The sequence below is a fragment of the Plecotus auritus genome (assembly GCF_963455305.1).
Source record: "Plecotus auritus genome assembly, chromosome: 6".
Taxonomy (NCBI): Eukaryota; Metazoa; Chordata; class Mammalia; order Chiroptera; family Vespertilionidae; genus Plecotus; species Plecotus auritus.
Window position 1 is genome coordinate 63,354,222 of NC_137773.1, and position 139,064 is coordinate 63,493,285.

Here is a 139,064-nt window from a genome sequence, read left to right on the forward strand (position 1 = left end):
GGAATAAAAGACCAAGGCCTTCAGCTATGAAAACAAAACAAAAACGGCCCCGCCAGGCCTGTCCACTCTTCATGTCTCCTCCTCTCCAACCTACACTTAAAACTTCCCCGACACGACATCTGACTTCTCGTTGCTCCTGTTGCTTAATCTCTCTCTGCCCACGGAAACAGCAGCCCTTTACCTGTGATGGCCTCCTATCCAACTCCTACCTATCCTTCAGTAACCTGCTCTTACACGCCCTTCCCAACCCCATTACCCCCATCGCACATACATACTAGATCTAATCTCCCCTGCAATGCTTCTGTTTTGTAAAACTTTCATCGTGTGCTGTAACTGTCGTCTACATCCAGTCTCCGGGTGACCGTAAACTCTTAAAGGGCAAGAAACAAGCCTCAGCCCAGATGCATCACCATTTTTCCTCCGGTCCCTCGCCGCCCTCACCTTGGGTAAGGGTGCCCCCACCCGGCCCTGAGCGCGCATCCACGCCCGACCTCGCTCCCCTCAATCCCGCAGAGTTCAGGGCCTGATCCCCGACATCCCCCTCCTTACCTACAAGCCTCTCTTCCGGCCTCCTCACCAGGATGCTCGCACGGAGACTGCCGCTCACCGTATTCAACCTGGTGCTGGGGCCCAGGCAGGAACCCGCCTCCCCGGGTGAGGGAGTGTGAAGCGGCTCTTTCTGTTGTTATTGGCTTGCGAGGGCTCCCGTCCCGCCTCCTCGGTGCTGTGATTGGTCTGTATGGTTGCCGGCATCGTGCGACTCGCGCAAGCGAATCACTGGCGGTCCCAGCCATTGGCTCCCCGGATGGAGTGAGGATAGTAAGACCCACACGCCCAGCCAGTGATTGGCGCCGCAGCGCGCCTGGAGGCGGGGCAGAGCAAGAGGGGACGGGCACTGATACCGCTACATACAGGCCGGAGGAGTCGTCGCCATAGCAACTTGGGATTCCTCCAGCACTTTAGCGGGTGCGGGCAACGTCCCCAGGGAGGCAGGATTATTAGCATATCACTCTGTAAGATTATGCTATCCTTTTACCTAATAAAATAAGCCTCATAACTCATCATCATTTTAGATGATAAATACTTGGGTGCTCATGCTATCTATTAGTTTTGTAAGGAGAAAATAAACCTGTTTTAAAAGAAAAAAAATATATATATATATAACCTCAAATAATTACATTAAATGACCTATTGAATGTTTTTTAATCCTCACCACGGCATTTTTTCCATTGATTTTCAGATAGAGTGGAGGGGGAGGTGGGAGACACACACCCATGGGTTGGTTGCCTGCCGAAGCACCCCACCCAGGGCTGGGGATGGAACTCACAACCAAGGTATGTGCCCTTGAATCCAATCACAACCCTTTGGTCCGCAGGACAACACTCTAATCACGGGGCAAACTGGCCAGGCCAGTATTTTCCAAGTGCTGCTGAAATTTGTATGTGAAAAATGAAGATTTGAGTCTTGGCATACTTGATATTTAAGAGTGTTAATTTCTGAAGCAATTGATCAACAGGTTACTTCTTGTGGTCTTGGGTCATTAGCAGAGGGGAGGGTTTTTGCATTCTCATCTTTTGTACCAGGATCTAGATCAGACTGTTTAGGTGTGGTTAAAGATGAGGGGAGCTTTGGAAACAGTTGTATTACATCTCTTTGGGGGTTAGAATATGTTCTGTGAAGTGCTCATCCCTTCCTACTCCAAACATCTCTACAATGGCCAGACAGCATGTTTATGTTGCCCCCAAATTCAACATAGGAATTTGATGGAGACATAATCCCCAAAGTAATGGTATGAGACACTGGAGCCTGATTAGGTCAGGAGGGACTAAGAGTTCTTATGAATGGGATTAGTGCTCTTATGAAATTGAAACAGAGAGATCCCTTAGCGTGAGAAGACACAGCAAAAAGACAGTCTATGATCCAGGAAGTGGGTTCTCACTAGACATTGAATCTGCTGATGCCTTGATCTTGAAATTCTCAACTTTCAGAATTGTGAGATATGCAATTTTTGTTGTTATATAAAATGAATTAAAAAATAAATATGGTTCTATGTTTAAATGTGAATACTCTATATTAAATAGATATTATATCACAGTTATAAATCTTTCCTCCCAACTGTTCTGGCAACAAGTTCATGCTAACCTTTTAAATTCCTCTCCTGAGGAATAGCCACCATATCCCATCACCTCCTGTCCTTCTCCCTTTCTTCTCTACCCCTCTTGTGTCCAGCACCTCACCTGTCCACCCCGCTCCCCAACTCCCGTTTCCTTAATTCCTTTTATTTTATATCAAAATTAGTTTCTTTAGAGTATATATTTTTTCTTTGATTTTTTTGGTTCAATGCTATTTGTGTTATCTTTACCTTGTGTCCTGCCCATTTGAGGGACAGAGGAATATAAAAACTTAAAATATCACCAGTCCTTGGGAGACTTCTCCTTGATAGTTGAGGTAACTTTTTCTTGGAGAACAATTTTCAGTGACTTCAGTTATTGATTTAACAGACTTGCCTAAGAGGTTACTTTGGCAACAAATAAAAAGTATTGATTTGTGAAGTTAGAAAATGCAAATTTTACAAAAGAACAGAGAAACTGAGCAGGCAACTTTCTTAAAATCAAACTAAATGGATAAAAATCAAGGACAATGTAAAACAAATAATATACAAACTTTTATTCAAAGGTAATTCCAGAAAGACATGTTTTGGTCATTTTTAAAGTGAGATTAATTGAAGACCTCAGAAAAATTTTATCTGATCAGCACACATGGCTACTCACAGAAAGTTCTCTCTTCTGTTAATAGCAGCTAAATTTATACACACGGAAAAAATTCTTAAGACCATGCAAATTCAATTGAATTCCATACATTCATTATATTCATCAAAAACCTGCAGTAATGATCATGCCAAAGTGTTACTTTAAGAAAAAAATTAAAAAATACACACCGAAAACATGACCAAGATTAAATCAAAGGAAGGAAATAATAAATAAGCATAATTTACATTTTATTTTTAAAAAGTTTGGCATCACACATATTCAAGTGTGTTACACCATGTTCATTCCTCAGAAGTGGCATTTTATAGTGTTAAGCATTGTTAAATTATCAAAAAATACAACTCTGTTTTACAATGTAGTACTGGCATAATTCAAAGTACTGTGCCAATTATAAATAGTATAATCAAGTTTCAAATATCTTTTCAAACATATTTAAAGGAAAGCATATACACACACAGTTATATGCACACCATTTATTATACTCATGTAATCAAAGGTATTTTATAAAAGCACACAGTTTTATCCCTCAACTAGTTTGTATACTTACATAGAATTTAATACCTGTCCAAAGATTTTCAGTTCCTGTGTACAGATTTTCAGGAGAAGGAATAAAGAAAAAATTAATTTTACAACACATATTCTTTTGTCCTCCTTCACAAAATAATCCATAGTCATTCAAGGTTGATAATTAGTCTTTATGAAAGCAACTGTTGTCTAAAGACTGAAGAGTAAGTACTGCAGTCCAGGTTTTTTATTAAAATTCAGTCAGCTGCTGCTCATTGCAGAAAAAGCCTACACGGTGCTTCTACCAAAAATAATCTTCAGAATCTGAGGCCTCTAAAGGCAGCCGATCTTATTTTCTGCGGAGACTTAAAGTGCAGCGACAAGTGGAGAAGTGCTGGATTCTCAAGTCACTTCAGAAATACTTGTTGAAGTCTGTTTCTCATGTATAAATATGCCAAAAATGTCCTTCGGGCTCATAACGGTTTATCAATAACTGTGACCCCTAAGCAAAGAAATGAAGAAATGAAACAGAAGTTACAGGCAGCATTCTGTGTATCTGAGAAAATACTGAATTCTTTATTTAATACTCAAGCAACAGGGTCTGAGCAAATCATGCTGTATCAAAAGTACTATCATTTTAATTTAAATTGCAGTGAAATCTGTTTAGTTTTAGACCAAAACGTCAGACTATTTAATCCAGATTACTCTTTTGCTCTTTGCAGTTACAAAGAAGGAACAATAAATTTCCTCAGGAAATACTAAAATCCACCTAACACCCAAAGGACCCAAAGAAACTTTCAGGGGTGATTAATACTTATTTTCATTATTTTGACTATGGTATTGGTTTCATGGGTATATATATATGTCAAAACTAATAAAATTGTATGCTTAAATATATGCTATTTTTCCTATGTCAATTACATATCAATGAAACTTAAAAAAATTTTCCTAATTTTCAGCCATGTTATTCTGGAATCCTACTGTGTATAGTTCTATTAAATGTTGTTTTGGATGATACATAAATAATAGTGATGGTTAATTAGTATAAACTTCTTTTTTCTCCACAACTGGATCAATATTAGCATGTTATTGAAACATTCTAATATTTAAAGTGATATAAATTCCTATCATCAGAGGAATTAATATGTAACATACAGTTTTGAAGGCTCATCATTATATTTAATAAAGAGAATTACCATTTCTCTTACTAAGAGCATGGACCAAAATTATATTTTATAATTCAACCAGTGCTATTCAAAAGTAAGAAAAATTATTTCACAGCCTCACTATAATACTATCACACAAGCCCTGACAGAGGGATGTTGTAGGGGTCAAATTTCTTGTGTATCTGAGTAATGAAAGCCTCGTTACACAGTGAATTCCACTCCACTGCATACAGATATTAGCCATGTTAAGTTTTAGTATATGATCCTGCAATGGAAAGATTTATAATTTCAAATACAAAGGATTGTAGAATGATAAAAGAATACCACTGCTTTATTTCAGAAAATACACATCCAATATTGTTTTAAGAACAAGAAATAAAATATACTTTGAGAAAAGACTTTCTTCTTATAACATTAAAAATTTTTAATGTAAAAATCATAATGGTGTAATTTTCTATATTGTAATAGAAGACTGTTAGAAAAGTAGACAATTTTTACCTGCATAACTTCTCCCTGTGCTCATACAAGATGACACAACTGTCCATTTATCAGTTGTTGGGTTATAATATTCTACTGATGCCAAGTTACAGGAGCCATCATCCCCTCCAACTACATATAACAGACCATTGACAGCACAAACGCCTTTAAAAAAATTAGAGAAAAAAAGCAATTATTTAAAAAATTTAGATGAATATTAATATTCCTGCACATTTGGTGAGGTGATCCAGAGACACTTTCTTAAAGGAGGCAAGAAAAGAAGATGGTGGAGAGAAGGAATTGTTTTTATATGGGAGAGTCTAATACCACTTCTAAGCTCCTACTGTGTCATTTATGCAGTAGCTGCTTTATTTTTTTAAATTTCAGATTTGCTGTTTCTTTTGTCTCTTTTTTGTTTTTGTTTTTAATTTTTATTGATTTCAGATAGGAAGGGAAAGAGAGAGATAGAAACATCAATGATGAGAATCATTGGTTGGCTGCCTCCTGCACGCCTCCTACTGGGTGGGGATCAAGCCCGCAACCCAGGCATGTGCCCTTGACCAGGATCAAACCTGGGACCCTTCAGTCTGCAGGCCAATGCTCTATCCACTGAGCCAAACCGGCTAGGGCTAGCTGCTCTATTTTTGCTTTACTTTATTTAATCTTCACAATAATCTTACTTACAGGTTAGAAACAATGTTAATCCACATTTTATTATTAAAAAGAAAAAACATTAGGATCAAATAAGTTTAGTAACTCAAAGTCAACTTGTTAGGGAAACCTAAGGAAAAACTATAAAGGGTATCTCAAAAAACATGTATACACACTTTAATAGCTGATGCCTCAATTGATATTTTTTTCTTTTCATCTAGACTAAGCTTTGAACAAAGGAAATTCATCCTAAAATGCTACAGGAAGTTTGAAAATGCAGTTGCAGTACTAACACTGCCTTTATAACTATTCAAAGTGTGTAGACATTTTTTTGGGGACAGAGGGTATATACACACTTTAACAGCTGATAACTCAATTTTCACTCCTTTTCATGTTTAACTGATTTGAAATAATGGGAGAAGCCAGACTAAGCTTTGAACAAATAAAATTTATCCACGAGACTTTTTTATGGGGATACATAAAAGATAAAAGTTTAAGGTACAAAACCAGCAACAGTTGATAATTTGAGGGCATACAAATACTGAACGAAACGATTCTTGATGTTTGCTATTCCATTGCTTCATATTATCAGCAGTGCCTGGACCAGAATGGTCATCAGTTTGAAAATGGGAGTTGACAAAAATATTATTCACTTCTGTGGATTCTTTCAAATTTTGAAAATGAACTGTATGTTAATAAACACTGACTTTATAATCATTCAAAGTGTTTATACATTTTTTTGGATATCCTATGTTTTAGTAGAAGATAAAAATGATTCTAAATTTTAATTACTATACTCACTGGTTAACTATTTTATCTCCTTCAAAAAGGGAGAGCAATATTATTTATTTCATTATTATAGATAACTCATGGGTTATTTTTTTTGCAAGAATTTAAAACATTTAAAAAAGTATAAAGAAAAAAGGATCAACTCTAATCCTATACTCCTTAGAATAATGACCATGAAATTGTGATCTCTACTCTTACCAACTGTTTTCTATGCAAAAATACTCAGACACTTGTATTAAACCCCACAGTAGCTCATAATACACATGCTACTTTATTATTCACCCATTTCCTCCAAATAATATACCTTGGACATCTGCCCAAGTTAATAAATATAGATCTCCATAATTTTAAGTGACTGCTTAGTACTCCATGTATGATAATACCATAATTTTATTGTCTTTGATGGACATCAAAAATATTTACTAATGGATATTAAGATATTCTTAGTTTTTTTTCCCTTTTATCAATGATGTTGCAATGAATAAGGATCTCTCTTGCATACTTTTTTTCATCCTTGTGCAACTATTAATGTAATTTTTTACAAAAAAAATTGCTGAGTTAAAAGATAAACACCTTTATTTCCATCCTATCTAATAAAAGAGTAATATGCAAATTGACCATACCTCTGCTACACCCACAAGCCACGCTCACCAGCCAATCAGGAGCGAGTATGCAAATTAACCCAGCCAAGATGGCTATGGCCACGGAGCGAGCAGGAGGCTTGGGTTTCCCCGGCAATGGAGGAAGCCAAGCTTTCCACCCGCCCTGGCCTGCCCTAGCCTCTGCTCCAGGCTACAAAGTTTCAATTATAGAAGATAAATAAATCCCAGATACCAGGGCCTCCACTTGGGTCGCCAGGTGCGTGGCTGGCCTGCAAACCACGACAGGCCCCTCGCCCAGGCTGCCCCACGCCCCAAGGGAACCCCCACCCTGATCTGGGACACCCTTCAGAGCAAACCAGCCAGCCCCGACCCGTGCACCAGGCCTCTATACTATCTAATAAAAGAGCAATATGCAAATTGACCATCACTCCAACACACAAGATGGCTGCCCCCATGTGGTCAAAGATCCTGCCCCCATGTGGACACAAGATGGCCGCCACAAGATGGCCAGCAGGGGAGGAACCAGGCCTGCAAGGGAGGGCAGTTGTGGGCGATCAGGCCAGCATGGGAGGGCAGTTGGGAGGGACCAGGCCTGCAAGGGAGGGCAGTTGTGGGCGATCAAGCCTGCAGGGGAGGGCAGTTAGGGGTGACCAGGCTGGCAGAGGAGGGAAGTTGGGGGTGACTGGGCCTGCAGGGAAAGGCAGTTGGGGGGGGGGGGACCCAGGCCTGCAGGGGAGAGCAGTTGGAAGGGACCAGGCCTGAAGGGGAGGGCAGTTGGAAGGGACCAGGCCTGCAGGGGAGGGCAGTTGGGGGGGACAAAGCCTGCAGAAGAGGGCAGTTAGGGGTGACCAGGCCTGCAGAGGCGGGCAGTTAGGGGCAATTGGGCTGGCAGTGGAGCAGTTAGGCATCAATCAGGCTGGCAGGGGAGTGGTAAGGGGGTGATCAGGCTGGCAGGCAGAAGTGGTTAGGGGCAATCAGGAAGGCAGGCAGGCGAGCAGTTGGGAGCCAGCAGTCCTGGATTGTGAGAGAGATGTCCGACTGGCCGTTTAGGCCTGATCCTATTGATCGGGCCTAAACAGGCAGTCGGACATCCCTTGAGGGGTCCCAGATTGGAGAGGGTGCAGGCTGGGCTGAGGAACTCACCCTCACACCCCCTGTGCACGAATTTCATGCACTGGGCCTCTAGTATTTTTATAAAGTGTATTTAATAATTCTAAACAAGATTCAGAGCCATTATGAACTAGTACTAAAGGGCATCAAAAAATCCAGAAGAATGCTCACACACTGGTCTTTGTAGTTCCATAGATAGTTTTACTGATATAATTAATAGATGTTCACAGATTTTTATATTAACAAAATAATGAGCCAACTCTACTTGTATATACAGCATTTAAAAGTGCAAATGGAGTGAATCTTCTGTACTAACACTAAATTGTGTTACTATACTAGTCTCTTGACAGGAAGTAAATTTATTTCATTTTAAAGTAGTTCAAATATTTGAAAAGTAAGAGCGGGGCAATGATTGCTCTACATAGTATGCCCTTATTCTTCTGGCTAGCAGAAATGAGCTTATTTTGATTTGAAAATACAACATGAGTAAAGGAAAATAATAATATTATTCCAACCTTCAGGAAAATAATAATGAAAGTTCAAATTGCAATATATGTCCTAATCTAGGGAAGGCATGTGCACGTATTACTTTGATTTTTCTAACTTAATACCTATATACTGGGGTCAAGCACTCATTCTACCTATGGCCCAGATCTGTGGATCTTACCATGATTCTGGACTATCTATAGCTGAGAGGTTTCTAGGACATTACCAAATACAAATGATTGAATGAGGTGCAAGTTCACTGTTGCAGACAGTCCTTGCAGTCCCATTTACTAATATTTAGTTCCCCATAGTAATCACACTTAAATTGAGAAATTAAGAAGAGCATTTTGGAGGGTGTGGAGCATGCATCTTGCAACATCATCCAATGGTATACAGTGAGTTTGAGATTCATCAGGAACATATTTTGGATTATGGGAAACAGCATGAAGATAATGGCATTTTAAAGAAGAAAAGCATTTCCCAAAAGACTGGCTTTCCTGAATGTATTTCCATTTCCCTTCCATGGATTTTCTTTTCAAAGAGTTAGTTTCCTAATCTGGAAGACCTCAGTTTTCTTAAAATTATTTGTTGTTGTTTTAGCTTTTCCACTTCATAGACATCCTAAACTGTATTAGATTAGGGTTAGCTTCTTTGGGCTTCCTTCCAGATTCAGATAAACACTAGCTTTTTAATCCAGTATGAATATTTACTCAACTGGACCAAATTTCCTAAGAACTGGGTTTTGTAGTACGTGATACATGGTAAAGACTCAAAAATTTTTGTGGTGAGAGTGAGTGAACCAATGTCAAATAAAGAGGGCTCTTCTTCTAATTTAGTCTCTACATTCATCACCAAAAATAGCCACTAGGAGAAACTGTAAGTTAACTGACGTGTCACGACAACTTGCTACGTTCCAGACCCTATACTAAGCATTCAGTATATAGGATTATTACATAAAATTCTGCCTTTAAAGACCTAGTCCATTAGAAAACCCAGATCAATAAAAGAACAATGGAAACACACAGGGATACTATACAACTGTAAATACAATTCATATATATTTTACAATTGTGAACTAGACAGATACCTGCATTTCTTCTGCACATGTTCATATCTGCAACCTGTCTCCATGTATTGGTAGTGGGATCATACACTTCAACACTTTTTCGCACTAAAGGGCCATCATGACCCCCTACAGCATACAATAAGTTGTTTAACACACCAACACCTATAAAACACAAAGAACCAAACTATAGAATAAAAGGAGCAATAAATTTATAGCATATTAGGGTTTATTCAAATGACTTATAACTAAAGTTTTTGAAATTATTATTCATAGTAAAAGTAAGTGGATATTTTTTAAAGTGGATATTAAAAGTATACAACCTAAAAAATGGAAATAAATAAAAATGGACAAATGAGTATCACAATAAGAACTATTATTCTAAAAAGAGAGGCCATTAATCATTTTGAAAACAACTTTCATGATAAAAACAAATCAGTACTGTTGAGGAGAGACTGTTCCCTGAGGTGACTGATGTTGGACCCTCTAGTCAGAAGATTACTTCTCGGGGAGGGGGGGGCAATGGTAAGATATGTACACATATAATACCTTAATAAAAATATATATAAAAGAATAAATAAATAAATAAATAAATAAATAAATTAATTAATTAAAAAGAAGATTATTTCTCATAAATTCCTTCAGGGACTGCTGACCCCTCCCCTACACCCCAAATGTGCTGCCTCTTGGAACATGTCTGTACCCCAGCCCAGGCAAACATGTAAAGCATTTTCTCCTTATCAGGGGTAGGTCATGCCCCAGTAACCCTATCCATCCTGCCCTGTCCTATATAACCCCTTAGTGCCTGCCATGTGGCAGGGAGGGTATCCATGTCCTCTTGCTGCAGCCCAAGACACACCTTGTATGTAATCCCCCTTAATAAACACGTAATGCTGGATTATCAACCTCTTTCTTTGGTCTCTCAACCCTGGGAAATTTTACATAACAAGTATTAAAGCACAAAATTTGTAAGAAATGGATATGAAGAGACTTGATAATGAAGCAAGTTCTTCATGAGCACTAAAAATAAAAAAACTAAGAGAAATGCCAAACAATGGAAATAATTAACTGAAACAGAGAGGAAGCCTTTAATGTAGCACTTGGAAATTTTACAAAGTGAAATTTAAGTGCAGCTACCTACCACTACCTGTGTAATTCAAAGGACACTTTAACAATGTTATTAGAATCAGTATATATTTTCTGAAAACATAAAAATATGTCAGTGAATCATTTCACTTGTTTAATTCTTTTCCATCATTTTCTACTTCAATTGCTAAATGAGGTTCCTATTCACCTGCTCCACTCCGCCTGGTACTCATTTCTGCTATATAGGCCCACTCGTTGCTCGTAGCATTATAGCATTCGACGGTGCTGAGACACTGACGGGAAGCTCCATCATAACCCCCTACGGCATACAGCAAACCTAAACATGGGATCACAAAGAAAGCCATATTCATACAGAGCTTTTTTTCAAGTCAGAAGGTAATATATTTTCCTCCATGATAGCAGAGTTTCCCTTTAAAGTGTTACTGATTTGCCTAATGGTGATATGTAGAGTTACCAAATCATATTATGAAGATCTGCAGAGTATATATTATTATATTAATGTAACATTTTCATCAATAATCTGACAGACAGAACAGAAAGTATACTCATGTCTTTGGGTAACACTATTTGATAAGTGAACAACACCCTGGCAAAAAAATTAAATATCAAAGTTATCTTAGTAAATTAAAAAAAAAAAAGTTAATCCAAGAGTTAGTAACAGTGTAAAATAAAATATTATTTGGCAACAAAAAGAAATGAGGTACCAGTAAATGCTACAGCAAAAATGAACCCTGAAAATTGTGCTAAGTCAGAGAAGCCAGTCACAAAGGACCAAATCCTGTGAAATGTCCAGAAATGGAAAATTTATATAGAGACAGAAAGTAGAGTAGTGGCTGCTGACAGCTAGAGAGGATGGAGGTGACAGTTAAGGGGAGTAGGGATGCTTTTGGGGGTAATAAAAATGTTCTAAAATGAATTGTGATGGATACACGCTGAATTGCACACTTTAAATGGATAAATTGTATAATGTAATTTATCCTTCAATAAAGCTGCTAAAGAAAAATAAGGTAGTGCAAAGAATTATATCCATAGTGGGGAGGGCATGGCAACCCACAAATTTACCCAAGTGGGGGGGGGGGGCGCGCGCGGAAATCACACCAAAAAATCCTTACAGCCTTTCTTAAACTCTGCTGGGAGACAAAGTACAATATAAATAAATAATTGTGGCAATCCATCCCTTAAACGTTAAACAGCCTTCTCTAGATATAGAATTTTGCATATGTGCCATCTGATTTGTTCTCCCAAATAATTGCATTAATATCAGTTAACATTTTTATATAGGTTACATATGCAAAGAGACAGAGAAGGGAGGAAAGAAGAGGGAGACTCTGACAGAGGGTGTGAGGGTGTAAGAACAGCTAGAGTGGGCACGGGAGGGCCTTATATAGGTTATATAGACAAGCTAACATTTTTTTAAAGGATAATTAAAATTTTACAATACTACGTTCCCTTTTAAATGACCACTTGCCTGCCCATTTAGAGGCTCGTGTTTAGATTATTGGAAGAACCGAACCGCTCCTAACAATCAAGAAGCCACAGGTACCTGAAAACGCTCCCCGGCAGGAAGCGTCTGCACCTACCTCCAACAACGCCGACGCCAACACTGCTCCTCCTTGTGTTCATGGGAGCCACGTGAAACCACTCGTTGGACTTTATGTTATACGCTTCCACCGATGATAAACCTGTAATGAAACACAGTGCTCTTCTTTTCCTCCTCTAGAAAAAATGCAAGGTGATTGTTCTTTTATACATATGTTGTTAGGAAACAATAGTTCAGGTATGTGAAACTGGGTTAAAATTGAAAGAGAAAAATGATGGAATGTCAACATATCGATTAAGTGATAAATAGGAATGACTTCTCTTCCAGAGGGCTCCTACCCAAACTACTAACATTTATTAGCTTTTTAAACTTAGTGAGATGACTGATACTAATGCAACAGAAGGAAATTTTACATACCACTCTTATATCACTTAAAGAAATTCTTGATGGAATTTTTAAACTTAGCTTTATAATATCTGTTAAAATGCTCAGATATCTCATAATTGTGCCATGATACGCTCTGTAAAGTGATCGCTATATTAATTCTAACAGCAATGTGAAAAAAATGCAAAGGAAATCACCTGTACTCCCATCAAAGCCTCCCACGGCATATAACAATCCATTTAATACAGCAGCCCCCAAAGTGCTTCTCCGGTCTCGCATGTTAGCAACACTGGTCCACTGATCTTTCACGGGGTCATAGGAATCCACAGTGCGGACTCGTAAGGAGCCATTAAAGCCTCCGACAGCAAAAACCAGCCCAGCCATGTAGACCATGCCTGCAAAAGAAATACAGCCGTTAACGATGACTGTGTGGCCACACTACCACCACTACCTAAAGACTGCTTTCAATAGACTACAGCTGTTATTAGAATAAGTTATTCTTAAGAGAATCCTGACTGAATAAATAGGTCCTAAGAAATGCTATTCATTAGCAAGACTACATAATGACTAATGGTCCTCCTTTCTAAGATTATTAAAATGCAATGTGCCTGGCAGATTGAGCATCAACCTATGAATTAGGAGGTCAGGGTTCAACTCCCGTTCGGAGCACATGCCAGGGTTACAAGCTCGATCCCCAGTAGGGGCTGTGCAGGAGGCAATCGATCAATGATTCTCATAATTGATGTTTCTCTCCCTCTCCCTTCCTCTCTGAAATCAATAAAAATGTATCTTTTTTAATGCAGTGGCATGAGCTGAGGTCTAGGCTTTTTCAAAGACTTATTTACAGACTTAAAAATTGAGCCAACTCCTCCAACCTGTGTACTTATCCCATCGCTTTCAATTTTGAATCTTCTACTCCATGTGTCTGTACTTAATTTGCAGAACGTGCTCCCAGTTTGTCCTGTAGTGGGCTAAATCAGGAGTCAGTAAATTACATCCTGTAGGCTATTTTTGTAGAACCCAGGAGCTAAGAATGATTTTACATATTTAATAGTTGAAAAACAATTTAAAAAAAAAGAATGTTCTATAACACATAAAAAATTATATGAAATTGAAGTTTCAGCATCCATAAATAAAGCTTTATTGGAACACAGCCCTACCCATTCATTTATATAGTGTCTATGGCTGTTTTCATACTACAGAGATATTTTAGTAATTGTAGCAGAGACCATATAACCCACAAACTCTCTGATTCTGTAAGAAAACGTGTCCTGATTCCTGGGGCTAATGAGATGTTAGGTGATCTCTGGACAGAAAAACCACATCGCTAAAGTTTTCAACTACCTTTCCACTTCCTGAGCTTTTTCTTGCTGTTGTCCTTATCTGAGAAGTACCTCTCACTTAGTGATCTTCAAGTTCAAGCCCCAGTGAAAGTTCCACAATCTCTATGAGGCCTTCCCCAACCACTTGTGCCTGAGGGATTACCTATAGCTCCCGAACGCCTACAGCAAATACACCTATTTTGAGTTTAATAAATCTTATACAGCCTACAATATCATTGCTTTAAATTGTTCAAATTTTTGTTGTTCTTAAATTCTGTAATTTTTATGTTGCTAGCCCAGCTTGAGGGCAGGCACTGTGCCTCCCAGTTCTCTCAATCCAGTGGAGAAAACAGGAATCACCAGCGCTAAGTGTTTGACTAGCTCAGTGTTTCATATGGTGTGGTCAGGTAGGGTGTACACCACTACCCGCTACTGTCTTACCCTCTGGTGCTTTTTCTCCCCAGCCCCCTAAATTACATGGTTGTGCAATCCTTTATATGCCATCAAGACTCATGAACACAGATGCCAAAATCCTCAACAAAATTCTAGCAAATCAGATCCAGCATTACATCAGAAAGATTATACACCATGACCAAGTAGGATTTATCCCGGGGATACAAGGATGGTACAATATCCGCAAATCAATAAACATGATACATCACATAAACAAATTGAGAGATAAAAATCACAGTCATATCAATTGATACAGAAAAAGCATTTGACAAAATTCAACACCCTTTCTTGATAAAAACCCTCAGCAAAATGGGAATAGAGGGATCATACCTCAACATAATAAAAGCCATATATGACAAACCTACAGCCAACATCATATTCAATGGGCAAAAACTAAAATCATTTCCCCTAAGAACAGGAATGAGACAGGGATGCCCACTTTTACCTCTCCTGTTTGACATAGTACTGGAAGTGCTAGCCTAGCAATTGGACAAGAAAAAGAAATAAAAGGTATCCAAATTAGAAAAGAAGACATAAAATTATTATTATTCGCAGATGATGATACTGTACATAGAAAACCCTAGACTCCATCAAAAATTATTAGACTTAATAAATAAATTTGGCAATGTAGCAGGATACAAAATTAATGCCAAGAAATCTATGACATTTGTATACACCAATAGTGAACTTACAGAAAGAGAGATTATAAAAATAATCCCACTTACCATCACACCAAAAAAATTAAGATACCTAGGAATAAACTTAACTAAGGAGGTAAAAGACCTACACGCGGAAAATTACAGGACACTGAAAAAAGAGATAGAGGAAGACGTAAACAGATGAAAGAATATACCGTGTTCATGGATTGGTAGAATTAACATCATTAAAATGTCCATATTATCCAAAGCAATCTATAGATTTAATGCACTCCCCATTAAAATACCAACGGCATATTTCACAGACCTAGAACGAACTCTCCAAAAATTCATCTGGAATGAAAAAAGACCCCGAATAGCCATAGCAATCCTGAGAAAGAAGAACAAAGTAGGTGGGATCTCAATACCAGATATGAAGCTGTATTACAAAGCCACTGTTCTCAAAACAGCCTGGTACTGGCACAAGAACAGACATATAGACCAATGTAATAGAATAGAGAATCCAGATATCGACCCAAACCACTATGCCCAATTAATATTTGACAAGGGATGCAAGAATATACAATGGAGTCAAGACAGTCTCTTCAATAAATGGTGTTAGGAAAATTGGACAGATACAAGCAAAAAAAATAAAACTAGACCACCAACTTACACCATACACAAAAATAAACTCAAAATGGATAAAGGACTTAACCATAAGACAGGAAACCATAAAAATATTAGAGGAATCTATAGGCAGCAAAATCTCAGACTTATGCCGAAGCAGTATCTTCACCAATACAGCTCCTAGGGCAATGGAAACTAAAGAGAAAATAAACAAATGAGACTACATCAAAATAAGAAGCTTCTGTACAGCAAGAGAAACCATCAACAAAACAACAAGAAAGACCACTACGTGGGAGAACATATTTGCCAATGTTATCACTGATAAGGGTTTAATCTCCAACATTTACAGGGAACTCATACAACTTAACAAAAGGAAGATTAACAACCCAATCAAAAAATGGGCAATGGACCTAAATAGACACTTTTTGAAAGAGGACATAAGGAAGGCCCAGAGACATAAGAAACATGCTCAAAGTCAATAATCATCGGAGAGATGCAAATCAAAACGACGAGATACCATCTCACACCTGTCAGGATGGCTATCATCAAAAAATCAACAAAGACAAGTGCTGGCGAGGATGTGGAGAAAAAGGAACCCTCCTGCACTGCTGGTTGGAATGCAGACTGGTGCAGCCACTGTAGAAGACAGTATGGAGTTTCCTCAAAAGTTAAAAATGGAACTCCCATTTGACCCATTAATCCCACTCCTAGGAATATATCCCAAGGAACCAGAAACACCAATGAGAAAGGATATATGCACCCCTATGTTCATAGCAGCACAATTTACAACAGCTAAGATTTGGAAACAGGCTAAGTGCCCATCAGCAGATGAGTGGATTAAAAAACTATGGTACATGTACATAATGGAATACTATGCCACTATAAAAAAGAAGGAACTTTTACCTTTTTTACAGCATGGATGGAACTGGAGAGCATTATGCTAAGCGAAATAAGCCAGTCAGAGAAAGATAAATATCATATGATCTCACTCATATGTGGGATATAATGATCAACATAATTTGATGAACAATAATAGATCCAGAAACAAATGGCAAGGGATGGAGGGGGTTATAAAGCAACCAAAAGACTTGTACGCATGCATATTAGCATAACCAATGGACACAGACACTGGGGCAGTGGGGGCTTGCCCGGGATGGGAATGGCTGGTGCCGGGGGGAGGCCGGGGGTCAACTGGGGAAAAAGGAGACTTACGTAAAACTTTAGATAATAAAAAAAATTTATAAAAACAAAACTGTGGTACATCTATACAATGGAATACTACGCTGCGGTAAAAAAGAAGGAATTCTTACCATTTACAACAGCATGGATGGAACCAGAGAGCATTATGCTACACTCATTTGTGGAATATAATGAACAACATAAACTGAACAAAAACAGATCCAGAGACAGAGAAGCATGGATCAGACTGTCAAACCTTAGAGGGAAGGTAGGGGAGTGTAGGAGTAAGGGGGAAGAGATCAACCAAAGGATTTGTATGCATGCATATAAGCCTAACCAATGGATACAGACACCAGGGGGGTGAGGGCATGGGTGGGGGATGGTGGACAATGTGGGGATAAGGACACATGTAATACTTTAATCAATAAAGAAAAAAAAAAAAAAGACTCTTCACAATTCAAATAAATCTGTGCATTGACAGCTCCCTGTCAGGGAAATGACTTTTCAGTCCCTGGTTCAATCAGGAAATGAATACTCAGGCCATTTTCAGGTAAATTGAGAGTGAGGGGAGCTGTGGGCAATGCACTATTTAGGTAGGCAGAGAACTAGCAAATGATTAAGGATAGCCACTAGATTTCCTGAGCACCCCCGATAGCAGGAAATGTGGTAGATCTCCTGAGAGAGCCTGGGCACTAGTCAGCAGTGACAAAGCAAGCAGCATATTTCAGCACGAAAATGTTCTATATCCAAATTTTAAGTAACACTGGGGAATGTTCACTGTGAATCTGGGCCACTGAAATATTCATTTTATTTTCTCTACAAACAAAACAAAATAAAAATCTATCATATCTTAGTGACAGTATGGTATGCTTAGCAAGTGACAAGGAAAAATGAATAAATGAATCAATGTATGATATGAGATTCCCACTCCCCCTCCAAACATTCTGGGTGGAGAGGGGTTCGAACTAGAAGAACTAGTTCCCACAAAGTTACAGGGAACCAAAGCTCCCAGACGTGGGAGTAATTTGGCCAAGATTACAGTTAAAGGGCATCAGGTCTAATGTGAAGGAGGTGGGGGCCTGATGACATAATAAGCGTGAAATTTACTCATGAGCAGTACACTTTGGAATGGGTCCAGTTCAATGACTTATGGTGCAATGAAAAACAAACTAATTCCTGAAACCAGGAATAAGATATGAATTAAGAAACCAATTATAAATATCATGGAAGATGCCATATCCAACAGTAACAATAAAGATAAAATATATAGCCCTAGCCCATTTGGCTCAGTGGATAGAGCATCGGCCTGCGGACTCAAGGGTCCCAGGTCCGATTCCGGCCAAGGGCATATGCCTGGGTTGCGGGCTTGATTCCCCCCAGTAGGGGGTGTGCAGGAGGCAGCCAATCAATGATTCTCTTTCATCATTGATGTTTCTATCTCTCTCTTTCCCTTCCTCTCTGAAATCAATAAAAAATAAAATAAAAAAAGATAAGATATATATAAGAATAAATCTGTCAAGGAACAAACAGAAACCATATGAAGAAAATGTTAAAAATCTACTGAAGACATAAAAGACACGAGTCCTATCACTATTCCTTCTATGACTGGCTTATTTTTCTTAGCATAATACTCTCCAGGTCCCTCGATGCAAGAGACATTCTTCAAAATACCTTCAAAAGAATCAAGGGAATGAAAAACAAGGAAAGACTAAGGAAATGTGACAGACAAGAAGAGACTAAAAAAAATATGATAACATGCAATGTGAAACCCTGAAACAATATGAACATTAATGGAAGAACTGTTAAATATGAATAAAGTCTATAGTTTAGTTAACAGTAATGTACCAATACTGATTTCTTGGTTTTGCAATTGTTTCACAGTTACAAAAGATAGGGAAAGAGTATACCACATCTCATTGTACTATATTTACAACTCTTCTGTAAGTGTAAAATTATTTCAACACAAAAAGTATATTTAAAAACATGTATGTATAAACACACACACAAATACACATACACATATAACTTTGAAGTAAGGCTTTTTTACACAAGAAACAAATTCTTAAGTCCTATGACAAAACTCTGATGTACAGGACTCCATAAAATGATAAAAAATTTTATGTGGTAAAAATAACAAGTCAAAAGAAAAGAGGTTAATGCAAATAAATATCCACAGCATATATGAAAAACAAAAAGGCTATGTTCCTTAACATAGAAATATATCTGTCAAATCACTAAAACAATATAATAAAAAAATGACAAAAATCATGAGCTGACAATTCAGAAAGATGTTTAACTTTTTTCCTCATAATAAAAGAAGTACAAAGAAAAGTGAGGTCACATTTTTCACCTACCAGATTGGTGAAGCTCAAAATATTCATGACAAGGTAATGTTGGGAATGTAAGGAGACTGGTATCTTCATATTTTACTGTTAGTGTAATAATTGGTGTATCATCTTAGGATACTTTTTAATTCCAGTTCTAGAGTGTTTTATCTTGCTTTAATATATTAGCATTTGTACACAATGATGTATGTATAAGAAACTCATTTTATCATTGTTTATAACATAATATTAAAAACAATCTTAATGTTCAATTAAAATCCAGTAAAATTTGTACTACATCCAGGTCCCCCTCCCCCGCAAAAAATATAAGACGGTTCTTAAAGAATGTGGTAACTCTATGCTGATATGTAGCAACCTCCAAGACGTATTGTTAAAAGTACTACCATGAGAGAAATGTTCCATTACACTTAGAATTCATTTTGCTATGGGAACTATGAATAAATTTGAGCCTCAGGAAGACTCCTTAGAGTTTGCAACTGCCTTTTCTGATTATAGTTTTGCTAAATAAGCTATTTTAACAAATGTTTATAAAATGGATGTTGGGAAGAAGGCAACTGTGGCGTATAGCTAAGTTGGAAATCTCCTAGAACAGTGGTCGGCAAACTGCGGCTCACGAGCCACATGCGGCTCTTTGGCCCCTTGAGTGTGGCTCTTCCACAAAATACCACGGCCTGGGCGAGTCTATTTTGAAGAAGTGGCGTTAGAATAAGTTTAAGTTTAAAAAATTTGGCTCTCAAAAGAAATTTCAATCATACTGTTGATATTTGGCTCTGTTGATTAATGAGTTTGCCGACCACTAGAACTAAAAGTCCCAACCTAAAGATTCTTTTTCAACATGTCAGCAAAAGTCATTAAGAAAATTCCCAGCCATTTAAAAATTTCTTCAGGACCTAAAGTAGATTATATGTGATCATGTGATTCTGAAACAGTAAGGACCATTACAACTTGTAAATTCTTAAGCTTCAAAAAGTAGATAAACCTGTAAATTTTCAAAAAAAAAAAAAAAAAAAACCCAGCAAATTGCTACCTACTACACCTTACACTAGAGAATCAGAAAGATTTGTAAAGATACAGGCAGAGCAGCTATTCACATCAGTGAGTTGTATGAGTCTCCTGAATCACTGTTTAACCATATAGCCACTTTATCAAAGCTTTTCTAATAAAGATTCTTCTAATTAATAAAACAAGACCTGAGCAAGAAGCTCCCAATGACCCGGCAGTAGGAAACTGCTTACCTGCCCTGCATCTCCTGGAAGGCAATTCTGCTACTTGGTGCCACCGTTCTTCTTTAAAGTCATAGCATTCCACACTTCTGATAGCCTTTGGTGCCTGGCCCCCAACCACCACCATCAACTGGAAGGGCAGAAAGGTAAAAACTTGAACAAACAACCATTGCACATTCTGGGATTTAAAAAGTCTTACAAAGACACTGATGTGGAGAGTGTTAGGATGAAGATGGAAGGGTGAGCTGGGGGATAACAACCACCTAATCAACATTTAATAAACATCAACAAAGGGGGCACAAGTTAGAACTACAATTCTATTCTGTAGCACATTTAGTCAAAAATAAGGATTTCAGAAACTAAAATAAGTTTCTGATCCTTCAAGCAAAAGCAGTATTTAAGCCAAAAAACAGCAGGCAGTCAGCACTGGCAAGGCTGCAATATGTCATAGGGCTTGCTATAAACCAGATCCTGGCCTTGTAACAATCAGGGATTAGACCTCCACAGTCCAAGAGAGCACACAGAAGTGAAATGTATGTTAGTGGGTAGGTGAGGTGCCAAAGACATCAGGTATTAAAAGAAAGATGGAAAGGGGTGGGGGGAACTATTGAAAAAGAGAAGTTGAACTGGAGTTCACAAGAGAGCACAGACTCCTGGGGTGTCAAGTCAAGAGACCTCCCTTGATGCCCCACAAATAAACCAATAGGACAGATAATGGAGACACTAGAAATAATGAATGAATGAATGCACAATAATCTAGTGCTAAGAATAAATGAGGTCTATACATTTCTTCAATCAACTCAGTCCAACAACTATTTACTAAGTGTCTATCATCTGTAGTTGTCCAAACTGTGCTAGGTATTATACACAAGAAATATAAGACATGGACGCTACCTACCAAGAGCTTATAGGAGACAAGACACATAAAGTAATTCAAGGACAATATACAACTATATATGACGAAAAAGATATAAAATTACTAGGCATTAGTTGCTATTGCTGATCAGAAAATCGAACACCGCCATAATTTAGTGAAAGCTTCTGGGAGGACTGGAACCTTGTGAGATAGATGGAATTTAGTAGTCACTGTGTTTGTCCTTTACTGAGTACAAGCAGGCACTTCGGCAACACTGAAAACACAGCCTTCTAATCAGAAGAACATAAAAGTTAAGGATGTCGTGTACAAAATACCGTAAAGAATGGCAAAGGACCTTGGGGGAAAGATGAGGTGATGATAGAAAAAACAGATGTTCAAAAGAAACCAAAAAAATCAAACAAACAAAAGATGGAATGAGTCACACATACAAAAAGGGGAGGTCTGCAACCTTGACTGAGCCATGACCTACCTGAACTTAGAACTATAGAAAGATGCACACACAGAAAATATCATTCCTGAATCAGAGTAAATCCCGTTTCCAAAAAGAAGCCTATTTAGTAATTTATTAACTGGAGAGTAGAAGGAATTTTCAAGGTTTTAAAAAGAAGACAACATAGACCAATTATATGATTCTTTTTTCCCAGATCTGCCACTCTTATAGTGTTGAATGAAAATAAATAAGAGAAAGAATTGACAAAGAAAATCTGCACTACCCTCCTATCCAATCACCAAAGGGAAAAAATCACAGAGGTAAAATACAACAGTAAGATGAACCCTGTATGTAGGGATTTATATAAGATCTATCTGTGTTTAGACTTCTAAACTCTCCTTGGAGGTTAGACAATAGTTGGCAGAGACCTGGTTAACATCTCTGATAAAAATCAACCAAAAAAAATTCTGAAGGGAATATTTTTCAGAATCATCATTGAGAAACAATACTGATTCTATTTCTTTGATTCTTAAGCTTTGAAGCTCATAATTTCGATGTAATAGTTCACTTTTGCAACATCAAAATGGGGATGGAAGGGAAAATGTGCTGCTGAGTACAGAGAATGGTAGTAATATCTGTCCTTCACTCACCCAAGAGAAGAAAACTGAGGTGAGGTTTTGGGACTTCAGAAATCAGAAATAACAGAGACAAGGAAGGAAGAATGTTTAATGGGAAGACAAGAGAGCAGGGATAGTTGCATGAGATCAAGAAACTGCTAAAAACCACTGTGCTACTACCATCAAAATAGGTTCTCGTGACTTTGACACCCCAGTTATTTGTAAAATATACCTGATCTCATTTGTAAAACATCAAACTGCTTATGCTAATTTAAAGGAATAGAGATTTGGGAAGACCTGTTTGTATGGAGAAACTAAATGTGACATACCTGAGGAAGACAAGGGGTAGGGAGTTAAACATATTCAAGTGACTATCCTGAATGTAGGCCAATTGAACTTTATTCTTTTATTTTCTGCACCTAGCAAATATTAGTTTAAAAACCTGTCCCCTAAAAAAAAAAAAATCGAGTTCCATAATTTCCCAATTGCAAATCTCAATAAATATTCTGAGTAAAACATAAAAGATATATGCAGAAATAATATTATAGCATTTGTAAAAATACAGATTCCAAAGAGAAAAAGAAGCTAACAATGAAATCCAGTAGCAAAACATATGGTTTTTCATTATAATGCCCAAATCCAAGAGTGCCTTATACAATCCCAATAGTGTTTACTGAAGATGCAAACCTAATGTTTCATATATTAAAAAAAAAATCATCCATGAAAATTAGCATGAGTACACGGAATCAGAGCCTAATATAAAAGTACTAAGTCACTGTTGTAGTAGAGATACCAAAATGTTGCAATACTTTCCTCAGCACTAATGCCACAGTTGGTCTGATTTGACTGATGATCACTATGAAATATGTAAGCATAAGAAATCAATCTTTGTTTCATTCTTACCTACGTCCTTAGAATTCATCTTGGATATAACCACTCTAAAATGACAAATAGTGCTGTTGAAAGAGCATCTAACACAAGCACCTTTTCAAAAATACGTGTAGGTAAATATATTTTGAGACGGATCATGCAAGTACAAAGTCACAGCCATAGTGTAGCTCACTGAGTGCTTTCTGCAACTTCTGCTGCTCCTCCTCCCTAGCCACCCTGAGAAGCAGAATAAAAGAGAACCTCCATTTATCAGCATAACCACCACAAAATAAAAGCTAAGAACTGAGAAATCCAAATGTATAATATTGGAAGGGCCACTCCAAAGCTACAGCTAGAGAAGCCCAGAAACAATGTCAACTTAACAGATGATCACCACTCTAAAAGGAGAAAATAGAATACATGATGGGGTTTGGCCAAAAACTTTAGAAGGTTTCAAAAGTGACATGTTTATTTCACAATTTAAAAAAGAATTAGTTTTTACCCCCAAAATCTCTGCAGCATAGCTAATGATAGGTAAGCTAAAGATTCCATTAGAGGGAATATTTAAGTTAAGAAGAGATCTTTTACAAAGATGAACTGTTTAAAAAGTATTAAAGATAAAGCAAACTATTTAGAAGGAAGCTGAAAAGGCTAGCATTTAAAAAAAAAAACTATGAACACTTTTTATAAATCTATAGATCTATTTTTTAAGAGCAAAAACTGACATTAAATAATATGGACAAATATGAAGTAATGAAGACTTATATAAATGGCTAATTATAAAAGCAGGTAAAAGGGTATTTGGAAAATGTAAACATTTATTAAATCAGCAGACCCAGATGGCATGCATACTAAGGTGTTAAGGGAACTAGCTAATGTACTTACTGAGCCACTTACAATTATTTTTGAAAAATCTTGGAGAACTGAGGAGAGATCAGAAAATTTAAAAAAGGCAAATACCAATTTTCAAAACGGTAGGAAGTGAATGCCTTGTAAATACCTTTAAATTGTTAATAATTGTCAGTTAAATTTAGAATATTTTCAGAAAAGCATTCAAACTTCTAGGTTCCAACAAAATGATGAACAACACACAGAGGGATGTTTAAAAAATCATGCCAAATTAGAATCTATTTCACCCTGAATCTCATCAGACATTATATGCCAAATCACTTCTTTTTGGCTTTGATAATAAACATAATCATATGGACTGAAGTGTTCTATAAATGGACTATGTCAGTGAGTGGCTATTTTTAATGAGGTGTCACAGGCAGAGTGTTAAGGTCTATTCTAAATTAAAATATTTACTAATGATATAGAAAAAGTAAATAGCACACTGGCAAAATATGCTGTTACTTCTAAATTGAGAAGTGTTGTTAACACTGGGCAAAACAGAAAAAACAATACCATACTGATATAAATTTGAAGCAATTAAAAATGTAGATTCCAAAAATAAAAACTTGAAAAAACACTAAACAAAACATTAAAGTTAAATAATTTAAAGGACATAATTTAATGGAAAGGCTAGAGTAATAACTAAAGATGAAGTAAGAAAACAATGGGTAACAGATTAATTCTTATTTCTTCATCCATCATTGCCCCAAACACACACAAGAGCTAAAAATAAATGCATAAATAAAAGCATGATATCATGGATCATTCTGATTAGACCATACACAAAATGGTGCTTAAAGTGTTGGTCTTCTAGTACCAAAGAGAGGAGGAATTACAATCAGAGAGACAGAAATGATGGAGATTTAAAACAGTAAAACACGAATGGCTTCAATTAAAATATGAAAGTAGAGTATGAAACTTTCACACAGGAAAACAGGAACACTGGAAATCTGGAAAATCATATGGGAAATCTACACTGAAATGGCAACATATGATATATGGATGAACCATCAAATAATATACAACAGGGAACAGGATGGAAATGAACTAAAAAAGCTATTTTAACATCCTTAGTTCTAATATGTAATTCTGTGAAATTACTTAGTTTTCAGTTATTATCCACCCCATGTAGCTTACAGAGAATTTCTACCTAGCCTGATTTTCCTTTCTACTATAACTAGAGATAATAAAACTCTACAGGGACAAAACCCAGCTGCTGTCTATTCCAGAAGAGTGACATCAGGCAGCTTATAAAAATTAAATGAACCAAGCAATCCCCAACCTCCAGAGACAAAATTAATAGAGAAGTTGAATTATATACACAGAGATGAATTTCTAGGTACATTGTCTGTTGCCTGGAAACTAAAACAATAAAGCATGGAAATCCAGATGAGTAAAAATATTAACACCTCACTAAGCCTTTTAGGTGAAATAATAACAAGTATAAACAACAGATCCTACTTTGGGAAGGTTCATGGGTGTCCTCAGCCGGGTCCGGACACTCTTCATTAATATACGCTGCTCTGTTGGCAGCAAATGATACTTCATGGCTTCAATGAGGTAATCTTTGCAAGCACTGCTATTCTTGACCAGTGCTTCCTCTTCCACCCTCTGTGAGAAGAAATCACACAACCCCATGAGGGGACAGCTATTTCATAATAAAAACTGCCAAAGAAACAATAGTAAAGAGGAGGGGAAAAGCAAGTAACTATCCTCTCTAATTCAGTCTAAAAGTTACAGTTAGAATATCACTGAGAGAAATAAATGTAGCCAAAAAAATGCTCAAGTATCTGGTCTGCAGAGAAAAACATCCTATATAATAAAAGCCTAATATGCAAATCGAACAGCAGAACGACCAGTCTCTATGACACGCACTGACAACCAGGGGGCAGACACTCAACGCAGGAACTGCCCGCAGGCCCCAGGCCAGCCAAGGCAGGTGCCAGTGGGGGGCCCCCAATCGCCCTGCTGGTCGCCCGCAGAGGGAGGCGACTGGCAGCAGGGGGCAGGGCCGGCGAGCCGATGGCACCAGGCCGGCCAAGGCGGGTGCCAGGGGTGCCCCCTGATCGCCCTGCCGGTCGCCCCACAGATCAGCCGCCCAGGCCTAGGGACCCTACCCATGCACGAATTTTGTGCATCGGTCTCTAGTATAAGTAATAAAGAACTGTAATGAAAATTATATGTCAATATCAGCTATAGACTAATCTTTAGATAATGTTATATCCACCTATTTCTTATCTTTAAACATCAAGCCAAATAGTACCAAAAACAAGAAAAAATAATTAGATGAGTCCTTCAGGAAGGGTAGGCAATATTAATAAATTAAAGACAACCTTTTTCAAACTCAAGATGGCAGCTATTCAGAAAAGGGATTCAAAATACTTTATAACAATGGGCCTATACCACAAAATAAGTCTTGTCCTTGCTATTCTTGACCTCAAATGCAGAACAAGTTTTTTTTGTTCATTTTCTTAACAGCAGAGTACCAATGATTTCACAGATCACAAAAAATAATGAGGCTCTGAGAAACCCTAAAATGCTCAAATCTAATCTCTTAATAAAAAATGCTTCTTTAGATGGATTCAATTATAAAAACGTGGAAATGTACCTAGTAGGATGCCAACAACAAAAAAGTAAACTTAAAATTTGTTTAGAGACTACTAAAGACCCATTTATACCTATTTATTTCAAATAACCTGGTTTTTCTCAGCTTAGAAATAAAGATAGAAATCAAAGGCATGCCACTGTGAAATTACGAAGTAGAATTTAACAGAATCGGTACAGAGTGTCAAAATTCCATTTCTGCACAGCAATTAGAAGAAGCTATCAAGGGAAAAAAAACAAGATGCAGAGCAGCTGGGCAGAGCCATAGGTGTTTATTTACATATGTAAGTAAATGCCCACAAAGGCCACCTGGATAAGCTCTAGTACTTGTTTACCCAATTAGAGAGAGGGCAAACAAACTTACAAGAATGGGGTTGGCCTAAGAGAGAGCAGACCAAGGACTGCATATGCCTTGACTGCTCTCTGTCCTTCGCCCCACTCTCACCATTTTGCAACAGGGATCCACATGCATTCAGCCCAGTGACACGGTGCCACGTGTATTCATGTGTTTTGCAAACGCTTTTACCTGAACTAAATATTCCCGAGGGAGCAAAGGTAACCGTACATGTTCCATCAGTCGAGCCATAAATTCTTGCCTTACATCCTTGTCATGGTTTACCCAAGCTATTACTGCTTCAAATACCTTGTGAAAAATATGGGGGAAAGGAAAATAAGTAATGAGTTATGTACCAAGGCAACTGAATAAAATATAATTAAGACTACATTTCATAACACAACTTTTGCATATAATCCAAGTTTAACCCAAGGCTCAATTTTTTCCAAAATCCTGATTTGTGATACTTAAAAAGCCATTCACTCAAATTCTTTCCTTTTTTTATTTGTTGTTTAGCAAATACTTTATTTTTTCTGGATTTACTGAGATATAATTGATAGGTAACATTATGTAAGTTTAAAGTATACAATCTTAAGGTATTGAATTGATATATTTATATATTGGAAAATTATTTATATATTGTCATAGCTTTTGCTAATACCGCCATCATATCACACAATTACCATTTCTTTTTTGTGGTGAGGACATTTAAGATCTGCTCTTAGCAACTTTCAAGCATATAATACAATATTGCTAACTATAATCACCATGCTGTATATTATATCCCCAGAATTTATTCATCTTTTTATAACTAGAAGTTTGTACACTTTAACCAACAATCTTCCCATTTACCCTTCCACCCAACCCCTTGTAACCTTCACTCTACTGTTTCAGAGTTCAACTTATTTAGATTCCACATACAGCACAAGTGATATTATACAGTATTTGTCTTTCTGTGTGACTTATTTCACTTAGTATTATAACACTCTCAAGGTCCATCCATGTTGTCACAAAAGGTAGCAGTTCCTTTTTTCTCAGGGTTAAACAATATTCCATTGTATATATACACCACATCTTCTTTATCCATTCATCTGTTGATGGACACTACGTTGTTTCCATTATCTTGGCTATTGTGCATAATGCGGCAATGAACATGGGAGTGCAAATACCTCTTGGAGACCCTGCTTTCATTTTCTTTAGCTATATACCCAGAAATGGGACTGCTGGATCAAGTGGTAGTTCTACTTTTAATTTAATAAGTACTTTAATAGTACTTTTATATATTTAGTAAGTACTTTTCATTTGATATTTACTAAGCCAGACAAATGAGTGAAGGAGCATCTTGGATATTCCAGACACAGGATGCAATGTGCAGAAAGGCTACAGCCCCAGATATATGGCTCCAGTAGAACCATGCCAGACATCTGAGGCCCCCGACACTGTAGAGCAGGGACAAGCTGTCCCTATATGCCCTGCATGAATTCTGCCCACAGAATTGTAAGCACAATAAGACAGTTATTGTTTTATGTCACTATATTTTAGAGTGGCTTGCTATGCAGCAACAGAAAACCGCAAGAGCCTTCATTTCTCTAATTCAAGTATGATGATGATACTCTCCTAGTGCTTAAACTTTTTAAAGGTTCTGTATCCCTAGGATGAAGTCAATTTTCTTTAATATGCCTGAGAAGACATTTTATTATGTCATGTTCTCATCTTATCTCCTACCATTCGGCCAAACATATTCTAAACTCTAATCCTACTGAACCAACTACATGAAATTATTCATTCATACCTCTTTACACCTACATGTTCTGTTCTCTCTACCTGGAATGTCCTTCCCCTTCCCACCCATCCTCATTTCCATGGCAAACTCATACTCATTTTTAAAAACTTGAATCATATATCTGGACCAAGCTGAACTCTCACTACCACCCCCATCACAGGAATAATTAAATGCTCCGATAGTACCCTCTACAGCAAGCATGTCAAACTCACGGACAAGCCAATATAAGGGTATGTAAGAAACGTTTTAATAAAAATTTCATAACTTAATTTTTACAATATCCTGTTATACATAATTATTAATAACGAACTACAACATTCACTAATGACTGATTACTACAATTGTGTTGCATTCATTTCCCTTATGCACCTTACACACAGGTGCACCATTTCTCTTCACTAATACTGACAGCGAATATTTTAGCAGCCGATTGCCACGTCATTGGTCTTGTACTGACTTGCTTGGTGTGCACAATAGGAAATACTTCGCTTTTAGAGAACAGAGAAAATATGTTTATTTGCATTACACATATTAATTTGTGCAGTTATTCAGTGTCTGGTAAGCTAATGCACAAAAAAATATTTTTATTAAAATATTCTATTATTTTATGTTAACGATTACTCATATATTTCAGCCCTTTGTATTCAGCATATCTCTATTGAAATAAAGCTATGTTTCTATGAAAATTGAAGCTTTTGTTTTTTTGTGGCCCACATAAACTTAAACGTTTATTTGGTTCGTGTTAGCCTTTGAGTTTGACGTGCTTGCTGTACAGCATTCTGTACTCATTTACCCCACTGGTTGTCCCTCTAATCTAGGAGCCAAAAATTCTACTTTGTTCATCTTCTTGTACCTAAGACTCTATGACAGTTTCTGATATGAGGAATAGAACTAAAGTTTACACAACTTTAGATGCAAAGTACACAAAGAAAAAGTTCTAGTTTTACTTCCTCCAAACATAGTATGTTCACAAACTTTTGTGCCCTGATTCCCCTGGGCTACAAAACCTACCCAAAAGGGAAAAACCCACTAAGAGAAGCTGCTCCCACCACCCATAAGAATGGTGCAGGTGGCTGACAAAAACAACCCAAAACGTGGAGAGACAGAGGCTACAAGCAGATGAAGCGCTGCACGGTGCTCTGGAAGGGTGGGCAGAGTCCTGGTAGGGCTGGGATGTAAGTGACAGGGGACCACTCTAAAGGAAGAGGACAATCAAGGATGTTTAGTCTGGAAGCAGCTAAACCTTGCCACCCAGGGTAACTTCTTCCAACGTACATGACGGTACAATTACTTTGGTTTGAGAAATATTGCCTTTAGATCACAATTCTTACAGGCATCTAGCTGTGGGAAGAAACCCAGTTCCCAAAAGGCACTTGTTTCAGACAGTTTGATGTGTGCAAGTCCTTCCCATAGAGGTCAAGTACAAAACTCTAATGCCTAACAGTTTTCAAAATCTCCTAAGAGTGAAGAAACAAGAGTAATTTACACAGACAACCAACAAATTTCTTAATTTTCAGATCAAAGATCACTGGCTGGCACTACACATACAGGATCACAAAGTTACCAAAGTGAAATAAAGAAAAGAAAAATACTACATCACTATACACTGGGGGGAAATATATATACTTACCTTCTCTTCTGAGGATATGGTAAGTTTGTCGCTTGAGATTAAGCTGCACACTTGTTCAATGCCGAGATTGAGAAATTCTTCACTAAGTACAACATCTGCAAAATGTTGCTCTGTTTGGAGGTTAAAAAGAAAATCTATTAACACCAATATTCCATTATCATACTTTCAAACTGTTTAAAAAAGAAGGGGTTTTTCTTAATCTAATCCAATAATGAAAAAAAGAACTGTTCTTCCTCAAGGCAAATGATCTCAACGTGGGTGCCAAGACCCCTCAATGGGAAATGAATACTCTCTTCAACAAATAATGCCAGGAAAACTCGATATCCACATGCAAAATAATGGAGGAGGGCTCTTAGGATGAATTTGATTGGTGACTTATGAGCTCCATGAATTTGAATATCCAAACCTCTTCCCAGATTTGGGAAGCTGTCAACCATTTTTCTTACAATAAGCTTTCTTTCAATAGCCTTCTACTTCTAGAACTGAAATGATTCACAAATTGGTCCTTTTGGTATCCCATAGGTATCAAAGGCTTTCTTACTAATTGTCAATGTTTTTTCTTTTTTCTCCTCTGACTGGAGTTTCAAAGTTCCTGTCTTCAATCTAACTGATTCTGCTTGATCCAATCTGCCACTGATGATCCCTAGTGCAGTTTTTATTTCATTCACTGAATTCTTCAACTCCAGATTTCTGCTTGGTAAACTTGTCCTTTTGTCATTACTGTTTTCCTAATTTTGCTGAATTGTCTTTCTGTGTTTTCTTGGAGCTCCTTAATTGTACGTAAAATAGCTATTTTGAATTCTTTATTAGGTAAATCATAGATCTCCATGTCTTTGGGTTCAGTTACTGGAAGACTATAGTGATTCTTTTGTGGTGTTACAGGTCCTTCATTTTATGTTCCTTGGAGATTTGCAATGCTGTCTTTGCATTTAAAGTAGTAGTTACTTCCTCCAGTCTTCACTAACTGCCTCTGGGAGAGAGATGCCTTTCAACTGCCCTGTTAAAGATTCTGAGGCTTCCCCTGGGATTCAGTTCATCCATCTCTCTCAAAACATGTAACCTGAAAATGAACTCGATTTCATAGATATGGTCTAATCTGGGCAGAACAAAATGTGACAATCATTTTACACCTTTTGGGACACAATTACATTATCTATTCTGTTGAATGCACTATCAACTAAAACCTTAACATCTTTGGATTGGTTTGGCCAATAGAGGTCTAATATTTGTCACAAAGCTGAGGTAAGAAATTCTTTCTTTTTACTAAATGAGTTTTTATTCAGCTTACCATACCTCAGTAAGGTACAGTCAAAATTAGCAGCTATTGTATACTGGCAATACATACACATAAACTAAAATATAGCTAACAAAGCATTTACTTAAAATGTAATGCTAAAGAGCAAGTCATCTCAGCATTTAGTCTTTTTCCTCTACTTATATCCAGGGTTAGTTCCCATATCCACAATCTTGCTTCAGCCACCTCCTATCTTCATTACACCAGTTCTGTTACCAACCTCATTTATTGTTTCCACTCCTTTCACTCACAAGTTGACAGACATATTCTGTTTCTAGCACAGAGCTTTCACGGTGACACTAGTAATTTGCCTTTAATGGTTTACCACTGTCACTAAGTAAAGCTAACCTAGTGATTAATACCATTCAATAATCAATTTCATCCTCTGAACAAATCCTATCATTGCAAAAGGACATAATTCCCATAAATATGCAAAATGCATTAAATATATATGTACCGTAGTGCATACATTATACATATGTGTGTGTGTGTGTGTGTGTATATATATATATATATATATTTGAATTTCTGTCAAGGGCACTGGTGGGAGGCAACCAGTCAATGTGTCTTTCTCATGTTGATGCTTCTCTCTCTCTTCCTATCTCTCTCCCTCTCTTCCTTCCACTCTCTATAGATCAATGGGAAAAAATATCCTCGGAGAGAAACCAAGATGGCAGCATAGGTAAGCACCTAAACTGCTGCCCTGCACAACAATTTCAAAAATACAACTAAAAGACAGAATGGACACCATCCAGAACCACAGGAAAGCTGGCTGAGTGGAAATTCTAAAACTAGAAGGAAATGCCAAAACCGGTTTGGCTCAGTGGATAGAGCGTCAGCCTGCGGACTGAAGGGTCCCAGGTTCGATTCCGGTCAGGGGCATGTGGCTTGGTTGCGGGCACATCCCCAGTGGGAGGTGTGCAAGAGGCAGCTGATCGATGTTTCTCTCTCATCGATGTTTCTGACTATCTATCCCTCTTCCTTCCTCTCTGTAAAAAATCAATAAAATATATTAAAAATAAATAAATAAATAAAACTAGAAGGAAAGAGGAAAGCTCACGGAGAAGGAGCGGCAAAGAGCTGAGGTATGGAGACACATGCGCGCAGAGAGGAAGGGTGGCGGAGTGCCTGGCTGGCTTTCTCTGGAGAGAGGGGGAAGGAAGCCCCTGACTGCACTGAACCTCAGTTCCGGGCGAAACCCTGTGGACCCAGGCTCATACAGGGGGAGTTTGGACTGTCAGGTAGAGAGAAAGGCATATGGAGACTCGGAGACTCGAGGGAGCCGCAGCGGCAGGGGTCTGGAGGCGCGAGTGCGCACAAAGACTGACTGCGGAGGTTACCACAGGCTATCCCTAGTGGAAGGGAGTCGGAAGCTCCTGACTGCACTGAACCCCAGTTCCGACTGCACTGAACTGCAGTTCCGGGCGAGCCCCTGGGGACCCCACGCTCTTACCAGGGAAATCTGGACTGTAAGGCGGAAACTCGGGAACCGCAAAAGGCAGAGGCCTGGAGACTCGCGCAAGGGCAGGGCTGACGGGAATCCAAGACTGTCTGCCCCACCCTGAGACTCCACCCCTTCCAAGCTGAGCACAGAGGCTTTTGCAATCTGGCAAGGCTAATCCTATAAGGCTGTCTCCAGCACCAAAAATCTCCCAGTGTAGACACAGCTGATCCTCACAGCCAAATGGCCTGCAGGTCAATTCCTCCCAGTGAGACCAACAACAATCAAGACTTACCTACAACAAGGCTGTACACACAGTCCACAAAAGGGTGCACCAAGAGTATCCACCTCAGGTTAACTGGGGAGGCCGACCCACTGGGCCATATAGGAAACCTAGCACACAAAGCTACTCTACCAACTCAGCAAAGCAGTGAAAAATGGGGAGATGAAGAAACAGATCACAAACGAAGGAAATGGAGGAAAACAAACGACTGGATATAGAATTCAAAACCATGGTTATAAGGCTCATCAAGAATATCCTAGAAAAGGCCGATAAATATAACGAGACCCTCGAAGATATGAAAAAGGACCAACTAGAAATTAAACATACACTGACTGAAATAAAAAATATTATACAGAGACCCAACAGCAGACTAGAGGAACGCAAGAATCAAGTCAAAGATTTGAAATGCAAAGAAGCAAAAAACACTCAACCGGAAAAGCAAAAAAAAAAAAGAAAAAAGAATGCAAAAAGTTGAAGACAGTGTAAGAAGCCTCTGGGACAACTTCAAGCGTACCAACATCAGAATTATGGGGGTGCCAGAAGAAGAGAGAGAACAAGATACTGAAAACCTATTAGAAGAAATAATGACAGAAAACTTCCCCCACCTGGTGAAAGAAATAGACTTACAAGTCCAGGAATCACACAGAACCCCAAACAAAAGGAATCCAAAGAGGACCACACCAGGACACACCATAATTAAAATGCCAAAGGCAAAAGACAAAGAGAGAATCTTAAAAGCAGCAAGAGAAAAACAGTTAATTACCTACAAGGGAGCACCCATACGATTGTCAGCTGATTTCTCAACAGAAACTATGCAGGCCAGACGGGAGTGGCAAGAAATATTCAAAGTGATGAACAGCAAGAACCTACAACCAAGATTACTCTACCCAGCAAAGCTATCATTCAGAATTGAAGGGCAGATAAAGAGCTTCACAGATAAGAAAAAGCTAAAGGAGTTCATCACCACGAAACCAGTATTATATGAAATGCTGAAAGGTATTCTTTAAGAAGAGGAAGAAGAAAAAAGTAAAGATAAAAATTATGAACAACAAATACATATCTATCAACAAGTGAACCTAAAAATCAAGTGAATTAAAAATCTGATGAACAGAATAAACTGGTGAATATAATAGAATCAGGGGCATAGAAAGGGAGTGGACTGACAATTCTCGGGGGGAAAGGGGTATGGGGGGTGAAGGAAGAGATGACAAAAATTGTACAGCTATGGATGAGGACAGTGTGGGGGGAGGTAAGGGCAAAGGGTGGGGTGGGAACCGGGTGGAGGGGAGCTATGGGGGGAAAAAGGAGAAACAATTGTAATAATCTGAACAATAAAGATTTATTAAATTTTAAAAAAAAAGAAAAAATATCCTCAAGTGAGGATTAAAAAAAAAAAGAAAGAAATGAAAGACAATCCCTAGGATTTATCATACCACGTCAGGTCCCTTATCCCAAATTAAGTCAATGAATTCAACAATAGAAGTCCAGAGTTTTGCTTGTTCTGTTTTGTATATACCTGGTGATAAGGTACCAATACTCTGATTTCTAAGCACCTTTTTTATCAAAATTAAATGCCATGTGGGATTGCTTAATTTCTCTATACTCCACCTAGATTCTCATCTGAGAAGTGAGGGTAAGTGCATGGATAACAACAGTATTTTAGACCCACAAAACAGCTCACCTCTGTTTGGGGGAAAATAAAGATATCTCTAGTCTTCATTTTCCTAATTAATAAAATGTAAGTGTTAGACTAGATAAATGCTAAGATTCCCTACAAGTGCTAACACACTATAATTCTTTGATTCTGAATACTATTAGTTTCTAGGAAAAAAAAATGCATTTATGTATTTCCAGCAGTTCCATTAACACAGTTTTGGTGAAACCTGAAAACAGCTCCCTCATCTCAGCTAGAAAAACTGTCAACAAAGAAGAGCAGAAAGAATGCATGTGGTTTGCTAGGGCATAAATGAGTGCCATAATGAGTGAGAGAATATAAAAATGATTAATCCTTTTAAGAAGTGCCATTCAAGTCTATAGGAATTCAATCTAGAAGTGCTATATATCAAATGCTTTCACAATTCTCCAAAGAATCTTCTGTATCAGTCAATTAACATTACAATAGACCCTTGAATAATCAGCACCTATTCTTTGGTATGCATATCACACCATCAAGATTAGTAATGCTGTTATTAAAACCACTCTTTCAACATAGAGGGCAGCTTTCAAATGCATGAGCTTGTTTTGACAGGTGTTTACCTCATGCAGTGGTTCCTAGACTAAATTATGGAAAGGTGGCACATGATTGAAGTAAACTGATTGCAGAAGAAAATGTTATGAGAACTGCTTTTACAGAAAATAGGGCACAATCTGAATATACTAAATTTAGGTATGAGTTGACTATTACTGGCCTATAAACTCCTTGTAAGAAGAGGTTAAATTTTATTGAGCCTGTTATCACCCACAGCCGTTTGGGTAATGCCAGGTACATAAAGAGGGTAGCTAAGAAATGACTGACCATTGGGCCCCAGCTGAGCAGGTAAGAGATGGCTGAGCACAGGTTTATGAAGAAACACAAGCAGGGGAGAAGGGAGGAATATGGTCAGCACAAAAGATGAGACCTTGGAATTCCAAATCCCATCCAGGTCCTTTGTGCCCTGGAACTGTGGTCTAAGGTGGCAAGTATGTTTGTGGAGGAAAGACGGTGGTCACAAGGAACTAGGAGAGGGGCAAGGGAGCCAACAGTACAGATGTGGAAGTTGCTGATGGCAGGGGAAATCAAGTACAGTGGGAAAAGGCAATCTAAGTGTCAAGGGCAAGTATGCCTGGAGGCCTAGAGAGAGAAAACAGGCTGCAGAGAGAATGCTGCAGACTGAAAACCAGCCAGCCAGTGCAGAGCCCAGGATGGTGACATTGACAGAACAATAGTCTGGAGGTAATACCCTTTGACCCACCTCCCCAGTACGTAAAGATTATCCATGAGTTGACAACTCTTAAAATTGGATAATGAGTATTACTCTATTTTTTATGTGTTGTAGCTTTTTGTAATAAAAGATATTATAAAATATTGCTTGTAAACTTAAGAAATTCAAGCAAATTTAAGATTCTGGAGCAGCTTCCTACCTGGTGAACATGTGGAGATGTGGGTGCACCCCGAGAGGGCACGGAAACTCTGTGCCCTTTCCCCATCCCTTGCCCTGTGCATTTCTTCCATCTGGCCTGTTCCCGAGTCATATCCTTTCGTAATAAACTGAATTCTAGGACCTAACTTCAAAAGATACAGACTCTGACCTTCAGGCACTCCAGCTCTGGGAGACCTGCTGACCTTCAACCAGGATGACATGATGCACACCAGACCACTGCTTGACCAGTTTCGGGTCTTTCCTTATCCGAACAGACTGCTGGTCTGCATGCAGAGAACTTTTCAGCCCTCTCCCCTTAATCTCTCTGTCCTGTTTTCTCTCTCCCTCCTTATAAACCTCTACCTGCATTGAGATGTTAAGATGGTCATTGGGACAAGAGTCCCCATCTTCTCAGGCTGCCAGCACTTAAATAATCATTACTCCTTACACCAAAAAAAAAAAGACTCAGGAGCATGGTTTAATAGCAGCACATCCTTAAGTCTAGACTTTGATTGAGAATAGTGCATTCAAAAAGAAAATCCAATTTTTCTTTATAATTTAGCTGAAAGTGACAATAATTTTTCCACAAAAAAATCCTTGGCATAATTACAAAGAAGGACTCTAGAAACTAAGATATGGAGGTGTTTTATATTGATGGAAAACTGTTCATCTTTTATAGCATGCTGTAACAAATTTAAGATTTTAAATAAAAGAATTAACAAAATCTGTTTCCTGAAAGCACAGTAAATGAGTTTTTTCTGCTAGAGTAAAACTGAGATCTAGTAAGTACATCATGTAAACCATGTATGGACATCTTTTGCATTAATCCTGCTTTATTCATTCTCTCCCTAGCCCCTCTCTTAATAGTCAGTAATGTTTATCAAGCACTTTGGAGACAACTAGCAGCCCAAGGAAGATACAATGTTAAATAGTGATTACTTTATGCAGAAAAATTACCAAAAAATATATATGCAAAAAAAAAAATATATATATATATGCTTCCTTGGTTTACCTGATATAAATCACTTAAAACAGGCACATTATGTCTAGTAGTTGATGGATCTTATGGATTTGGAAGAAATATTTTCTGTTTAGCTGAAGAAGAGAATTGGTTGTATGGAAACACATCAATGGATTCTAATTTGTCTTTGGTTTTTCTTAAAATGCCTCATCCCACAGATTTCATGAATATCATTATACATTACAGGCATTCCCCAACTTACAAAAGGATTGTGTTCTAAAACTTTATCTGTAAACAAGCTTTCTGGAACTCAGATCACATTTTCCTACTGAAACAATTTTTTAAAGGGCAGTCAGGTCAATCTACAGAAATCTATAAAGCTCAAATTTATTGGACCTATTATGTTTTACTGAAGCACTGTGGCATTTTGTTTTCAACTAACCACCTTATACCATTATTTCTTGGATAAATGCAAAAGGAGTTCTGTGAATAATTCTCCTTTCCAATGCTCTGCATGTGCATGTGCACATACACATACCCCCAGACTCCCCCCCACACATGTGCCAAAATGTCCCTTATTCATCAAAGTAAACACGATGGAGCAGAGTTTAGATGAAGGGCTCTCGCCTTTGAAGGCTAGAAGTAGGGGTTACAGAGCTAATTAAGGGACAATGGTTACGGAAGGTCCTATAGTAACTGTCCCTATTGGTCTCACAGATACATAACTCTGATGGTGGATTGTAACTTCCACAAGGTTTATCTTCCAGAAAGATGGTTAAAAAAAAATACAAACTTCCTAATAATCACTTTTAATATATATATTTAAATGTTTATAAACTCAAAGCAAAATAAGTTATTGGTTACTTTTGTGTTCTTTAGCTACATCCAAAGCTATAACAAAAATCTCTCCTCCCCAGAAAGGGGGATCTGAGGGTCCTGCATAGCAACCAAGCTATGGCTTTCTTGACAACAGCAACAAGCTCTGCCAAGGGAGAGGATGCCAGCACAAGATCCTAGAAACCACTGTCTAAGTAGAGGGCTGCCTATGTTGAATCTACTTTTCTTTTCTTTTTTTTTCTTGTTAATTCTCACCTGAGGACATTTTTTCCATTGCTTTTCAGAGAAAGCAGAAGGAGGGGAGGGGAGAGAGAGAGAGGGAGAGAGAAACATCAATGTGAGAGACACATTGACTGGTTGCTTCCCTCATGTGCCCCGACCGGGTGGCAGGAAGTGAACCCACAACCCAGATAGGTGCCCTTGACCAGGAATCAAACCCGATGTTTTTGGTAGACGGGCCGACACTCTTAACCACTGAGCACATGGACCAGGGCTGGATCTACTTTTCTTTTCTCTTCTTTTCTTCCCAGTTTTTTGTTTTTATTGGACCTACTTTTCTACTCCACCCAAAGGCATCTAGATCCTCATTGCTTTAAAGATTTTTAAGCAATAAGGTTGTTTTCGTGTATTTAAGAGGAGGGTGTAAAAAGCCACAGAGATAAAATGACTTCATTTCCTATGTAAACAATGACTATTAATTTGAAAATTTGAAAGACAAATACATAGGGATTCAAAACTTGTATAAAATCAGCTATTCTATTACTTGGGCCCAATACCAATTTATAGTGTTTTTCTTTTCAAGTTCAGAATTTTATGAGCATGATTCAATTATACTGTGCTACCATTATAACATTTTAAATGTCTTCTTATAAAGTCCAGATCCAGAAACAGGACATGACTTTCCAGAAATCACTATAGATTCACTTCAAAATTCAAGTTTTCCAGATTCCTCCTGACTCGGCGGAGGTCTATTTGACTTGCCTGCATAGGTGTTGGCCTTGTTCAGGAGGTCTGTGCAGGCATGCATATCAGCAAAAGCCCGGATTCCTAAGCAGTTGACAGGGTGAAGCTGAGATTCCAAAAATTCACAGCAAGTCTTCTTCACATCCTGTAACTGTAACAAACCAGCAGCTGGAAGAAGCACCTGTAACACACAAGTAAGCATGGTAAGGCAACTGGCTGGAGGAACACTGTCACTATTTTATTGCTTCTACAGAGGGCACAAGAGGTCCAGCCATAGCTTATGATTTGCATCCAGACCCATACACAAAAAAGTAATCTAAAGATTATTTGCAAAAAAAGAGTGATGCCTCTTTATATTTCTCCTAATTTTTATAGAATCTTTCAAAGGTCCTTTCTTAGTCATAAGAATACAAGAACAATTAGATCATATTAGATTTAATGGTTCCTTTTATAAGAATACAAAATATTCTTTTGAATTTTAAAAACATAAGTTGTTAGGATGCTAGGGGGTGCTATGGTTCAGTGAAAATGATTTTGTTCCCTTAGTTGGAGCAGTCATGGGATGAGCTTCAGTGATTTGTGGAGCAGGCGTGAGCCCAGAGGAGTATGTACCATAACAAAGCCTCATTTTGCTCATCCACTGTCTGAACGACAAAACAAATTGCTTCCCTTGGGGGTAGCACAATTTTAAATTCAACAGTTGCTAGCTATAAGCAGACAGTGTCTCTAGAATGTAATACATTTGCTAAAAAGGAAAACATAAAAGGTAAGTGCCTAGTAACTTTTTAATTAGTTTTTATTTGAATAACTCCAAGGAATTTTCTTTAATTATAGGTTATTCTGTAGGATTTAGCTAGTCTCTTCACTATAAGTACTATATCCAACACTACAACTGCTTTTCAAATAGGTCAACGATAAAAACGTTTTTCCCTGTAAGTGAATTAGTACAGTGCTATGTTAAGGACCACATCTGAAAGTCAAATTTAGGAGGAAAACTTCATAAAAAGAAGTTCTTGAACATCTGCTGTTCTTTTATAAAAGCCAAAAGGAAAAAAAAAAAAGCCTCAACTATTTAGAACCATGGTCAGTTTTAGAAAAGATCACGTTAGCATAAAAAAGAAGTAAGACCTCCCTAGCTGGGTTGGCTCAGTGAGCGTCGGCCTGCGAAATGAAAGGTCCTGGGTTCGATTCCAGTCCAGGGCACATGCCTGGCTCGATCCCCAGTGTGGGAAGTGCAAGAGGCAGTCATTCATTGATTCTTTCTCATCACTGATGTTTCTATCTCTCTCTCCCTCTCCCTTCCTCTCTGAAATCAATAAAAATAAATTTTTTTAAAAAAGAAATAAGACCTAAGTTTCTCTAGTAATTGACTTTCAGATATGCCACCAAGGAAAAAGAAATAATAATTTTGAATATCTTTTACAATTTTCCTAAATGTATGTTAGTCGTCCTAAATATGGGAGAGTGCATCTTTCTGTAACACAAACCACTCTATTTTCTTAAAGAAACCATGTAAGTTTTAACTCTCAGATCTTACCCAGCAACTTAACTTACAGGTACACTAACATATGCAGACTGTGTGTGTGCCCACATGAACATAATCAAATGGTCATGAATTAAGGACTAAGAGGATAACTTATGTTTCAGTCTAAATCCATCAACTAATATTTGTTTTTTTAAAAAAACATAAAACAGTATGTATAGGTAATGCCTTTTCCTTCCAATTTAAGAAAAATAAAGTGCAAATAATGCTGTTTACAGCCAAACCTTTTGTGTAATATGTATAATATGTTTCATTATGTTATGAGAATGAATCTCCATGGAAGACTTTAGTCGAGATAATTTGCAAACCGGAGGATTTCCTACACTGGTATAATTGTGCTCTGAAGCAATGTAAAGTGCATTCCAAGATGCTTAACAAATACAGCCATTTAATTCAACAAATACGAATAGTTAAGAAAGTGGTCTTCAGCGTAAGATTCAAGCTCTGTGAAATTTGCACAAATAGCAATGATCACCCATCTAATCAGCATTTTCCCAGAAACAACACAGTGTAGTACAGTGGTAGTTAAACTGTTTGGCAATACAGAAAGACAGAGATACTTGGGGGGGAAAGTGGCTTAGTAGAAACAGGCTCACTCATACATTGCTGGTGGGAATGTATACAGGGGTTGGCAGAAATAGGCTTACATGATACAAAGTTTATTCTTGTATTATTTTTTCTTAATTATTGTATTATTTTCCATAAAAACAACTGTAAACCTACTCTTGTCCACGCTATATTGGTTCAGCCCTCATGAAGAGCAATTTGTCCATTTCAATTAAAATTACAAATGCCTGTATCCTCTGACCCAGCAACTTAACTTACAGGTACACTAACATATGCAGAAAATCTCCCATGCACAAGACATTCATTAGAGCATTATTGTGGGTAATAGCAAAAGTTAGAAAAAAAGCCTAAATGTCCATCTTAAAGAGATTGGTTACTTATAATAATCTATTCAATGGACTATTCTGCAGTCATTCAAAATAATAAGAATGGGATATATGAATGAGATAACTTCTAAGATATGTTCAATGAAAACAAAATCAGTGTTCAGTTCATAGTATACTAACATACACATACAGACCCACATTTACATATGTATCCATCTTAAAAAAAAAAAAAAAGCAGCTACAACGGGCTTTAAAATGTTTTATTCTGAGTAATTTCAACATCACTATCAAACCCAGGTCTATCTTATGAAGAGACTGAAATTTATAAAATTGTAGAATCTCAGATCTGAAGGGGATAAAACAGGTCAGGTAGGCCAGGAATATAAAAGTTATTTATCTGTAGGCCATCAGCCAGAAATTCACAAATAATTTTTTGTTGATGTCGATAATGAGTCAAGTGCCTCCATGCTTGGCAAACATATATCAAATATAATTGAAGTGTTAGTCAAAGGTATAAAACAAGTTTATTCATCTTTTCCTTTTGTCACTAAATCCTTTAAAAATGCCTCGGTTTTATGATGTGATTTTACTAGGACTAAACTTCAACAGCTCATAATTATGAAATTCATGACATTCAGCTTCAAATACAATTAATAACTGGTCCAGGCTTACTAACATACCCCTGGTGACCATCAGTCACTCATGATGAAACAGGAAAGCAGCTAGGGCCACACCAAATTTCTAATTACTTTGCATATTAGTTGGATAGCCAGCTAAAGATAAACAAAATAAAAAATGCTCCATGGAGGGGGAGGCGGACATATGTAATACTTTCCACAATAAAGATTCTTTTTGAAATGCTCCAAATTTGAAATGACACATATCCCATAATCAAAACCACTCAAAATAGCTGGCAGCCTATGAGCTTGATGCCCTGGAATCAAATCAAATCAAGCCAAACCTCCTACTTGGTCTGATAAAGAAACCAAACACTAGAGAGGCAAACGAGTTGACCAAGTCATGTAGCTGGTGAGTGGGAAGCTAGGGCTACAATCAGACTCACCAACTCTTCTGTCTATTGTTTGTTCCATTATCTTGAGCCCCTTCTCAAGGTGCAGAATAGAAGTGCTGACCTAAATTCTACTGTTCTTTCAGCAAGAGTAATAAAGATAATAAACACCGCCACAACACGTTCTTACAGCTGTTTCCATTTACTGAGTAATTAACTGAGTTAGGCACTGTGCTAAGCACTTGGCAGATAACAATATCTCATTATTCCCATTATATACAAGTGCATACAGAGGCTTGGAGAAGTTGGGTAACTTGTCCAAGGCCACAAACCTAGTCTAGGACAGGCCTGAGTCTGCTATGAGTACAGTATTAACCAAAGCAGGTATAATGTTTTTAGAGGACACACAAACATTTCATATTAATAGTGAGGAATATGTTTTGCAGTTACCTTCTATTTATTTTAATAATATAAATTATTTCTTCAGTAGATTAAAGCAAAAAGTGAGTCAATGTAAAGAAAAACATTAACTATGTAAAAGTATCAGCAGTATAGAATACAGCAAAATCATGGAGGTGACACACAAATTACGAACTTTAGAGAGACCTGATTTGGTAGATGACGAAAGGAATTTTGGGGATAAAATAGGCAGGTTTAGGGAATCTATAATAATAAAAGTGTACTATGCTAATTAGACCGTATGAAGGATGAGGCCAGGGCTGTGAGGGAAGCCTGGGTCCTGGGTGCCTGCTGGCAGCCGGAGGAAAGCTTGGGTCCCAGGTGCCTGCCAGCGGCCGGAGGGAAGCCCAGATCCCAGATGTCAAAGGGAAGCCAGTGCCGGCAGCTGGGGGAAGGAAAGCCTACTCTTGCACGAATTTCATGCATCGGGCCTCTAGTTTTAGGAATAAAGAGGGTCCATGGTGTAGGAATGCATAGGTGAGGGCTTAGAGCCGCCAGAAGGCATACATTCACAGAGAATAAAAACGGTGCCCACAGGATAAGGGGAGAGGAAGACATACATTCACAGAAGATAAGGAAAAGCCATAGAGTATGGGGGAAGAAGGAAACAAACTTTCACAGAGGATAGAGAAATGCTGACAAATGGCAGAAAGAGGAAAACAGGAGCTAGAGAAATGTTACAAGATAAGAGGGAGAGAAAGAAGGGAGCACTACATGGGTTTGGGGCTTTGAAGCTGATATTCTACAAAAAGAGTGACCAATTAGAAGAATATCTATAATAATAAAAGCGTAACATGCAAATCGACCGAATGGCCGAACAGTGGAACAACTGTTCAGACGTCCTTCCGGATGACCTTTCGGACAAAGCCAAGGCTGCAGCTGCAGGATTGAGACAGCCACCGGGGCTGCGAGGGAGGGATCGAGGCAGCCGCCGCAGCTGTGAAGGCCTACTCTTACATGAATTTCGTGCATCGGACCTCTAATCTATATATATAAGGCTAATATGCTAAGTGTCTGACCATTCGACCGGTATCTATGATGCACACTGACCACCAGGGGGCAGACGCTCAACGCACAGGCATGGAAACATGGAACAGACTGATAAATCCAGAGGGAAGGGGGGAGGGAGGAGGATGGGAATAGATTAACCAGAGATCTTATATGCATACTAGAGACCCGGTGCACGGATTCGGCCAGCGGGGATCAGGTCAAAACCATGCACCAGGCCTCTGACATCCCCTGAGGGGTCCCGGAGTGTGAGAGGATGCAGGCTAGGCCAAGGGACCCCACCGATGCACGAATCCGTACACCAGGCCTCTAGTAGGATCATAAAGTGAGGAAGGGATCCCATTAGAAGAGAGCATGAAGTGACAAAGAACTACAGCCTTTATAAACCTTAGCAAAAGAGAGCTTAAGGGTTTACCCCCTTGGGACCCCCTCCCTATGTGAGAGTCTGTATTTGCTTCCAATAAATTTCCACCCTTTTCATCTACCACCTTTTGTCCTGCCTTCATTTTTCGAATACATCTGGACAAGGACCCAGGAAAGAAATCACCCTTGCATCCTGCTCAGGAAAACAACCTGAATCAATTGATTCCCTTGAATCAATGAGATTTAGTATTCTAATCTTTCAATATCAGACATCATTCTGATTCCAGAGGTTTCTACATAACATTGGAAAGGAAGAATGTACTTTAATCTTGGGCTATCATAATCCCATCATTTATTTTCTATAAACTATATTATTAGTAACAAATGTGGGAAACACCTAGCAATGTAAAGAGGTGATTTCTTAATTTTCTATTTAGGTCACAAAAATATCTTGGACACTATAACCAAGAGGTCTGAAGAATTACAAAAAAAAAAGAGGTCTGAAGAACAATTTATGTCTTTAAAACTGATTTTTCTGAGCTCTGCAGAGCGAAGAACAGTTGAATTAGTGCTGCTTCTTATAGGAGGTGCAATTATATTGATACAGTAAACCTCAGCCACAGAGCATTATGATCTAACTAGAGGCCTGATGCACGAATTCGTGCACATTGAAAGGAAATTAATTAGAAGGTGGCCGGTGGGGCCAGACTGGGTGAGACGGGCCGGACACACCCTGGAGCCACCTCCCACGGTCCTTCCCTGGCTGGCTGCACCTGGGGCGGCGCCGGGGCTCAAAGGGCGTCTGCGGACTGAGCAGGGTCCCTCCAGCAGGTGGGGGTCCTTTGGCCTGGCCTGCGGGAATCGGGCCAAAACTGTGCACTGGGCCTCTGACATCCCCTCAGGGGTCTCATAAAGTGAGGAAGGGCACTCTGCAAAGTTGCTGCCGCTGGGCAGCTCCTGCATTGAGCGTCTGCCCCCTAGTGGTCAGTGCACATCATATTGGCCAGTCCCTTAGCCTTTTAGATATACAGATGGAAAGTTTCCATTGGCTTCATTTTCCATATGCTTCACTGGTATTAACCCTGAGCCTGATGAAAACAACCTTAAGGCACTCTAAGATCCTGAAGTGTATTCCAAAACATCAAAGAAAAAGCAATTATATTTGCTATGTATTCTGAATGTTAATGATATAGTCTAAGAATCTAAATATACTGTATATACTGTATATACTGAGGAAGGGAGGGCCACATTCCAAAAGCTAAGACATATCTCTCCGGTCTGTGGAGCCCTAAGAAAAAATGTAAAGCAGGCAGTTTGACCTGAGGCCCAGCCATCATCTCTCCTTCCTGCAGCCCCCTCCCCACAGTAGACCCTGCTGTTCTCACCATGGTCTCAGACACCTTCTGGTCACTACTAATAGCATTGCTCCATTTCATTTGCTTCATAGCACCACTCTCAAAACTGACCTTATGCATTTGCTCCTATGTTTATTGTCTCTCTCCCTGCAAAAGAATATCCACTCAATGATAGTGGGGCCACATCTATTTTACACCTAGGAGAATACCTAGGTGCCTAATAAATGAACCAACCTGAATGTAAATTAATTTGTTACTCTTGTGAGTGTTTATATTTTAAGAGATACAATTTTAGATGTCCTTTGACCCAGAAACACAAAGTGGATTCCTAGAATGTATCCATATGAGACTCTTGTGTCCTACTGCAAAGCCTCACTTCCTACTCAAGTTGACACTACAGCTACCAGGTCCAAGTAGGCTTTGATCACCTGTGTGAAGAAGTCACCTACTAGTGACTCACCAAACCCCTACCAAACCTCTCTCTGGCTTCCCACCCAGAATGCACGGAGGATTTACACCCTGCCCAATCTGGAAGCTCAGAGGAAATAATGCTTGTCGGACCACTCTTGACCAATCAAGAATAGTCCAAAGAAGATGATAGATAAATACTCCCCTTTTTTATACCCTAAGCCCGTGGTCGGCAAACTGCGGCTCGCGAGCCACATGCGGCTCTTTGGCCCCTTGGGTGTGGCTCTTCCACAAAATACCACGGCCTGGGCGAGTCTATTTTGAAGAAGTGGCATTAGAAGAAGTTTAAGTTTAAAAAATTTGGCTCTCAAAAGAAATTTCAATCTTTGTACTGTTGATATTTGGCTCTGTTGACTAATGAGTTTGCCGACCACTGCCCTAAGCAGATAATTTTGAGACAAACTTCATAAGGCTCCTCAAAAGGTCCTGGTCAGAATAAACTTGTTACATTAGCTGTGGCCAGATTTATACCACATTTTGAATTGGTTTTCCCTCCTTTCCAATTCAAATCCTCCATTCATTCACTATTGCTCTTTTGGATCACTTTCCAAATAAACTAGCTGCACAAAGCCTTTGGTTCTAGGGGAACCATGAGACAAAGTTGAATATGATTAGTTATAAAAGTAAGAATATTATAGTGCTGTGTAATCTATCGAAAACTGGAAGAACGTAATGTCCAATAACAAGAGGCAGATGAGGTAAATTCTATAAATATCAATAAAATGGAATATTTTGTATTTAAAGAGATATTGTAGATAAATATTTAAGACTTGAAAAATGCTGATTTCTAAACAGAATACACAGCATGATCCCTTTTTGTAAACACATATGCACATAAATAGAGACAGGATTAGAGAAATATCACAGTTGTTAATAGGAATTATCTCTGGATAGTGGTAGCATGAAGGCTTTTTACTTCTTTTTATTTATTTATTATTTTTTTAATCCTTACCCAAGGATATTTTTCCATTGATTTTTAGAGAGAGTGGAAGAGAGAGGGAAAGACAGAGAGAAATATTAATGAGAAAGAAACACATCAATTGGTTGCCTCCTGCACGTGCCCCTACCAGGGCCAGGCCAGGGAGAAGCCTACAACCAAGGTACGTGCCCCTGACCAGAATCAAACCCGGGACCCTTCAGTCTGCAGGCCGATGCTCTATCCACTGAGCCAAATCAGTTAGGGCTACTTCTTTTTATTTATTTTTATTTTCTAAATTTTCTATAATGAATATACCCCATTTAAATGATCACATATTATGTAAAAGAAAGTCAAGAAAAAGAAAATAAAGGAATGCCTTTCTGGATCTCTAGGATTCTAGCCAATATAGAAATGGACAAGGGGAGCTATTTACTTAGTGACCATCACCCACCTCTCACCAGAGCCTGCCTCAGTTTGGCCTTTCTTCTGAGTACTATGAGTCTCAACTGTCTTTGATCATCAAGCTAGTGTTTTATCTATATACTAGAGGCCCAGTGCACGAAATTCATGGTCCCCAGGCCTGACCAGCGATCAGGGCCAATTGGGGCCTTCTGGCTTCCAGCTGGGGCCTTCCTTCATTCTGCACTGCCCCCTGGTGGTCAGCACACATCATAGCGAGTGATTGAACTCCCGGTCTCCCAAACTCCTGAGGAGACATTTTGCATATTAGCCTTTTATATAAAAGCCTAAGCGACCCATTACGACCAGTCGCTATGACACGCACTGACCACCAGGGGACAGACACTCAACACAGATGCTGCCCCCTGGTGGTCAGTGTGTTCCCACAGCAGGAGCGCAGCTACAGCGGCGTGAGCCTCTCCAGCCTCCATTGTAGCGCCACCACACAGCAGCAGTGGCAGGCGCAGTGGGGCTGGGATGAGCGGGAGCGGCGGCCCCCAGCCCCAGCTCAGGCTCCTCCCTGGCTGCCTGCCGCTTCACGCACTGCTACATCCCTTGGGGGATGTCGGACTGCCAGTTTTGGCCCGATTCACACAGGGATCAGGCCGAAACCAGCAGTCCAACATCCCCTGAGGGGTCCCAGGTTGCAAGAGGGCACAGGCCAGGCTGAGGGACCCCACCGGTTCATGAATCTGTGCACCGGGCCTCTAGTAGAACAATAAATAAACTCTACACATTGCTCTTCTTGTTCATGTCAATAGCAATATCTTAAGCGCTGGAGAAACATGAAGCAAAAGAACATGGCCAGCTAATTAAATAAACAACTTCAAATGCTATCATTTTGTTAAATAGAAAAAAAATATTTTCTTCCAGATATGTTGTTTTCCAACGTAAGGAGACACATAAAAGCCTGAAAATTTCGTTGTATGGAGTTGTTTTCTGCAATGAACAAAGAAGTAGGGGGAAAGCTACCACTGATTAGTGAAGACAAGCTGAACATTAGACATGGAAGGTAGCTGAGCCAAATGATTAGCACCCGGTGACACTCTTACACCAGCTGCATGTTTTAAAGTAAGATGCTTTCAGCCTACTTCATGTTGTTTGACAAGCCAAATTACACATAAGATGTTTCACTTAGACAAGTACACTCCTTCTGCTTGGCTATTAGAATCTGTAGTTTATTTTCAGCTAGAGTATTTATTTACTCCATTGAAGGAAATAGTTTATATAGTATGTCTTTTAAATCCTGAGCCATTAGCAGTATATTTAGAGAAGATATGACCAATGGGTCTGAGTGCTCCATATGTAAGATTTCCAGATGTCTATGAAAATATGCAAACATGAAACTAACAACTCAGTCACTGTTAACTTTACAGTAAGTGCAGATTTTTATTAATTCCCAAGCTATTTTATATTCATATCAGAAGCACTTGTTTATTTCAAGTGGAAGGACCTTGCATGCCAGCAAGCACCTGAAAAGAAACAAGGAAATAGCTGTCCAAAGGGCATGCATGAACAGAGGGAAGAAATTATCCTCACACTTAAAGAAGCTATTTGTCACTGAAGTAAAAAAGTCTCATTGTGAAATATAGCCTATAACTTTCATTAGCATACATCTTCTAAAATCGGCATTAGGTCCCCAATTTACAAATAAGTTATGTTTCACAAGTTTTATTTTCTCAATTGGCTGCTTGATGCTCATTGCACACTTACTCATAGAAACCGTATTAAAAACAGTCATAAACTGCAATATCAATAAACATAACACTGCCACCTGACTGCTGTGACCTCAGGGGGTGAAGCGGAGAAGGAAGAAGAAAGTTTCCTTCCTCTTTCTGGGATGTAGGCCTCGCCGAGTACAGTTTTGAAATAGGAAGTGTCTGTCCTTGGCATCCGGCCACCTCATTCGCACTTGCACATCTCACAGTCCTAAACCTTGGCCACCAGGAGCCAGCCCTCTGCTCTGTGCACCCAGCAATGATTCACTACTCAGATCTGCCTTTCCTGATTGCAAGGGTTTCATCCTCTAAATACACCTACCTCACCTTCCCTCCCCAACACCTGTACCCAATGTCCATCCCTCAGGATAGCTGCTGCCAGCAAGGTCAAAAAGAAAGCCATCCTATTATTCACTCACAACAATGATTAACAGCGCATCACCTTCCAGGACAAATCCCTTCCAGAGGTATTTAAAGTTTTAAGAGAGACTAACTCTTACGCAGAATACGTCTGTAATTAATGTCATTCCCAATAGTATAAAAATGAAGGGGAAATGCCAAGGAAAAAGTGGGGGCCCTGCCTGAAAGCCACCTCTCCAATATTATCTTTTTACAGCTGCTTTTCCTTTATTTTTAACCCAAGGTTTCTCTAAATCTACAACTTATTCAACAGTGGCTCAAATGTATATTGAAAATAGCACCTCCCTTATAGAATGTTGAAAAAATTAAACAACATGGTCAACCATTCAATACAGTGCCTGGCACATGACCAGAGTAGTGCATTAGTTCTAGTTCAAGGATTTGTTTCTTGGATTGAACTGAACATTCAACCCTATGACAATGAATGCCAGGATTTCCTCTCTCCCTCACAAGGTGATATTCTATGCTGGTTCATTCACAACAAACATGATTGTTTTCTTTTTTGATCAAATATTACCAAAGTCAAAGATATAATCAGGGCCAATTTGGAAAAGAACAAACACAGAATACGAACATGGGAAAAATATTTGATACCTCACTAATTATCAGATAGATATAAAATGAAAATAATGAAAGAGCACATTTGATCACTATAGATACAATTTTTTTAACAACATCCATTCAGGTCAAGGTACAGTAAGCCTTGGCCCCTAGCACATTTTTTGCTACCATTGTAAACTAGCCAACTCTCCTAGAAAGCAAACAGGCAACTTTCATTATGGGCTACCAAAAACATATATACACCAGAGGCCCGATGCACGAAATTTGTGCAAGGGGCTCGGCCCTGGCAGCTGCAGTGGCTTGCCTTTGCCCTTGCAGCCCTGGCTTCGTCCAGAAGGTCGTTTGGCTGTCCGGTCTAATTAGCATATTACGCTTTTATTATTATAGATATACCTAAAATGCAAAGTGTCCCCTCGGGAGTTCAAGAAAGGAGGCCCCGGGTGGCAGCCAGCAGCGGGGGAAAAGGAGGCCCCAGCTGGCAGCCAGCAGCCATTAGGGACCCTATCCATGCACAAATTTCATGCACTGGGCCTCTAGTAAAAGTTGAAAGCCTTTGACCCTGGGAGTATGTTTCTGGAAATCTACCCTGAGAAAATAGTTCACAAATTGGAATAGGCTACGATCCACGAATTTTATTTTAGCATTACTTATAAGGGGGTGCGGGGGGGGGGGGGGCAGGATCAACTGAAGATTTAAACAATGCAGAAATATATGCAGCAAAAGTACTCTTTACCAACCTTTGCTCACCTACCCACCTGATTAACCAGCTCTCCCCATGTCCTCTATAAAGTATACTCTCTAATATGCGTGCACACTTCTGCCCCTCCATCTCAGTTGTACTTTATCAATTCATACATGTTGAATTTGCCCACAAATCTGTTTATGACACTTGCACTTGTTATTGAAATTATATAACTTAAATAGATATGTATAATCCAATAAAATGTGAGTATAAAAAGAGAGTTGTTCCTATGGAGACTAAGTTGATTGCTTTATAATCACTTGACCAATATGTTAATGCAAAAAGAAATTTTTTAATCAAATTAGACGTGAGAGTAAGGAAACAGAAATTGTGTAATTTGAAGATGACTTCACACTGAGATTTCTTTTTAAGTCTCAGTTCTTGCTGTACTTAAAAAAATAGAAAATGAGAATTGATGCATTATTATGATGTGGTATGTGTGTAAGAAAGAATAGCTGACTATACTTAGTTTTACAACAAAAGACTGGCATGCAATTGTACGATTACATGTTTTAGGTTAAAATAAAATATTTAGCCCGGCTGGTGTGGTTCAGTGGTTGAGCATCAACCTATGAACCAGGAGGTCACAGTTCAATTCTGGTCAGGGTACATGCCTGGGTTGTGGGCCCGTTCCCCAGTGTCGGACATCCCCAGTGTGGGATGTGCAGAAGGCAACTAATCAATGATTCTCTCTCGTCACTGGTGTTTCTATTCTCTCTCTCCCTCTCCCTTCCTCTTTGAAATCAATAAAAGTGTATTTTTTTAAAAAAGGAAATAAAAATATTTAGAGTATACAGTACATGTATTATTTTTTAAATCGTTTCTCCACTTTACAGCCTTTTTTGATTAAGTGGTCAACCGTATCAACAGGCCTCCTACAAAGGGAGTCCCTCCCTGGGTGCCCTGCTTTTAGGAATGACTCATGGCTTAAAACACTATACACCAACATACTACTGGCACTTCCTGTCTACAACAAACAAAACCAACCTGTTCTACACCACCAATAAAATGGACACACTATGTTGAATTTTCTACTGTACTGAGATTGTATTCCTTACCAAAAATTATTTTTAAAGGTCTCTTGGAAAACTCTTATTTAAGTTCTGTTCCCTTTCTAAAAGGATGAGATTTCCTACCTCAAATCATTTCAATTTATGCAACATATAAGTTTCATGAACTGTTTAAAACTCATCCATTCAAAATTACAAGATGCTTATTAAAATCCTTTGAGATGATAAAAGTTCTAATGTAGATAGAACCTGTGGCTGAACACTCAAAACACTTGGGCATAAGAGCCTTTACTTACATTTGTCATTGTCTATTAACATCCTTACCTTTGTTTTTCACACTGACATCAAGTGAAAAGCTCGTACCTACTTTTAGCAAGCCAAAACAAATACCCAAAGCTGAGAAGTAAAAACGTATGTTACAAAACCACAAATTTAGCAATGAAGTAAATGTTTTTAAAAATTCCAAGTTCCTTTAGAATTTTCCAAAAATGTTCATCAGCACACCAAATGAATAAGAGTAAATCTTCAATAATTTTTGGAAAATAAAAAAATACTTTTTAGTTATAAAAGTATTTTTATTTTTGAATTTATAAGCTCTCTTTTTAAGCAACACTAATTAGAACTTAATATTTGTTGTCTGATTTGAACTAATTAACCTTCCAGAGCTTCCTCATTTGCAAAATAGAGTAATACCTACTTAATTTGGTAGTAAATATGTAAAATGCCTAGCACAGTGGTTGGCAAACCGCGGCTCGTGAGCCACATGCGGCTCTATGGCCCCTTGAGTGTGGCTCTTCCACAAAATACCACGGCCTGGGTGAGTCTATTTTGAAGAAGTGGCATTAGAAGAAGTTTAAGTTTAAAAAATTTGGCTCTCAAAAGAAATTTCTATCGTTGTACTATTGATATTTGGCTCTGTTGACTAATGAGTTTGCCGACCACTGGCCTAGCACATAGCTGAAAATAAACCCATGTGAAAACTCTTCAGATGTATATAAAGCCAAGTATTCTTAATAGTGAGGGACACAGAGAAACAACCAAGTACATGAATTCTCTCAAAGTGTGGGCAAACCTTGTGATATGCTTATGTGCACTTGACTTGGGAAAGGATCCAGTTTTTCTTCAGATTCTCAAAGGAGTCCATGACCCCAAGAAGTTTAAAAGCCTGCTTGATAGTTGCCTTTGGCTTTATTTTCTCTGTCCCCAGATTCATAAAGTTTACAAAATTTGACTGAAAATTCTAGAAACAAGCTAAATGTAAGTTACTCAAAGCAACAACAACAAAAAGTTCAATTAAAAGCATGGTCATGGTAAGATATGTATTCTCCTTTTATTTCTCTCTTAAAAATAAACTTATCTGTGCAGCTGCACCACAGCAACAACTGTGACAATTCATCTGCCACCCAGAGGAATGTATGATAAGGACTCAAAATCCAGGGTGTTGTAGCCCTCCAAAAGATATGTTTACCCCAAACCTGTGAATATGACCTTATTCAGAAAAAAGGGTGTTTTCAGATGTGATTAAGAACCTTAAGATGAGATAATTCAGGAATTAGGATGTCCTTATAAGAGGCAGAAGAGAAGACATACAGGGGAGAAGGTGGTGTGGAAATGGAGGGAAAGATGGAGTGATGCAACCACAACCCCCGGGATGCCTGTGGAACTGCCCAGTCCCGATCGCCTCCTGGACCCCAAGGGCATTTTTCCCTAGAATTCTTCGTGTGGCTTTGCTGACACCTTGATTTCAGACTTGTAGCTCCAAGAACTATAAGATAATAAAGTTCTGTTGTTCAAAGCCACACAAAAAATAAAATAAACAAACTTAAACTCACTTGGCTCAAATTATTTCCCAGCCTTGCTATAAATAAAATACCCAAGTGCTAATCAAAAGAACAGCAACACACACACAAACAGGGAAACCTTAAATTGTCAAGAATTAAAGCCCAGTATTTGTATAATACAGTAAAAATTGTTCCTTCTTTGGAGTTAATTTTTTAAATTACTTCATTCCCTCATTCTGACCCAAAGTCAGGCCGCTATTCAAACAGCTATTATATGTATACACGTATTTTAATGTGCTGTGATACACAGACTATAAGTATCACAGAAGGCACCCTAAACTAGGAATCAGGAAACCAGGGTTATGATCCTGCTCTGTCACTGACTGACTCTCACAGCTGGCCCTCAGTATTCTAGGTACTGTAATCCTACATAAAACATGCAATCCCAACCTGAAACACTGAGATACCTGCTGTCCTAAAACTGCACTTTTTACTAAAACAGAAACTTATCAAAGAGAGGTCACCTGACAGGAAGTTTGATTCTAGGTCTAATGAGAAAATATACCTGAAGTCATAAACCTTTGAATTACAGACTGTTCTGTCCCCACTGTGGGCACTCTCAAGGCAGAAATACTCAGAGCAGGGTTTCTGTTGGGGCCATTTCATGCTTTAGCTTAACACGAACAAGAACACCAGTCACCTCCCACTACACCATGCCTTTCCTTAAGGTGAACAGCACTTACAAGAAAGACTTAACAAAGTATAGACAGACAAAAATATTGATAGATAAACCCTTATTCACATTTCACTGAAAAATTCTTATTACAGAAAAGACAGTTTATTTTAATCCATCTTATTTCCAAGCTGCCTTTTCCAAAACAAGTATTTTTCAATGGAAAATAAGTTTTTATACCAAGATAACCCTATGTTGAAGAGACAACCCTCTTCACACACACACACACACACACACACACACACACACACACACACACACACACAAAAAGCAACTCTATGAATGTTAAGTATTTAATAAGTGGGTCAAATACAACTCTTTGAATATATTTCTGTAAGAGCTACAAAAGGCAAATTAGCATGGCAAAAGATTTTTCTGAAAGGCTGTGGTGACTAATATTTCAGGACAAGAACATGATACTTATTAAAAGAAACATGAGAGACGACCTCCAGCACAAGAACCACTACAAACAGCATTCAGAGCTGAATTCGCAGTTTAGTCTCTGAGGCCTACACCATCTATTCCCATTTCCCCCCATGTGGTACATTGTGTGAATCAAAGAAACCAAGCAATAATTCATTTGTTGGAAGGCCAGATATAGAACACAATCGAGGCCCATGCACTCAATTTTTTAAAAAGAAGGAGCAAAAAAACACCCCAAGATAAGATCTTATTGAAAATAATGCCATAGAACCCAGCAAATAGCATGACCGTACAGAAAAGACCAGACTGAGATTACATATCAGTGCTGTTATCGCATGACACGTCCCACACTTTCCTCCCTGTTAAAAAAAAGGTTCACCTCACACCTAATTCACAATTTCATACACAACTTCAGTATCAACCAAAGTTTTTCTAATGCTTTACCTCATGAGCAAGACTTCCAAGCAAAGGTTAATGAGGCCACCTGGGAAAGATCACCACTGCCAATATTTCAGATCTAATAACAGCAGGTTTTAACAAGTTAAAGTGCAAAGATTCCAGTCTCCACATTCAAATATCCTGCAGCGCATTTCAACTAATTACAAGGGACTAAAGACTGAACCCACAACTTCCTATCTGTGCAAGTAGAATTTAGAGATTATTTCTTAAGAAGTTAGTCCTGCCTTGGCCAGGTGGCTCAGTTGGTTGGAGTGTCACCCCATACACCAAAAGGCTGTGGGTTCGATTCCTGGTCGGGGCACATACCTAGGCTGTGGGTTCAATTCCCAGTAGAGGAACCTAAAGGAGGCAACCAGTCGATGTTTCACTCTCACATCAATGTTTCTCTCCCTTCCTCTCTCTAAAAATCAATAAAAAAAATATCCTCCCGTGAGGATTAAAAACGAAAGGTAGAAGTTGGTCCTAGTTCTTTTTGTGGTCCTCAACACACAGTTTACCTATTGGAAGGGGTATAAATAAATAAAAACTTTTAGGTAGCAATTTAGCATATCTATCAATAATTAAAATACACATGTACCTTTTGGCCCACCAATTACATTTTGAGGAACCTATCCTATGAAATTTTTTAATGCAAATTTTAAAACGTTGATCCACTACAGCATTTTGTAACGGTGAAAAACCGTACATGCTGATTAACATATGGAGTACCACACAAAAGAAAAAGCTGGACCCATATGTATTGATGTGTAAAGAATTCCAACACACTTTGTTCAGTGAAAAAAGCAAGTTGCACAACAACAGGTATAGTAAAAACATACTTATGTCAAGAAAATGGGGTGTGTGTGTGTATGTGTGTGTAACTGCATAGACAATGTGTGAAAGAATTCACAGTAAACAGGTTACCCTCTGAGGAAAGAGAGCAGTAGATCAATGTGTTGGGCTGGGGTGGGCATGAAGAGAAGGGCAATTTTTGTTGTTGTTGTTAATCCCCACCCAAGGATATTTTTTCCACTGATTTTGAGAGAGAGTGAAAGGAAGGGAAGGATTGGGGGGGGGGGAGAGGGGGAGAGAGAGGGAGAGAGAGAGAGAGAGAGAGAGAGAGAAAGAGAGAGAGAGAGAGACATTAATGTGAAAGAGACACATTGACTGGTTGCCTCCCACACAAGCCCCAGTGGGGGTGCAGGATCAAACCTGCAAACCAGGTACATGCCCTTGACTGGAAATTGAACCTGCAACCCTTTGACCCTTCGGTGCACAAGCCGACACTTTAACCACTGAACCACACTGGCCAGAGCAAGTGCAAATTTAAAGACGCATTTTCACTTTCTACTTCATATACATCTGTATTATTTAAACATTTACATTATATACATAGAACATTTGTTCTTTATAGAAAGTAGGAACGATGCAATGTCTAATTTTAGCTAAACTCTAGAAGTACTTAAAGAGAATACTAAATAATAAAAGGCTAATATGCAAATTGACCGAACGGCAGAACAACTCGTCATTATGACATCCACTGACCACCAGGGGGCAGACGCTCAACGCAGGAGCTGCCCCCTGGTGGTCAGTGTGCTTCCACAGGGGGAGTGCCACCCAGCCAGAAGCCGGGCTCACAGGCTGGCGAGTGCAGTGGCAGTGGCAAGAGCCTTTCCCGCCTCTGCAGCAGTCGGACATCCCCCAAGGGCTCCAGGACTGCAAGAGGGTGCAGGCCGGGCTGAGGGATCCCCCAAGTGCGTGAATTTCATGCACTGGGCCACTAGTGCTAAATTAATAAAAGAAGTAAAAAAGGCTGTTGGTAGTCAAGAACATCCTTTGTAGATTTTAACCTTCAAGAGAATAAAGACCAATGTGGGCAGCATCAATCAGTAGTTATAAATGAATATGACAGTGTTTTCATAAAAGAATGAGTGTCATTCAGAGAACAGAAAGATTTGTGTCTTAGAACTTTAAGAATATAAAAAATACTGGAATCAGAAACATTACTAAAGAGATATAATTATTCCAAATGTCTCTCAGAAATACAGTTTCAACAACGAATTACATTACTTTGGTACAAAATGTATTCTGGATGGTTATGCACTTTTGATTTTAAAAACTGGCATGGAAAATGGAGGACATCTGCAATAGTGTCAACATTAAAAATTTTTAAGAAAAGAAGAAAGAAAAAACCTGTCATGTATAAAGCACTAAATGGTATGGGGTGTTTATCTTACCTGTACATTTTCTTCTGTAACCTGGATTTCTGCAGTGTAAACATAATCGATTAGCATCCTCAGGGTCCAGCCATCTACCTCTTTTATTCGGACTCTCTTTGCTCGGCTCTCACTCATCTCACCTAAAACACAAAGGAGTAAGAGTGACACTACAACAAAACACTGCTTCCCTGCAGCATAATTCATAGTGGCCAAGACCTGGAGACAGCTAGGATCCTTCAATAGATGACTGGATAAAGATGTGGTACATATATACAATGGAATACTACTCGATCATAAGAAAAGATGAAATATAGCCATTTGCAACAACATGGATGAACCTTGAGAATATTATGCTAAACAAAATCAGTCAGAAAAAGCTAAGAACCATGATTTCACTCATATGTGGGATATAAAACTGAAACACACAGACAACAGTATGGTGGTTACAGAGGGAAGGGGGTGGGGATAAGTACAGGGTAAAGGGGCCCAAATATATGGTAATGGAAGATGATTTGACTTTTGAGTAGTGGGCACACAAATCATATACCATAGAAATGTACACTTGAAACCTACATGATCTTGTTAACCAATGTCACCCCAATAAATTTTATTTTTTAAAAAAAGAAAAGCCTAGGGGAATCCATAATTACACAAAATCCCTTTGCAAACACAAACCCTGGGAGAAGGGAAAAATAATAGTGACATACATTTAACTGCCTGCTTTCCTGCGGATTATCTCTGACAAGAGCTCAGAAAGAAGTTGTTCTCCTAAGAGCTAAAATACCTCAAAAACTTACCTGCTACTTCCCAGGGGAGAAAGCATACATCAGTATCACAGGGAAGGAGAGATAGTTAAGAGAAAAAGGTACATATGTCTATACAGCAGGAAGACAGGGGACTGGGTTATGTGTCTGCTGTTATAACATGTTTCTCCCCCTCACCCCCTTAAAGAAAAAGGGCAGGGAAGGAGGATTGAGGAACATGGAAAAATAATTCTTTATCTGTATATAAGTCACCCTCCCCTATCCTACGCTTTCTGGATCTTGTGGATAGAATAGATTTGTATAATCTAGAAGCTCTTTTGTGTCCAAAGTGAAGATACTTTGGTGATTCCCATGTGGACTTTTAGAATTAGCCACATCTAACTGATCTATACGTGAACTTTTAGAATTAGCCATGTCTGATAGACTTATAGGGCCCCTGTGATGTGCAAACTCCTGCAGTTCCTGGGTTCATTAAAGCATAAAGCTATAGTTCTCAAGGAGTGAATTCACCCCCTGGGATTTAGGCATCACTTAGCTTAGGCAAAAAGAAGTCTGACTTTAATTTATACATATAACTGAAAAACAGTCCTCTGCCAAGCAGTTGTTAATATTACAGTTTTTAAAGTACTGCTCTAAGCTACATGTTACTAATTCATATATTCCTTATGTCATTTTTATATAAATTATCTCTCCCCAGAAAAATGTGTCTACTGTCAACAAATTCAATGCCAATCATATACTGCCTCAGGATCTTTTTAATCTTTATTTTTCACATTAATTTACAAAAACAGAGAGTTTGCCACAAATTGCATTACAAGTTTAAAAAATTCCAGTAACTACTAAGAATCAAAACACATACTCAAGAGAGTTGTAAAAGCTATTTCGATCTAATTCTAGTTGTAACATATTACCTTAGTTACTGCCCTTTGCTGTGTTCACAGAGGAAATCTTTAAACAGTAGTTTTGTGAGATGTATTTCTGATAATGCATCTTTAAAAAGATATCCAATGATACCGTAGAGAGTTCATCTTGTGTCATTTTTAATGTCCCATAGTTTCTCTCTCTGATTAGTGTTTGGTTTCTGTGTTTTGATTATGTAGCACTCTGAAGCTATTAACTAGTATATCCACAGACACAGTCACTGACAACCTGAGGATCATTTTTGACTCTCCCTTCTTTATTTAGCCATCCATCCCATTGATCACCAAAACCTGCAGAATTAACCTCAGACAGATCTCAAATCAATCTCCTCACCTCCCCATCCCTTCTGCCACTGTGCCACTGGGGCTCCCATCACCTCTTGCCAACCGCTCTGCAGGAACCTCCTAATTCTTTCCTTGCCTCCAGAATGGGCTCCACAGACCTGACAGTGGCACCCAGAAGCCCTCAGCAGCTCCCACACAGACATGCAAGTCCCTTCCACGTCCACCCTTGCTTCGCTATCCGACCTCCTCCCTCTCTCCTACTTAACAGTCTTAAAATATACCAAGAAGGAACTTTTTGTACTTTTCCCCACACACCAAGCAATTACCTACCATGATGCTTCTGATGAGCTTTGTCCTCCTTGTCTCCCCAAGCCCTCATTCCCCAGGCTAACCCCCACACATTCTTTTAAGACTCACCTGGAATCTCTCCAGGTGGCCTTACCTATTGGTGACCTAAGGCTGGGTTAGGCTCTCACCATAAGTACACTTGAGTACTTCCTGCAAATCTACTTTTCATAACAATACCCAGTTCTCCCCATCTGGATTCTTTTTTTAAAATATGTTTTTATTTATTTCAGAGGAAAGGAGAGAGAGAAACATCAAATTGGCCCCCCTCCTGCACACACACTCCCTATTAGGGATCAAACCCGAAACCCAAGCATGTGCCCTGACCAGGAATTGAACCAGCGACCTCCTGGTGCCTTGGGGCGGTACTCACCAACTAAGCCACCCCAACGGGGCCGCACCTGAACGACTGAGCTCCCAGAGAGTAGGGATGGTGTCTTTCTTATCTCTGTACCGTATAATGCCCGACATAGGGTAAACACCCAGTAAATACTGGTTTGATGAATGAATGACTAAAAGAATGAAAAGTAAAACAAGTGCCAATTTAAGATGTGGCATCACTACTTAATATAATTAATAACACTTAAATTAGTCTTGAACAAGGGCATTCTTGAACATACACCAAACATTCTAGGCTGAGCTAAGCACTTTCACTAGTGAACGCTGAACCATCGCTACTTTTCTTGAGAAAAGAAATGAAGTCCTGCCCTAGCTGGTTTGGCTCAGTGGACAGAGCGTTGGCCTGTGGATTGAAGGGTCCTAAGTTGGATTCCAGCCAAGGGCACATGCAGGGGTTGTAGGCTCGATCCCCAGTAGGGGGCATGGAGGAGGCAGCCAATCAATGATTCTCTCATCATTGATGTTTCTATCTCTCTCTCCCTCTCTGAAATCAATACAAATATATTTAATATACATATATATATATAAATAAAATAAAAAGAAATGAAGTCCTTCAAATTGTAAAAACTTAAGAACATATGTATGAATAGAAACATTTCCATTTTAAAGAAGTGCAATCAGGACTCCTGAAGCCCAGCACAAACTGTAAGTTTATTTACCCATTTTAAAGTTCTAAAAAGTGAACAGGTTTAAGAGGGCAAAACATAAAGTCATTTCAATAAAAAAAAAAAAACCTATCATTCTAATCTCAGTTATTGTTTAGCATATGAAAGTATTTAAAAAACAAAACAAAAGTATAATACAGAAGCTTCTCGTATGCTGAAACCCTAAAAAGTGAATGATAAATTTACAGCTATATTTAATAAATAAAATTTATTCCATTACTCCTCAAGCTCCACTTGTCATCTATGCTAATCATTACTGACCTTTTGATCTCTATCAGTCTTGGGTTACAAAGACACTATTGACACATGTATTTTCATTCTGGCAAGCTGACCCGAATGCCCTGCAAGCCACTCTCTGGTGGTCATGGTACATAACTCCCCAGTTCTACAACTAATCTAAGGCAAACATGGGAACTGCACTCTCCGGCCAGTTTTGGTCTAGTCCAGCTGTGGGCAAACTACGGCCCGCGGGCCGGATCTGGCTGTTCTATCCAGTTCTCTTGCTCTCCCCTCCGCTCCTTTACTTTGAATTTATATTAGTTCACACAAACACTCAATCCATGCTTTTGTTCCGGCCCTCCGGTCCAGTTTAAGAACCCATTGTGGCCCTCGAGTCAAAAAGTTTGCCCACCCCTGGTAGTCTGAGTAACTTCTGGAAACGGTCTCCTAGCTTCTAAAAGAGAAAATGACAATCTTCCTCCTTCCTTGTGATGTGGAGTTCACTCTGGTAGGAATCTTGCATTCAGGAGGGGAAGCAACTTAAGGATAACATTTTTATTGAGGACAGAGGGTACAGATACAGCAGGAACTGATTCCTAAAGAAAAGGAGTCGCAAGCTGCAGAAGCAATCATGCCTGGTGCCCAGCCTACCTTCCCATTATGAGAGAATACAATTCCTTACTATTTACGGTTTAAATGGCGCACAGCCTAACTTATGCTCTTTATCTGCAACACCCTATTTCAGTTATCTTTTTACATTTACTCAGTCTAACCCAGGGGTCGGCAAACTGCGGCAAACCACTGAGCTAGACTCTCGATTCCAATAATTACAGGCTGTTGTTGTTCCTTGTGATTAAGCCCCTATCCAGTGGTCGGCAAACTCATTAGTCAACAGAGCGGCAAACCGCGGCTTGTGAGCCGCATGTGGCTCGCGAGCCGCAGTTTGCCGACCACTGGTCTAACCTTTCCTCCTCTCCCCGATGAGAATCATGAGCACAGAGATTTGTCTGTCTTGTTCATCTCTACGATCCCTGAAGCCTAAGATAATGCCTGGCACAAGAAGATGTTCAATAACTATTCTCTGATGAATGAAAACATGAATCTAGGCAAACTATACATACCACTACTTAAAGAACCTCACTTCCTAATCATTTAAATGATAATCTGTCTTTTCCAGTTCTAATTTATTTACCTTACCGAATCATGTTCAATATGACAAAAGGAATAATCAAGCCCTGCCTGCTGTGGCTCAGTTGGTTGAGTGCCATTTCATGCACTGAAAGGTCACTGATTTGATTTCCGGTCAGGGCACATACCCAGGTTGCGTGTGCAATCCCCAGTCAGGGTGTACACAGGAGGCAATCAATCAATGTCTCTCTCTCACATTGATGTTTCTCTATCTCCCCCTCTCCCTTTAAAATCAATAAAACTTTTTTTTAAAATCACACAAAAGGAGTAAAAATTAAAGTTTAGTATTTCCCCACTGCATTTCAGATACTTTAACCTCGAATTTGTAGGAGACAGTTTGGTGGTTTTTTTTAATATATTTTATTGATTTTTTACAGAGATGAAGGGAGAGGGATGGAGAGTTAGAAATATCAATGAGAGAGAAACATGGATTGGCTGCCTCCTCACACTGGGTATGTGCCTGCATCCAAGGTACATGCCCTTCACCGGAATCTAACCCAGGACCCTTGAGTCCGCAGGCCGATGCTCTATCCACTGAGCCAAATCAGTTAGGGCAAGACAGTTTTTTCAATTCCACATTTGTTACAAACAAATAATTAAAAAGCACAAGAACCCAACTTGACTCATTCTTTCTCAAGTAACAGTTAACTTGGCCTTGCTGTAAATAGGCCCATACCTCACAAAGTAAAAACCTGTGACTAAATCACAGAATTACTTTTCAACTCCCTTCTCCATCCAAATACTTAGAACTAAGAGGAGTAACAGAATTATTTTTTTAGGTGATATAATCTGAATGAAAAACTCACCTACAGTTTATGGGAGATTAAAAACAAGGGCCAAGCGCCGAAACCGGTTTGGCTCAGTGGATAGAGCGTCGGCCTGCGGACTGAAAGGTCCCAGGTTCGATTCCGGTCAAGGGCACGTACCTTGGTTGCAGGCAAATCCCCAGTAGGAGGTGTGCAGGAGGCAGCTGATCGATGTTTCTCTCTCATCGATGTTTCTAGCTCTCTATCCCTCTCCTCTCTCTTCCTCTCTGTAAAAAATTAATAAAATATATTTAAAAATAAAATAAAATAAAAATAAAAACAAGGGCCAAGAAAGATCATATGCATATTCCCGATTTTCTAAGACGGTGAGTCATGGGGAAACAAGAGTAGGGTAACCTCCTGTGCCACTGTAAATACTTCTGATTATTCCACTGAGCAAGAGAATATAAATATCCTAGAGGCCCAGTGCATAGATTCATGCACCAGTGGGGTCCTTCGGTTTGGCCTGTGGGGATCTGGCCAAAACTGGCTCTCCGACATCCCCTGAAGGGTCCCGGATTGAGAGGGCGGTTCTCTGGGGATGCACCCCTGAATGAGGCTCCCTCCTTCTCTGGTTCTGGGTGCGTCACCTAAGAACTTCAGCTGCCAAGTCACAGCAGTTTGGCAGCTCCTGTGTTGAGTGTCTTTCCCCTGGTGGTCAGTGCACATCATAGCTACCAGTCAGATGGTCAAATGGCTGGTGGGCCAGTCACTTAGGCTTTTATATATATAGATGTGGTGTATGACAGAGGAGAAATATGCAAAGGTCAATTTGTTGACCTTCACTATATTTTTTATAGTAAATTTTAACAGGGCTTCAGACCAAGACAACTCATATTCTAGCAATCCTATCTAATAAAAGAGTAATATGCAAATTGACCATCCCTCCAACACACAAGATGGCTGCCCCCATGTGGACACAAGATGGCCGTCACAAGATGGCCAGCAGGGGAGGGCAGTTGGGAAGGACCAGGCCTGTAAGGGAGGGTAGTTGTGGGCGATCAGGGCAGCAGGGGAGGGCAGTTGGGAGGGACCAGGCCTGCAAGGGAGGGCAGTTGAGGGCGATCAAGCCTGCAGGGGAGGGCAGTTAGGGTGACTAGGCCGGCAGAGGAGGGAAGTTGGGGGCGACTGGGCCTGCAGGAAAGGGCAGTTGGGGGGGACCCAGGCCTGAAGGGGAGAGCAGTTGGGGGGAACCAGGCCCGCAGGGGAGGGCAGTTAGGGGTAACCAGGCCTGCAGGGGAGGGCAGTTAGGGGCAAACAGGCTGGCAGGGGAGCAGTTAGGCATCAATCAGGCTGGAAGGGGAGTGGTTAGGGGGTGATCAGGCTGGCAGGCAGAAGTGGTTAGGGGCAATCAGGAAGGCAGGCAGGCGAGCAGTTGGGAGCCAGCAGTCCTGGATTGTGAGAGGGATGTCAGACTGCCTGTTTAGGCCTGATTCCAATAGGATCAGGCCTAAACGGTCAGTCAGACATCCCTCGAGGGGTCCCAGATTGGAGAGGGTGCAGGCTGGGCTGAGGGACACACCCTCCCTGCCCTGTGTACGAATTTTGTGCACCGGGCCTCTAGTCTTAAATGAATATAGTATGCACACTAAACTACCAAATCTCCATATCTTCTCTACCTAATCTCTGTCAAAATGTTGACTATTCAGTGGATTCAGAAGAAAACATACAAAGATTGCCAGATGGATAAACAACATCTATTACTGAAGAACCATAGAAGTCTAGACTATTGAGCACATGAAAAGATGCTCAATATCATTAGTTATTAGGGACGTGCAAATAAAAATTATAGGAGATGTCATTTCACACTCATTATAATGACTACAATTAAAAAAAACCACAGAGGGTAATAAGTGATGGCAAGGAAGTTGGAGAACTGGGCACCCTTGTGTACTGTTAGTGGGAAAATAAATGGGTGCAGCACCATGAAAAACAGCATAGCAGCTTTTTTGTTTTGTTTTAATATATATTTTTTATTGTTCACAGTATTACAGATGTATCCCCCCTTTTGACGCCCCCTCCATCCAGCCCCTGCCCCACCTCAGGCCTTCACTACACTATTGTCTGTGTCCATGCGCTATACATATATGCATATATAAATTCTTTGGTTAATCTCTTCCTGCTCTGCCCCCTTCCCTTTGAAATATATCAGTCTGCTGGATGCTTCAATGTCTCTGGATCTTTTTTGTTCATCAGTTTATTATACTCATTAGATTCTTCATAAAAGTGAGATCATATGATATTTGTCTTTCTCTGACTGGCTTATTTCACTTAACATAATGGTATCCAGGTCCCTCCATGCTATCTCAAAGGGTAAGAGATCCTTCTTTTTTATAGCCTCACAGCATTCCATGGTATAAATGTACCACACTTTTTTTATCCACTCACCTACTGATGGGCACTTGGGCTGTTTCCAGATTTTAGCTATCCTATCTAATAAAAGAGAAACATGCAAATTGACCGTACCTCCGCTATGCCCACAAGCCATGCCCACAAGCCAATCAGGAGTGAGTATGCAAATTAACCCAACCAAGATGGCGGCGGCCACGAAACTGGAACGAGCAGGAGGCTTGGGTTTCTCCCGGCGATGGAGGAAGCCAAGCTTCCCACCCACCCTGGCAGGCCCTGGCCTCCGCTCAAGGCTACAAAGTTTCAATTATAGAAGATAAATAAATCATAGATGTTTGCTTCCAGCCGGCAGGTGCTAAAAAAAAAAAAAAAAAAAAAAAAAAAAAAGGCAAAAAAGGAGGGGCTGGGAGCTTGGGTCACCAGGGGCCATAGCCAGCCTGCAAATAGCCATCAGCCCCTCACCCAGGCTGGTCAGGCACCCCAGTGGGACCCCCACCCTGATCCAGGACACCCTTCAGGGTAAACCAGCTGGCCCCCACCCGTGCACCAGGACTCTATCTATACTAATAAAAGGGTAATATGCTAATTAGACTGGGAGACCTTCCAGGAGACCTTCCAGACGTTCTTCTGAACAAAGCCATGGTGGCCGAGGTAGAAGCGGTTAGAGGCCAAGAGGGGAGGGCAGTTGTGGGTGATCAGGCCAGGATGGGACAGCAGTTGTGGGTGATCAGGCTGGTGGGGGGCAGGACCATTGGGGGTAAGCAGACCAGCAGGGGGGCCAGTTGGGGGTGAGCAGGCCGTCAGTGGAGGTCAGTTGGAGGTGATCAGGATGGGGGGGGCAGTTTGGAGTGAGCTAGCCAGCAGGGGGGCAGTTGGGGGCGAGCAGGCCAGTGGGGAGGGGAGGTGGGGCGAGAAGGCCAGCAGGGGAGGTAGTTGGGGGTGAGCACACTGGCACGGGGGGCAGTTGGGGGTGATCAGGCTGGCAGGGGGGCATTTGGGGGCGAGCAGGTCGGCAGACAGAGTGGTTAGGGTCAATCAGGCAGGCAGGTGAGCGGTTAGGAGCTAGCAGTCCTGGATTGCGAGAGGGATGTCTGACTGCTGGTTTAGGCCTGATCCCTGTAAACTGGCAGTAGGACATCCTTCAAGGGGTCCCAGATTGGAGAGGGTGCAGGCCAGGCTGAGGAACACGCCCCCTCCCCCGTGCACAAATTTCGTGCACCGGTCCACTAGTTGTAAATAATGAGCATAGCAGTTTTTTAAAAAGTTAAAATATAAATTTACCATACAACCCAGCAATTCTACTCCTAGATATCTATCCCTATGAGAAATTAAAATATCTGTCCACATGAAGAACTGCACATGAATGTTCACAGCGGTATTACTCATAACAGCCAAAACCTGAAAACAACTCAAATGCCCATCAACAGTGAATGAACAATCAAAATATGGTATATTCATACCATGGAACCTATTCAGCAATAAAAAGGAACAAACTGATGATACATACTGTGACATGAATAAACTTCAAAATTTTTATGTAGGGATAAAAATGTTCTAAAATATATTTATGGTGATGATAGTACCATTCAGTAAATTTACTAAAAAATCACTGAACTCCACACTTAAAATGGGTCAATTTTATGTAAACTATGCCTCAATAAAATTGTAAAAAAAATCCACACCCAATGGAGATACTCAGTTCACATTTTATATGTGTCAGAAATTAACATAGTATCCCTGTTTTGCATCAACTTAGCACATAGCAGTCCAAAATTTGACCAAGTATTCTCAGGCAGAAATAGATTGAACTGCAAGAAGTACCCACCTGTAAGTAAACTGAGATACACTAGGAGTAATTAATAGACTCAAATGTCTTCAGGTCCCCCAGTTCTGTCATTAGGCAAAGCTCCATATTCATAAATGGCATGTCAACTAAAACACGAAAACATGAAGATTTGAGAACCATTGAACAAAAAATTTTAAATAAGGGAAACTGAGATATAGTAAGAAAGATAAAGAAAAAGAAACAGAAGAAAGACATAGAATGCCATCTCTAGCATCCATGTCTCTGGATATCTAAGGCTGAGAAAGTGTTGCCTTTTAAGAGGAAAGGAAACTAACCTTAATCTTGTAGTTTTAAATTGATCATTATATTTCTGTAACTATGGAAATTACAATATTTATCAAAACTGTCCAAGACTTGCCAAAACCGGTTTGGCTCAGTGGATAGAGCGTCAGCCTGCGGACTGAAAGGTCCCAGGTTCGATTCCGGTCAAGGGCATGTGACTTGGTTGCGGGCACATCCCCAGTGGAGGGTGTGCAAGAGGCAGCTGATAGATGTTTCTCTCTCATCGATGTTTCTAGCTCTCTATCCCTCTCCCTTCCTCTCTGTAAAAAATCAAAAAAAAAAAAAATTGTCTAAGACTTTCTCAATCTTTAATTCTTACAGAATATCCCATTTAGAAATTGAGAGTAAATAATATTCTATATAATAAAGAGCTAATATGCTAATTAGACCAAACAGCCGAACAACCTTCCGAACATCCTCTGGACGAAGCCGGGGCTGCGAGGGCTGGCCAAGGCTGAGAGGCTGCAAGGGCCAGCCGAGGCTGCGAGGGCTAAGCCCCTTGCACGAATTTCGTGCATTGGGCCTCTAGTTAATAATAATAAGCATGATAATTACTGCCAACATTTTCTATGTGCCAAGCAAAGTGCTACGAAATTCACATATATGATCTCATTTAATCTTTGCAAAAACCCTAAGAAGTTAGTAAAATTATCATCCCGATTTTCCAGATGGGAAAACTGAAGCACAGATTGATAAAGCGGAAGAGTCAAGCACAGACTGATAAAGTGACTCATGATCCCCAAAGTTTGGTAATTCTGACAAGGAAGTGGCAATAGCAGTGACATCTGAAGGAAGGACACTTACAGAGAACAGCACTTTATTAGGGAATTCCTAAATTAAACCAGCACGTTTCAAATCGAATCCTCCTCTTATAAGCCTAAAGATTCTGTTTACTAAAGTGTTCAAGAGTAACAAATAAGATGTAAATCAAGAGACTGAAGGGAACCCCCCCAGGACATAAAAATTTGACTAGTTCCACTTTATAAGTATTGCCTTTTCAAATCACTCAGTAAATGCATCTTTCCAAATCACTATTCCAACCTGGCTCACAGCTGCTCAGCCATCCTTCCCACATTCTGGATTATTTGACTCAGTTCAGGAGCAGCAAGACTTCAATAGGCTGAAAAGTGAGGTGACCTCCAGACTTCTCTCTATTCCCAAAACACTAAGCCCATTCTCTCCACATGGCCTTCCATACCCATCTTCATTTGTGTAAACCCTTTATTTCCATTAGTTCTCAGATAATGTCAGATCCCCTTCTCAATGCTGCCCATCTCAGTCCCCCACATCTGCATCACTGCTCTGGGCACACAGATCTTCCTTACACTATTATGTATTTAACTGTGCACATCTCATGTCCCCAGTGACACAATAAGCTACTGGGGCAGGAAGCACTCTTGCATCATTCTGTATCCTTGTGAGTAACTAGTAACACTGTTAACCACAGGAATTACATAATAATTTCTAAAGCATGAGTAAGTTTGTGTTTGTGCTCTTTTGTACTGCTACACTTGTATTTATAAGTACTTAATTGCACCTACCAGTACTCTAAGATTACATGCTCATTGTTGGAACTTCATTTCTTTGTTTAAAATTTTTTATGTTTAATTTTTTTTAAAAGAATGAAGCTAAAGACTTTAAGTGTGGCAGGCACAAATTGCCTTTTTTCCAGAAGAACTAAAATCATTCTATATATTTTTACAGATGTCTAAGTATACATCCTATTTTCTAAGTTTTTTTCAAATCAAAGGACATTAAATAAACATCTCTTTGGATGAAACTAACATGAGAATCATTTGGAAATGTGTAAAATAGTGAAAGCTTTTTTTGCCAAAATAATGCCAAAAGCTGTTATAAATGGCAAGAAGGTAAACTGAGTTGATATATGTAAATATAAATGTACAGGAAGAAAATGGAGGGTAAAATTGTAGGAGTATGTAATGTATACATACACACAGCATGATTACAACTATGAAAGATGAGGAATCTGGAACAAAGCAAGAGTTTTCTTGTATTACAATGCTTCATTTCATAAAAATAAATGTTAATTAAAAAATACAGAAAGAAAAGCCCAGATCTGCATACATTTTAAAAATACACATAACTAAAATATTTCATACCTGTAAACATGGCGTGAAAATAAGGACTACAGGCGGCCAGCACCACTCTATGAGCAGAGATTTCCATGTCTTCAGCCACAATTGTGACATCACACAGCAAATTTTGACTGTTTACAAAGCAGAGAGAAAAAATTTTAATGATACCAATAATAAATGTCCTAAGCATCCTATGCAAAAATGTGACAGGAAAAGCCCACTTTTTTAAAGTTGAGACTAACTAAAAGCTACCATCCTTTAGAAAAGGATTCCTAAACAGGACCTACGTAGAAAACTCTTGTGGCAAAGGCCCGACATGCCTTGGCCCTTACTCAGAATCTTGCCTTTGTATAACAGAAGTATTTCCACCCTTCATTACTGATTTCACAAATTAAAGGAAATTACTGGCAGCAAACCATCGATGGACTGTACAAAGAGAGAATGTTTAAATTAAGAACAGCATCAGCAGAAATGGCAAATGGCAGTCTGACATTAAGCTAAAGACAAGATAAAACACATGTAGAAAACTAAACTGGGTCGAAGTACCAAAAATACACATATTCAAAATGACCCTGGGTCATCACAAAGGTAAAATTAAATATAATTTCAACTGCTGCTTTAAAGGCATTTGGACATTTGAAACTTAATGCAAAATATCTCATGCCTCAAGGCCCGAAAATATTTCCACGTATAAAATTAAAACGCATTTCGTTATCCTAAACCATTATTTTACCTTAAGCCATTATTCAGCAAACCTACCTCCAATTCTAAACTATCCATTTTAATTCATTCACAAGTATATGGGGTAAGCACTTTTTACATGCTATACAAGCTGCTTGGTGAGATTCTCTCGCTAAATAAAAGTGTCTTTTTGGCACACAAAAAAAAAGAAAAAGAAAAAGAAAGGTTGCTGATGCTTATTCCAGAACAAGCAAGAAGGCACCAACTCTAAAAGTGACTCATAGTCTTGTTACCAACGGCTGAAACAGGTGTGGGGAAACCAAGTCCTTTCATTGCACCTCAACTATCTGAGCACTGAATTTATATGTATAGCATGCATAAGTCACTCGTGGCCCCACCTCTACTATTCTGCCTATTTCCTCCAAGGGTGGCCTGCCTGCTTCTGTAAGTTTCTAGAAGCTTATAAGCAACATTTTCACAAGAGTCTAACCAAGTCCTGTTAGTTTTCCACACTGTTTACAAACTTGTTGCTGTGGAGTTCATGCAAAAAACTTTCAGAGAACGTATTAGCATCGATTTTCCCTCCAGTGCAGGAGAAACTGTAAGAAACATCATGGCCCCAGCACCGGTGATGACTGCCGTCATGGGCTTCACCGGCGATAAGCCTGCTCTGCCCTTCAGATTGAAGTATAGCTAATGGGTGGTGCTGATGTAATGGCTCACGATGCTGTATGAGACATCAGGCAGGTCCCACGTTAGAGTCATAAAAGGTGGCATAATGTCTCACGAAGCTGTCATTCCTCCATATCACTAATCTGTGATTCTTCCGTCAGTGTGGAGAACTGACAATGTCTACCATCTGCTCTGAGAATATACAACCACTCTGCAATTCTATGAATTGCCTGGATTCACAAATAACCAGGGTGAGAAAAATCAGCAGTGTTTTCAGGAGGATGCTATGCAAGAGCTTTACCTGCACATATTATCTCATTCAGACCCCACCACAATCTTATGAGGTAGATATGATTGATTTTTACCCCAAAAATGTACAGCTGGGGAAGCCAAGGTTAAAGATGAATAAGCAGCCCTAGCCAGTTTTGCTCAGTGGATAGAGCGTCAGCCTGCAAACTGAAGGGTCCCAGGTTCAATTCCGGTCAAGGGCACGTACCTTGGTTGCAGGCTCCTCCCCGGCCCGGGCCCTGGTCAGGGCGTGTGCAGGAGGCAACCAATCAATGTGTTTCTCTCACATGGATGTTTCTGTCTTTCCCTCTCTCAAAAATCAATGGAGAAATATCCTCAGGTGAGGATTGGAAAAAAAAAGATGAATAAACAGCCTAAAGTCTTTCTAGTGGCAATACCAGGATTCAAATCCACACAGACAAGCTCCAGAGGTCTCTTAACCACTACACAAATCCATCTAAAGTTGTGTGGTTTTAAGACGTGTTACAGTTTGAACAAAACAGGGAATAGAAAGTATAAATAAGCCCTAGCCAGTTTGGCTCAGTATAGAGTGTCAGCCTGAAAACTGAAGGGTCCCAGGTTCGATTCCAGTCAGGGCAAGTGCCTTGGTTGCAGGCTTGATCCCCGGTCCTGGTTGGCGCACATGTGGGAGGCAGCCAATTGATGTGTCTCTCTCCCTCCCCTCCACTCTCTTTGAAGATCAATAGAAGGATAACCTCAGGTGAAGATTAACATAAAGAAAGACAGTATGAATTATAAATGTGTAAGTTACAAATAACACCAATTTATTATGTGACACAATATATACTAAAAACTATGTTTAAAGTTGTATATACAGTATAGTTTATAAAGGCCCAATTTTGGGCAGTTTTTAGCACTACCTCTATAAGAATATTTAGAAAAATCAAAGTTTATTTGCTCATTCAACAAGACCTTGCAGGATCATCTCTGCTTGAGACTAGCAGAAAGGACTGAGAATCAAAGATTACAGAATAGAGTGGAAAGCACCATTGTAAAGATGCTTTGGAAATAGGGGAGCATCTAAATCAGACTGAGGGGCAGAAAAAGCTTCCTACAGTTACTGACCTTAAGCTGAGTTCTAAAAACAAGTCAATGTTAGCTAGATGAAGAAGGAGCAAGAGAACTCCAAACAGACAGAACAGAATGTGCTGTTGCATGGCGACCTGGAGCAGCGGAGCCCAATGGGGACATGTGGAACAAGAAATGTGAGGAGGCAGAGGGTGTGAACAAAGGAGAGGAGGGGCTGGGACGGCAGGCAGTCGGCAGAGCTGCACAAGTCTCTCAAGAGGGTCATCTGCATTTTCCTACTGTGGGGGGCCGGGGTATCTGGACACAACTCAAACATCAGTCATGTGCATCTTTATGCCTGTTTTCCTCATCAGTAATCCCCTCCTAGTGCTCTAGCTTCAAGATAGAACTTAAGTGGAATTACATTTGAACACCTCAAAATCACATAATTAATTATATTCAGCTTCAATTACAATTACTCATTGATCCAATTCTTGTAGCATAACACCTGCTGGATGTCACGTAATTAGCTTATTAACTGATGTTAACTAGTAAGGTAAAAACATTCCCAAACTAGTAGTGTGAAGCCACACCCTGGGTGAGGTCACATGGAGTCTAAGGGCCACATTGCAAATTAAAGACATAGTTTCAGTGTTCAATTTTTATTTTGTCTCTAGATTTTAAAACAGCACTCAAAGACCAGAGAGATCTGACCCATCTTCTTAGCTTTCAGCCAGTTTGTATCTACTGAGTCTGGCCCTTACCTCCTTCCAGATGTGCATGCTCACAAGTTGAATGACTCTGGGGTGAAGGGTGAGGAGAAAGGAGCAACAAACAAAAAGTCTGGCAATAAAAATAAGAGAAACTTGTTTCAGCAGCCCACACCCAGTCTACATGGTAAGTTTCTGAGTTTATGTTCCTCTATTTTATGTTATTACTTAAAATCTAATGAGTGAATGGACTGTGGAAGGAAAAGGCTTTCAGAATAATGAGATACAGTTGCTATTTAGCATAATTTGCATTTACCCATACATATCCAGTGTGGCTAACTGGGCGCCAAGCACTATGTCAGTTTACCACAATAAGCAAGATAATGTCCATGATAGCAAGGAATTTACAGTCAAGCAGGGGAAACAGACAAGCTAACAGGTAATTACACAGTAAACCTATGACTATTAAGATGGCGCAAGTTTGGGGTGTTTGGGAACACACAAGAGAGGCCAACTCTATAAGGGCTTTGGAAAGAAGTTGCTTCTAAGCTCAAATCTGAAGAACAGGAGTTACACAGACCTTATGTAAAACTCAGATGGCACAGAAAAATAAAAGGCACTCCATCTCCTAAATGAAATGACATCATGAGAATGGGTCCTTCTCGGGGGGAAAAAATAAAACTGCTTCGAAAATTAATAAAACATGCCTAAACATACCAAGACATTCTTCGATTTTCTGATATAAAATGAATGAATTCTTAAGGCTAGAAAAACTTATCACTGTTGTATATATATCTTCTTAAAGTAAAATGTACCATCGGGCTCTGAGATATCAAAAATAATTAGTAGTCACATGAAACAAGAATTTACTTTCCACTGGAAGTAGGGGTGGTGGGCAGCTGACATAGCATCTGTCCACCTTTCTTCCTTGGGTGCCAAAGAAAATCTGGAGGCACTTCCTGCCACATGGCAGGGAATTCAAGTAACAATCGAGGTGCCAGGCTGGTGAAATGCGCTCTTAGTCAGAGTCCACAGGGCAAACACAGACCACAGCCAGGAATGTACCCCAGGACATCTTGGAACAGCATCAGGTGTTAGGACAAAAAAAGAAGGCAAGACATTAAAAAATAAATTTAAAAAAAAAAAAAAAAAAGAGGCAAGAGCTCATTCTGCTGAAAAGCATTCTCACAGGAGAAATCCACCACCTCATCCCCTTCTCTGACATCTCCTGAAGCAATCTAGACACTGGTAGGGGATGGGCAAGTCTGATACTGTTTTGGCTCCCATGCAGCCTTTTGGGCATGCTAGCTGATTTCGAAGGGGAACTGGGCTTACCAATACTTGTTGAATGCACTGTTTAGTAGTGATTGCAGAATTTCTAAACCAAATAATTTTAAGTTATTCATGCTCATATGGGACTGGGAAAGAGAGCTATATCTGGGCCTCCTGTCTAAAAACCTCCAAAAACTAGTCTATATTAATTCTTTAACTTAAACCTTACAAAACTCCTGTTCTCCCACTCCCACAACCACACTTTACACCAACTATAATTGGAAGAAAAGTGACTTTTACTCCTCAAATTTCACTTCCATCAGGCAAAAATTCACGGGACTCTCTGGCAGACAACTGTTATTCTACCAATTAGAGGGGCATCCCAAGAGCAGAGTGGTGAGAACAAGGAAACTCTTTCCCAGAAGTCAGGAAACCACTCTCAGCCACCCTTTCCTGGCAGCAGGAAGTTGATGCAAGGACAGGAAATAAGAAGTGATTTTCAGCTGTACAAGGAGTAGGCCTCTTCAGAGATTTTTTGTTTAAGAGTTACTCCAATGCCTATAAGGGGTAGGAGAGAAGAGAATAAAAAAAAAAAAAAAGGTGTGTGTGTGGGGGGGGTGGGGTGGGTGCTAATGAATCCCAAAGAGAGTTCATTTTTTAAAACACTAGCAGTTGACTTCTTTATACAATCCTGGCTATACTACTGGCAGCCAACACTCTCCAGCTATTCAAAGGTCATTCTTTGTTCTGAAAATCAGTATCAACTACCCACCTGGTGACACACTAGCTCCTGAAATGGTGCAACACAAAGAACATGACGGTACTACTTCACAGCCATATAGTTCACGCCCAAAATGAAACAAATAGATGAATGAAAGCTACAGCTAAATAACCCTAGCAGGAGGCAAGGACACTTGGTCTGCAGGTAAGCAGGAAAAAAATCTCACGGGCTCTGGGAATGTCAGAGTCGCAGTGAACCTTAGACTGCATCCCATCCACTCCCCTCACTTTATAGTTAAGGCTCAAAGAGAGGCACTCACACAACACTGGTGGAAGGCCAGACTACCACACCCCAAGGAAGTGGGGAAGAAATGCGAATAGGACTATTAAAGTCAGCCTTGCCTGGTTGGCATGGCTCAGTGGTTAAGCATCGATCTATGAACCAGGAGGTCACAGTTTGATTCCCAGTCAAGGCACATGCCAGGTTTCGGGCTCTATCCCCAGTAGGAGGGGAGCAGGAGGCAGCCGATCGATCGATGTTTCAATGTTTCTCTCTTATGGATGTATCTATCTCACTAACCCTCTCCCTTCCTCTCTCTCAAATCAATAAAAATAAGTATATTTTTTAAAGTCAGTCTTTCTAGACTTTTCAAAGGAAAAGAAAAGCCATTAAAGATCTCAGTCTTAAAACAACCTATTATTCTTACTTTTCTTTCAATTCCACTTAGGAACCACTGCATTTTACATTCTAATAATTACTGTTGCAATGGGATTAAAATACTGAAACAGCATGGCCAAACCTGCTGGATAATCCCAGCTACATTTTTTCCCCAAAGACTAAATGAAAACCTACTTATTGAAAATGCTGTCAGAGTAAGACTAGGAAGGAAGCAAATCAAACATCCAATATTCATTTTAACTTTCTCTTGTCCCTCTCAGAAGCCAGTGTGCTCTTTGCAAAATACAAATCTGATCATGTCACATCCCTGCTTAAAATTCTTTAATGGCTTTCTCCCAGGAAGTCCTGATAAAGAACAAAATGCATAAGGTCCTGAGAATGCTGGCCCTCACCTACCCACGCAGCCTCCTCTCTTGCCATGACCTCCTGACCATCTGTGCCCAGCTGCTCCTGAGGTCCTCCAGTGAGGCCAGCTCCCTCCCATCATAGACTTGAGCACTGCCATTCCCCAGCTAGAACACAGTTCTCAAGTCTCTCTCACTCCATCTGGACTTTATTTCCTTACCTCTATTTCTTTTCAGATCTCAGCACAATTATTCCCATCTTCTCAGGGAAGCCTTCCTTCATAGCCGTGTTATCTGCCTCCATATCCCTTCTTATAGCACTTACTGCCACTGGAATTATTCATGTGATTCTTTGACTGATTAATGCCTGCTTCCTATAGTCAACCATAAGCCCCATGAGGACAGCAACCATGTCTGTTTTGGCTCACCATTGCATTCCCACCAGTAGATAAAGTTATTAACTCTTTAATTTAATTAAAGAACAAATGAACAAATAAGACATAGCACAGAGACATTAAGGGAAAGTTTAGGACACTCCCTTTTTAGCCCAAACTTTTAAATATATGGGGGAAAAATGTCTTTCACAAAATGCTAAGAAAACAAAACCAATACTGTTCATACATACATTAATCTCTTAATTAAAAAAAGAAAAGCTACTCATATTTCAATCCACTTTTAAAGTCACTCTTTTCATTACAGTGACTCTTAACACATTTGAGAATTACCTAGGCAATGGGTAGGTTCCTAAAATTACTACCACCACCACCAAAGAGAGAGTTACATTCTTCTCTGTCTAAAACTTTTCTTTCCATATTCTTTGTGATAAGTTAGAAACGCTAGAGACTACCACTGTCCAATAGAAATATAACACAAATCACAATTTTCTAGTAATTACATTTAAAAATAAACAGTGAAACAAATTTCAATAATAATTCTATTTAACCCAAAATATCCAATATATTATCATTTCAAAATATAATCAACTTTTTAAAACTTATTAATAATTATTTACCATTCTTTCTTTTGTACTAAATCGTGGAAATCCATTATGTATTTCCTGCTTACAGAACATCTCAATTCATAATAGCCACAGGTCAATATGGCTACCATTCACACTTCTAATCAATTATTTGCTCTCTTTCTTCCTTTAAAACACTTGCAGAAAAGGCTTTTAAAAAGCAACAAGGAGGCAAGAGGAGTGTATTTACTATAAACAGCTGAAAATTAAAGGGAAGACACCCATGTTTACATGTATGTTAATGTAATGATACCTTCTTAATTCGTTCATGACTTTAAAAGCTTTCTTCACGTGCCAAGGATTCACAGTCACTGGGCAGTGTTTTTCAGTACTATCATCTTTTGAATCGACAGGCTTCTGGTGACCCTGCTTTGTGCATCTGTAGATAAAAGAAAAGAACAAAAAACAGAAAAAGACCTTATTAAAGTTAATTTAGTTTAGGCTTTTCAGGCTGCAATACAGATACAGTGAATGCCCCCTCCCACACTTCTTTAGAAGTCTCACAGTATAGTATATGCCAATGTAGGATTAAGAGGCAATTCAGAACTTTCTGATGGTCATTATGAATTTAACAAAAAAGTGGGTAATTACCTCCCTGGTGTCAAAGCTCTGTCAAAGATGAGCACCAAAAATTCAGTAAACATGGTTCAGCAGACACCTCCAAATAAAATGCTAAGAAATGATCTCCTCTGTTGGATAACTTGGTAAATGATAGAGCCAGGTAGGAGGTATGTCTGACTCTCAAGCTCATTCTTTTCATTAAGTTTCCACATCATTTCCTGCATTTAGCAATGAATATTTAATTTCATATTTAAATTTATAATTTTTAAGAATACAAGGCCATATTGGTATTACTGTATAAATTATTCTTCTGAGACCTGGAAGCCAAAAATAGCCAATAAAATCAGGGTACCCAGAAGAGGAGGTGACATTAACTGCTAATGGACACAAGGGAACTTTGATAAAATGGCTGTACAACTTTAGAAATTTACTAAAAATCATTGAAGTATACAATTATGTGGGTGAATTTTATGACATGTAAATGATATCTCAGTAAATTCATTAAGTAAAAAAATCAGGTTACCAAATTAAGCCTTACAAAATCTCTCTCTATATATATCTCACATATATATAACTCACATAAGAACAGCAGGCAAACATCATTAGTTATTGTGTTTCTCTTCATAACTCTTTCCTGACACATTTCTGAAAGGCTGATTCATTTTTAAAAATACTATCTTTCACTAATTCATTCAGCAAATATTTCTTGATGGCCCACTATGTACCAAGCACTGTTCTAGGCTCTTGGAATACATCAATAAACAAAACAAAGATCCCTGTCCTCACAGAGCCTGGAGTCTACTGTGTGGCATTGGGAGAGGGGGGAGATACACATAACAAATCACGAAAGTATGAGGCACGTTAGACAATGATAAGAGCTATGGAAATAAGAAAAGGGGCAAGGTAAAGAGAGTCAGGAGTGCATAGTGAGACCAGGACTGGGGCAGGCTGGGACAGGGGAGCGCAGATCATGTAGGGCCTCGTAGGACATTGTAAGAACTTTGGCTTTTACCCTGGAGTGAAATGGGAAGCACTGCAGAAGAGTAACACAATCCAACTTATATTTTCAAAGAATCATTTTGGCTGCTGGTTGGGAATAGTCTATGTGGGTAGAAGATGAAAGGGGGAAAGCTATTTAGGAGAGTAATGCAGTGGGAGATGAAAGTCACTCAGAGCAGGGTAGTGGCAGTGGAAACAGGAGCAGTGATGATAAGTGGCTCAGTTCTGATATATTTTAAAGGTAGTGTCAATAAGATTTGTTCATAAAATGCAAGATTTGTTCACATATGGCATGTCAAGAAAGTCAGAATGACTCCAAGGTTTTTGGCCAGACCAACTGGAAGGATTGAGTTTCTGTTTATTGGATGGGGAAAGCTGTAAGTAGAACCGGTTTGCAGGTAAGAAGATGAAGAACTCAGCTTTATATATGTTGGTTTTAAGATATCAGGCCTTGAAGTGAAAATGTCAAAAAGATATCAGATGATACTGGAGCCTAGAATTAGAGAGAAAAATCTAGCTGGAGCAATGTGGACATCATTGATTACCTAGATCAGAGATTTTCAACCTTATCCATCTCACGGCACACATAAATTAACTAGAGGTGCGGTGCACAAATTCGTGCACGGGTGGGGTCCCTCAGCCTGGCCGGCAATTGAGGCCTATGGGGGGGCTAGCCGGCCGGGGGGGAGGGGCCGCGGTAGGTTGGCTGTGGGAGCGCACTGACAATTAGGGGGCAGCTCCTGTGTTAAATGTCTGCCCCCTGGTGGTCAGTGCGCATCATAGTGACTGGTCAACCGGTCATTCTGGTCTTTCAGTCATAACAGTCACTTAGGCTTTTATATATATAGATTACTAAAATTCTATAGCACACCAAAAAATATATTTTTTTGCCAATCTGAACAAAAAATAGGTATAATTTTGATTCAGTCACATGGGATGGTTTTGTTGTGTTGGGTGTTGTCATTTTTTTTAAATTTGACAATGTAGCAGAAAAAGAGGTCAGTGCCCCTAACTAGTCAGGTATTGCATGTTTTTAAAATTCTTGCAGCACACCAGTTGAAATCATTGACCTAGACCGGCGGTAGCCAACCTTTCGGACCTCACAGACCACCAGTGGTCCACAGACCACCAGTTGGCGGACCACTGACTTAGACGGTACAGGAAGCCATGAAACTCAGGCACTCAAACATTCAGGTAACCTCCAACATGAACCACATGTTATCCTTGCTCATTCCCACATGCCCCCAGAATCCACACTGAGACAGCTGATTATTCCAGAGCTCACCTACTAGAAGTGAGCATCAGTTCTGCTTCCCAACCATGCGAGAGTTTTTAAAGGGGCCTTACAAATGACTTCATGCAAGGCATTGCATCCAGTGGATGAGCCCACAACTGGAGTGCACTCTACTCCCTGTGGCCTCGTGTGCGTGTGTGTGTGTGTGTGTGTGTGTGTTTAGAGGAATGAGTTACACCTGGCCTAAGAAAAAGAACTAGTAAGTCTAGAAGTCAAAAGATAGCAGAACATCTAGATCTGATGAGGTGGCTGAGGAAATACTTTATGGCACAAGACATATTCTCAGAATGCCACCTCCCTTCCTTCTTTCTGTAGAGAAAACAGTAGGAAAAAGGAGAAATGTGTAGATATATGCAACCTATACAAACTGTCTGACCATGTAACCCTGAATGTCCACATATTCAACAATTTAGTAATATTTACTTCGACTTCTAGTTTAATAATTTGGAGTTTACAACACAGAGAAAATATAATATTGAGGATCAGCAAACTACCATAGGGAGTTTTTCAGAAAATGCTCAAAATAGAAGAAAAAGCAACTCTGACCTACAAAGAATATCATTAAAAGTCAAGAATGCTTATATTTACTTAAGAAATTAGAAATTAAGACTTCTAGTATTAGAAAATTAACTTTAAGACAGCTACCACACAACCAATAATGTCTATATTGGTGCTTTCTGAAAGCTATTTTCAGCTCCCACTTTCTTTATGTATTCCAGGAACTCTGCAAAGAAAAGGCTTTATTCAAATGCTTAAAGAAATAAGTAAGAAATAACATTAAAATTTTTTAGTGTTCTCTGTACTGACAGCCACTTAAAAACAGCACCCTGCTGCACAAGTCTACATCTGCAACACTAAAGCCCTTTCCAAATTTTTCCATTTCCTGTGTGGTTTTGTGTTAGATGGTCTCTCATTCAGAAACAGAAATGAGTAACAGAAAATTACACTTCATGTCTAAAACTACAGATATGGGAAATGAACACATACTAGGAAGCAGCTAAGTGGAAGGTAACCCTTTAAGTTATACCATTTTAAGTGCAGAATTATATCTTGTCCCTGCTTCTTTTGCTCTTCATTCTGAGAACTGTCTTCTTTAAAATACCTGGAGAAGACACTTTTCCAAGGTTTTTCACTTTTAAGAAAACATACTCTAAAATAGTTGAGCCTTCCAAGGGTTTGGTTTCCAGCACACTGCTATGTTTTGTAATAGATAATCCTAAAGCCTTCTTTCAATGCCTGACTCTTCTGCACATTCCCAGCTGTGGGCAAAGGTGGCTTCTCGGACCAGCTAACTTTCTAACTGTGGTTGAGAACACAATTCTGACAACAACTGAATTCTCCAAGAAGAAGCAAATAGAGGGCGGTCTACTTCGAAGAGTCAAGACTCCACAATGAGGCAAAGGTTTAAACCTACTGCAAAAATGTTGAGGGCACTTTAAAAATTAGGTCCAATTTCTTTAACATGTGCATCATTTACTTGGGCACAGTGATGTCCAGTGGAAGGGGACAGAAGAATCACAATGACCCAAGCAATTTTTTCAAACTACACTTAACCATCCCACTTCACATGAAGATTCAGGCAAGCCCTTTTTATAGGACTAAGAATGACAGCATCTCCAGGAGTAGGGGTGAATGGAGGCTATGCATAATTTTTTTAAGTGATGTAATGTGCCCCACCACCTACTTAACTCCCACTCTAGGACAATCATCTCAGATTGAGAACAAACACTAGAAAATATGGGTTGGTTATGTTTTTAACGCTTTCTGGCAGAAACAATGCTATAATTCATGTGAATGATGCAGCTGCAAAATTTAATGGGGGACTAGACATTTTCACATTCAGAACACAAATACTTAGCCCCTGGGTGACCACCATCTCTGCTCTCCCTTTTGCCTGTTCACCTCAAGAGCTGCAAGACTCCCCTGCCTGCAATGAGTCACCCACCATTACTCACAAATTTCTGCCCAGTTCAAGTCAGCAGCTGTTGTTTTCAAAGTCAGCACCCATGCTGTATGGCTCTGAAGTTTCTCCGTTACTTTATAATATCGGTTTGGTTTTCTCTGCTGTCTTCCTAGCTAAACTTGCATTCTGATGCTGGTTATAGTACTAACATTGCTTCCATACACAAGTCCAGGATATCAGAACTATAACTAATATTTCAACTAATATGTGTTATGTCACCACAGTTTCCCAACAACATAGTCTCACATCCTTCATCTCACCCAAACAACCACCATACTATTACAAACTTTTACAGGTTGTAAAAGTAGAGGGCTTTCTCTCTTGCAAAACCCTCCTTGAGGTAGAGTTGTTGTTTCAGTTTTTGCAATTAACTAAAGGCAAAGAGACGTGCTTTGCAAATTTCCTACAAGCGTTTAGAATTTAAACTTTTATTAGGTCCAGAACCAGTAGACTAACTGTGACCTATAAACATATGGTGCTATTACACAAATAAATATAGCTTAAAATGTTAATGTCTGGCCCTGGCTAGTTTGGCTCCGTGGACAGAGCATCAGCCTGCGGACTGAAGGGTCCCGGGTTCAATTCTGGTCAAGGACACATGCCCGGGGTGTGAGCTCAATCCCCAGTGGAGGTGTGCAGGAGGCAGCCGATCAATGATTCTCTCTCATTATTGATGTTTCTATGGCTGTCTCCCTCTCCTTTCCACTCTGAAATCAATAAAAATACATATGTTTAAATGTTATTAATATCTACCCTAGACATGTAAGAACTTGAACTATACCTTCAGTATATAGAGTTTTAGAATTGTATATGAAGCATCTTGTGAGATTAGCAAAATTTCCTATCCAGACACAGAAATCTTACAGACAACATCAAAATAATGCCACTGAACAGTTCAGTATAATACATATATCACTAAAAGTTACCTTTCTGATTTCCCAGAACTGGAAAAGAAACATCTAGAAAAACTGGAAATGCCCAATGTTACTAAAATGAATTAGCCCTTGGCCTAGGCAGTTTGGCTCAGTGGATAGAGCGTTGGCCTGCAGACTGAAGGGTCCCAGGTTCTATCCTGGTCAAGGGCACATGTCCAGGTTGCGAGCTCCATCCCCATTAGGGGGTGTGCAGGAGGCAGCCAATTAATGATTCTCTGTCATCATTGATGTTTCCAACTCTCTTTCCCTCTCTCTTCCTCTCTGAAGTCAATAAAAATATTTTTTAAAATAAATAAAATGAATTAGCCCTTAAGGCAGAGTACCAAATCTATTGGTGGACAGAGGGAGGTATTACATGCCACCCCTCTCCAGCCCCCAGGACTTGGCTGTGTGGCTTTCTGGTAAGTTGTGGGGAAGCTTTGGCAGGAGGAGGTGGTTGGGATGTCTGAGGTGGAGAGGTTGATGGAAGATGGAGCATAATTGCTCTCAGATAGAACAACAGAGCTGTATAAAGCTCTGCTTCAGTTCAACTCAGCTCTCTCTCCTTCTTTCCCTCCCACCGACATGACAAACAGAGAACAATCAGGCACTTTTTGTCCCTGACAGTGCCTATTACCAGGAAAGGGACCAGGGTAAAAACATATCTTATGCAAGATCATTCTTATTTTAAAGAATATGTTATAAACAATTAACAAAGCACTGTCAGAGTGGGCTATTTATGAGGTTCTGCAAGAGAAGGAGGTTGATGAGCCACTTCAAACATTTTCATGTCTTTTATCACTCATATTTCTGATATTGTTTTGCCACTTTTCCTAGTATTGCCATCACTTGGCTGGTAAGAGAGGGCAGCGATATGACTTGGCAATTCAGTTGAATGGGCTACATTTTCCAGCGCTTGAATGCAAAGGCACTAGAAGAGGGCCAGAATCAGCTGGATGACCTGGATTGTACTCCTGCCTAAGCCAAATACTAACCAACTGACCTTGAATTAATTACTCAGCGTCTCTAGGCTTCAGACTGTTTAATTATAAAAAAAGGTTTTGTTATTCCACAAATATATCTAATATAAGCCATAACATGAAAGTCAAAGGTAATAACACCTTCCCCACTTGCCTCAGGGAACTATCCAAGTACTAAACACTACTGAATGTAAACAGAATTCAGAAGAAAAATGTTCAAGTAGGGAGCTAAACTGAATATGGAGATATATTTTTATGGGTTTTATAGGTCTTCCTCATCTTTAATTGCAATAGTCAATTAAAATTATTAATAATACTCCAGATAACCACCACTGTTAGTAAATCAAGGAGGCAAGCCCTGACTAGGTGCCTACTGCATGCCCTGTACTAAGCAGGGGAAGGGATATAAAGAAGGCTGAACACAGCAGCGTTCTCCAGTTACCATCTAACCGGGGAGGCACATCTGAAACCATCGAGGAAGGGCACAACCCTACAGGTGCAAGATTACAGGCTACTAATTATAAATACCATTGGAATGCAAAGAGAGCTGGAATGAGTTGAAGGAAATAAGCAAGACTTTTTGAAGGAAATGGGGCTCCAACTCAGTTATTTTAACTGGGGGCAGGAAAAAGTCTGGCAACTCTGGCTTGTGATAAGGCAGATTCTGAACACATAAGATATGGCCAAAATGATGGAGGGTTGTGACTACCTGGCTGAGTTTTGACATCACTCTAAGATATTTGGGAGGAAGGGGTCAAATAGTAAATAGACTAAAAGGTGAGGAGAGAAAACAGAGCTCAATAGGAGAAAAATCAGGTATCAAGTGATAAAATCTGTTCATTAAAATAGTAGCAGTCAGAATGGACACTTGAAACCAAGGCTCTACAGTTCCTGGAAGCTGATAAGATGTGGAGGGTGACGAAAGACAGAAATCAAAGACCATTCCAAGGATTTGGGTAGATTGATTATTCCACTGAATAAGTAGAGATGTTATAAAGGGAAATCAGTTTTAGAACAAAGATTATGAACTCAGCTTTAGAAATGTTAAATCTGAGATATGAGCTAAGAGTAGATTCAAGTTTGAAGCACAGCTCTTGAGCCCAGTCTTAAGAAACAGATGAGCCTCAACTTAGCAATTAATAGTTGATTGAAAAGAAGTGGCCAAGGCCTGCATCTGTAAGGAACAGCTACTGCCAATAAACAGTAACAGAAGAGAAGCCACGGAAGACAAAAAAGTGATCCACAGAGAGAGATTAGAGTCCCAGTTTCTCCTCTATAAGCTTGGGAAAGTAATTTAACCTCTGAAAAAAAGATTATTATAAGAGACCTGCCCAGCCGGTGTGGCTCAGCAGTTGGAACCAAGAGGTCGCTGGTTCAATTCTCGGTCAGGGCACATGCCTGGGTTGCAGGCTCAGTCCCCAGTGTGGGGTGTGCAGAAGGCAGCCGATTGATATATTCCTCTCTCTCATCGATATTTCTATCTCTCTATCCTTCTCCCTTCCTCTTTCTAAAAAGCAATAAAAATATATCCTATATAATAAAAGCCTAATAAGCAAATCAACCAAACAGCAGAACGACAGGTGGAATGACTGGTTGCTATGATGTGTACTGACCACCAGGGGGCAGACACTCCAAGCAGGAGCTGCCCCCAGCCCCCAGGCGAGCCAAGGCGGGTGCCAGCGGGGTGGGGGGGGGAGCCGATTGCCCCACAGAGGGAGGCAACCAGCGGTGGCAGTGGGGGGCAGGGCCGGCGAGCGGGAGGCGCCAGGCCGGCCAAGGCGGGGCCAGCGGGGCCCCCCGGGTGCCCCGTCAGTCGCCCCACAGATCAGCCCTGATTGCTGGCCAGGCCTAGGGACCCTACCCATGCATGAATTTTGTGCACCGGGCCTCTGGTTTTAAATAAATAAATTTGGGAAAAACAATTAAAAAAATTATAGGACCTACACTACAAGGTAGGTTGTTGATAAGATTAAATGGAATAAAGTAATAAAATAAAGCAAGTCACATTTAGCAACCTAAAAACTAGAGGAGAACACAAGAAAAGGTAATGTCATGGAAAGCAAGGGCTTGTTTTTCAAGGCAGAATCAGTGAAAAGAACTGGTCCAAAAAATACATTAGCAAATGCCAAGAGTCTGAAATGAAAAAGTACATAAGACAAAGTATATTAACCCACCCACTACAGTAATTGTGTTATATATTTGTTCCCTATCAGTTTCAACCACGAGGAAAAGGACTCTGTTTTGTTTTCTGAGTTTTTCCCAAAGCCGGGTCATAGTAGGTACCCAATAAATCTGAACAAAACCTGAACTCTCTCATTTCAAACAGTAGATACATTTAGAATTTGGAAGTATTCTATCGAAAAGCTTTCTGAGAGGCAATTTTCAATTCTTCATATCACCTTGATCTTAAGAAGTTGAATTGTTTTTCATAAACACTCCTGGTGCAGTTCCATAACAATCACAGATGAGTAAATTTAGAGTCACCTTCACAAAAGTATAGTTACTAATATTTAATAAATGCCTACTAAGTGCACTAGAAAATATTAACCAGAAACAAGAGGTTTTGGGGTTTTTTGGTGGGAGGTGGAGCAGTGATTTTCCAGCGTCAGGAAATTTTAAGACTACTGCATAAATGCTACTATTCCAGAACCCACTTCTCAAGTTCCCAAATGCAGTTAGAAATTTTCTTTATATATTACACTTCCTTCAATACACAAGGATTCGTTTGTCTTCTTTCAACATTACCTGATTATTTTAAAGATTTTTGTCTATCATTGAGGAGGTTCACCTATAATCTGAGAGAAGCCCAATTTACTTAGGACTAGTTAAACAAAAAACTAGTTAAACTTTTATAGCCAGTGGGCTATAAAGGACAAACAAATGGATATTGGGATAACCAATGGCAAAGTTCCAAATTCACAGGAATTGAATCTTAGAATTAAAAAGAGCATTAAAGGTCATCTGGTCCAGTGGATCACAAATGTCAGACTTCAATGAACTTTTAACTGGTCTGTGACAAAATGAGGGCAATGTAGTAAGTTGTCATAAAACTAAATTTATTCCACTTAAGAACTATCCTTTATTCTGAGATTATGTCCTTCTTTGAATTGGGAAGGGGTATTAAAATGTCCTTTCTTTTACAAAAAGATGATAGTTGATCATTAGTTTATCAATAATTTCTTTACTTGGCAAAACAAAATCAAAAAACTCAGCAATTCTATGTTGGACTTCAATTTTACAATCTTCTACTGCTTAAATCCCTTAGAACTCAGTCAACAAGATGTTTGCCAGCCTATGCTTGAACACTTCCAAAGTTCAAGAGTGTCCAGTGACGTGGAATCGACTGAAAAAAGGTATGGTTGCATCTGAAGCATGTTCGCTTAGTTTTGAAAAGGAAAAGCAAAAAAACAAGGTCTATAGAGAGAAAGTCAACTTGTGAAAGAAGAGCCAGTAGGAAAACAAAGGCCAAGAAAACTGTTCAGTGAGGGGAAGTCAAAGGATGAACTGTGTCCTATACCTCCTACCTAGTCTTCCCTTAACAATTAGGAAAATCCTCTCAAAAATAACTCTGAGAGTTAAAATATATAAAACATTCCTGAGATCACGTCTTATCCGTTTACATTTCCTTTTGTACATCTCGGTTGATGGCCTGAAACTCCTTTACTGATTTACATCTAATTTTTAGTTGCACACCTTTCAGATTCTGAGGCACATGTCCCATGGTCAAACTATCACCCAGAACTCAAAATGCAACAGCATCTAAATACCATGTGTACCCAAGGATGCAAAAACACAATAAGCAGAGATATGAAAGCCCAATAACAATCAATATGAAAATCAAAAGGGATGAGGAGTGGAAAAAAAGAGAAGAAATCAAAACCTAATTTCAACAAGTCCGTAGTGAAGGAACAAGGGAGCCTGGGCACAGTCGCCTCCATCCCTCCAAGACAATACGCCAACAGGCAAAAAGAGAACAAGGTGGGGTTTGAAAGCAATGTAAAACTGGCTGTTAAGAGAGAAGTATGAGCAAAAAGTACCACACACAGTGCCACAGAGATGGGCATTCTAATATTTGCAGAATGAATGAAATAATAAGCAGACAACGAGGATCTGAGTCCCTGGTTTCTACTACATCATCCAAAGCACTTTAAGCCCACGCCAAACATCTTTCTTTCCCTTAAAACCCAGGCTACAAATCTAACCTTATGACAGGCTGAGCCCTCCCAAGAACTTTCACCGGCCTCTGTCCTAGTCTAGCTGTAGCCCAGTGAGGCCCAAAGAAACTGCCTCCCAAAGACACTGCCTGCATTTCTCAAATCCAGCATCCATGATTCAGAGTAGAAGGAAAAAACAAGTTAGTGGGAGTGGAAGCAAACAGGCCAAGGGGTGAGAAGGAAGACTTTTTCTGATTTACAGAAAGGTAAATAACACTCTTAGGGACTCTGGAATGAGAATCAATCCTAGTTAGACCAAGTGAAAATAAAACCTATTTGTATTTATTATTAAATGAACAGAAACAATGCAAAGGTCTCACCAACTCTGGCCACCCATGACTTAAAGAAGTTTTAACAATGCTTTCATCGCTGCGGGCATCCAGGTTTTCCATTACCTCTCAGCCTATCGCTGTTAAGGCACTACTGATGGGGTCCAATACCAAAGAATTGTGCAAGACACCAAAACTATAATTAGCTGATCCTTCCTAGATTCCACTTATCAACATTTGCATGCAAACATCTATTTCATTTTTTTTAAATTACAGTTTACATTTCAGTATTGTTTTTTATTAGTTTCAAATGTACAGCATAGTGGTTAGACCATCATACACTTTACAAAGTATCCCCCCAACCCCCGGTTATTTATTATTTTGTAAATATTTTTTTATTGTTTAAAGTATTACATATATTAGGGTTTTTTTGTTATTTATATTTAAATCATTGTTTATGTCTCTACTCCCTCCCTCCAGAGCCTGCTTTTCCACACCCATTCTTTTCATCTGCATTCTAAAATCTTCTTGCTCTTCCCCTTAAAAAAAAAAAGTTTTTAAGTATTTTTATTAATTTCAAAGAAAGGGTGGGAGAGGGGGATAGAAACATCAATGATGAGATTCACCCATAGGCTGCCTCCTGCATGCCCCCACTGGGTATGTGCCCATACCGGCATCAAATCGTGACCACCTGGTTCGTGGGTCAATACTTAACCACTGAGCCACACTGGTAGGGCTTTCTCTTTCCTTTGGGTCCCTCTGCTCAAAAAGGCAAAAAGGGATTGTAGAGAACTAATATAAAGGGGGCAGCTTTGCTACAGAAAACATCTACGTGGCTTATTGTACAAACTATGTGTTGTCTATATACAAGTAGCATTTCCTGCCTTAAGTGCCTCTAAGCCTGGACATAACTTGTGCTGGTGCTATGCTCACGCTGCTGAGGTTAACAATCCACCATCATGTTTCCTAGGAATCAGGAGCTTTCCTGAACCTGCTAAGGAACAAAACCAGACCCCAAAGCCCTCAAAGACACAGTGATCATGAAGCAACTGAGCCCTCATTTCTATCAGACCAGGAGGGTCAATTCAAGAGGCTTATCATCTACTCCTTAGATCCCCATGACCTGTTCCACTCAAGCTAAAATCCATAAGGCACTTTTAAAAATTGTAATTCCAGAATCCTATTAGATTTCCTAAAAGGGTTCAGCATCAAAAAATTTATTCAGCAGAAGCCTAATATCCATATTTTGGCTGGAATGCTACCAAATAATCACAAGAGGCTGATGAGGCACAACTGCCATGGAATGAAGCTGGCAAAATCGAGGTAAAAAGCGATAAGACTCCATGAATAAACTCTCATGAAAAGGTAAGCCGTTCTTCAGAATGAGGTGTGTCTGCGGTTTGAAAAGTCAGATTGAAAAGGGCTCTTGTTCCTTCATGAAGATTCAACAAAGGAAAGCAAATCAAATTTGAAAATTTCAGAACTCGGAGATTTATAGTTCAATTTTACCAAAATGTTTTTTAAAAATCGTGTACTCAATAATGTAACATCTTCCATATAATTGTTCAGCTGTTATTATTTCTAAGAAGTAATTCTGTTGTAGGTAATGTTGAATGTATCTGGGTACCAAGAAAAAAGACACCTGTGCCTGGCAGGTCGCTACACTAGTGATGTGTCCAGGGTACCAAGGAAACAGAGGATGCTCTGATTTCTGGACACAATTTTCTGCAGTGCCAGGTAAAAGAGGTCACATGCCCTGAACAGCCGGACAGTGCTGTAAATGCTCCTCAATTAATTTTACTAGAAATTCGGAGAAGCAAGCAACCTAGATCAATTCATTGAGACGCCGGGCGTCTGGTACTTTCCAGTGCCCTTTTGCCAACGGACTCCTGAGCATCACATTTCCATCCCTTAGCAAGGGGTCGGCCAGCTGGGCACCAGCCGCCCATGCATTTCAGGGAGGTACACACGATGGGCAGAGTCCCCAAACACAGCCCCAACCCGAACCTCCTCTTCGCTGGGGATCGGGAAGACCCTTCCCAGGAAATCCCGGGCAGCGTTTTAAGTCACCGCCTGGCCAGGCTGAGTTTCCGTCCGCGTCCGCCTCAGGACTGCGGGAACCGCGCCTCGTCACGCCCCGCAGCTCCCACCTCCCGCCGCCCCCGGCGTCGGCTCCCCGGTGGCCCCCGGCGTCCAACGCCGGCGAGCACCCGGCGACCATCCCCGAGCAGCGCCCGCGATGGGCGACACGCCTTATCCGCAGCGGCATAGCCCGCCCGCCCGCTCACTCACGCGGGAGGCAGCGGCGGCGTCTCCATTGTGGCTCCTCTCGGGCTTCAGAACGCAGGCACCGACCGCCGCCGCCAGCACCATTCCAGCCGCGGACGCCGGCACTGCCCGCCCGCCGAGCCGCGTTCCATCCGCCCCGGAGGGGGAGCCGCTCGCCTCACCGGGCGCCACCACCTGCGGCGGCGGCCCCCGCGGCCATGGCCCGCTCGGCCGGGCGCGCTCCGTCTGACTGCGCGGCTCCCGCGCTCGCCCAAGTGCGGGGCGGCGGCGACGGTGGGACTGGCGGGCGCGCGGGCTCGGCCACTTCCGGGTTCGACCCCGCCGGCGCCGACGCCGTGACGGGACGGCGGTGCGGCCTCCCGCGGCGGCCGGGGACCCCTCCCTCGGCACCTCCTCTTCCTCCTCCTCCTGCTGCTGCTGGTGCCGCGCGGGCGTGCCCGGGCGCGGGCGCCTGCAGTGGGTTCTGTGGGTCACCCCGCGGGAAGCTAGGAAATTGGAGGTGGGGTGTTGTCTGTGCAGGAAAAGGGCGCCTGAAAGCACAGCATAATAGCGCTCGCTATTCGCTGATTGCTCTGCTTCACACGCTTGTTCACATTATTCTCTTTTGATTTGAGCATATGCCCAGGGAGGTGGGAAGGCTAAGCATAACCAACCAAAATTCCTTTACAAATGGTGACACTGAGGCAAGAAGAAATGAATTTGCCTATCTCGTGTCCCAGGCAAGAAGATGGGCCTCCTCCCTCAGTATATGATCCACTCGGGTGAAGTGAGCACCTACTCAGTAAGGTTTCCATACCAGGGATACCATGGAGAGCAGAACCAGGTCTACGAGGTCATCTAGACAGATAAGAGAGACAAGAAACGATGCCTACTATGAAGAGTGAAGAGATGGGATGCTATTTTAGGAGTGCTCAGGGAAGGCCTCTCAAAAGATAACATTTAAACAGAGATGACATAAAATGAATCTTGAGTAATGCAGAGACTCCTATGCAAAATCTTGCCTGGCCTGTTGAGAAAAAAGGAGAACAGTATAGCAGGTGGATCTTCAAGTATGCCCGCTGGACAGCAATGGTATCTGGGAACATGTTAGAAATACGAGTTCCCCAAGCCCACTTCAGATCTGCTGAATGAGAAACTCTAGAGGGGGGAGCCAGCAGTCTGTGCTGTAACCAGCCTTCCAGGTGATGCTGATGGCAGCGAAGGTTGGAAAGTCTGGAGTAACTGGAGTAACTGAAACACAGTGAGGACAGAAGAAGGTGGGCAGAGATGGTGTGGGAGGAGCAGTGAAAGATTACATAGGCTTTATAGGACACCGTGAAGGATTTGGCTTTCATTGAGAAAAGAAGCAACTAGAACTTTGTGAGCAGCTTGATCTGATGATTAAAAGGATGGCTTTGCTGCAATTTGTTTTAAACTATTCTACAAAAAAAGTGGGGGAGGGAAGAGAAAAAAAAGAAGATAGGCAAAATGTCAATTTTGGATGCTGTGTGATAGGTGCGTGGAGGTGATCACCATTTATGTGTATGTTTCAAAAGGTGCATAAGTTTTATGTGTTTTTTTAAATGACTGCTTGCTATATGAGCAACATATGTAGGGAAGCAAGAGAGCAAGCAAGGAGATTAGCCTGGTGGGATGAAAAATAAACATGACCTGGAATTAAGTCAGAGTGATGGAGAGGAGTGGTCAGATTCTGATTCTATTTAAAAGATAAAGCACACAAGAATTGCTGATAGATTAGCTCTGAGTATAAGAGAAAGAGCAGAGTCAAAGATGATCCCAAGAGTTTGGTCTGGGCTCTTGGTAGAGTGGAGTTGACATTTACTGAGATTGGGAAGATAGAGAAGAAACAGATTTGGGGGTTGGGGGGCGATGGGAAGGGAGTATTTGTACAATGATTTAGACATGATTTAAATTTGAGATGCCTATTACACATCCATGTGAAGACAGGTATAGACAGATATGTATCTGCGGTGGACTGAAATGTGTAGGTTGTCAACATATAGATGGTATTTAAAGTCAGGGGACTGGTTGAGATCAACTAGATAATGTATCCGGAGAAAAGAAGAGAACCAAGGAGTGAGCCCCGGGGCACTCCAACATTAAGACAAAAAGATGAGGATTCAGCAAAGCAGACAGAGAAGGAGCAGCCAGAGGAGGATCAGGAGAAGTGTCTTGGTAGCCTAGGCTTAGATTTAATCAGGCATCTCATCTGAGCAATTTGAAAATGTTAATTAATCTACACGGAGCTTTTGTTGTTTTCTGAAAAGACAGTGACGAAACCTCTGGCTTTGCGACATGAGCAGGCCTGCCTAAGATTCCTAGCAATTTATGAGGCCAAAGTTTCCATTTTCATCTTTGTGTGGGCCAAGTAAGTCCACAAAACTGGCACTTGGCCAGATGCAGCCTCAGCACTTAATCCTGTCTTACCATCCACAACAAAAATGCTTCTCAGGATGAACAGAAATCATCTGTGGGGGGAAAAACTTTTCATATGTCTTCTTTTGTGTGTCAGTTTTACCATTTTCTCAAGTAAAGAACGCAGATGATTAGGAATAGATACCCAAGGCCACCAAAAATTTCTTACTTTTATTTCCTTTGGCATAAGAACTGATTGAACAAATACAGGTGTTTGACCTCTCGATGCTCAGGTTATTAACTCCACCTACCTACTAATTATTCTTTAGATGAGCTCTTCCTCATTGAGGAATGAGATCTTAGAAAAGTCCATCTATTTCTATAAAGTGAAATAGAATAATTCCTTAGGTAAATTAGTAACCATAACCTAAAGCTAATGTAAGTAGCCAGGATATCAGTTGTGAAAAATGGGGGAATAAATGTTGATGGAAGGAGACTTGACTTGGGGTGGTGAGTACACAATTCAATATACAGATGATGTATTATAAAATTGTACCCTGATGCCTATACAATTTTACTAACCAATGTCACCCCAATAAATTGAACAATAATAAAAAGAAGATGGAACCACACAGAGGGACAAGTCCATGACAGTAGCTGATAGTAAAAATTACTTAGCCTGAGTTGAGATCAGATGCTGCAACAGAAATGCATGATATGACATGGCAGGCACAAACATATCACATGGCAAGAATCCCAGAACTGAGAATTGCTTCTGTAAAGAAAAGACTTAAATTTCATCAAAGAATATAAAAGGTCCCATTTTTTTGTAATTCCTTCCAGTATAAAGATGGCAAGTATAAAAATCATCACTCATTCAAAAATAGGGTATTAAAGAAGATGGAGCCTGGCTGGCATGGCACAGTGGTTGAGCGTCTGCCTATGAATCAGGTGGTCACGATTTGATCCCCGATCAGCGCACATGCCCAGGTTGCAGGCTGGATTCCACTGGGGGGTTGTGCAGAAGGCAGCTGACCAAATTCTCTCTCATCATTGATGTTTCTCTCTCTCTCTCTCTCTCCCTCTCCCTTCCTCTCTGAAGTCAATGAAAATGTATTTTTATAAAAAGAAGATAGAGGCCTTCAAAAAGTCTTCTAAAGAGTTAATCTGAAATGAATTACTTGAGTTGTTTTTCTAATTTTAAATTGAGGTTTTTGCTTTTATTCTTTTCATTTGGAAGCAGTTTAGTGTGCATAAAATATTATGAAGTATTTCAAAATAGTCTTCTGAGACTGTGCTATTTAGCAAATGGATTTGTCAATACACTAAGGTATTTAATACAAGCTTTGTGGTGTTATATGGAGGTAATGTGAATCTTCTTCTCCCAATGAACAGAAAATCTTTAATTGAAGGAGTCCTTCATTTATATGAATTCAGTTTACAAATACTTGCTTCCTTTTATTAGTACTTTTTAAATGTTTGTTTCCTTGTATTTATTATCTTTAAGATACCTTCCTTACTTCCAGGGCAGCACACCTGCCCATTATCCTGTATCAGAGGTTCCTGGAGAAATAAAAGCAAGTTGTTTGCTGCAAAGTTTAATTGGAAATCTGTCGGAAGTATTGGTACAGGAAGCTTCCAAAAATAGACTTCACACTAATGTATATCAGGTAAGCAGTTTCTCTGTGCTTTTTTAAGAAAAGGAAATTTACTTAATCTACTTTTACTTATATATAGTTATATGATATCTATTATGTAGTCTAGTGATGTAATACTTCATTACAGAATTATCTAGGACTAAACATCTTTCTACACAGTCAGCAATGCTGGGGAGTGGGGAGAAAAAGCAAGTAAAAAGTCTTAACAAATAATTGGAGCATTATTAGGTTGTTGCCATGCACGTACACACAAACTTCTACACACAGCTTCAGTTTGTCCATCACAGCTGTTAATAGCATGGACTCTAAACAAAATTATGAAATGTTTGCTTTTTGGCATTGTCACCTTCCCCAGTCTTTCCCCTTGTTTCTTTTTGGCATCAATTTATCTATCACCTCTAATCTTCACCATCTGCAGGTCTTCAGTGTCCTCCATTCATCTGTTCAATCAAACTTAGAAATTATCTACTATCAGTTAACAAAATGATCAGTGGCTTACATATTAATATAATGGGGTAACTTCCCTTGGGGTTATTTATACCCTATCCCTTATTATCCCTCCTCCTAGAATGTATTCCAATGCTTTGTATATTATTTTAATTACAACATTTTTTATGATGAAGTGTGATGTTGAAAATGTCTTTTTCATTAATAGAAGTATGACCATACTTCTAATGAAGAAGAATGATTTACTGTAATAAAGGACAATGCAGAGAGAGGAGATGAAAAATATTCTTCTTAAACTCTAGATCTTTTGAGACCAAACCTCTGGGGGTTTGTATTATTTGTTCAAATTATTTCCACAGTAATCTGAAGAGATAAGTCTTGAATGTCCACATAAATCCTAAAATTTGAGCTCAGCCCAAGTCTTGGAATTATTTTTGCAAGTAAAGATCCTTTGCCAAGAAATCCTTTCTGGTTCTTAATCTGGTTCTAGTCAGCTTCTGGAAGCAAAAAAGCATGTTTAATGTAGGTATAAGTAGATAGTCAATTCCTCAGCCATCCATATTTCCTCATTTTCCTTGTTAAGATCTTGGTAATAATCCAACCCCAAAAATAGAATTGAATTCAGGCTGCATATGTATGAGAAGTATTCTTCATTGAACTAAAATTGAACCCAAACTGCCATTTTGAAGTCTTTGTTAAAAGCCAACTAAAATTAAATCATGAGAAAAATATTCCTAGTCACATTTTCTGAGGCAAACTGTTTCAAGCCAATCTTAATTGTGTACTTAGGTATTATATCAACTTTTTTTTCTGTGCCAGATATGGGAAATACTAATCCCCTATTTTAAGTTGCAATGACTCCTGGCACCCTCTGCATTCCCTAAACTCCTTTTGTGGTTTATTTTCCCCAAAGCACTTATCACAGTTTGACAAACTATATGTTTTACTTCTGTATTTCATTTATTGTCTGTGTTATCCCTTGGAATGTAAGCTTCATGAAGGCATCAATTTTAATCTGTTTGATTACTGCCATATCCCCAGACCTTAGAAAAGTACGGGCACATATTTTGCATGCAACAAATACTATTGAATGAACCAGCTGGCACAATTCATATACACCAGCTAAAACATTTACCTCCAGGAGCATACATTATAACTCAAATTCATGCATTTTAACAGCTATATTACATCTATATATTAATTTTTATTCTTATTTTATTTTTGGAAGCATAAAATCAGTGCTCCCCAGAAATAAGGAAGGTACAGAGAAGGTTTCTTTGATTTTAGTCAATCAGCCAACACTTACAAGAATGACATCTTTGATGAATACATTATAATAGATGAGGAGTGGTATAGGGGTAGAAATAATGAAAAGCTTCAGGCACAGATTCTTTCTTTAACTTCAGACACAAGAAATAAATCCAAGAAATTAAATCAAATTAATTAAATAAAAACACCAGTGGGGTAATAAGAAATAAAGCCTAGCTGTAAATGTTAAGATCAGATTCTAGGGATCCTTGAATAGATTTTAGGCTCTATATGAAATAAGTAGACAAGTATGGGAGTGTGTGTGTGTGTGTGTGTGTGTGTGTGTCCATGCACATGCACTCATGCATTTGGCCAGGTAGTGGAATAAACAAACTCTGCTCTTAAGATATTTAATCTAGCATTGATGTGCAAAATTAAAGACAGATGGGAGAGACTGGAAACAGGAAGATTAGTTGGGAAACTATTACAAAAGTTCATGTGTGAGATGATAAAACTTGAAGTAGAGTACAGTTGACCCTTGAACAATGCATGGGTTAGGGGCACCAACTTCCAGCACAGTCAAAATCCATGTATAACTTTTGACTCCTCCAAAACTGTACTAGTAGCCTATTGTTGACCTCACGGATAACACAAATAGTTGATTAACACATATTTCCTATATTATATTATTTTATACTGTATTCTTACAATAAAGTAAGCTAGAGAAAAGAAAATGTTATTTAGAAAATCTTACAGGAAAAAAAACACATTTGTGGTACTGTATGAATTTATTGAAAAAGATCCACATGTAGGTGGACCTGCTCAGTTAAAACCCTTGCTGTTAAAGGGCCAGCTATAGTGTGCTATAAATGAAAAAGGAAAGGCCAAATGGTGAAGACAGAGTAAACACGACTTGATGACTAGTTGGATGTGGGGACAAGAAAGATGAGGTAGTCAAATATCCCAAGGTTTTGAACCTGGGAGTATGGTGATAGAATTGATAAAAAGAAGAAAATCACATGGGATAGAAGATGATGTGTCTGTTTTTAGGCTTGCGGAGTTTGCAGTAATAGCAAGATACATGAGTAAAATGTCCAGCCGAAAGTTGTAAATAAGCCAGGACAAGGACAAAGATAGAATCACTCATGAAGTCATTGACCCCTGAAGAAACTGGTACTGCAGCTTTCTGTGGTGAGCTGCTTTGTTACAAGACACATACTCTCCTGTGTGATCTCCACATTTCTCTCTGCATAGGTTGGCATCCCAGTGTTGCTTTCTTAATTTTAAGTTTTAAAATTAGGCAAATAATGCATGATTATATTGTTACAGTAAAATTTCAAACCATAAAGTGAAAGGACCCATTGACCTCCCGCTAACCCCGTCCTTAGAGATAACACATGTTTTATGTGTGTCTTTTCAAACATTTGTCTATGCAGTTACATACATGTGTGGTGTATATATAGAAATGCATGGGTGTGTATTCGTTTGTTTTATATAAGTGACATCATGCTGTATGGTACCATCAGCCCATTAGCAGCTGCTAAGGAAGTCTTGCTGCCAATTTGCTGTAGCTGCGGGGAACCCAGGCGGGGAGAGCTCAGCTGCCAGTTGCCAATACCTCCAGGATTCTAACCGAAACTAATTTCAGGGAAGGTTTTGAACACCAGAAGTCTGGCTGATGCATTCGATTAAATATGACCCTGCAAGGTAGATACTCCCACGCACCTTAGTACCACAGACCATTTTTCTCTCCCCACTCACCAAACTACACACACACTTTGGAAATCTTATTTTTACTCTAATCCTTAGGGAGCAAGATTCAAAGTCACTACTTCTCTAGTAAAAACTGGTTATTTAGAAATGGATTTACTAGTACATGACCAGAAATCCTTAGTATTTCTAAATTCTCTTTTTCTGTTTTCTCATATCTTTTGTTTCAATCTGTACTTTTTCCTCTCCATTACATTTCATTTCAGTTACCTTGTCCAAGAAGAAGGCTTTCCTTTGAAAATTCAGGGGATGAGGGAGATCTTGAAGAGCTGGGTTGTGGTGAATATCTGTTCATTGCATGTAGGTCAAAAGCTGCTGAAATTATTTTTTTGTGTGTTTTAGTTCCTGGTTAAACTTGCCTGAAACCATAGTAATTACATGCCTGCTTTTAATTATTTACTTTAAAGCATATTTAAATATTACAGCAACATGCATTTTTATTTAGCACAATCTATTTTTAAAGTTCTAACTGTGGGAAGATTATGTTCATAATTACAGTTGATTTGAATGTGCAGTATTTTTGGATCAGTGAAGTACCATACTTTGGGGGGGTGGAAGAAAAACAATGTATTTTTAAATGAACTAAAGTTGGTTTTCTTAATGTTCAGTGTCTAGAATAATTTTAAAATTCATTGGTAATATAACATAATCTGTGAACAAAAATATCCTTATACAATGGAATCTCACTAAAGTGGTTTTCAAAATCCATGTCATGTGGCCATCACTAACTACTTTGGTAACTGTGGTGATTAAATCACCTTTGAGAGGTATTTCTTTTATACAGATTTTCATCCCATACAATTTTTACAAGGAAGTGGAGATGTCTTTCAAAGAACCAGTAGAAAATTATTTATGTTTCATCAATGACTACTTATAATTATGTTATTAGCAAAGTATGGCTGAAACCACTTTGAAAATTTATGAGGTCCACTCACTCGATTTCATATAGGAGTATAACTGATTCTAAAGTCACTCAGGGAATATTTCAGAACTTTCTCCAGTAACTCATCCCACACTTTTACAGTTCTTTTCAAGATTCAGCACCTAGCACGGTGTTGGCTTTGGAGAAAGATTTAAAAAAAAAACAAAAACTGGGAGCAGCTTGCCTACCCTGAGGAAATGAGATATATGTGCAATCCTAGCTTTACAGGGGAAATGATACATGCATGAAAAGATCATTTTAGGGTGGGTTATCCCAGAAACACTTTCTGGAAAAGGCACAATTTGATCTGGGCTTTAGGAGACATATAAGATTAGATTTGTAGAGAAGAAAAGGGAGAAGGTTCCTCATATCGGGAAGGAAAAAGGTAAATGGTGGGCCTGGCAGAATGTATAGGTCTGCCTTAACTGGAGTTGAAAAGTAGCAGGTGAGGTTGGACAGGTAAGTCAAGATGTTTTCCCAGGGGATTCCCTATCCTAGATGAGATTGGTTTAATATTAAGTAACCAGCTATAAGACACTGAGGCTTTTTAACAAGGAAATAAAATATGCAAGCATCACTTTAGTGACATTTATCTGACTGAAGTGGACAGACCAAGATGACAGTTAGGAGAACTTAGAAGGGAGAGCATTGATTAAGGAGATATTACATATGCATCGAAAGTGTTATGAAATAGTCCCGGTTAGGTGGCTTGATGGCTCAGTTGGTTGGTTTTATTCCTGGTCAGAGCACATAGCCAGGTTGCAGGTTCTCTCTTTCTCTTCCTTCTTCTCTCTAAAAATCAATTTAAAAAAATAACTTAAGGAAGTACTCATTGATGCACACAATGGGTCAGCTTCCAGAACATTTAGTGAAATATATTTCTATAACAATAAATTGAAAATTTAAATTGACCAACAAATGACTGGCCAAATATTATTATAATACCACCGTGTAATGGACTATTATGGAACATTAAAATTGACACATTATAAAACTACTTAATGTCATAAAAAGAAGACATACTATTGAAAGCAAAAGGGAAGTTACAAAATACTGTGTATAGTATGATCCTATGCAAAAAGGGGGAAAAAGTGTGTATGTGCATCTGTCTATGTGTAACTGCTAAGTTGAAGACATATGACATATTTTAATTGCGTAGAAAATGCAATTTTTGTCCTTTTAAATAAACATGTATTCATTGGTGTTATCTGCTCCTACCCTAAGATTAAGTGTGGAGTCCTTCAGCCAATTATAGTCCTAAAAAGCCACAATTCAGTCTTAAGTAATAGTAAAATTTCAAACTTAACTTTGTGTTAATTTTTCTTCCCTCCCCAATCTTTCACTACTTCAGTCTGAAATCTTGTAGTGGGGAAAGTTGGGGTGGGGTGAGATGCCTCTGCAGTACTCCTTAGATTTAGGATGGCTCCTCAGGAAATTTGAATTCTAGAACCACCTCTATACCCAGACTTGTAAATTAGTCACTCCAATTTTTCAGTACCTTATGTGAAAAATAGAACTAATAATACTTGGCCTACATGCATCTTTAATTTATTATGAACATCAAAGTATAGCATAGAAGCAGAATTATTTTTGCAGAGTTAAAAAGTGTGTTTTAGTGTATTATCAAATACAACCCACTAGACCAGGAACCCCCAAACCAAATGCCTACAGGAGGCCAGGAAAGTAACTTCATTGACTAATCAAGCCAGCTGTAAGATGATAAATAGCAACTGGCATCTGACGTGAATGTTGGGGTGGGAAAGGTGGTGAACTTAGAGGAAGAGCTTATGCCCAGGAAGAGGGAACAGCTACTCCTCAGATCTGAGCTGTTTGTGCCATTTAGAAATTCAGGCCATGTTGCTAGATCCTCTGATACTTCAAGGGAAGCCTAAAATTCTGATTTTTATGTGAAATCTTCTGATTTTCCACTGTTGATAATTGATCTAAATACTGTACACCACATAGACCAACAATGTGTGAGTTAAACTAATCTCTATATATAAAAGCCTAAGTGACCGAATGACCAAACGACCATTTGACCAGTCACTATGACATGTACTGACCACCAGGGGTCAGACGTTCAACACAGGAGCTGCCCCCTGGTGGTCAGTGCACTCCCACAGCGGGAGCGCTGCTCAGCTGACTGACGGGCACCAGACACGAGGTTCATGGGCTCATGGCTTGAGCACAGCTTTGGTGGCCCGAGCCTCTCCCACCTGCTCTGTAGATTTTGGACTTGCCTGGCCCCATAGTTGCATAAGCTAGTTCTGTTACCAAACTAAAGGGGTTTGTTTGGCCTCAAGCATCAAGGCCAATCAAACACAAATAGTTTACAGTAAAGTAAAGGTTTATTTTTAAGGAAATGCACCAAACCCAGAAGCACAGATGAGCTGTTACTTTAAGGGTAGGGAGTAGTTGATCACTGCATCTGCTCATGACATCAGTCATGGCGACACTCGGTCTGGTCTCACAAGGGTGTGGTCATTGGAGTCGTGCAACTTTTCTGAGTCTGGAGCAAAACAGGACTGAGGCCTAGATGTTATCTCTTTTTTGTCTAGGTCAGCAGACCCAAGGCTGTGTTCCTAAAATTATTTAATGCTGACCAGAAACTCATTGTGCTCAGGACTTAATGATTAAGGGAGTGGACCTGTAAGGGAGAGGAAAGTAGGTGAGTCAGGATGTTCCTACTCTGGACAAGGCCAGTTTGAATCAAAAGGAAAGAAGGAGCCAAAACCAGTTTGGCTCAGTGGAAAGAGCATCAGCCTGCGGACTGAAAGGTCCCAGGTTCAATTCCGGTCAAGGGCATGTAACTTGGTTGCGGGCACATCCCCAGTAGGAGGTGTGCAAGAGGCAGCTGATCGATGTTTCTCTCTCATCGATGTTTCTCTCTCATCGATGTTTCTGACTATCTATCCCTCTTCCTTCCTCTCTGTAAAAAATCAATAAAATATATATTAAAAAAAAAAAAGGAAAGAAGGAGAAAAGGTCGGATTAAAGAAAAGAATTTTCTGTGTGGTCACAGTTCCTTGCTACATGTATATCTATACTTATACCTATGTCTATATATCTACTTAATTCATTATGGAAGGCTGTTCAAGAAATGATTTGTTGAAAAACTGAATCATTTTTTCCCATTAGAAATAATGTAAGTTGAATTAATCTGTTCCAGGCCCCCAAATTGTTCCCTGTTTTAACTTTTCTTATATACAGTACATGTCTGATGTACTATTTAATCTATCAATAAACACTTCTTTTCTTAAATTTATCAAACCACCCATGCTATCACCGGCTAACTGCTCTTCCTTTATCCAATCACCAACAGTTCTTCACACCCGTAGCAACATTAGCACTCTTCATGTTTTAAAATTGTGCTAATCATCAATTTTGCTAGCGACAAAAGCATTCTCCCCTTTGCTTGTTGCCTGAGAGATACTTTTTGTTATGCTGAGGTATCAGCATGAAAGGGCTGTCAGGTCAAAAACTGAAGTTTTGGTCAACCATGGATACATTTTTTTCTGTGAACAACTAGATCAAGAATGGAACTGTTTGGCCGAAACCGGTTTGGCTCAGTGGATAGAGCATCGGCCTGTGGTCTGAAAGGTCCCGGGTTCGATTCCGGTCAAGGGCATGTACCTTGGTTGTGGGCACATCCCCAGTGGGAGGTGTGCAGGAGGCAGCTGATCGATGTTTCTCTCTCATCGATGTTTCTAGCTCTCTATCCCTCTCCCTTCCTCTCTGTGAAATATCAATAAAATATATTTAAAAAAAAAAGAATGGAACTGTTTGAGACAGGAGATGTTTGAGAAATAAGGTTTGACTGTATCTATCTCTATCTCTATCTCTATCCCTATCCCTACCCATACCCATACCCATACCCATACCCATACCTATACCTATACCTATACCTACACAAGGCAAGGCCAAGATTTGGACCCAACCTGGCTCCAGAGACTGTGTTTTGAACCATTAAGCTCTACGTGAGGAAAGCCATGTGAGTGAGACCAGAGGGCTGAGAGATGGGCCTTGAACGCTGTTAAAGTCCTGTCCTCCAGGTCAGTTCAGACGGCAGCAGTAGGTAGAGGCAGCTATGGATGGAGGACTTGTGGGTTCGGATTCCTGGAAAAAGAAAACAGAAAAGCTTTAACCAAGAAATGGAGTTGGAAGATGTGAACAAAACCTGCTTTGCCTGGAGTCTAGACTTCAAAGAGAGCTTCAAGAGTAGCTTAATGCCCAGTGTGGCCCAGGTGACAATGGAAAATGTGGTCAAGGATGTCACATCAGCTTGCTGTGTTTCCTAAATCCTTACATTGGATTGTGGTGTTTCTAAGTCACTGAACTCATAAGCATCTTTGGGGCTTCTCACTGAGATTGATAGATTAAATGTGATAACCTGATATTTTATGTACTGAATCCTTTCTACCATTTTTTGGTTTTGTTTATATTGTTACAAAATTTACCAGGTGACTGAAAAATACACAGGAGTACTCGGAGATACAGGAAAAACCCATTTATTTCCAGATGTACTAGTATCGTGACTCAGGGGAGCCTGTTTCCAAATCCTGAGCAAGCCAATATGAAGGAAGCTTTCTCTTTATACCCTTTGGTTTCTTTGTCCCCCAAATATGGATCAGACTTCCCGATCTTTCGCGGGCTTTGCAAAAAGCCCCATGTGTTGGGATGGGGGATGTGAGACCACACCTAAAGGCCTGGCCTGGTGCCAGCACTGATAACCCCCTCTGGGGATTGTGTATTGTTCATGGTTTATGGCATCTGTAAAATGTGAGTATTTAGGTAAATAGGTCTTGCAAGACCAGATAATTAAGGAAGGGGCAGTGACTTGATTATAGGCTAACAAGAATGTGCATTAGGGATACTGATTAACTAGGTACAGTCAGGTTGCTAGGCCCCCCCCCCCCCCCCGCACCATCACCAAAGAAAATGTCTTATTTTCCACATCATTATCCCAAATGAAAAAATACAGATAATACTGGATTCATTTTATTAACAGAAAGCTTCTAGATTCCCTGTAAAGATTCTCTAATCAAATAAATTTGTGCTATCAAACTTCCCTTTTTCTGGAAATCTTTTAAAATTTTTATCCAACTATGTTTTTAAAAAACAGTTTTTATTATTATAATAAATTGATGTTATAAAATAACACTTGGGAGGAGGAACCAAGATGGCGGCATAGGTAAACACCTGAACTTGCTGCCTCACACAACCACATCAAAACTACAACTAAAAGACAAAACGGATATCATCCAGAACCATGGGAAGGCTGGCAGAGTGGAAGTTATACATCTTGAAGGAAAGAGCAAAGCTCATTGAGACTGGGAGGAGGTGCAGAGGTACGGAGGTGCGCATGGAAACGGGCTGGCAACTGGGTACGCTGTTATTGATTTTTTTTTTTTTTTTTTTTTTTTTTTTTTTTACAGTGAGAGGGAGAGGGATAGAGAGCTAGAAACATCGACGAGAGAGAAACATCGATCAGCTACCTCCTGCACATCCCCTCTGGGGATGTGCCCACAACCAAGGTACATGCCCTTGACTGGAATCGAACCCGGGACCCTTCAGTCTGCAGGCTGATGCTCTATCCACTGAGCCAAACCAGTCAGGGCCGCTGTTGTCTTTTTCAATCGGGAGGGAGATACAAGCTCCCGACTACTCTGAACTCCAGTTCCGGGCAAGACTCTGGGGACCCAGACTCATACAGGGAGAAACTGGACTGTCTGGCATCAGGCTGGAACACGAGGGTGTCTTTCTCTCAGAGGTGCTTGCAGCGATCATTGTTCCTGCACGGTGCTGTGGGACACAGAGACCCGGAGACCTCTTCAGGGCAAGGCTGACGGGCAGCCATTGCTGTTTGCTCCATCCTGGTGATTCTCTGGGACCCCGCCCCACCCAATTTACAACCCCACCCAAGCTGTGCGCAGAGGCTTTTGCATATGAATGGCCTGGCCTTTTGCAATCTAAAACCTAACAAACTGCAGCTGGGTCAGAGAGCCCCAGAGCTTCCAAAAGAAGGCCTAAGGCTTGACAGCAGCTTGCATTGCTTCACAGCTGGGCCTCATCTGGGCACCTCCAAACCCCAAACAAAGAAGAGGAATCTGCAGATCTCTCTGTAGCTCCTGCTGGGTGGCCTCAGGCAGTGGCTGACTTTGCACCTCCTTGGAGATCCAAGAGCCAGTGTACCCAGTGGTCAGAGTGAGACCATCCAGATTATAACTCTTCACATCCATAAGAGACACACTCAGGGGGCAGACTCAGTGAGTGCCAAAGCCCCACTGAAGCAAGTCCTGCCCCATAAGGGTGTCTCCAGCACAGAAGTTCTCCCATCGTAGACACAACTGGTCCTCACAGCCATTGGCCTGGAGGTCAATTCCTCCCAGTGATACCAACAGCAATCAAGGCTTAATTACAACAATACTGTGCACACAGCTCACAAAGGGGTGCACCAAGAGTGTCCACCTCAGGTAATTATGGAGGCTGAGCCACTGGGCCCTATAGGACACCTAGCACACAAAGCCACTCTATCAACACAGGGAAGCAACCAAAATGCAGAGACAAAGAAACAGGTCACAATGAAAGAAATGGAGGAAAGCAAACTACTGGATATGGAGTTCAAAACCACAGTTATAAGGTTACTCAAGAATCTTCCAGAAACCTTTGGGAAATTTAGTGAGACCCTCAAGGATATGGAAAAGGACCAACTAGAAATTAAGCACACACTGACTGAAATAAAGAATAATATACAGAGATCCAACAGCAGCCTACAGGATCCCAAGAATCAAGTCAAAGATTTGAAATATGAAGAAGCAAGAAATACCCAACCAGAAAAGAAAAAAGAATCCCAAAATAAGAAGATAGTGTAAGGAACCTCTGGGACAACTTCAAGTGTACCAACATCCAAATTATGGGGGTGCCAGAAGAAGAGAGAGAGCAAGATACTGGAAACCTATTTGAAGAAATAATGACAGAAAACTTCCCCCACCTGGTGAAAGAGATAGACTTACAAGTCCAGGAAGCACAGAGAACCCCAAACAAAAGGAATCCAAAGAGGACCACACCAAGACACATCATAATTAAAATGCCAAAGGCAAAAGACAAAGAGAGAATATTAAAAGCAGCAAGAGAAAAACAGTTAATTACCTACAAGGGAGCACCCATACGATTGTCAGCTGATTTCTCAACAGAAACTATGCAGGCCAGAAGGGAGTGGCAAGAAATATTCAAATTGATGAATAGCAAGAATGTACAACCAAGATTACTCTACCCAGCAAAGCTATCATTCAGAATTGAAGGTCAGATAAAGAGCTTCACAGACAAGAAAAAGCTAAAGGAGTTCATCACTGCCAAACCAGTATTAAATGAAATGCTGAAGGGTATTCTTTAAGAAGAGGAAGAAGAAAAAGATAAAGATAAAAATTATGAACAACAAAGTGACAAAAAAAAACAAAAAACTAAGTGACAACAAATACATATCTATCAACAAGTGAATCTAAAAATCAAGTGAATAAAAAATCTGATGAACAGAATAAACTGAATACAATAGAATCAGGGGCATAGAAAGGGAGTTGAGTGACAATTCTCAGGGGAAGGAAGTGTGTGGAGTGTGGGAAGAGACTGGACAAAAATCGCACACCTATGGACGAGGACAGTGGGGGGCGGGGGTAAGGACAGGGTGAGGGGTGGGAACCGGGTAGAGGGGAGCTATGGGGGAGGGGGGGAAAGAGGAACAACTGTAATAATCTGAACAATAAAGATTTATTTTAAAAAAATAACACTTGGAACAATAACAACAAAAAGAAATGGAGTCAGAGTCACAGACTGGGAGAATACAAGCCCTGAACCAAACTGCAGAAAGCAGGGGGCGGCCTAAACAGACAGATGTCAGCCTCTGGAATTCAACATTGAAGCTCAGGAAAATGGAGTGAAAACAGAGTGTGACACACATTGCTGAGGACAAACTAGAAGTGAATTTTGCATCTTTGAGGTGAGATACACCTAAAAAAAGGATATCTAGTTTTATAGCAATTTCTCTGGAATCATTGTCATCTTAGCAGAAGTAAAATTCAGTTTTACTCCTTTTTTGTGAGGGTGCGGGTGTGTGTCAAAACCGGGAATAGTGAATGTGCTGAAATAACAGTGAGCAGCTTTGAGCAGCCTCTGAGTATATTTATAGCTATCAAGCACACGAAACACGCCCACGTCATACACCCTCTCCCCAGGAATCCAGGATGTATGAAGGAGAATACAGGGTGTACATTTGGCAGTCTGTACCACACATGGGGTGTGCTAGGCATAATAACTTAAAAATTTTTTTATAGTACCTGACCAACACTTTACCAAAGCTGTCAAATGAATGATTGGAAGGCTCGTAGACAGAATTGTTTTGAATGTAAGATCTTTCTTTTTTCCAACGCTGGCACTGACATAATCTGTCTGAATCTCTTGAGGTCAAGACATATGCATTTGTGACCTCAGGTGAATGAATCAATAACAGGATGGCAAAGGGTTGGAACTCTTCCTTGTTATTCCATACAGTTCTCTACCATTATTTTTAATAATAAACTCTATTGTTTTTATGATTGTGGAAACTTTCTTTTTTAAAAAAAAAATAACCAGCTCTCCAGACAGAGCTGTCTGGCTCTGTTCCTGTGAAACACAGGGAGGACTACAGAGGGAACAGAGCTCTGGGCAGGTACTTCGTCAGAGGAGCACTCCCCCTGTGCCCTGTGCCCTGTGCCCTGAAGATTTGGGAATGAAATTGTTAAACTCTAGGACCAAATTCCAACCAATACAGGCATACCTTAATTGCACATCATAGACATTGGGTGTTTTTCAAATTGCAAGACCCTCCACCAGCAGAAAAGATTACAACACATAGTTTGGAACTGACCCCACGGTATCTCCGAGGTATGCCTGTAATAGTCTCTTGGCATGAAAAACAGGGGCCCTAGTGGCCTTTTGATTTGTCATCTTTAGAGGCAATGGAGACATACATCAGTTGCCAGAAAAGCCATCCCTTTTTTACTCAGTAAAGAAAAGGGGGTGGGGTGGGGAAAAATTGTGGTGAGAACCAGGCTTAGAACAGATAGTACAAAAAATTGAGGACACCTGCTTTTCTGTCACCAATTTGGTGAAGTGCAAAGAACAGAAAAAACTGGCAGAGAGAACATAGGTATATATATGCTTGCCTTTTCTAGACCAAGTAAGTCTCCAGGTTTTTAACACTGCAAACCCTGAGCACCTACTCTGTGCTGCTGAGTGCTACAGGGAGTGCTCGGTAAACAAAACACAGCTTCTGCCCTCAAGGAGTTCATAACTTGACCATCGCCCTTGCTTTCCAGGGCTTCGTAGCAACTAAAACCCACTCTTCCTATGTCTTGCAGTTGGGTCCACTTATTTGTTTTATTTTGTCTTAGTCTTTTGCTGTTTCTACCACAAGTTTCTCTGGATATTTGATGAGTGGTAGGCTTTATATTTTGCTTCAAGTCTCTCAAATCTGATTTCCCAGGAGAAGAAAAGACAGATTAACAATGTTATCTGTTGGGATCTTTTCAGTGACTCACAACTCAGGGTTTCTGAATTCACAAGAGCTCACTGACAGGAGAAAACGTCTCTTTCTCCTAGCTGTTAATTCCTCCTTTAGGTATAACTCATCTTTTTTTTTTACATAATTTCATAATGAGTTCTCTTTCAACATAATGAAAGAATAAATCCATTCTTACTTGCCTTTAATTTATCAGCTACTTCCACACATCTGGCTACTTGGGCTCTGTGACACCGAGCAGCATCATACTAACAGGTTTCAGTGCATCTGTTACTATTTGACTGTCACTCAAAGAGGAAACGGAAAAGTTGAAGTCACCTGGCTTCTGGTCTACCACAGGTCCCCAGAATGTCTTTCTGTTTTTGAATCATAGTGTGAAGCTAATAGAATGCTCTGAGATGGGGACCTTATATAATCTAGTGCCTGCATGCATAGGAACAGGAAGAAATAAAAAAAAGTAGAATTTATGAAGGTCATTTATTGAAAAGAAGGAAGACGGGATGATGCCAAGACACATTGCTTTTTTTTTTTTTTTTTCCTGTTCTTTTCCTCCCAGCGAGAGAACTCTATTGTAGAACATCCTTCCCAGCCTGCACACATGTCAGGGTGAGCCTCTCTCTCTTCAAGCTCAAGCCCGGAACAGGGAAAGGATAGCAAGTGAAGGGGAGCAGAAAAGGTCATCCCTAAATATGCCACTTGGTATATTGGTTAATTTGAATTAAAGTCTCTTGAGAAACAGCTAGTGCAGGAAGAACCTCTAACCCTTCTTTATCCATCTGAAAGCAGGAGGGTAGAGGCATCCTCATCACCAGAGATAGGGAACTTAGGGTGGAGAGGCTGTATAAACAAACTTGTTACTTCCCCGATAATTTACTACCCCAAGCCCCAAATTCTTTATCTTGTCAGGTCTTCAAAAATCGATTGTTTATTTGTCTAAAAAGTATAAAAGCTTCCTGCTTTGGTCACTTCTTTAAGTCTCATAGTTTCATGGGCTCTTGTATGTTCAAAATTAAATGTATTTTTCTCCTGTTAATCTAACTTATGTTAATTTATTTATTAGATCAGCCATGATTATGCTGCAAATAAACCACCCCACAGTTTACTGGCTTATGACATTAATTCTCAGATTCACAGGTTTCTGGGGTAGCTACCCCACCTTGGACTTTGCTGAGCAATTCTACTTCACCCTCCAACCCTAGCAGGCTCTAGTTTGTACTCATTATCGCTTTCAAAGAATGCTTTGGATCCTTACCTTTCCAGTGGTCGGCAAATTCATTAGTCAACAGAGCCAAATATCAACAGTACAATGATTAAAATTTCTTTTGAGAGCCAAATTTTTTAAACTTAAACTTCTTCTAACGCCACTTCTTCAAAATAGACTCGCCCAGGCCGTGGTATTTTGTGGTAGAGCCACACTCAAGGGCCGCATGTGGCTCGCGAGCCGTAGTTTGCCGACCACTGGTCTATGCCATCTCCCAACACCTTGCCTATGTGGAAAAGGGTAAAGGTAAATATCAATTAGCCAAATCAACGTAACACCCACAAAAATTTCCAGAATCCTGTTTCTGGTTGAATTGAATGTTCTAGAAATAGCTAAAATCAAACCATAAGGAACTGTGGTTTGGACTGCCTTCTACAAGGTTCACATGGCACAATTACCATTCTTGTGTGATAAAATTAATGATGAGGATTCTAGTAATACCTCACTAAATAAGCCTAATATTTAAGAAGATGGGTAAATTCTAGCATGGCAAGATCACAAACTTTGTACTTTCTCTAAAGAAAGTGTTTACTGGAAGAGGGCATTAAGGGGGATAAATGGTGATAAAAATAAATTTAAAAAACTTAAAAACAAAGTATTTACTAAATAAATTGTTATTGAAAAAAATCGAGAGGAAACTATTAACCATTCTCAGGAAGTCCTTTCAAGCACTCTTGAAATTCTGTGACAGCATTTATTTGCATGTGGATAAAGAACAAATTTAAAATGTTTATTTATTTGTTAAAAACAGATCCAAAAGAAGCTGTCCTTGGAAGTTTGGTGGGAATTAGCCCATATTCCAAGAGATCTTTAAAATACAAACTTGTAGACCTGAAAAAGAACTTTATATAGTAAAGAGCTGGGAGGGGCAGGTATGGTTGGGAAAGTAAGGAGGGGAAGATTTGGTAGTAAGAAAGAAACCAAACCAAACCAAACCAAACCAAACCAAACAAATGGGGGAAAAAGGAGGACATTGGTAATACTTTCAACCATTACTAGTAAGATAAATATTTAAAAACAAAAAGAATTTTATAAATCAGACTTTAATTCACTGGAGTTTTTCAGATAACTTCAGTTTTCAATGTTAAGCACCTTTACTCATCTACTGATAATTTTAAACAAAACACTTTTGGAGGGATAACAAATGATATTTAGCCCAGATAAGTCAGCCCAGAGAAACCTCACCGCATAGTGACCCAATTGTACCGCACTGTTGGGATCCATATAGCTGGGTATAGCTACCTATATAGCAATGCCTGAAAAGAAAGGTCATGAGAAAATGTGACCTTTATCCTGTATCCTTCCAGGAGTGGTTCTGCTTGTTTGTTGAAATGTTTTCCTCCATGGGTATAGGTGGAATGGGCCCTTTTGTTCTTCAGAGAGTGTAGTTCTCTAACAGTTCAATGTAATTATTGTGAATGGTCCGAGTATGAAAACGTTTGTGCCTGCCATGCTACTTGCCTCCAAATAACATGTTTGTTTTTTTAAATTTCTTTATTGATATGTTTTTGATTATTATTTGTATTTCAAGCAATAGGCTTGTTACCTTAAAATGTTAAATCTTTGTGCATTGTAGTAAACAGCCTTTTTATTTATTTCTATACCTTCAATTTAAAGATGATTTGTTGTTAATGATTCTGAGTTTCTTCACAAACTTAAAAATTAAGTAAATTTTTCTTAATTTTCTCTTCCAGAGCTCTGAAACTCTTGATTGGTTTGGTTCGGTTTGGTTTCTTTCTTACTATCAAATCTTCCCCTCTTTACTTTCCTAACCACCTTTAGACCAAGAGTTATATTTATCTGTTTCAGTGCTGAAACACAATGCCAAATATTTCAACTTAACTCGGCCTTTAATCAAACGAGTCAAGTCACAGATTAAGCCTTCCAAATTCACAGCTTGCTCATGAACTAGACAAGTATGGGATGGGGGCGGAAACTGGAACACTAAGGGTACTGCATGCTCCTCCCTGTCCCTCTGTCACCTCTTACCAAGAAAATTTTCTTAAGCTCCCAGCTAAATGATCAGCTTTTTTTTTTTTAAGTTCCTTCCTTTACAGCAATTTTCAGTATTTAATAGTGCTTCTCAATCTTTTTTATAGTAGTCACCTACTTTTATCTTCTATGATTTTATTATAAAAATCAGTGGTTTCCCCAAGATCTAAAAAATCATAATACTGAATTATTTTCATACACACACACACACACACACACACACACACACACACACACACACACATCTATAATAATAAAAGCATAATATGCTAATTAGACCGGACGTCCTTCCAGATGAAGCTGCGGCAGAGGCAGCCGCTGTGTTGGGCAGGGGTCGAGCCCCTTGCACGAATTTCGTGCATCAGGCCTCTAGTATATATATATGATGAGAGAGAACCATTGATCAGCTGCCTCCTGCATGCCCCACAATGGGGATTGAGCTCCCATCCTGGGCATGTGCCCTGATATTCCATGACCTCCTGGTTCATAGGTCGACACTCAACCACTGAGCCATGCCAACTGGGCCTGTATTCTTTCCCACTCATATACACCTAGAGATTGTCATCGTCCCTGAGTGAGGGGTGATGGAGACAGGTTGACTCTTTACTCTCCCACATGGCCCTCTTTGAGAATCATTGGTCCAACTGTACTGCTCCTTAGAGTTTGTTAGCAAATCTGCTAAAATAAAAAAAATTCTAAAGAGAAAGTCATTATTATTGTAAGTATTCCAAATTGCATTACTCTAAGAATTAGGGCTACAAATAGTGAATTTATTGGTGACTGGAGAAAATGTCCAGGTTCCTATGAGGGTCTACAGTTGGTACTAGAATGCTGCAGTACCACTTTAGGTTCTGCAAGTAATCAAAACGAGCAGCCCACGATGATCCTTGTACTTCGAATTGTGCTAAACAGAATTTCGAAAGCTATTTGACTAGTTTTCTATTTTCAATTCCTTTTCCAAAATATGTGGACCTGCATTTCAGTTTTTATACTATATTTGCTTATGCACATCCCTTAAAAAATAGATCCAGAAATTAGGGATTGACGAATGATAAGGTTGGATAACATTGGAACTATATGGTAAGCTTATCTTCTGTTAGCACTTTTCTGACCTTGGGAACTTTTGTTTTTAAATTTTTTTTTTAATTTCTTTATTGATTAAGGTGTTACATATGTGTCCTTCTTCCCCCATTACCCCCTCATACCCCCCACTCATGCCCTCACCCCCCTGTTGTCTGTGTCCATTGGTTAGGCCCATATGCATGCATACAAGTCCTTTGGTTGATCTCTTCCCCCTACCCCACCCACCCTTACCTTCCCTCTGAGGCCAATCTGGTGACATATGCCAGGGAACAAGATAGCAAATGCCCCTGACCTTGGGAACTTTGGTGTTTCTAAAGCTAAGGGTTTTTGTGTTGTTTTTTAAACTTTCTTGGCAAGACACTGAGGTAGAATTCGTCTATGAATGTGAATCATCTACCTAATAAAAGAGTAACATGCTAATTGACCGTACCTTTGCGACACCCACCAGCCAATCAGGAGTGAGTATGCAAATTAACAACAAAGATGGTGGGTTAATTTGCATACGTGGGCACTGAGTGGCTGGGGTGGTGTGGAGTGCCTGCGTTATCACCATGGCGACGACACAGGCGTTCCACACCACCCCAGCCGCTCCAGGACTCTGGGCAGTGTGGGAAGGTGGAAAGGCGGCTCCGGGCCAGAGCGAAGGCGGTGCCAGCAGCCTGGGGAAGGAAGGCCCATTCTTGCATGAATCTTCATGCATCAAGACTCTAGTTGAAAATATTAGCAGTTCAAGAGTGGTTAGGGAATTTTGCTGTACTGGGTTTATTTTTCCACTGTTTTCATCCACGGTGGTTAAATCCAGTACCATCACACTTCTTGTGAGGCCAAGGCTGAGAATGCAAAGTGGAGAGACAGGCCCCACATTGAGGGGAATCCAGGGGCAACGCTGATGGGACCCTGGCTGAGAGCTCTAAGTTGAGAGACACTACATAGACTTTTAATTCAACAAACACTTTTTTGCAAGACCCTTTGAAACAATACGGGAATTAAGAAGGAAATAAACTCACAAGAATGATTACAGCATTTCCAAGCAAGATTGCTTTCTTTTCCCCCTTCTGTTTACTTTGTCCAGATTCCAGCCAAAAAGATTCAGCTTAAGGAATTACATTTTTGGAGATGTTGGAAAAAGATTCCCGGGTCTTGGAAGAGGACTTGAAATATGCAGGGGAGGTAGTATATCTTTCTGTCTTAAATATAGAATAAAACTGGAGGGTGATTTTCTTAGAAAACATTGTCTGATTTATCTGATCAAGAAGCCAAAGCTTTATGTAATGTGATAAATCTATGTGACATTTTATAAAAATGGATAATCAAGACAGAATTGATCAACAAAGATGACAGCAATAAAGAAACAAAAAGTGGCCTGACTGGTTTGGCTCAATGGATAGAGCATCAGCCTGTGGACTGAGAGGTCCCAGGTTCAATTCCGGTCAAGGGCATGTACCTTGGTTGCGGGCACATCCCCAGTGGGGGATGTGCAGGAGGCAGCTAATGGATGTTTCTCTGTCATCGATGTTTCTAACTCTCTATCCCTCTCCCTTCCTCTCTGTAAAAAATCAATAAAATATATTTTTTAAAAAAAGAAACAAAAAGTGACAATACTGGAAGTGAAATTGGATGTGGTTGGATTTGAAAATTGTGGTAGCAAAGCAAAGATGAGATAAGACCTAGGCCTACATGAAGCTGCAGTACGAACCATATTTTAAAAGCCTAATGAATATAAAAAATAAGGTAAAGTGGCTTCAATGTCTTTTAGTTTGTTACAGAAAGCCATTTAAGATAGAAAATAGAGTATTTACTTCTACTTTAGGTTGAGGACTGTAATCAACAAACACCATTCAGTTTCACTAGCATTCAGGCCAAAGTATCAAAGTGCTGCATTGAAGGAAATGGTAATTACAAGGAGACAAAAAGAATATTTTACTGCCAGTAAAGGCTGGTTTCATCATTTCAGATTCTGCATGAATTCATTAACCTTAAAATATCTGGTGAAACTGCAAGCTCAGGTAAGGATGCTACTGTAAAATTTGTACCCAGATTCCAAGAATGACAGGCAGTCCCGGCTTACTATTGTGCCAAAAAAAACCCACAAAAAACAAAAACACCACAAACAAACAAAAAACAACACTGCAGGATTTGGAGTAAATGGCTAGAAGATGTGGATGATCATGGGAAGTTGGCACTGCCTCCATTCAAGAAGTAGTTCTGGAAATGCAAGCAGAGGAACTTAGTAAAGTCAAACATATAGTTACAAATAAGGAAAGTGGTTGTGTCATAAAAGATTAATGCATCTCAGAGGAGGTGATGCAGATGAAAAACTTCATGTCAAAGGAACTATCAGATTTTTCTGCCATTGAAAGCCCAAAAGATAAAATTTCGGAAGCTGATCCAAATTTAGAAAGGAGTATGTTATTTTGCCAATAAAAACTATAATTTTTTAAAAAAGAAAATATTAGTTTACACATGCTTTTCATCTGTGGAACTATATTTTTGCTTTTAGTTATTGGCATGTAATAAGCATCTCTGTAGTATTTATTTCCCTTTTTCTTAAAAATGGTTTATTAATATCTCATTGATCCTACTGCCCCCTGTGGAGTAAGGCAATGCTCTCTCTCTCGCTCTCTCTCTCTCTTCCTTCCTCCCTCCCTCTCAACTGGACTAACCAAATCTTCTAGAAATAAAGAAATTTGTCCAAAGTAAACAGTGTAACAGTGCTGCAACTGCAAACAGAATTCAAGACAGCAGGGTCTAAAATTTCTCAATCAAGTTGTAGAAGAATATAAAGTTTGACTCAATATAGGATACTAGAGGCCCGATGCACAAAATTCATGCAAGGGACTCGGTCCTCGAAGCCCCAGCCAGCCCTCACAGCCCGGCTTGGTCCGGAAGGTCATCAGGAAGGACATCCGGAAGGTTGTTCGGCTGTTTGGTCTAATTAGCATATTAGCTCTTTATTATATAGGATAGTGTTTAAGACAAATTTTGTTTAAGACAAAATTTTCCTCAGTGTATTCCTGTTGGCATCCTTACGTGAAAAAAAAAAACTCTTAAATAAGTATATTTGAAAATGTATAAGAAATATAAAGCATACATTTATTGCTTCCAATATTAGGGATCTTGCCTAATAGTTGCTGGTGTTCAGAAATCTTCAGATCAGGGAATGGAAGATTAAATCTATTTCTAAACCTATTCCATTCCCTCTGGAACATAATACCCCCTTGAAATATATTTGATAGTTCAATTACTAATGCTTGTTTCTTTGCCAGAAATACTTTTCTGGCAATGGTGTGCAATATTTAGCTTTGCTGTGATACTATTTTTTGGCCTCTGACTGCAAATGTTTAAGTTTCCATTAAGCAAGTCAGTGGTGCTTTACAGTGATGCTTTTCCTGGCCTTGTGATATATCATTTTTCTATATTTTACCATGGAATATGTCAAATCCAAGAGATTTAAGTTTCTGAATAATGAATGTAACTTTTAGGTATAAATATAATATTTTGGTGGTGGAATGTTTTAAAGAGATGCCTGAACGCTATGTGAACTTTTTGAGGCCATATTATTGGGCATGGAGTTATCCAACTCTATGAACCATGTTGTTTCTAGTATACTAAATACCTCCTAATATTTCCTCTTTTTTACATTTTTCTTTAGGACTGAGGGTGTTTTAAGAGAGAAATGTCTTTGATATGGTGTCAGACTGCTAATACATGCATTGCCATGCTAAAGGGAGCTGCATTTGGGTCAATATTTTAAAACAAGATTACTGTCTTTAAAATGACATATACTCACAATGAACAAAATTCTCATGTGTCAGAAAAGCACAAAGAAAAAAATGAAAATATACCTAAAATCCTATCACAGAGAAAACATCTGGCAGTGTGGTGAGCATCTTCCAGACATTTCTCTATGCACATGTGTGGGAATCCCTTTCACGTCCCGCATGGTTCAGGGTTCCAGTTCAAGGTTCGGGTTCTGGAGAAGGCTGCACACAAATGAAGAGAGACTACAAAAGCATTAATTTGGGAAATGGGGGCCAGGCGGAAGCCCAAGAGAGGACTACTACTCCTTCAGGCCTTGCCATCCCTTTTATTAAGATTAAGATTATGGAATACACCCATATCCCCTAGACAGGAAACTCCAATAATAGCCAATCAGGGAATTTACTTAAGACTAACAGGTGGAGCGTGCTTCAACTACCAATGTCTAGTGATTAGCTCTGACCCTTCAGAGCAATTAAGGTTGATCAGCCCTCCGGATTCCCTGTCCACACCTCTCCATTAATAAAACAATGATCAGCTTCCGGCATCTCCCCCGTTTCTATCCTTTAAAAAATCTTACATCTGCAGGCTAGAAATAAACATATAAGAACAAAAAATGTTTGAGTTCCAATTTCAATGTCCAACAGTTCTGAGTCCCAGTTTTAATGACAAACAGTTCTGAGTCCCAGTTTCAATGACAAGCAGTTCTGAGTCCCAGTTTCAATGTCCAACATTTTTGAGTCCCAGTTTCAATGTCAAGCAGTTCTGAGTCCCAGTTTCAATGTCCAACATTTCTGAGTCCCAGTTTCAATGTCAAGCAGTTCTGAGTCCCAGTTTCAATGTCCAACATTTCTGAGTCCCAGTTTCAATGTCAAACAGTTCCCTATGTGTACATGTCAGCAATGATATCTGGATGGTGGACAAATGGTGGTAATGCAGGTCCAACCCTCTCTGGTTTGGTCCTGAGCAACCTGCAGCGACGCACAGCTGCTGACTGCTAGCATGGCAAGGCATCTTCAGCATCTTCCATCTCTGGACTGTTTTTAATACACATGGTCTTGGAGTTAGTTTCTGAAAATACACAAACATATTCTCGGCCAAAAGTTAATAAAGGAATCTTTTCTATAAATTTGACTTGGGATCCTTTTTATTTTTGTCCAAACAATTTTCCTTTGGCTTATTTTGACACCATGTGTGTTATTCATGGGTGTCTTGCTGTTAGCATTACAAATGAAAATTAATTTTCAAAGTAAAAAATTTTTTCTAGATATAATTTACTTACAGGATATTTTTCCTTACATAATATTACTCCACTATCCCCCCCCCTTTTATTTAATTATTAGGAGGCTTTTGGGAAATTTTTATAATGCAGTCTTGATAACTTTAAATTTTAATTTTTTGCACAAAAATATGACTGCTTTAGGTTCATTGCATGTTAAGCAATTTTACCATGAGATGAACTACCAATAGAAATTTTAGTTAATACTTTAGGAACAGCTTTTTGTCCAGTACAATTAAATTTTCTTGAATACTTATTTCAATTAGCCAATTTAAATTAATATGAAAACTTGACTACTATTTTACTGTCAAATTTAATTCTCTAACAACAATCTTAGTTTGCCCTGTAAATATTAGTGGAAAGGATTATTTGCATTCTTGAGTAGGCCCTGAGAATTCCTGGTGCTAAGCTGGATTTAAATATAGGGCAGCTGCTGTAAGTCAAGTCTCTGTCTATTACCTGGATCACAATCTGAGTTGGGCCAAGTCTCTGTTACCTGGGGTCCTGATCTGGGCTGGGCATGGGAAGCGAAGCAGCCATGGGGCAGGAGACCTCTCTCAGAGGGGGCTAGGGTTCAGGCCCCTGCAAGGTTGTGGGGGTGAGGGCCTGTGCCCCCACCTCTGTTGACCCCCAAGTTCTCTCCTGATGGCCCCTCTGCGACTGTGCCTGTCTTAGGTTGTTCCTTCCTTGAGGAATCTTACCCATCTCTGGCTAACCAGCCATCCTCCGGGGCCAAGCAGGGTAATGTGAGGTTCATTTCTGTCTCCTTGGTAGTCTATGCCCCCGTGGCCTCCACGCCCAGCATCTGCCTCGGGATCCCCTCACCTGCTGGCGGGGCCCCGGCACTGATCACATATCTTGGGGAACCCAAGTTTCTTCTCCAGGGAGGGCCCAGCTCACGCCATTGGGCGAGAGACAGATCCATGGTACCAGCCACTACCAGGCTTCAACCTAAAGCTCAGGCAACAGCTGTGGGAATTGGATTGTGAGAAGAGGGTCCCTCTTGGCAAAAAGGGCAAGAGGGGCCAATATAGAATGCTCAGGTGCCTTCCCAAGAGGCCCTCCCCACAGTGGAAGGAATTAAATCCTTTGATGTCCTTTTTAAATTGCTGCCAAACATTCAAAAAAATTAGTTTGTAAGTTTGTTTGGAATAATTGTACAATATGCTGTTATAAAATATCAAAAATTATGACATTGTAAAATAATATCATGTAAGGATATTCTTTGCTCTAAGCCGTGGCAATTCAATTTCAAACTGGCTGTCAATTTTTCTTTGTATAGACAATGTCTAGTTACATTTTCTGCACCTCTCCCAGGAGCAAGTAATGATAGTAGACGTGTTTTTGCTTTTGCTTCCCCTCCTTTGGTGTCCACGCAAGCCAGAAGCCTCTCTTTATTTTACACAAAGGAGCAGTGGTTTGATTTTGTGTCATACAAAAGGGAAGCTGGGTGGCAACACCTGTGTAATTATACTTCCTTGCCCCACCCATGTTCCTCCTGGATGACCAAGGTGTTTGGTATTATTGGTGACTATATTAGGCGGGGAAGGGTTCTTACCCATGAAGGGTCAGGAACATAAGTCAAAAATACTTCCCCATTTGCCCAGGTAATCTTACTGTAGAGCTGATTACTGCTTAGCATGGCAAGAAAGACGTTCTCAGGCGTCTGTACCGTCTTCTTTACCATGTCTCAGGTGGTCTCCGGGCTGTTTGTTGTCCGGCTCGTCCTCCTCCTACTCCTCATCTTCAGTGGATTGCTTGGAGTCGCTGCTCTCTGTAGCTGAGGTAGTTGATTGTCTGCAGCTGCATAGTGTAGCTCCAGGCGCAAGGTCCTCATTAATCTAACTAGTTTCTCTCTTGGATCCCTGTCGAAATTTAATATTTCTAGCAGTAATACACACGGGCTTGGAAAAATTCTCTGGAATTATACAAGCATACCCTCTGCCAAAGGTTAATAATGGATCTGGTCCCTTCCATAAACCAGATTTGGGATCTTTCCATTTAACTAGACCATTTTCTTTTGTTTTATTCTGACACCAATGTAGCTCCATAGGTGTCTTTCCATCAGCATCACAAGTGAAAAAATTTAAAGTAATTAAGGCTTGGTGCAGCCTACCCACAGGTAATTTCTCCATCATCCCCCCTTTTTGTTTTTTAAGTTGGGATTTTAAGAAATATTTTGCCCTCCTTAGAGGCCAAAACCTTTATAACATTTAAAAGTAAAATATAGTTATTAATTTTTATTTGATAAAGCTTTCCATGCAATTTTAAGTATATTAGATCGGTTAAATTTCAAAAATATTTCCTTTAAGAAGAGAGAACAAATTTCCTATATTACTCCAGGCCCTTGTAACTTTCCAAAAATCATCTCTGTTAAAGCCTTGAAATTTTAACATGGAAAAAACGATCAAATATATATATATATATATAAATCCATATATGATTTTAATTACCACAACTATATAATTTCTCCCAATTTAATTTGCACTTTGTACTTTTAAAACTGGCAAGTCAAACATTTAGGAGTCCCTAGATTAATAACAACATCCTGCTTACTTTGGGGAAAGTTTCAGCAACAGATCTGGCCAAATTTCTTTTCATGCTTAATAGATAAAGACAGATCTTAAATTTTTTCTTACTTTTTTGCTTTCCGAAGCAATAACTAACACCCAATTTGGCCAAACTTTGCATTTCCCTGCGAGTTCTTTTATAATTTTTAAACAATACCTTAAGCAATCTCATTGCCCTCTCCTGCCACCTTTGAATTTCTCCGCACCAGAGACGGTTTCATCAGTAGAATTTCACTTATTACAGTTTTCAAATTCCAAATACCAATTAAGATTTTAATTTGAACAAGAAACCACATTATTTTATAATCTAATTCTTCCCCATTAGCTTGGCGGAAAAAGACGTTCCCACCCTACTTTCAGATCCGGTTTCTGCAGTTAGTCTGTGGGTTTTGCATGCAGTGAATTTCCCTCACCTTTTCTCGGTGTATTTTTCCTCCCTTCGCTCTAGGCGAAAAATATCATCTCCTCCAGATGCCCCGCAGTCAGGCGCCAGATGTGGGAACCCCTTTCACGTCCCGCGTGGTTCAGGGTTCCAGTTCAGGGTTCGGGTTCTGGAGAAGGCCGCACACAAATGAAGAGAGACTACAAAAGCATTAATTTGGGAAATGGGGGCCAGGGGCCAGGTGGAAGCCCAAGAGAGGACTACTACTCACTCCAGCCTTGCCATCCCTTTTATTAAGATTAAGATTATGGGATACACCCATATCCCCTAGGCAGGAAACTCCAATAATAGCCAATCAGGGAATTTACTTAAGACTAACAGGTGGAGCATGCTTCAACTACCAATGTCTAGTGATTAGCTCTGACCCTTCAGAGCAATTAAGGTTGATCAGCCCTCCGGATTCCCTGTCCACACCTCTCCATTAATAAAACAATGTTCGGCTTCCGGCACACATGTACACATTTGTAGACAAATACAATTTTACATAAATGAAATCACACTGTACATGCTATTCTGAAACATGCTGTTTTACAGTCAATTATTTTTCCCAGACACCTTTCCATTCCCATCAATATAGAGCTACTTGTTATACAGGCTGCAATATATTCCATTGAATCCATGCTCTGTAATCTACTTATCTAGGCTGTTTCTGAATTTCCTCTATTATAAACAAAGCCACAATGAGCATCCTTCAATTACATCTGTTCGCACTTATTCATTTCTTTTGGATAAATCCCTATGTGTGGGGTTTGGGGTCATTTTATGCATATTGCCAAACTATGCTCTAGAAATATTGTATCAATTTACATTCCCACAAATAGGACATGAACATATTTATTTCCTGAAACCATTTCCAACTCTGAATTTTTATTAACCTTTTTAATATTGCCAAGTGGACCATAAAATGGTATTTCATTTATTTTTATTTTTTCGCCAGTCTTTGATTTCTAACAAGGTTAAAACATCAATGCTTATTGGTCTTTTGAATTTATTCTTTTTGTTGTAAATTTTCTGTTTATATTCTTTTGCAATCTTTCATTTGTTTTTCCCCATATATATATATTTAAAAATATTAGCCCTTTATTATGCATCCTCTTGCAAAAACATTTTCCCAGTTTCTCATCTGTTTTTCTCCCTTCTTTATAGTGTGAGTTGTGATTTAATTTTTTTTTTTTTTTTGGTTTGGTTGTTTGCAACATAAAAGTTTAAAAAGTCAAAGTTACAAATCTTATTTTTTTGGGTTCCTGAATTTTTGTGGCATAGTTTAAAAAGGCCTGCCATATCCCAAAGGAAAAATAATTATCTATTCTTTTTTTTCTAATACTTCCAACTTTTCATCTATCACACTCACATCTGCTATCCATTTAGAAGGTATTTACATATAAGGAGTTGACATTTTGATCTGTTTGTTTTTTATTTGTTTTTTTAAGTTGTTTTATTTTTTGTTCATTCTTACCCAAGGATATTTTTTTCTATTGATTTTTTAGAGAGAGTGGAAGGGAGGGGGAGAGACAGAGAGAGAAACATGGATGTGAGAGAGACACATCGATTAGTTGCCTTGAGCCTGCCACAGAGGTACAGGCCCTTGACAGGAAATGAACCCGGACTCTTCAGTCCACGGACTGATGCTCTATGCACTGAGCCAAACCGGCTAGGGCTGATCTATTTTGTTTTTTTTCCAGATGACTGACCTGTTGTCCCAAACCCTTGCAGTAAGGTCTCTTTTTTAAAACCACTTACTTGAAATGCTATCTTTATCTTATAAGTTAATATGCATGAATATTTCCAGCATAGTGATTAAAGCATATTTAGAGTCAGACCTCAATAAAGGTTGACCATTTTCTTTATATAGCATTGCTTGTTCAAGTTTTCTTAGGTAATTTACACTTTTGTTGCCATTGAAATTGATGTATTGTATGTCAGTATATTTTATAACTAGATATTTTCTGTGTACAAACCAACTATTAATTTTGTAATATAGTTTTAAATCACCTGCAAAAATGATACTTTTGTTTCCTCCATTACAGCTCTTATTTGATTCCTTGACTTAAATATATTAGCAGCACCTCTATTTTACTCTGGACTTTGATGAATTAAAGAAATATTAATCTAATTCTACTTTACTAAGTGTTTTCATTGAAAATGGATGTTAAATTTTATTAAATGCACTTTTGACATAAGTCAAAATGGTCATAGTTTCTCTCCTTTGACTTATTAATATGGTGAATTATATTAGTAGTTTGTTTAAAGCTATAAGCTACATTTGCATTTCTGAAATAAATCCCACTTGGTAGCAGTCTTTTAATGTACTTTGGATTCTATTTAAGACATACAGGATTATTTTTGCATTTATAGTTTGATTGTAAACTATCTTATCAATGCTACCATTTTGTAGTCCTACTTCAAGTAGTAATTTCCAAGTGAATTAATTTATGATATTATCTATATATATTTAAAAGGCTAAGTGACGGTCTGACCATCCGACCATTTGACGGGCTGGTACCTATGATGTGCACTGACCACCAGGGGCAGATGCTCAATGCAGGAGCTACGGTGACTTGGCAGCGGTGGTTCTGGAGTGATGCACCCTGGAACCAGAGAGGAGGGAGCCTGATTCCTCGTGGGGCCGGGTGATTCCACCTTCCCTTCATCACAAGGGAAATTAGTCAAGCACTCTGGAAGTGTTTTTACTCTTAATGTGGTATACAGGGAAATATTTGAATAAGTTTAATCAATTTATCCGTCATTGCTTTTATCAATGTTGTTTTTATATAATGTTTTTGTTGTTGTTATATCATGTTGTTATTGTTAATTTATGAATCAATTTATATATTATTTTCATATACATTTTACTAATTTTCTTTCATCTCTGACACTTCTATTATAGAGAAAGGGCAAATAGCGATATTAAAATATTTCTTCTAATTAATTTTCTTTCAATGTGCATGAATCCATGCACCAGGTCACTAGTATGTTATAAAACGAAAATACTGTCACATGTGAATTCACCTCTAGAGTGTGAAATAGTCTATATAAATTTGCTTAAACAGTAGTTTAATTACATTAAAATTTAAAACCATAAATATATACCCAAGATAATTGAAACACATGGCCACACAGATGTCCATAGCATTATTCATAATAGAAAAAACTGGAAACAACTCAAATGTTCACCAATTGGTAACTACATGAACAAAATGTGTTATATCCATACAATGGAATATTATTCAGAAATAAAAATAAATGAAGTGCTAATGCATGCTACAATATAAACAGCATTATGCTAAATGTAAGGAGCCAAACACATATTGTATGATTCCATTTATATGAAACTAGAGGCCCAATGCATGAAATTCATGCAAAGGGTTCGGCCCTCGGTGGTGGCTTGTCTTGGCCCTCGCAGCCCCAGCTTTGTCCAAAAGGTTGTCCTGAAGGACGTCCGGAAGGTTGTCCGGCTGTCCGGTCTAATTAGCATATTATGCTTTTATTATTATAGATATCCAGAATAGGCAAATCTAGAGATAGAAAATAGATTATTGGTTACCAGGGACTAGAGCAAGTGAGGAGCGAGAAGTGACTACTAATGGGTACAAGGTCTCTTTTCAGGATGATGAAAGTGTTCTGAAATTAGATAGTGGAGATGGTTGCACAACTCTGTGATTGTGCTGAATTACATTGAATTGTAAGCCCCAAATGGTTTCATTTCATTTTGTATATTGTATCTCAATTAAGTTATTTTTAAAGAAAAAACAGAATTATATAAGGGAAAAGTATTGAAGCCAAAGATAGGAAGCAATTGTTTATTCCTTTCCGCCCCCCTCTTTCCAAAGACTAGCCTAGGTACTTTGAAAACCCTTGTTAAAAACTTGCTTTGCTGTAAGAGGAACAAAGAACACCCTAAATCTCCTGACCAATGCAGACTGAGAATTTATAAGGTACCCAACCACCAACCATAAACCTGTACTATTTAATTTTAGATAGTTTCATTTTCCTGGCCTATTACCTTTTGCTAACAAAGGGCTTTACATTTTAGAAGATATGTTTTAAACACATTTGCACAAATTCAGCCAACTTTCTGTGTCTCTCTGCTCTTACTACCAGGGCAGTGACAAATCTGCTGGGAGTGGGTTGGCAGGTGGACAGGTGGGTGGGAAGCACCTTCAAATACTCTTCTTGGAAAGGCTACAGTCCTGTTCTCAGACCCTAGGACCATCCTGAGGCACCTGATCCTCACTGCAATCCCTGAAAGACCACATCAACTCACATGAAAGGAGCCAATCACATATTGTATGATTCCATTTATATGATTCCATTTATATGCTGTCGAAAGGGTCATGTTGCTTCCAGCGATCAGTCAGACAGCCTCTGGTTTAGGGATCTTTTAGGAAAATGTAATCAAGCGTGTGTTTAATAGTTAATTCCCAATCCAGTAGGGTGTGTTAATGAACATGAATAATTTTGAAATTATAGTACTATAGGGTACAGTACCATTGATTTCAATTCTCACACAGAAAAAATTCTACCACTGTGTTTGCCCTCACCTGCAATCACTGTAGATGCAGCCATATATCATTGAGAAACTTGGATTTAATTTCTGAAATACCATTTTAAAGAGCTTTATTATTTAATAGTTGTTAGAGTTGGGTATCTTTGAGAAACAAGTAACACATGCAAAATGTTTTTCATTAACAGTACATTACTATACCACTAATGCTTCTATTATTAGTGGTAGTCATAGCAGAATAAAATTATGTAAGGCTAGATATGTCCTTGTCCAATACACTTGGAATCTATTAGTTAAACTTAAACCAAAAAAGAGAGATAGACCCAACTGGTGTGACCCAGAAGGTCATGGTTCGATTCCTGGGCAGGGCACATGCTGGGGTTGCGGGCTTGATCCCCAGTAGAGGGTGTGCAGGAAGCAGTCAATTATTCTCTCTCGTCATTGGTGTTTTTTAACTCTCTCCCTCTCCCATCCTCTCTGAAATCAATAAAAATATATGTTTTTTTAAAAAGAGGGATAAGATTCCTGAATATCAGTCTAATAAAGGGTTGCTAGAGTATTTATTTTCACAAGTACCCCAGAGGGAGAAAATGTTATAAAATGTCTCTTCAAGGGTTGTGTCACTATTCACTCTTAGTGGGCAAAAATTTTAAGATATTTTTCTATAGTGGCAGTTCCTCAAAAACTAAACTTAGAAAAACCATAATTACCCAGCAATTCCACTCTTAGGTAGATACCCAAAAGAATTTAAAACAGGAACCCAAAAATATAATTGTATGCAAATGTTCATAATAGTATCACTGACAATGGACAAAAGGAAGAAACCACCCAAATCTCCATGTAAATAAATAAGTGAAATGTGGTATATACATACAATGGGATAGTATTCATCTGGAACAAGGGGTGAAATTTTGATATATGCTACAGCATGAATGAAACTTGAAAATACTATGCTGAGTGAAATAAGTCAGACACAAAAGCACAGCTATTTTATAATTTAACTTTTATAAGGTTCCTAGAATAGGCAAAATCAGTGACAGTAAATTTGAGGTTACCAGGGACTGGGGGCAGATGGGCATGAGGGGTTATTGTTTGGAATGATGAAAAGTCTGAAAATGAATTGTGGAACATTGTAAATGTACTTAATACCACTGAATTGTACACTTAAAAATTGTTAAAATGGTAAATATATATATATATATATATATATATATATGTATGTATATATATATAATCATAATAAAATTAGGAGTACAGAGGAAAGAGAGAGATTTAAAAAAGAATTATGTGACTTGCAGGAACTTTTTGCACTTCCCCATGCCGGTTCCATCCTCTGTCTATCACAGTGTGAGAGCTGAAACAAGGATGAAAGATGCCTTCTTTTTGACCTCAGCTGGGAATGAGAACATCAGGTGACTCAAAATTTTTGAGACTCTGAACATGACTGCAAATGGCCAGCAGGTACCACTGATAGTGACTTTGGGCGTTACAAATTTTAGTAAATAGGCGAATTGACAAATTCGGAATCTGAGAATAATGAGGATGGGTGTGCATATAAAACTGTATTTTTAAGCTTGGTAGGTTTGGGAAGTTTTCTCCCAAAGATATGTGTACAGATTTGGGGTAAAGTGCTCAGTCTCATTCTGGCTTTACTTGGACAGACTTCTTCAGCACGTGTGGAAAACATATCAGAACATTTTTACACTCTTTCATGCACATAAGAATCACCTGGAGAGCTTGTTAAAATGCAGATCCTGGGCCTCACCCAGGATTGAGCCAAAGAATCTTCATTGTTTAAAGTAGGCTCAGTGATTTCATTTTGAAAAGAAAATACATAGAAATTCTAAGTCTGGGTCTGCCTATTGGTGATGCACTGCAGCCACAGACCACCAGTAACACATCTGTAAGTCAGACAAATGTGGGCTTAGGCTGGACTCATTGCAGCCATGGAGACCACACACCATGTAGAAACTATGGGACATCTCATTAAAAAAGAGTTAGAAGGGCCATAGCTGGTTTGGCTCAATGGATAGAGGGTCGGCCTGTGGATTAAAGCGACCTGGTTCAATTTCCCGTCAGGGCACATGTCCCAGTTTCAGGCTCCATCCCCAGTAGGGGGCGTGCAGGAGGCAGCTGATCAATGATTCTCTCTCATCATTGATGTTTCTCTCTCTTCCTCTCCATTCCTCTCCGAAATCAATAAAAAAATATTTTTAAAAAAGAGTTAGAAGGAACTTCCTATGGGAATTTGGTTTGTGTTAGACATTTTTAAGGAGGGTTCTAAAAAATAGGTATTTGCCATGGATTGGGTGCTGTTGGGAAGTAAGATCAATTCTATGATGAGGAATCTTAATTATTTTTATCTAGAAGACTGGAGGAATGAAGTGGGGCTAAGGCTGCAATTGGTAAAGAATTAGACGTTACTCTGCTAGGAAATCATTTGATTATTTTTACGATTTCACAGTGACCTTGTTTTTTGTTGAGCTCGGATGCAGTTGCCAAGTGGTCTTGTTTTTGTTTCACTTAACCAAGAGCACAAGGTGACCTTATGAAATATTGGTGCTTTAAGAGGTTGTTTACTAGTATACTCAACAGGAGAACATTGTGGCCTATCTATAAGTACCATCAACTCTAAGGCCTAGTTGGCAGTATTAGGCCAGCTATGAAGGTTTGCTTTTTTCTTTCCCACTCTTGAACATCGGATGTCTGATCTGTTTGCCATTGTCCTGTCACACCCACACCCACCTACCCACCACCCACACCCGATTCCCATTTTTGCCAGTGTTTTACCAAATTCAAGTTCAGCACTGCAGACAGTGGGAGGAAAGGCCCTTGCTCACCATTTTGTTCACAAGCAGCTTGTGTAATATATGCATAAAATGTCCCCTACTCGGGTGGATACCAGCTCCTATATTTCCTAATACTTATATGCAATAGAGAAAATGCTCCCCAAACACCCACAATAAACATAAGGTGATACTTTAAGTTCCTATCTCAAGGAAAGAAATGTTGTCTTTTATGTAGTTCTTGGCATATCATAAATGTTAAGTAGATATGAAATGGGGTATGATGATGATTTGAGGGAGGAAAAAAAAAGGAAGCAGTGGTATTAAAGGAGTCAGAGGTGTTTAATCTAATTTTGGATCCTCATTAAGAAAACCAAAACATATAGTTTAGACTTTTTAGTCTAAACTTATAGTTTAGAGGGAGAGAGAGATGGAAACAATGATGAGAGAGAATCATCATTGGCTGCCTCGTGCACGCCCCCTGCTGGGGATTGGGCCTGCAACCCGGGCATGTGCCCTGACGGGAAATCAAACCATGACAGAGCTCAACCACTTAGCCACACCAGCTGGGCTGGATGATCACTTTTTTTTTTATAAGGTCTGGGGTGAACACCTAAAACTAGCATACTATAGTATGTCAACTGTAATTGAAAAATAAAAAAATTATTTTTAAAAATCAATAAAATATTTGTCATAATATATCTGAGCAACGTTCCCCATTACCCTATCAAAAATGTTTAATACAATCTTTTGAATTATTTCTATAAATCAAGTCTATGATAGTTCATAAAAACAAACAGAGGGTTTTAGTGCCTAAAGAAGAAAATCTACTTTTTAAAAAACAACAACAACAACAACAAAAAAACAAGCTCTGGCTGGTTTTATTAAAGAAAATTTTTTGCATGATTTACTTTTCACCAGTCTATTCTGGCATGCTTCTAATGAAATCAGAATCACTGGGATCAATAATAATCAGTGTGCATACTCTGTATTATTTCCCACATGCTGTGCCCAATTCAATCTCATTACCACTGTAGTGATGGACACCGGTCTTGGCTAACCTGGCATAGTACTCTGTTTCAGATTTCCTCAAGACTGGACATTGTTGGTGAGGATGCCCAGGTTCACTTTGTCTGATCATCTTCAGAGTCTGCTTGTACCCTAGCAAGTACTTTCCACTTTTCATAACAAGTTGGAGCCTAGAGTTGATCAACTCCCATGACTTTTTTGTCTTTTTTGCTGCCACCATCTCCCTGCCTTAAGTGGGGGACAGCTCCCAACCAAGAGCAGCCATCAAGATGGCTGGGGAGGGAGAAAGGAAGGAGTTCCCACAATAAGATCTACTTTTACCAAAAAGAAAATGTAAAGAATTGGGATGAAACTAGCCCAGGGGAAAAAAAAGATATCACATTACCTTGGCAAAAGAAGTAGCTCTGGATCATCTATTTATAGCAGTTGTTCAAATTCTAGGTGATCTTAGTTCTTTTCTGAAATAATACTCTCTTTTAAAAGGAAAAAAAAATCCAAGTGTAGAATAATTCATTACTTCTTTACTGTCCTTACCACTTAATTTCCATATATGTTGTCTAGAAATAGAAAATATCTGGAAAGAAAAATATAACCATTAGAGAATCTTCTAATTTTTTTTTTGAAGCTAGATTTATTTCAATCTTGATAGTCACATTGAAGCACATGATTACTCTACAAATGATCCAAGTAAAATATGTGTTTTAAGATCTTTACTGATCTGTTGACATTATATACCAGTTTAATAAAACAGTTTTATTGCCCTAACTGGTTTTGCTCAGTGGATAGAGCATCGGCCTGGGGACTGAAGGGTCCCAGGTTCGATTCTGGTCAAGGGCATATACCTCAGTTGCAGGCACATCCCCAGTGGGGAGTGTGCAGGAGGCAGCTGATTGATGTTTCTAACTCTCTATTCCTTTCCCTTTCTCTCTGTAAAAAATCAATAAAATATATTTTTAAAAAAACAGTTTTATTTTCTTATTATTTTTAAATATATTTTTTATTGATTTCAGAGAGGAAGGGAGAGGGAGAGAGAGATAGAAACATCAATAATGAAAGAGAATCATTGATTGGCTGCCTCTTGCACACCCCATACTGGAGATTGAGCCCACAACCCAGGTATGTGCCCTGATCGGGAATCAAACTGTGACCTCTTGGTTCATAGGTCAAAGCTCAACCACTAAACCATACTGGCCAGGCCAGTAAAACAGTTTTATAAAAGGAAACCCATTTGAAGTAGACCAATAGTGGGCAACTGTAAGTGTATTTTACTTTTGTATCTCCCTAAGTGGAAGATTGGAAATATATTCCATTTACCTTTACTCCCATTTTAGAGATAGATGTACAGGAAAAGTAAGAAATTTAGTCACCAAACTTACATTTTAAAAAATATTTTTATTGATTTCAGAGAGGAAGAGAGATGGGAAGAGAGAGATAGACATATCAGTGATCACAGATCAACTGCTTCCTACATGCCCCCTCTCCTATAGTGGGGACCAAGCACACAACTGGGGCTTGTACCCTGACTGGGAATCCAACCATGACCTCCTGGTTCATAGGTCATGCCAGCTGGGCCAAAATTACATTTTAAGAGAAACAAATTTGAAGGAAGTCTGGAAGTGAATATGCATAGAGCTACCTGGTCTGGGGTACACAGAAGTAGGGTTTGTGGATACATTGGAAAACATGGTTCTGTCTGGCTTCTGCCCAGTTTCCCAACAATACTTGGGCCTGGTCCCTGTCCCTCTGAGCCTTCAAGGAACCAAGCCTCTTTCATACAACCAACTAGAGTTCAGGGACTCTGTTGTTAAACTATACATGAGCAAGTTATTTTCCTGGCTTTATAGTCACGTGGGTTGTTTATGTTGTAATTAAAAATGGCAAGCTTTCCCTGCCAATAGAGCTCTTGTAAACATGGTGAACGTTCCTAAGACCCACCGCACTTTCTGTAAGAAGTGTGGCAAGCATCAACCCCACAAAGCAATACAGGACAAGAAGGGCAAGGATCCTCTGTATGCGCAGGGAAAGCGGCGTTATGGCAGGAAGCAGAGTGGCTATGGTGGGCAGATTAAGCCAATTTTCAAAAAAAAAAAAGGGGGGGGGTTCTAAAACTACAAAGAAGATTGTGCTGAGTCTTGAAAGCATTGAGCCCAACTGCAGACCTAAGAGAAAGCAGGCTATTAAGAGGTGCAAGCATTTTGAACTGGGAGGAGATAAGAAGAGAAAGGGTCAAGTGATCCAGTTCTAAGCTTCACATTTGTTTTTTTATATGACAATAAAATCTTGATATGTTCACTTAAAAAAATGGCAAAATCTCTGTTGGGTTTACTTGGTGAACAATAATCAAGAATAATTCAAAAGGAAAAATATCTTAATTGGGAGAAGGAGAAGAATGAAAAACTGCTTCAATTTCATGAATGTGTTGTTGGAATTTATACATAGACAATTTATATATGTTAATGAAATTAAGCCAGATTTCCTTCAAGACATACATCTGCAACATTTTTTGAGAGCAGACATGTTCTGAAATAGTACAATCACGAGAGTGGCATTTAGGTGTGTTCTCTTTCAGGGTTAACACACTGCAATTTTACTCAGTCTGTTCATGTGTTTAATTGCCTTCTGTTATTATTTTTTATGCAAGAAACCCAGCCAGAGTCCAGTGAATTGGAGCAATTATGTTTGGCTTGCATTCCTTCAAGGGAGAACAGAGCCTACAAATTGCAATGAAGCCTACCCTTCACTGTGCTTTCAGTAATCTGCCTCAGCCTGGCCGGCGTGACTCAGTGATTGAGCATTGCCCTGGTCAGGGCACATGCCAGGTTGCGGGCTCGATCCCCAGTGGGGCTGTGCAGGAGGCAGCCAATGATTCTCTCTCATCATTGATGTTTCTATCTCTCTTTCCCTCTCCCTTCCTCTCTGAAATCAATAAAGTGATTTTAATAATAATAATAATAATCAGCCTCAGACCACATGTACAGGCAGAATGGAGGGCTTAGGACATTGTTCAGATAAACCAAACCCCCCAAAATAACTTTGAGGGGAAAATATTTTTTCTAAAATACAATATGGTTACTAATTTACACTGATTGGTTTTAAGTGTATGTTTTATTCACCAGTTGTTCATAAATAATTGCTCAGCACTTAGGTATTTAATATTCATGTGATAATTTGTGGGTGACACTAGGTATGAAAATGAAAACAATGGTTAGAACTACATGAAGAGACTGAATCAAATTGATCTCAGTCTTAATATCTGTAGAATTATTGTAATGATAATTGAGTAACAGGGCCACTAATTCCATGAGACTACTAAATAGTATGGAAATATCAATATACTGCAGCCACACTTATAAAACAAATATTTTTATGTTTCTGATTTTATTAAGTTCACATTTTCAAGACTAGATATTCTCTTTTTTGTCTTTCTGCAGTTTTGAACTCTGATAGCTACACAGTAATGCTGGCTTTCCTTCCGCCTCTCCATACCAGTTCCCCCTGGGGTTGGCCCAATAGGCTACCCAGATCAGCTCCCTGGGGGCTCCAGGAAAGCAGTTCTAGGTGGGCTTAGAAAATGCACAGCGCATCTAATGCGTCAGAGTTCCTTCTCTACCATGATGCTGGCTTTTTTTTCCCCTCACTATTTTTTCTCAATATTTAAGTATGTTGATTTCTAAAATATTACTTATATTAATGCTTATACTGTATGTTTTACCCCACAATTTAAGTCCTCACTCTATCACCAATTCCTAAATTTACTTATTTGACTTAATTGTTAAATTTTGTTTCCTTAAGAAAATGGATCTATTTTGAATTTACATTATATTTAACTCCCCCCCCCTTATCTTTTATTTAGATTTACTTTCCTTTTCTGTCAGTTTGACTGGGCTAAGAGATACTCAGATAGCTAATAAAACATTATTTCTGGACATGTCTGGAAGAGATTGGCATCTGTATTGGTAGACTGAGATAAGCAGATCACCCTTACCAATAAGAATGGGCATCATCCAATCCATTGAGGATCCAAATAAGACAAAAAGGTGGAGGAAGGATGAATGTGGTCTCTGCTTGAGCTAGGACTTTTATCTTCTGCCCTCAGGCATCAGTGCTCCTGGTTCTTGGGCTTTTGGACTCAGACCAGGACTTACACAGTCGTCCTCCCACGTTCTCAGGCCTTCAGTCTTGGACTGAATTAAACCACCAGCTTTCCTGGTTCTCTGGCTTGCAGATGGCGGATCGTTATTGAGGTACTTGGCCTCAGTAACCATTTAAGCCAGTTCCTAATTTATATATATAATCTATTGGTCCGGTTTCTCTGGAGAACCCTAATACAGATACCCATAAAACTGTAACAGTGCTGGTTACCTTTGGAAAAGGAATTGGGAATGAGAATTGGGTGAATAGGAACTCTAATATATTGCTCTATAAACTTCTGTATTGTTTGGACCATTTGCAATGAGAATTTATTTGTGTATTATAAAAAGAGAGAGAGAGCGAGAAACAGCATGGAACTGCTGTGAAACCAGCAAAATTTTGACAGATGGTCTGTCAGAACTACCAGGAAAAAATTTTAAGCATTGGGAAAATAACAGAGAAGAAAATGTCAGGGAAATATCCTCAGTTAATTAAAACTAAGAAAGAAAAGGACGGGAGAGGTAGAAAAATAATCTAAATAATTAGAATCTAAAACTAAAGCTGAAGATCTGAGGGATCTTGAAGAGCTGCTCACCATGATCACAGTACATTGCATCTGTGATTTATGAAGATCTTTTTGTCAAGTGAGAACATCATGAGTCTTTCTTACAGCTCTATTTCAGAAAAGCTGGAAGGCATCGTTTCATTTCAACACCCAAGAGGAAACGACCATGAGCCAAGAAAGATTTAAATATCCTCAGAGACAAGAGTTTTGCTTGCCAACTTTTAAGGAGCCAACATTACTTGTCATGATGAACCAAGATGCTAAGCAGAGAACAGATTCTCAAGTAAAAGGCACGGACCAAGCAGAGTGACATCTGCAAATCAGATGTTTTATTCAAGAGGCATTTTGTGTGTGTGTGTGTGTGTGTGTGTGTGTGTGTGTGTGTGTGTGTGTCTTTAAAATATTTAAATTAGAAAATTATTTCAGCCCTAGCTGGGTAGCTCGGTGGGTTAGAGCGTTGTCCCAATACATCAAGGTTGGGGGTTCAATCTCCAGTCAGGACACATACAAGAAGAAACCAATGAATGCATAAATAAGTGGAACAATTACCTCTCTCTCTCCCCCCTCCCACTCTTGCTTAAAATACATAAATAAATAAATAAATAGAAAATTAGTTGATACCTGCTTCTTCTGTCAAAATCAGATCATATGGAGGGGAGATTGCAGCAGCTTTCTGGATATATAGCTGTCCATGTCACTGAGCTCCCTTATTCTTGCACACTGCCAAGCAGTTTATAAAACACCTTCTCTTGCATTATCTGAGGGGTTTCACAACAAGAAATCTAGGGCTAGTAATGTTGATTTTATAAGTGGGGAGGCAGCTCAAAGGAGTAGCTTCAATAAGGTCACCTCTGTGAATGGCACAGCTGGGATGCAAATCCATGACTGCTGATTCCAGTGTCTCCCCCCAACTCCCAACACACACACACACAGACACACACATACACACGATGGCTCAGGTAGAGATCGCTAATGTAGTTGATCTTTCCTTGAGCAATGCTTGGGTATTAGTACAGGAGAAAGAAAGCAGGTAGTTTTGGATGAAGTAGAGGAACTGGGATAGAAAATAATCTATCTAATAATAGAGGAATATGCAAATTGTCCAAGATGCTGTCACAGTAACAGTAACAGTAACGACCAGCAGGCTGTCTGGGGTGACAAGGCCAGCAGGGGGGTTAGTGAGGGACAACCAAACAACTCAACAGCAGGCTGCATGGGGCGACCAGGCTGGCAGGGGGGTTAGTGAGGGACAACCAAATGACTGAACAGCAGGCTGCATGGGGCAACCAGGCCAGCAGTGGGGGACAGTTGGGGGCGACCAGGCCAGCAGGCAGAGGCAGTTAGGGGCGATCAGGCAGGCAGGCAGGTGAGCAGTTAGGAGCCAGTGGTCTCAGATTGTGAGATCCCCAGGATTGGGCCTAAATCGTCAGTCGGACATCCCCCAGCGGTCCCAGATTGGAGAGGGTGCAGGCTGGGCTGAGGAACCGCCCCCCCCATGCACAAATTTTGTGCACCATGCCTTTAGTATAAAATAAGATCGAAAAAACATGTAAAGAAGGGAGAAAATGAGCAGTCTTGATTTAGCTGGAGGGTTTTTAACTGTTATGATTAAGCATACCAAATGCCACTGTAGAACTCTGAAAGGGAAAAGCCATGATGAAAACAGTGCTTAAGGGAAATTATTTGAAGAATTTAGCATAAGAGAAAACAGAAATATATTGTATTAAAAACAATGGGAGTGGGGCTGTATAGCAAAAGATTATGAAAATCAGAAATATCAAGCACAGGAAGATTCTCGAGGCCCTGGAAAGAAAAAAAACAAAACAAAAACATTCAGACTGTGAGAGGAGAATGAAGAATGAGTCAAAAGATATACACCAAGCTTTTATACCAAGTACACACACCAGAGTGACAGTGATGCTAGTAACCAGTGGAAACGTTGAGAGTGTGGATAAAGATGGCCCAGCCAATTATTGATAAGCTTCAAGTCTCAATAATCAAGGGAAACTCTTATAAGGAATTGGTGGTATAAATTTGAAAAGCCTTTTATTTATATCTGAAAGCCAATTATTTAGTTAGGTGATCATGACCATCAGGAGAATAGGGAATTGCCCAGACATAAGGAACACTGGAGAGGTTCACCCAGTAGTAGCCAAAAAAGAGAGCTCTGGCCAGGCAGATAGTGAAGGTTTCAGAAAACAGAGCATCAGCCAAAGTAGGCGTGGTGGTTGCATAGGCCCTACCTATTCTGGCTCAGTGAATAGAGTGTCAGTGCACAGACTGAAGGGTTGAGGATTTGATTCTGGTCAAGGGCATGTACCTCAGTTGAATGCAGGCTCAATCCCTAGGCCCCCTCCCACCCTCTCTAAAAATCAATGGAAAAATATCCCCAGGTAAGGATTCACACACACATACACACACACACACACACACACACACACACACACACACACACACACAGTTGCCTAGTATTCTCTTGAGTTGCTAAGTCTTAATTTGCTTAGCCATTTAATCATTTTATACTTGATATTTTGATTTTTTCCCCTTTGATCTTTGTTTATTGAAACAATGTCATCATGAACACATTTGTGTGTGTGTGTGTGTGTGTGTGTTCTGGGGTTAAATTTCTTTTAAAAAAACTTTGAAAAAACAAACAAAATACTTGATACAGACAGCCTAATTTGCCTTTTAAAAGTTTGTGCCAATTTTCACCCCATCTGCAGAGCCTGACAGTACCCATTTCAACACATCTGCATCAATAGTGAATAATAATCATTTTATTAACTGTATTGCCAAATTGCTGACCAAACCAAGGGTTTTTGCTTTATTTTTTATTAATGAGATTGCACACTTATAAATTTCTTATTGGCCATTTGTTTTTCATAGAGTTTTCAAATACCCCTTTTTAAGACAAACTATGACAATCACAGAAGCCTATTTTCAAGTACTATTACAAAAATCTCAGAAATAATATTTTTTGCAAAATCTGTTTTCTATTTCCTTTCAAACTTGTAGCTGGGTAACAGGAGCATTTGGCTTTAACTCCCAATAGCTCTTCACTATTTAATTGATGGGATGGAAAACTCTCATGGACATCTGAGACTAAGTCAGTAACAGAGCCTTTGTTATCTTCTCCTGAATGCTGTTTTCTAGTCAGTCTTCATTGCAGTTCATTGAAAGGCTAAGTTGAATAGACTCTATATTGTATATTTTACTAATACATATGATTAGGAGCCACCACTTTCTTCATGAAATAAGACATTGGACATTGGAAGTATTGACTGTAATTAATTTTCAAACAAGGCAGTGGGTATATTTATTTTCCCAAGGCTAGTGGTGGGAAGGGTAGGGAATTGTAGGAATTTCAAACAGAAACCATCCTAATTAGAGACCACAAAAATTGCTTAGTGAAAACCTCTTTGATTGCCCAAATTTCTCTTCTTCTGGGAGCTCTTTTCTCTTCTTCTAACCTCTGAAGTTTATCTAAATTATCACCAACAGATTGGTTCTGCTGTGGACAACTGTCCAAAACTGGGCCATTCCCAGTCCTTGGGAATTGGAAAAACTCTATCACCAGGTGGCTGGACCTGTAGGCTAATAAAAATTTGAGATGTTTTGGCAGCCAGGTTTTCTGCAATGTGAAAACAGAGAAAGCTGGTCAGCACATAAAGATGGCAAATGAGAAATTGTACAAACTATTTTCTTGGTTCATTAGGATGCTATAGGGTCTAGTTCCAGTCCACTGCCATGTGTCCCTGCCTATATCTTTATAATACACTAGAGGCTCAGTGCATGGATTCATGTACCGGTGGGGTCCCTCAGCGTGGCCTGAGGAGATTTGGCTGAAACTGGCTCTCCAACATCCCCTGATGGGTCCCGGATACCGAGAGGGCGGTTCTCAGGTGACACATGCTGGAATCAGACTCCCTCCTCTCTGGTTCCAGGTGCATCACCTGAGAACCACAGCTGCCAATTCACTGCAGCTCGGCAGCTCCTGCATTGAGCACCTGCCCCCTGGTGTTCAGTGCATGTCATAGCTACCAGTTGGCAGGTTGAACAGTTGGCCAATCGCTTAGACTTTTATATATATAGATTCTCTCAAATCTCTCCCTCTTCTCTCTCCTCCCCATCCCTTTTCCCCTCTCTATCTTCATCTCTGTCTTTGCCCTTATTAGTTCAAGCTAGAGTTGTTTCCACTGCTTGCAGACAAGAGAATTCTAAATAATATAACCCAAATTTCCTTTTCTACCACCCTACCTGAAAATACAGAACATGCTAATTATTTTAAACTGGTGAAGAAAGGATATGTTTTCCCCCTTCTGCCCTTATCCCATCTGCTTGCTTTTGTTTAGTAGAGCAAAATACTTGTAACTTATTAGCACAGTGTTCTTATAAATGTAATCAGTTTAATTGTGACTTTGATCAATTCAATTAGTAGATATAATCAATTTAATTGTAGGAAAGTATTATTGTGTGATTGCCTTGAATATTCCTCTTATTCAAAAGAATTCTAAATCTTCTAAAGGGCATTCCAATTCATTCTTTTTCTAGGAACAGTCTTATGAGGCAACGGAGGCATGTTCTGAGGCATAGTCTTTTTTAAAAATTATATTTTTATTGATTTCAGAGAGGGAGAGAAAGACAGGAACATCAATGATGAAAGAGAATCATTGATCAGCTGCCTCTCACACACCCCACTCTGGGGACCAAGCCCACAACCCAGGCATGTGCCCCAACCAAAAATCGAACTATGACCTCCTAGCT

At 39.5% G+C, this 139,064-nt stretch overlaps 2 protein-coding genes and 2 pseudogenes across 4 annotated transcripts in view; 1 reads left to right on the forward strand and 3 right to left on the reverse strand.

Moving 5' to 3' along the window:
* MSMO1 (methylsterol monooxygenase 1) overlaps nt 1-718 on the reverse strand; it is a 16,375-nt gene extending 15,657 nt beyond the window's left edge. The window contains exon 1 of the mRNA XM_080675082.1: nt 550-718. The gene's annotated coding sequence lies outside the window, so the exon portion shown is untranslated. The remainder of the gene's footprint in view (nt 1-549) is intronic.
* Nucleotides 719-2,643: 1,925 nt separating this feature from the next.
* KLHL2 (kelch like family member 2) lies at nt 2,644-91,260 on the reverse strand. Its single transcript, XM_080675830.1, has 15 exons — nt 90,950-91,260; nt 77,717-77,842; nt 70,075-70,181; nt 57,905-58,026; nt 39,384-39,546; nt 30,468-30,577; nt 27,247-27,363; nt 25,578-25,727; nt 20,444-20,561; nt 12,845-13,042; nt 12,304-12,405; nt 10,911-11,039; nt 9,641-9,781; nt 4,937-5,080; nt 2,644-3,774 (listed from the first exon to the last, which is right to left on the reverse strand). The coding sequence occupies exons 1-15, from the start codon at nt 90,973-90,975 to the stop codon at nt 3,746-3,748; spliced, it is 1,782 nt and encodes a 593-aa protein (XP_080531956.1). The 5' UTR covers nt 90,976-91,260; the 3' UTR covers nt 2,644-3,745.
* Nucleotides 91,261-129,482: 38,222 nt separating this feature from the next.
* LOC308250086 (large ribosomal subunit protein eL30-like) lies at nt 129,483-129,824 on the reverse strand (annotated as a pseudogene). The gene has a single exon. The product of its transcript is annotated as a large ribosomal subunit protein eL30-like (transcript).
* Nucleotides 129,825-131,515: 1,691 nt separating this feature from the next.
* Nucleotides 131,516-131,849, forward strand: LOC308250254 (large ribosomal subunit protein eL42-like; annotated as a pseudogene). Its single transcript has one exon. The product of its transcript is annotated as a large ribosomal subunit protein eL42-like (transcript).
* The last annotated feature ends 7,215 nt before the right edge of the window (nt 131,850-139,064 follow it).

What these genes read in the sequence shown, in the direction of transcription:
- KLHL2 (XM_080675830.1), bottom strand. Translation starts at nt 90,975, where the DNA reads ATGGAGACGCCGCCGCTGCCTCCCGC. An exon ending in TTCCAGGAGATGCAGGGCAG is followed by an intron (nt 13,043 to 20,443) that starts GTAAGCAGTTTC and finishes TTTCTTTTGCAG; the next exon opens with GCATGGTCTACATGGCTGGG. An exon ending in TACCAGGCGGAGTGGAGCAG is followed by an intron (nt 9,782 to 10,910) that starts GTGAATAGGAAC and finishes TGTGTTTTATAG; the next exon opens with GTGTTGGTGTGTTAAACAAC.